This window comes from Dipodomys merriami, unplaced genomic scaffold (genome assembly GCF_024711535.1).
Source record: "Dipodomys merriami isolate MVZ:Mamm:240054 unplaced genomic scaffold, mDipMer1.0.p SCAF_367, whole genome shotgun sequence".
Lineage (NCBI taxonomy): Eukaryota > Metazoa > Chordata > Mammalia > Rodentia > Heteromyidae > Dipodomys > Dipodomys merriami.
Window position 1 is genome coordinate 370600 of NW_027205237.1, and position 135020 is coordinate 505619.

General features: G+C 52.4%; 7 protein-coding genes, 1 long non-coding RNA gene and 1 other non-coding gene across 14 annotated transcripts; 6 read left to right on the forward strand and 3 right to left on the reverse strand.

The window, feature by feature from the left end:
- The first annotated feature begins 4734 nt into the window (after nucleotides 1–4734).
- Nucleotides 4735–15199, forward strand: LOC138804491 (E3 ubiquitin-protein ligase SIAH2-like). The gene is made up of 2 exons (XM_069988771.1): nucleotides 4735–5235; nucleotides 14576–15199. Exons 1-2 carry the CDS (start codon nucleotides 4900–4902, stop codon nucleotides 15131–15133), a joined length of 894 nt encoding a protein of 297 aa, XP_069844872.1. The 5' UTR covers nucleotides 4735–4899; the 3' UTR covers nucleotides 15134–15199.
- Nucleotides 15200–18929: 3730 nt separating this feature from the next.
- LOC138804512 (glutamate-rich protein 6-like) lies at nucleotides 18930–20202 on the forward strand. The gene is made up of 2 exons (XM_069988815.1): nucleotides 18930–19437; nucleotides 20195–20202. Exons 1-2 carry the CDS (start codon nucleotides 18930–18932, stop codon nucleotides 20200–20202), a joined length of 516 nt encoding a protein of 171 aa, XP_069844916.1.
- Nucleotides 19869–36575, forward strand: LOC138804492 (glutamate-rich protein 6-like). Of its 6 annotated transcripts, none has more exons than XM_069988772.1 (15): nucleotides 19869–19890; nucleotides 20379–20436; nucleotides 24755–24846; nucleotides 25528–25644; nucleotides 25843–25898; nucleotides 26202–26318; nucleotides 27710–27811; nucleotides 28801–28958; nucleotides 30307–30377; nucleotides 31169–31311; nucleotides 32612–32697; nucleotides 33291–33446; nucleotides 35106–35334; nucleotides 36081–36146; nucleotides 36312–36575. In XM_069988772.1, the coding sequence occupies exons 2-15, from the start codon at nucleotides 20414–20416 to the stop codon at nucleotides 36573–36575; spliced, it is 1680 nt and encodes a 559-aa protein (XP_069844873.1). In that variant the 5' UTR covers nucleotides 19869–19890; nucleotides 20379–20413. The 6 variants fall into 6 exon arrangements, with proteins under 6 accessions (XP_069844873.1, XP_069844874.1, XP_069844875.1 ...); XM_069988773.1 differs by having other exon boundaries at nucleotides 27713–27811; XM_069988774.1 differs by lacking the exon at nucleotides 36081–36146.
- Nucleotides 36576–42221: 5646 nt separating this feature from the next.
- Nucleotides 42222–53252, reverse strand: LOC138804493 (thioredoxin reductase-like selenoprotein T). The gene is made up of 6 exons (XM_069988779.1): nucleotides 53038–53252; nucleotides 49055–49165; nucleotides 48300–48426; nucleotides 45756–45843; nucleotides 43933–44086; nucleotides 42222–43078 (listed from the first exon to the last, which is right to left on the reverse strand). The coding sequence occupies exons 1-5, from the start codon at nucleotides 53181–53183 to the stop codon at nucleotides 43962–43964; spliced, it is 597 nt and encodes a 198-aa protein (XP_069844880.1). The 5' UTR covers nucleotides 53184–53252; the 3' UTR covers nucleotides 42222–43078; nucleotides 43933–43961.
- Nucleotides 53253–54726: 1474 nt separating this feature from the next.
- On the reverse strand, nucleotides 54727–75465 carry LOC138804494 (eukaryotic translation initiation factor 2A). The gene is made up of 14 exons (XM_069988780.1): nucleotides 75420–75465; nucleotides 74257–74326; nucleotides 70993–71067; nucleotides 67110–67228; nucleotides 64405–64504; nucleotides 63986–64068; nucleotides 61831–61904; nucleotides 61604–61748; nucleotides 61073–61189; nucleotides 58937–59508; nucleotides 57998–58111; nucleotides 56561–56686; nucleotides 56129–56194; nucleotides 54727–55056 (listed from the first exon to the last, which is right to left on the reverse strand). The coding sequence occupies exons 1-14, from the start codon at nucleotides 75445–75447 to the stop codon at nucleotides 54991–54993; spliced, it is 1755 nt and encodes a 584-aa protein (XP_069844881.1). The 5' UTR covers nucleotides 75448–75465; the 3' UTR covers nucleotides 54727–54990.
- LOC138804514 (U6 spliceosomal RNA) lies at nucleotides 68314–68420 on the forward strand. Its single transcript, XR_011365284.1, has one exon. It is a non-coding gene; the product is annotated as a U6 spliceosomal RNA (small nuclear RNA).
- A 301-nt stretch (nucleotides 75466–75766) lies between the features above and the next one.
- LOC138804495 (stress-associated endoplasmic reticulum protein 1) lies at nucleotides 75767–79202 on the forward strand. Its single transcript, XM_069988781.1, has 3 exons — nucleotides 75767–76013; nucleotides 76458–76533; nucleotides 77409–79202. Exons 1-3 carry the CDS (start codon nucleotides 75930–75932, stop codon nucleotides 77447–77449), a joined length of 201 nt encoding a protein of 66 aa, XP_069844882.1. The 5' UTR covers nucleotides 75767–75929; the 3' UTR covers nucleotides 77450–79202.
- A 9036-nt stretch (nucleotides 79203–88238) lies between these two features.
- Nucleotides 88239–121316, reverse strand: LOC138804513 (TSC22 domain family protein 2-like). The gene is made up of 4 exons (XM_069988816.1): nucleotides 120507–121316; nucleotides 111558–111629; nucleotides 90852–90903; nucleotides 88239–90359 (listed from the first exon to the last, which is right to left on the reverse strand). The coding sequence occupies exons 1-4, from the start codon at nucleotides 121274–121276 to the stop codon at nucleotides 90111–90113; spliced, it is 1143 nt and encodes a 380-aa protein (XP_069844917.1). The 5' UTR covers nucleotides 121277–121316; the 3' UTR covers nucleotides 88239–90110.
- A 3068-nt stretch (nucleotides 121317–124384) lies between these two features.
- Nucleotides 124385–131748, forward strand: LOC138804476 (uncharacterized). The gene is made up of 4 exons (XR_011365274.1): nucleotides 124385–124597; nucleotides 127986–128528; nucleotides 128657–128711; nucleotides 130302–131748. It is a non-coding gene; the product is annotated as an uncharacterized lncRNA (long non-coding RNA).
- The last annotated feature ends 3272 nt before the right edge of the window (nucleotides 131749–135020 follow it).

The window sequence follows — 135020 nt, forward strand, 5'->3', positions numbered from 1 at the left end:
GTCCAGGAGGCCTCGGCTGCCTTCGGCAACGCTGATTATAATAAACACGATTAACAGGCTTTCTTCGAGTGGCTGATGAACATCACCGCCCGCCCCAGGACAGCGGCGGGCACACCCCTGCGGGCACACCCCTGCCACGCTCAGGCCGCCCCAGGACAGCGGCGGGCACACCCCTGAGGGCACACCCCCGCCACGCTCGTCTGAGGACGCTGTCTGCGGTGAAGCCACGGCGTTCACTGCGCTGCTGGGAGCCATCAGGCTTGGAGGCGGGGGCATCCGCAGGGGGAGGCCCCCGGGAACCCAAGGCCCCGAGCTGGGGAGCCGCTCCCCGGCCCGCTTCCCACCCGAGTTTGTGTGCACCTGGAAACTGGACTTGTTTCAAATACAAACGAGTGACGGTAAGGTCAGCGAGCATCCACACACACCTCAGACTGTCCGTGAGCACCTCCCAGAACATTCTAAAGCTGTGAATGACTGACAGGGCCCCACCTGGAAACACACACACAGAGTGGTCCCAGGCTGAGTTCCCACCCCGACACCTCCAGCGGGGTCTTGTCTGGACACAGGGCCCTCACAGAGGCCTCGGGTTAGAGCGGCGCTGTGGTAGACTCCAGTCCACCGTGACTGGGGAAGACCATGCCCGCCGCAGGGCCACGGGCACCACGCAGGGGCTGAAGCCACAGTAATTCCATCTCAGCCCTGTGTCTCTGCCATCTAGAACTGAGAGACAACCGTCTAAGAGACTCATCTGTGCCATCCGGGGGAGGCGGCCATCTCAGGGCTTGGACTGGGGACCAGGCGCTATCCCTGGACCTTTGTGCACGCTACCATGTGACCCACAGCTCCATGCCAGCTTTTCTGGTGACTAACTGAAGGTGTACAGTGTCTCTGCACTTCCCTGCCCAGGCTGGCTGCAAACCACCATTCTAAGACCTCAGCCCACCAGTTCATACAAAGGCCCCGCCGTTCTTTGCACTGTGTTCACGGTCCACAAAGGTCACGCATAGCTCCCACCCCAGAAGGGCCAGCCGCACAGCTACAAGCATCTGACTACCTCAAGTGACGCTGGAAGCTGGCCACAGCAGGGCTGGGATCAAGCATTCCAGGCAGCGTGGACTCGCAGTGAGATCCCGACCCCTCAAAACACGACACACAGACAAGGCGTACCCCGACTTCAGACTCACCCACAGGTCCGCTGCGTTCCGGGCATGGTGACGTAAGCCTGCTTGGACGGCAGAGGCCGAGGACGGCTGTCCAGGCCCAGCCCAGCAGCAAACGGGGGTCTGGGCTCGAGCGGCAGCGCACTCGCCTGCCAAGCGCAAGGCCAGTTCCGTCTCAAGAGAGAAACACAAGGCCGAGACGCCGCCCACAGCTTGTGATGGAGGATGAGCTCCCGGCGCGTGCCGCGGCAGCTGTGCTGGCCGAGGTCTGGCACAAGGAGCCTCAGCCGTGGCCTGACTTCTACTTTTTAGTGGCAGAGCTGGGATTTGAACTCGGGGCCTTGTGCCAAGCATCCTACTGCTTGAGGCCTTTTTTTGCTTTTGAGGGTCTTTCCAAGAACCGGGTGATGGCATCTTCACCGGTGCTGGCATCTTCCCGGGCGCTGGCCCCACGCCGCCCGGCCGTGGCAAGGCAGGAGCAGCAGGAAGGGCTGCGGGAAGCCGGGGCTTGGGCAGGAGCAGCAGGCCGGGCTGGAGTCCCCGGGGACGGAGGGAGCGGAGAACCCTGGGAGCCAGGTGCCCACGTGTGCCCTGTGTGTGCCCACGTGTGCCCTGTGTGTGCGCACGTGTGCCCTGTGTGCCCTGTGTGTGCCCACGTGTGCCCTGTGTGCGTGCACGTGTGCCCTGTGTGCACCCACGCTGCCCGAATCTCCAGCACGGACACCTGGAGGGGGTGTAGCAACCACCCGCGTCAGCTGCGAAGGCGGCTCAGCGTAGAGCGCTGGCCTAGCACGCAGGAAGCCCTGGGTTCCTCAGCACCACAGACACAGAAAGAACAGGAATGGTGCGGTGGCTCAAGCGGTAGCGCGCTCGCCTTGAGCTGAAGCAGCTCAGGGACAGCGACCAGGCCCTGAGTTCAAGCCCCAGGACTGACAGGAAGAGAAGAAAAGAAATCACCTGCTTTCCGGCGGGGAGGCAGATGCTCCCCTGACCACCACGGCCTCCTCAGCCTGCTGCTGGGCTTGCCGTGGGAGGGGAGGCCCAGGTGGTGGCCACTCTCTGCCCCGCAGCAGTCTGTGTCCTGGCTCGGGCCTGGGCCGGACAGCGGGAGCCCTGGGGAGCCCGAGCAGACCTGGGCGCGTGGGGCGGCGTGGGAGCTGGTGGGACCGGCCCTGGGCCAGGACTTCCGGCGGGAGGGCCAGGGCAGAGAGGCACAGGCTGCCCCTCGCGCCCACTCCCCGCAGCCGGGCGCTAAAGCGCTGAGCCTCCGTTCATCCGTCCGCACAACGTGCCCAGCTGTGTCCTATGGACTCGAGCTGTGTTCGGTTTTACTTCTGGCCTTGAGTTGTGAGGGAGCCATCTTTTGGGTTGTCCGGCTGAGCAGTGTGCGCTCCAGCCCAGCCCCGAGGCGCTGGACCCCATCCCTCCCTCCGGCCAGCAGCACGCCGCTACCTCTCCACGCGGAAAGGCCGAGGCCGGGTCAGCAGCCGGCCTGCGTCCGGCCACTGGCTGCTCACAGCCCACACCGGCCAAGCCCTCCACCACCCTGGAGACACAAGGACACACGGAAACCCCAGGACAAACCCCCCGCATGAGAGGGAAGAGGAGAGCAAACTCCAGGAGCGTGGAGGGCCACATGCACCGCTGGCCCTCCGCTCCTGGGTACCACCCGCTGCCTTCTAGACCTTTCTCTGTGCTCGAAAGTGTGTGGAGGGACAGCCGTGTGTGTGTGTGTGTGTGTGTGTGTGGACAGCCGTGTGTGTGTGTGTGTGTGGACAGCCGTGTATGTGTGTGTGTACAGCCGTGTGTGTGTGTGTGGACAGCCGTGTGTGTGTGTGTGTGTGTGTACAGCCGTGTGTGTGTGTGTACAGCCGTGTGTGTGTGTGTGTGGACAGCTGTGTGTGTGTGTGTGTGTGTACAGCCGTGTGTGTGTGTGTGGACAGCCATGTGTGTGTGTGTGTGTGGACAGCCGTGTGTGTGTGTGTGTGTGTAGGGACAGCCGTGTGTGTGTGTGTGTGTGTGGACAGCCGTGTGTGTGTGTGTGGACAGCCGTGTGTGTGTGTGTGTGTGTGTGGACAGCCATGTGTGTGTGTGTGTGTGTGTGTGTGGACCGCCGTGTGTGTGTGTGTGGACAGCTGTGTGTGTGTGTGTGTGTGTGGACAGCCGTGTGTGTGTGTGTGTGTGTGTGTGTGTGGACAGCCGTGTGTGTGTGTGTGTGTGTGTGTGGACAGCCGTGTGTGTGTGTGTGTGTGTGTGTGTGTGTGTGTGTGGACAGCCGTGTGTGTGTGTGTGTGTGTGTGTGTGTGTGGACAGCCGTGTGTGTGTGTGTGTGTGTGTGTGTGTGTGTGTGTGTGTGTGTGTGTGTGTGTGTGTGTGTGTGTGTGTGTGTGTGGACAGCCATGGGGGGGGACAGCCGCCGCCGTGCGCAGCTCTCAGGGCCGGGCCTGGGTCTGTGCGCTGCTTTCTGGTGGAGCTGTTTCCGATCTTGGGGGCCAGCTGGGCTGCTGCTGGGCTGGGCTGGGCTGGGCTGGGCTGGGCTGGGCTGGGGCTGGGCTGGGCTGGGGCTGGGCTGGGGCTGGGCTGGGCTGGGGCTGGGCTGGGCTGGGGCTGGGCTGGGGCTGGGCTGGGCTGGGCTGGGGCTGGGGCTGGGCTGGGCTGGGGCTGGGCTGGGGCTGGGCTGGGGCTGTCCCCACCGCTCACATGACCGCTCGGAATTCTGGTTTACGCAAGGGTGAGGCTCGAACCCGGCAGGTGTTGAATGCTTGGATTGATGGCGGTGTCAGCCGTGACCGAAGCGCAGCCCCGGCTTCCCCTGCGCCCGCGTGGGGTCCCCAGAGGAGTTCCAGAAAAAACCAGTCCCTTCCGTGCTTTGTATCTGCGTCCAGCCCTGTGACCCCGCGCCCTCCCCGCACCCCGCGCCCTCCCCGCACCCCGCGCCCTCCCCGCACCCCGCGCCCCTCCTCGCACCCCGCGCCCCTCCCCGGGACCCCGCGCTCCTCCCCGGGACCCCGCGCTCCTCCCCGCGCTCCTCCCCGGGACCCCGCGCTCCTCCCCGCGCCCCTCCCCGGGATCCCGCGCCCCTCCCCGCACCCCGCGCCCCTCCCCGGGACCCCGCGCCCCTCCCCGGGACCCCGCGCCCCGCGCCCCTCCCCGGGATCCCGCGCCCCTCCCCGCACCCCGCGCCCCTCCCCGCGCCCCTCCCCGGGACCCCGCGCTCCTCCCCGCGCCCCTCCCCGGGATCCCGCGCCCCTCCCCGCACCCCGCGCCCCTCCCCGGGATCCCGCGCCCCTCCCCGCACCCCGCGCCCCTCCCCGGGACCCCGCGCTCCTCCCCGCACCCCTCCCCGGGACCCCGCGCCCCGCACCGGGATCCCGCGCCCTCCCCGCGCCCCTCCCCGCGCCCCTCCCCGGGACCCCGCGCTCCTCCCCGCGCCCCTCCCCGGGATCCCGCGTCCCGCACCGGCGCGGGGCGGGGCGGGGCGGGCGCTGGCTGCGTCCCCCGGGCCGCACACGTGTCCGGGCGTCACGTCCGCGCGCGCCCGCGGGGCTGCGTCAGCCGAGGCCGCCGCCGCCAGTGCGGGGCCGAGCGGAGCGGGGTCGGCGGGGAGGGCGCGCGGGGTCGGGGCGGAGCCGGAGCCGGAGCCCGATCGCCCCGCGCCCCGCGCCCGGCCCCGCGCCCGCGGTGACCCCGGCGGGTCGGCGGACGCCCCGCCGCGGGCCCATGGTGCGCCCGGCCCGCCATGAGCCGCCCGCCCTCGGCCGGCCCCGGCGCTAGCAAGCCCGGCCCCAAGCCGCCGCCGCCGCCGCCGCCCGCCGCGCCCGCGCCCGGCCCCGCGGCCCCCGCCGCCCCCGGCCCCGCGGCCGCCCCGCTGCCCGAGCTGACGGCGCTGTTCGAGTGCCCGGTGTGCCTGGACTTCGTGCTGCCGCCCATCCTGCAGTGCCAGGCCGGACACCTGGCGTGCAACCCATGCCGCCGCGGGCTGCGCTGCTGCCCGACCTGCCGCGGCGCCCTGACGCCCAGCATCCGCAACCTGGCCATGGAGAAGGTGGCGGCGGCCGTGCGCTTCCCGTGCAAGGTGAGGGCGCGGGGCGCGGGGCAGGGGCGCGGGGCAGAGGGCGCGGGGCAGAGGACAGGGGGCGCGGGGCAGGGGGCGCGGGGCAGGGGGCGCGGGGCAGGGGCGCGGGGCAGAGGACAGGGGGCGCGGGGCAGGGGGCGCGGGGCAGAGGACAGGGGGCGCGGGGCAGAGGACAGGGGGCGCGGGGCAGAGGACAGGGGGCGCGGGGCAGAGGACAGGGGGCGCGGGGCAGGGGCGCGGGGCAGAGGACAGGGGGCGCGGGGCAGGGGGCGCGGGGCAGGGGGCGCGGGGCAGGGGGCGCGGGGCAGAGGACAGGGGGCGCGGGGCAGGGGGCGCGGGGCAGGGGGCGCGGGGCAGAGGACAGGGGGCGCGGGGCAGAGGACAGGGGGCGCGGGGCAGGGGGCGCGGGGCAGAGGACAGGGGGCGCGGGGCAGAGGACAGGGGGCGCGGGGCAGAGGACAGGGGGCGCGGGGCAGGGGCGCGGGGCAGGGGCGCGGGGCAGAGGACAGGGGGCGCGGGGCAGGGGGCGCGGGGCAGGGGGCGCGGGGCAGGGGGCGCGGGGCAGGGGCGCGGGGCAGAGGACAGGGGGCGCGGGGCAGGGGGCGCGGGGCAGGGGGCGCGGGGCAGAGGACAGGGGGCGCGGGGCAGGGGCGCGGGGCAGAGGACAGGGGGCGCGGGGCAGGGGGCGCGGGGCAGAGGACAGGGGGCGCGGGGCAGGGGGCGCGGGGCAGAGGACAGGGGGCGCGGGGCAGAGGACAGGGGGCGCGGGGCAGGGGGCGCGGGGCAGGGGCACGGGGCAGGGGCACGGGGCAGGGGGTGCGGGTCGCGGGGCAGAGGACAGGGGGCGCGGGGCAGGGGGCGCGGGGCAGAGGACAGGGGGCGCGGGGCAGAGGACAAGGGGCGCGGGGCAGGGGGCGCGGGGCAGGGGGCGCGGGGCAGAGGACAGGGGGCGCGGGGCAGGGGGCGCGGGGCAGAGGACAGGGGGCGCGGGGCAGGGGGCGCGGGGCAGGGGCGCGGGGCAGGGGTGCGGGGCAGGGGCACGGGGCAGGGGGTGCGGGTCACGGGGCAGAGGACAGGGGGCGCGGGGCAGGGGGCTTGGGGCAGGGGCGCGGGGCAGGGGCGCGGGGCAGGGGCGCGGGGCAGGGGGCGCGGGGCTCGGGCGGGTGAGAGACGCAGCCCCACGACCCCCTAGATCCCCGGACCCTGGGACCCTGGCCCCCGCCGCTCCAGACCGCTCGCACGCGTGGAGGCGCTGGGGGGGCGGCCGGGCTCCCCGCACCGCCCCGCGCATGGCGAGGGCAAGCAGGACCCCCACCACACAGGCTGCAGCTGCTCCTCCAGACTGACGCCGCCCGGCCCTCGTGCGCTTGTGTGCGGGAATGCGCGCGTGGCACCGCATGGGGAGGCCCCGTGTAACGCACGTCCACCCCCCCGCCTCCCCCCCACCCCTCACCCCCCCACCCCCACCCCCCGCCCGCAGCCGGCCCTAGCCTCATCCCGCGCCGGCCGCAGAGGTCCTGGGGCTGCGCCGGGACAGGGACGCGGCGTGGTCAGGTTCGCGCCCTGGGCCTCGTGTCGCTGCGTGTTCATTGTGGAGGTCAGCTGGGCGCGGCCCCCGGGGAACTCAGGCCTGAGTCCCGCGCAAGCCCTGCACGCGGCCTTGGGTCCTGTCAGAGCCGCGCTGGCCTCCCACGGCTGTGGGGTCTGAGGCCAGCCCGCGTAAACATAACTGAAGCCCAAAAACGCAGGCCCGGCTCATGGGGCGAGGTCCTGCCGGCCTAGCAGCCCTGAGTTCAAACCCCAGCACCACCAAACAAGCGCCAAGGTTTGGAGGAAGGTTGGGCTGGAGGCGTTTTAGGAAAACCTGGTGAGCTGCAGCCGGCCACGGACGCCCCCAGGCCTCCGCTGGGTGCTGTTTCTCACCGGTTCCTCAGGACAGGGAGGGAGCGGCGCCCAGAGACCAGAGCACAGCTGGTGACAGCTGGCCTCCCGCGGGGGTCCAGCACCTTGGGAAGCATTTTCAAAACCACCGTTGGCTAATGGGAGAAACGGCGTCTTGTGGTTCTCAGAAGAACCCGCGACGTGGAGCCCGTGTGTGGCAGGGTCTTAGGAGAGAGGGAAGGGGCGGCGATGTGTGTGCCAGCCGGACTTGGGCTTCCGGGGCCTGTGCGGCCCCACGCAGCCCTGCCAGGCCGGGAAGCCTTCGTGGAATCTCCACACACAAGTCTCTGTAAGAACACAGCTGGGCAAAGCTCACCCTTTACAAACCAGAACGGAGAACTGTGCAGCCCGGAACAGGATGGAAGCCACCGGGTCTGTGCGTGTGCCAGAGCCGGTGTGGGCCTGGGCTGTGCGTGTGCCAGAGCCAGTGTGGGCCTGTGCGTGTGCCAGAGCCGGTGTGGGCCTGGGCCTGTGCGTGTGCCAGAGCCGGTGTGGGCCTGGGCCTGTGCGTGTGCCAGAGCCGGTGTGGGCCTGGGCTGTGTGTGTGCCAGAGCCAGTGTGGGCCTGGGCCTGTGCCAGAGCCGGTGTGGGCCTGGGCTGTGCGTGTGCCAGAGCCGGTGTGGACCTGTGCGCGTGCCAGAGCCGGTGTGGGCCTGGGCCTGTGCCAGAGCCGGTGTGGGCCTGGGCCTGTGCGCGTGCCAGAGCCGGTGTGGGCCTGGGCTGTGCGTGTGCCAGAGCCGGTGTGGGCCTGTGCGTGTGCCAGAGCCGGTGTGGGCCTGGGCCTGTGCCAGAGCCGGTGTGGGCCTGTGCGCGTGCCAGAGCCGGTGTGGGTCTGTGCCTGTGCCAGAGCTGGTGTGGACCTGGGCCTGTGCCAGAGCCGGTGTGGGTCTGTGCCTGTGCCAGAGCTGGTGTGGACCTGGGCCTGTGCCAGAGCCGGTGTGGGCCTGGGCTGTGTGTGTGCCAGAGCTGGTGTGGGCCTGGGCTGTGCGTGTGCCAGAGCCGGTGTGGGCCTGGGAGTGTGCCAGAGCCTGTCTGGGCTTGGGCCTGTGCGCGTGCCAGAGCCGGTGTGGGCCTGGGCTGTGCGTGTGCCAGAGCCGGTGTGGACCTGGGCTGTGTGTGTGCCAGAGCTGGTGTGGGCCTGGGCATGTGCCAGAGCCGGTGTGGGCCTGGGAGTGTGCCAGAGCCGGTGTGGGCCTGGGCTGTGCGTGTGCCAGAGCCGGTGTGGACCTGGGCTGTGCGTGTGCCAGAGCTGGTGTGGGCCTGGGCATGTGCCAGAGCCGGTGTGGGCCTGGGAGTGTGCCAGAGCCTGTCTGGGCTTGGGCCTGTGCGTGTGCAGGTCATTTAGAGCTGGTGTATACTCCTGTCCGGGCCCGTCACCCACACTGCTGGTGGGACTGCTGGGCGCGTGTGTACTGGGCCCAGCCCCCAGGTGTGTTTACCAGCAGGGATGAGACCCTGGCACGCTGCGGGGGGGGTGCCCGCGGGCAGCGCAGTGCGAGGCTCGGGGAGGCCTGGGGACCCTCCCGGCCTGCTCCCACCTGGTCTCGGGATCTCTTTAGGAGCGGCGCCTGTGAATTCACCGGTACCAGCATCTGGGCCTCAAGAGCTCGGCCCCCGCTTCCCGGGAGGGGACACGGGGGGGAGGCTGTGGAGACGGTGCCGTGTGCTCCGCGTGGCAGCTTCTGTTAGCGGAACTTTGTCTTGGAGGAGGACGCTCGGCGTGGCCGCGTGAGCTGGCAGTCCGGCCGGTCTGCGAACCTGCGTCCCACGGACACACAACCCCAGCTCGTACTTGGGGCTCCGGGTTGTGACTCGGGGTTGGTTCATCAGGGACGCCTTTGAGCTGACCCCGGGAGGAGTCGCGCCTCGGCCAGCCCGGCGGGGTGTGCTGCCAGAGGGCCGCCCGGGCGGGCGCCGGCTTCTGAAGCCCACAGCAGCGTGCCCAGCTTTGGCCCAGGCCTCCTTTTCAGGGATTTAGACTGGGGCTCGGCTCTCCTCCATGTGGCATTCATAGTTCATCCTGTGGCCACAAACTGGCATCCAGCCCCCGATGCCCCCTCCCCGGGGGCAGGACGGCGTGCACGGCGTCCAGGGAGGGAGTTTCACCCCACCCCCATCCGCTGCCTACAGCAGAAGATTGACGTCTGAGACTGGATCGGATTCTACATTAGAAGTCTCCTACAGCGCAGGTACACCTAAGGATATTAACACTCCATGCAAAGCAGACTTGTGCCTCTGACAAATTTGGGAGACAAAGCATTTCTGTAGTCCAAGCACTTGTGAGGCTGAATCAGGAAGATTGTGAGTTCAAGGCTAGCCTAGCCTTATAGCTTGTAGTGAGACCCTGTCTCACAACCAACAATGCAGTACCAGCGTAAATAAGGCCCCTCCACATCCTGAGGCCAGTTCAAAAGCACAAGACCCTATCAAAAAACGAGCAAAAACTAAAAGCTGGACGCCAGAAGCTCACGCCTGTCATCCCAGCTACTCAGGAGGCTGAGGTCTGAGGATCCCAGTTCAAAACCAGCCTGGGCAGGAAAGTCTGCGAGACTCTGATCTCCAATGAACCACCAGAAACCAGAGGTAGTGCTGCTGTTCAGAGGGGTAGAGCGCTCGCCCTGAGCAGAAGAGCTCAGGAACAGCACCGAGGCCCAGAGTTCAAGCCCCACAACTGGCAAAAAAGAAAGAAAAAGAGAGACAGACAGACAGACACAGACAAACTAAAGCAACTAAAGCCCTGGGCATAGCCCCAGTTCCAGTGCTAGAACTCCTGCCTATCAAGCAGTAGTCCCTGAGTCAGAGGACGTACCCCCAAACTACCACACAAAAGAGAGGCCTGAGCACTGGGGGAGCAGGGGAGCCTGGGAGAAGGGCAGGTGGGGGGAAGGGGCCCCTGGGCCCCAGCTGACTTTGAGGCGCCTTTGTTTGCTGGGATATCCTCCAAGGAGACCTCACAGAACCGGTTCCCCCAGCCCCAGCCCCAGCCGACCACAGGCTCTGGAATCGCAAACCTCCCCGGCGGGCTCCACACAACCTCGCATAAAGTCCCTAAGATGAAAGTAAACCCCCCAACAACCAACAACGCACGCTGCACGCCGGGCCCCTCATATCCCGTCAGGCAAAAAGGGTGGACCTTTAAACCCAGGGCTCCCCCAGGAGAGAGTCACAGTACTTCCGAGCCTCCCCCGGGTTGAGCAGCCGTCTGACAGCTCTGGAGCTGAGTAATGAAGGGACTATGTGGTTGACCTGAAGGGCAGTCGGCACACAGTGCCACCAGCCGCCCCGAGGTGACTGGCCAGCTCACAGTCAGAGAGGGCAGATGGCCGGGGCATGGCTGACCGCGGCCCCGCCGGGGCTGTACCACAGGTGCAGAGGCACACACAGCCATTAGACCAGCAGCAGTGTGCCTGGCACTTACACACACACACACCACCGCCTGGCACTTACACACACACACACCACCGCCTGGCACTTACACACACACACACCACCGCCTGGCACTTACACACACACACACACCACCGCCTGGCACTTACACACACACACACCACCGCCTGGCACTTACACACACACACCACCGCCTGGCACTTACACACACACACACCACCACTCCGTGCTTCACAGACGTGAAATACGTGAGGTGCATGTATCAAAAATGATCCACTGAAAACATAGTATCCGAAATCTAAAAAGCAACAACAAAAACCCCACATTGGATTGGAAGCCTCTTTGCACAACTACTTTAATTTAAAAAATACATTTTCTTATACAATCTCAAGGTCTACGGAATGTTTTAATGTGAACGTCTACAAGAGGCTTCAGATAAAGTAAAATTAGCACGGTGCATCTGCAGATACACCTCGTGTCTATTTACCAGCAGATACGTGGTAGGCGAGAAGCAACGGCGATAACATAAATAGAAGCATACAAAGTGCTGTAAACAGCCTGTGGTCACTTGGTGACCTGGTGCTGCGGTTAGCTGCTGGTTTGTTGCTGCACCAAGTGTAGCTCCATTCCCTCCCATCTGCACAGACCTGCAGAGTCTCCCTCATCATCTGCCAGTCACACACACACACACACACGGTCAGGAATTCCTCCCTGCAGTCAGATGCGTGTGTCTGTGCCTCTGTGCATCGGCCGCGGGTGGCAATGGAGTCCAGGGTGGTGGTGGGGGTGATAAAGGCAGGAGCGGTGGGTGAAGGGGCTGTGGGAAGGCCACGCCAGGACCACCGCACGGCCAGGGCCGGCACTGGACGATCAGGAGACAGTGTCTTTCTTGGAAGATTATCTTGGTTCGCTGAAATGACTCCCAAGGAGGCCCTAGCAAAGAAAACGTCACGCTTAGCTGCGGTTGTGTGTAGTTAGGAGTGTATTTTCTCCTGCTAGCAAAACACTCATGATCGAGCTTAATTCCTGTGACGCACCCCTAAGCAACCCTGCCCAGGAAGGATAATTCGTCACCCTGTCCCTGAGTTCTCCCGTGCATTTTTATTCTGATGTGATTTCAAACTACAAGGCGGTTAAAATAAGAGTGCAGCCAGGCGCTGGTGGCTCACGCCTGTCATCCTAGCTACTCAGAGGCTGGGATCTGAGGATCTCGGTTCAAAGCCAGCCCCGGCAGGAAACTCCGTGAGACTTTTTTTTTTTTTTTTTTTGTCGGTCGTGGGGCTTGAACTCTGGGCCTGGGCATTGTCCCTCAGCTCTTCAGCTCAAGGTGAGCGCTCTACCACTTGAGCTACAGCGCCACTTCCGGTTTTCTGGTGGTTTATTGGAGATAGGAGTTTCACGGTCTTTCTTGCCCGGGCTGGCTTTGAACCGTGATCCTCAGATCTCAGCCTCCTGAGTAGCTAGGATTACAGGCGTGAGCCACCAGCGCCCGGCTGCGTGAGACTCTTATCTCCAGTGAACCACCAGAAAACCGGAAGTGGTGGTGTGGATCACCTTGAGCTGAAGAGCTGAGGGACAACGCCCAGGCCCAGAGTTCAAGCCCCACCACCGACCAGGGGAAAAAAATGCAAAAGAAGCCCCAGACAGTAGCCTTTATCCTGCACCCGGTTCTTCACTCGTGGGGAGTTTTAAATCGTGAGTTCCCCAGACCAGGCTGTGCAGCCTTGTGTGCATGTGTGCGGCCGTGCCCTGTGCATATTGTATGTAACGCAGCTTTGTGTGCGTGCCGTGTGCATATTGTGTGTAATTTTTTTCAGCTATTTGCTTTGGAGGGCAGCCGTGTGCTTTGCTTGCTCTAGGTAAGGATCTTTCTTGGCGTTAATCCAAACGTTGGTGAGCATCCACACAACATAGCAACTGTGCTTTGTTTTTCTCGAGAAGTGCTCATTGGAGACCCGGGCTGGGGAGCCTGCTGGTAAAAGCCAGCCCTGGGGCAGGGCGGCGGCGCCGGTCCCGGAGGTCCTGGCTCCTGGAGCTGGGGAGCCTCTTGGCTCAGGAAGGCCCGCCCGTCAGGTGGATGCATGGATCCTGTGACTGTCTGCGGCCCTGCAGCAGGCCCCGCGCACACCAGCCCCGGCCAAGGGCTCGCCCGTCAGGCGGATGCATGGATCCCGTGACTGTCTGCGGCCCTGCAGCAGGCCCCGCGCACACCAGCCCCGGCCAAGGGCTCTCTGTTCAGATGGGACGCACTGCGTCGGCGGGCCAGGAGCGGGCGGCCCTGCGGTCCCCATCGCGTCACAGCCTTGAGGGAGCCCGAGTCGGGGACAGAGCGGGGACAGACACGGTGCCCGGGCTGCGTGAGGCCTGGGAGCTGTTGTGTCCGTACCCTGTGGCGGCCAGAAGTGAGGCTTCCGCATCTACTCCCCGCCTCTTCCTCGCTCTTCCTCAGCTCTGACCCCCCTCCTCGCTCGCTCTCCCCTCGCCTCCTCCCTGCGGACGTTTACTCAGAGTGAATCCCCAGCCGGGGATGAGCTCCTCCGCCCTCCCGGGCCTCAGTGTAGCTGTGGATGGGCTTTTCGGGGTCACGTGGCGCCACCGAGGACCAGGTCCCTGAAGAATGCCTCCCGGCCTGTGCTTTCACATTTGGGGGGCGGCCCTGGCTAGGAGGCAAGGTGAACCTCTGGGTATGCCAGCCAGATGCTGGCGTCTGAGGTGCTGGTGCTGGGTCCTGCTGGGCAGGGGGCCCAGGGCCCGGGTGCTGGTGCTGGGTCCTGCTGGGCAGGGGGCCCGGGGCCCGGGTGCTGGTGCTGGGTCCTGCTGGGCAGGGGGCCCGGGGCCCGGGTGCTGGTGCTGGGTCCTGCTGGGCAGGGGGCCCGGGGCCCGGGTGCTGGTGCTGGGTCCTGCTGGGCAGGGGGCCCGGGGCCCGGGTGCTGGTGCTGGGTCCTGCTGGGCAGGGCCCCGGGGCCTGGGTGCTGGTGCTGGGTCCTGCTGGGCAGGGGGCCCGGGGCCCGGGTGCTGGTGCTGGGTCCTGCTGGGCAGGGGGCCCGGGGCCCGGGTGCTGGTGCTGGGTCCTGCTGGGCAGGGGGCCCGGGGCCCGGGTGCTGGTGCTGGGTCCTGCTGGGCAGGGGGCCCGGAGCCCGGGTGCTGGTGCTGGGTCCTGCTGGGCAGGGGGCCCGGGGCCCGGGTGCTGGTGCTGGGTCCTGCTGGGCAGGGGGCCCGGGGCCCGGGTGCTGGTGCTGGGTCCTGCTGGGCAGGGGGCCCGGGGCCCGGGTGCTGGTGCTGGGTCCTGCTGGGCAGGGCCCCGGGGCCCGGGTGCTGGTGAGGAGGCTCTGCTGCTTGGTCCTCTAAGGCATGGTGCCCCCAGCACTGTCCTCCCCTGTAGACCGTGGTGGACGTGAAAGCCGGCCCCGCCGCGCGTCTGTGTGCTCTGGTGCGGCCTCGGGCTGGGGCAGGAGGTGAAGACGGAATAAACTATTTCCTTCTCTCAAAACACTGATTATGCAACTCCCAAGCCACTGTGCGCAGTCGTGGAGCCGCAGACGGCAGCACAGGCCTGCGCGGCCACGGGCGGGGACGCGGCCCTGCGTGGACGCCATGCTCCTGTGTCCCCGCAGCGCAGGCTGACGCCGTGTGTCTCTGTGTCCCCGCAGCGCAGCGCTGGCCGACGCCGTGTCTCTCTGTGTCCCCGCAGCGCAGCGCTGGCCGACGCCGTGTGTCTCTGTGTCCCCGCAGCGCAGCGCAGGCTGACGCCGTGTGTCTCTGTGTCCCCGCAGCGCAGCGCTGGCCGACGCCGTCTCTTGTGTCCCCGCAGCGCAGCGCTGGCCGACGCCGTGTGTCTCTGTGTCCCCGCAGCGCAGCGCAGGCTGACGCCGTGTGTCTCTGTGTCCCTGCAGCGCAGCGCTGGCCGACGCCGTCTCTGTGTCCCCGCAGCGCAGCGCTGGCCGACGCCGTGTGTCTCTGTGTCCCCGCAGCGCAGCGCTGGCTGACACCGTGTCTCTCTGTGTCCCCGCAGTACGCCACCACCGGCTGCTCTCTGACGCTGCACCACACGGAGAAGCCGGAGCACGAGGACGTGTGTGAGTTCCGGCCCTACGCCTGCCCCTGCCCCGGGGCCTCCTGCAAGTGGCAGGGGGCCCTGGAGACGGTCATGTCGCACCTGATGCTGGCGCACAAGAGCATCACCACGCTGCAGGGGGAGGACATCGTCTTCCTGGCCACAGACATCAACCTGCCGGGCGCCGTGGACTGGGTCATGATGCAGTCCTGCTTTGGCCACCACTTCATGCTGGTGCTGGAGAAGCAGGAGAAGTACGAGGGACACCAGCAGTTCTTCGCCATCGTGCTGCTCATCGGCACGCGCAAGCAGGCCGAGAACTTCGCCTACCGGCTGGAGCTGAACGGGAACCGGCGGCGGCTGACCTGGGAGGCCACACCACGCTCCATCCACGACGGCGTGGCCGCCGCCATCCTCAACAGCGACTGCCTGGTCTTCGACACGGCCATCGCGCATCTGTTTGCGGACAACGGGAACCTGGGCATCAACGTGACCATCTCCACCTGCTGCCCCTGACGCGCCCGCTCCGCCCGCGCCTGGGCCCGGCACGCTCCTTTTAATAAAAGGTTTTGTAGAGGTTTACTCGGTATGTCCGCACAAGTCCTCTCCCGGCATCCCCGGCAGTTCGTGAGCGGGAGGACCAGGGTGGCAGGGGAGTGACCCCAAATCCACCCCGGGGGTCACTTTATCACTGCCCGGCCGAGCCTCAGGCCGCCGTGCCCAGGGCTCCGTGTTGGCGCTGGGAGCCGGGTGGCCCCACCAGCCTGTCCCCCCGTGAGAAGGCTCAGGCCAGAGACCCTTCCAGCATTGCTTGCGTCCAGGCGGCGCCTCTCCCCCGGGGAGGACCACACGCAGAATCTCGGGGAGGACCCGAGTGAAAATGCAGATTTGGGCGGGCGCCGGCGGCTCAGGCCTGTCATCCTCACGACTCAGGAGGCTGAGATCTGAGGATCGAGGTTCAAAGCCAGCCCAGGGCAGGAAGGTCTGTGAGATTCTTTATCTCCAAGTAACCACAGAAAGCCAGACGTGGAGGTGGTGGCTCCGGGATAGAGCGCCAGCCTTGAGCAACAAAACTCAGGGACGGCGCCCAGGCCCTGAGCTCAAGCCCCATGACCAGAAAGAGAAAGATTCATGGGAGTCTGAATTCCAACAAGGTCATCAAGGGAGTCTTTCACACGGTTTGGGGGTGACCGGCTTGAATCGTGAGTCTGGACTCCGGTGCCTTCAGGCTGCCCAGTCCTGAAGTCGGTGTCCTGTCCACCCTGGGCCAGAGCACGAGCCCGCGCACGCCAGGACCCGGCTGCCCCTGGGGTTCAGGGTGGATTGTCCAGGAAAGCAAGGCCCGGCCTGTCTCGCTGGCTCGCTCGCTCCCCCCACCCCGGCCCCCCCGACCGGCGGTGAGGCCCGGGCCAGTAGTGAGACCAGCTTTGTCACAGGTGTTACAAGGTGCTGTGTAAAGGTACGTGTGGGTGGTGGGGTTTTTATTTTTTCATTTTTCCCACATTCACTTTAGTTTTTTAATAAATATTTTCCATAAACAGTGTGCTTCATGTCTCTAGTTGAAGAACAGCCTTTTCTGAGCACCGACGCGGTGCTTGGGGGGGGGCTGTGACCATGACCTGTGACCGAGGTCGCGGCCTGGGCCTGCGTGGACACCTGCGTCCTGAGCCCCGTGGTGGGGTTTGGGGGCGCCCGGGAGAGGCCGGCTGGTGCCACACCCACCGCACAGCAGCCCTCCACTTCCTTGAGTGGAATTTCCTGCCAGAAAATGAACTTCCCCAGGTTACCCCCGTCTGGGAGGAGGTGAGATGGATGGACGGACGGCAGGCCGGCTCTGCCACGGCGCGTCTGTTCACACAGTTCAGGGAGGCCGGTCCCTAGCGGGCCTCTAAGCACCAAGCCTCCTCTTCTAAGCCGCAGCCCGACGCAGAGTCCTGTGAACTTGGGTTGGCCTGGGCGTCCCCGGCCAGCAAGCAGGAAGCAACTGAGGCCCGATGACCGGTGCCATCTCAGGAGGGAAGGTGTGGGTTCCTGGCCCCCCCCCAGGACGTCCTGTGGTGACAACGTGGTGCTTCCGTGCTGGGCAAAGGGACAACACAAAGCCCACCCCCACGTGCAGACTGGCCTCCGGATTGCGCCCTCCCTCCCGCCCCAGCGCTTTAACACGAGCATCAGCGGTCACCCCTCCACGCACCGTCCGGCCTTCAGGGCACGGTGTAGGCCAGACATGTGCCATCCATGTGCCCCCGCGTACACCCCCGTACCCCCTGTGCTGCCCATGCCCCCCATGTGGTTAGCAGACCTTCCTGACCCGTGATGGAGAACACCTCGAGCGGTGGCTTATTTTCCCGTCCAGTGGGGGTCACTAGACATGGAGCTCACAATGTTACTAGTGGGCCCCTGGCAGTGGGGTCCTGGGTGAGGGCCAGCGCTCAGGGCACCGTCCCTGCCGGACGGCGGGAGTCACCCATCACCCCCAAGCTGGGTCCGGGAACGTCTCCCCTGGCTCCTGCTGACGGCGACCAGGGCTCAGCGGAAGGTCAGAACTGTTCTCCAGGCCGGGCACCCGAGCCTCACGCCCGCAAGCCTACCTACTCAGGAGGCTCAGATCTGAGGATTGCGGTTCAAAGCCAGCCTCTCAAGGCCGATGTAGAGCAAAAAGCCAGTAGTGGGGTGTGGCTGGCAGGGAGACGCCTCCACCGGTCCTACCCCAGTGTCTCCTCCAGGGCAGAGCAGACCCCACGGGCCAGACCGTCACTGCGCGGAGCCGTGGGGTTCCAGCCGAGGGGCTGGGGTGGTCAGGGCTACGCGGCCACAGGGCCCTGCGGACCGGCCGGGGGTATCTGTGGGCATCCGTGGGTATCTGTGGGCATCCGTGGGTATCTGTGGGCAGCCGTGGGTATCTGGGGCATCCGTGGGGCCTGGGGGCATCCGTGGGTATCTGTGGGCAGCCGTGGGTATCTGTGGGCATCCGTGGGTATCTGTGGGCAGCCGTGGGTATCTGTGGGCATCCGTGGGTATCTGGGGGCATCCGTGGGGCCTGTGGGCAGCCGTGGGTATCTGTGGGCAGCCGTGGGTATCTGTGGGCATCTGTGGGTATCTGTGGGCAGCCGTGGGTATCTGTGGGCAGCCGTGGGGCCTGGGGGCATCCGTGGGTATCTGTGGGCATCCGTGGGGCCTGGGGGCATCCGTGGGTATCTGTGGGCAGCCGTGGGTATCTGTGGGCAGCCGTGGGTATCTGTGGGCATCCGTGGGTATCTGGGGGCATCCGTGGGGCCTGTGGGCATGCGCGGGGCCTGTGGGCAGCCGTGGGTATCTGGGCATCCGTGGGGCCTGTGGGCATCCGTGGGGCCTGGGGGCATCCGTGGGTATCTGTGGGCAGCCGTGGGTATCTGTGGGCATCCGTGGGGCCTGGGGACAGCCGTGGGTATCTGTGGGCAGCCGTGGGTATCTGTGGGCATCCGTGGGGCCTGGGGGCATCCGTGGGGCCTGTGGGCAGCCGTGGGGCCTGGGGGCATCCGTGGGTATCTGTGGGCATCCGTGGGTATCTGTGGGCATCCGTGGGTATCTGTGGGCAGCCGTGGGTATCTGTGGGCAGCCGTGGGTATCTGTGGGCAGCCGTGGGGCCTGTGGGCATCCGTGGGGCCTGGGGGCAGCCGTGGGGACTGTGGGCAGCCGTGGGGCCTGTGGGCAGCCGTGGGGACTGGGGGCATCCGTGGGGGCTGTGGGCATGCGCGGGGCCATGGGGCGCATTGTGGACCCCACTGGAACAAGCGCCCCCGAGGAGCCCTGCCCCCCCGCCCCGCCTCCCTCCGCGGAGAGGTCCGGAAGCCACGGACGGAGGGGAAAAGAACCCACTGGGAGGGGAGCCCGCGCTGGGGGCGCTGCCCCTTTAAGCCCGGGAGGCCCCGGGCGGGGCCCCGAGAGGCGCCGCCCCTTCGGATCTCCCGGGCTTCCGGCGTTGCCTGGGAGACGGCAGACTCTAAAGACGCCCCGCCCCTTCGGATCCCCCGGGCTTCCGGCGTTGCCTGGGAGACGGCAGACTCTAAAGACGCCCCGCCCCCTTGAATCCCGCGGGCTTCCGGCGTTGCCTGGGAGACGGCAGACTCTAAAGACGCCCCGCCCCTTTAAGCCCGGTGGGCTTCCTGCGTTGCCTGGAGACGGTGGACCCTGGAGAGCCCGCCCCTTTAAATCCCGAGGGCTTCCGGCGGCGTTGCCTGGGGGACGGCAGGCGCCCGCCCTTTAAATCCCGCGGGCTTCCGGTCCGGCAGGGGGGCGGCAGGGGGGCGCGCGCGGCGCGGCGGGCGCAGCCATGGAGGGCGTGCGCTCGGACCTCAGCTGGGGAGAGTGGGAGGAGGCGCTGGAGGAGGAGGAGGAGGAGCTGGAGGAGTGGGAGGAGGATGAGGAGTGGGGCGCGGCGGCGGCGGGGGAGGCCCGGGCGGCGGAGGCCGGGGCCGGGGCGGAGGCCGGCGAGGCGGAGGCCGGCGAGGCGGAGGCCGGCGAGGCGGAGGCCGGGGCCGGCGAGGCCGAGGCCCTGTCCTCCTACGAGCGGCTGCTGCGGGCCGCGGTGCGCATCGGCGACGAGGACGACGACTGGACGCGGCCGCGCCTGGTCAGCGTGGTCAGCCCGAGCGTCAGCTCCGCGCCGTCCAGCCCGGCCTGGAGCTCCACGCCCAGCGGCTCGGCCAGCCCCAGCCTGGCCTCCTCGGGCTCGAGTACGCGGGTGCGGGGGGGTGCGGGGGGGCCCAGCCTGGCCTCCTCGGGCTCGAGTACGCGGGTGCGGGGGTGCGGGAGCCCCAGCCTGGCCTCCTCGGGCTCGAGTACGGGGGTGCGGGGGGGTGCGGGGGGGGGCCCAGCCTGGCCTCCTCGGGCTCGAGTACGGGGGTGCGGGGGGGTGCGGGGGGGGGCCCAGCCTGGCCTCCTCGGGCTCGAGTACGGGGGTGCGGGGGTGCGGGGGGGGGGGCCCAGCCTGGCCTCCTCGGGCTCGAGTACGGGGGTGCGGGGGTGCGGGGGGGGGGGGCCCAGCCTGGCCTCCTCGGGCTCGAGTACGGGGGTGCGGGGGTGCGGGGGGGGGGGAGCCCCAGCCTGGCCTCCTCGGGCTCGAGTACGGGGGTGCGGGGGGGGGGGTGCGGGGGGGAGCCCCAGCCTGGCCTCCTGGGGGGGGGAGCCCCAGCCTGGCCTCCTGGGGGGGGGGAGCCCCAGCCTGGCCTCCTCGGGCTCGAGTGCGGGGGTGCGGGGGGAGGGGAGCCCCAGCCTGGCCTCCTCGGGCTCGAGTAGGGGGGGGGGGCAGGGCTGGGGCCTGGGGCAGCCCAGCAGGCCTGGGTGGGTCTGGGAGCCTGTCCACCCCGAGTCCATCCCGCGGTTCCATCTGTGCCTGTAATAAGCAGCACGGCCCGGGCCCGGCCGTCACCCCAGCTCCGCGCGGCCGTGGACGCGCCTGGACGTGGTCCTCCACCAACTGGGGTTACAGGCAGGGCCAGGCCGGTCCTTGGAGACAGGCGTGGCAGACGGCCAGGGAGGGTGCGGAAGAGGTACTTGGGCCTCGTTCAGTCCTTGCTGCTGTCCTGTGATTAGCAGGACCCTGATTCCTCCCCAGCACGTGCGCACACGCATGCCTGAGTGCACACACATGCTCTCTCACACACGCACCCTTACCGCAAAACCGCCTTCAGATCCTGCCCCACAAATCCCAGACGCGAGGCTTCTTGAAAGTTGCTGGGTTAGGGGGAATGTCTAAACTCTGAAATGCTTCACTCCACAGGTTTCCCTAAGATATTTCAAAGATTTAGGAAAGACATGTCCGAAGTAGGTTTAGACAGGTAAGAAAACATTTCCAACTTTCATGTTAGTTTCTAGAAGTTGATAATGGTATCTCTTAATTGTATTATGAAATACACAGAAAGAATCCAGGCATTTACAGCTTATTTACACACACACACACACACACACACACACACAATTTTGGTTTGGTTTGTTTTGCCAGTCCTGGGGCTTGAACTCAGGACCTGGGCACTGTCCCTGAGCTTCTTTTTGTCTAGGCTAGCGCTCTACCACTTGAGCCACAGGGCCACTTTTGGCTTTCTCTGTGTATGTGGTGCTGAGGAATCGAACCCAGGGCCTCATGCACATGAGGCAAGCGCTCTACCACGGAGCCACCTTCCCATCCTCAAGTTTTTTTTGGGGGGGGGGGCGGTCCGATCATGGGGCCTGAACTCTGGGCCTGGGCGCTGTCCCTCAGCTCTTCAGCTCAAGGCGAGCGCTCTACCACTTGAGCCACAGCGCCTCTTCCAGCTTTTTTCTTATGTGGTGCTGAGGAATCGAACCCAGGGCCTCATGCATGCAAGGCAAGCGCTCTACCACTGAGCCACCTTCCCAGCCCCCCTCAAGTATTTTTTAACCCGCACCACAGCTGGTGAGGCAGAAGGTGCGGAGCAGCACGGTTTTAGGCTAGCCCAGGCATGAGAACAAGACCCATTTCAGCAACAAGGGCTGGCGCAGCAGCACTGTTCTGTATTCCTGGCTAAGCAAGAGAGGCATGCGTAGGAGTGGGGTCTGAGGTCTGCTGGATAAAACAAGACGCAGTCTGACAAACAGCTAACACCAAGGAGCCAGGGTCCCGAGGCCGTGAGTTCAAACCCCAGTCCTGTCAAAAAACAAAAGAAGTTGTACCCTGGTGGACACGTTGAAGCAGCGAAGGCAGAGTTCTGACCCGACTTCATCCTTCACCCGGCCGTGAGGATGAGACATGCCCTGCCCGGAGCGTGTGGATGGCAGCACCTGCCCAAGCTCGGAACACGGGATCCACTGATCCCTGACCGCGTGGACAGCAGCATCTGCCCGAGCTCGGAACACGGGATCCACTGATCCCTGACCGCATGGACGGCAGCACCTGCCCGAGCTCAGAACACGGGATCCGCTGATCCCTGACCGCGTGGACGGCAGCATCCGCCCGAGCTCAGAACACGGGATCCGCTGACCCCTGACCGCATGGACAGCAGCACCCGCCCGAGCCCAGAACACGGGATCCGCTGATCCCTGACCGCGTGGACAGCAGCATCTGCCCGAGCTCGGAACATGGGATCCACTGACCCCTGAGCACTGTAGACAGCAGCACCTGCCCGAGCTCAGAACACGGATCCGCTGACCCCTGACCGCATGGACAGCAGCACCCGCCCGAGCTCAGAACATGGGATCCGCTGACCCCTGAGCACTGTAGACAGCAGCACCTGCCTGAGCTCGGAACACGGGATCCGCTGTGTGGACAGCAGCACCCGCCCGAGCTCAGAACACGGGATCCGCTGTGTGGACAGCAGCACCCGCCCGAGCTCAGAACACGGGATCCGCTGTGTGGACAGCAGCACACGCCCGAGCTCGGAACACAGGATCCACTGACCCCCAAGCACTGTGGACAGCAGCAACCGCCCGAGCTCGGAACACGGGATCTGCTATGTGGACAGCAGCACCCGCCCGAGCTCGGCACATGGGATCCACTGACCCCCAAGCACTGTGGACAGCAGCACCTGACGTGGAGCTCAGCACACGGCTCTGCTGGCCAAAGGCACTGTGGAGAGATAGAGAGGAAGTGGTAGGTCGGAGGTGGCCTGTGATTAGCCTGAAAGTACTTTGACTGAGCACAAACATCTTCGAAGGTCTCCGACCTTCCTGGGAATGTGCAGGCCGCTCCCACAGACTGCCTTCTGGCTGTTTCTTGGCTTTTTTTTTTCTTTTGCCCCCACCTCCCCGCCTGGGCTGGCCTCAAATTCATCACCTAACCCAAAATGGCTTCAAACTGGCAATCCATCCCTGGCATCCCCGCTGCCCACATGCTGGGATTACAGGCGTGAACGGCCACCCTCAACTTTGCTTTATGAGCAGTGTTTAAATTCTTAAGCTTAAACAGAATGATTTTATCTCATACATTTTCATTTGTCCCTGTCATCCAAGATGCTCAGGAGGCTGAGTCTGAGGGTCACAGTTCAAGCCAGCTGGGACAGGAAAACCCATAGACTTCTCAACAATGAACCACAAAGATCTGGAAGGGGGCTTCAGCACAAAAGCTCGGGGACAGCGCCCAGGCCCTGATTACCAGCCCCAGCACGCACGCACGCACGCATGCACGCACGCACACACCAACAATATAACCAGGCCCATGGACCAGAAAGTCATGGCCATAAAACTTGTCTCTGTTTTGCTTTCACTTTTTCCGGGATGAGCCCAGCAGCACATCTTCCTAGCCCACCCTGCGCATTCTTTCTCTTACATCTTTCATTTTGCTGGAGAAATTCTTCAGGTGAGTTTGTTGGTGGTGGTTGTGGGTCCTGAACTCTGGGCCTGGGCGCTGTCCCTCAGCTCTTCTGCTCAAGGCTAGCGCTCTACCACTTGAGCCACAGCACCACTTCCGGCTTTTTTCTTATGTGGTGCTGAGGAGTTGAACCCAGGGCCTCATGCATGTGATGCAAGCGCTCTACCACTGAGCCACCTTCCCAGCCCTCTTCAGGCAATTTCTTCATGAGTTTCTCCTTGAGTCAGATTTCTACATTCTTGCCTTCACGTTGCCTTCACCCTTCATTCTTGATGTAACCTGCGTGGAAGACCGCACTCAGGACAACTTCCATTAGCGCTCTGCAGCTCTCCGGGGCCCAGGGCGTGACTGCCGTATCAGGGTTTGAATTCGGGCGCCATCGGCACTTTCCTGCCAAACCACACCTCCAGCCCTTCTTTCCCCCTTTTGAGGCTGGGTCTCCCTTCCTGGTGGCTGTGTGGGACTGCGGTCCTCCGTTTTCACACTTCCTGCCCCAGCTAGGAGTGGAGATGTGGCCCCCCACACCCAGCCTCCTCCACTCAGGAGAGTCACTAGGGATGAGAGCCTCACGGAGTTTCCTGGCTTTGAACTGTGATCCTCAGATCTCTGCCTCCTGTGTAGCCAGGATGACAGGCGTGAGCCGCCGGCGCCCGGCATCAGTGGCTGTCTTGACTTAGCGCTCCTTCTGTTAGAGCCCAAGTCCACGGAGCCTCTCTTTCTTGGATCAGATTTTTAACGTCTCATAAATCTCACTAAAAATTGCTGTTAAAAATAGATACACGGGAAGGCGCTCTTTGATGAATTTGGTGAACGTGTGTTTTTTGAAGAAACACTCTGGGTCGGTGCAACCCGGGCTGGCTCGGCTCCCATTGTTCACTGCCTTCTGACGGCTCTGGTTGAGACAGGGCTGACTTCAGAGGCGGGGGAGCAGCTCGGAGGCTCTGGCGTCTCCATGGTCCCGGGCTCCTCGCTCCCGGGAACGGTGCGGTGCTGCTGGCCCGGCCAAGGTTCTGTGAGCGGTCCCCACTAGGAATTAAGTTCTCAGAAGTATGAGTGTTGTAACCGTCCTCCACCTTCACACGGAATCCCAGAAACCACCAGTGTGAGTTGAGGCAAAGAGGTGTGAGTAAAGGTGCGCTCCATGCCGTTGACCATTTCACACAGTGTTGCTTAGGGACTTTTCTGGAACGCCTTGGCACTCAGCCCTGGTTCTCCCGAGGCCGGGTACGCAGGACTCACTCCGCTGAGACCCGTCAGGTCTCCGAAGCATGGTCCCTCGCCTACTACAGTCATTTCAGAACTGAAAAACAGCACCTGGCCCATGCAATGCACCAAGGCGGCGTGGACCGGAGCCGGGCAAAGATGGGCCCACTCTGAACGTGAGCCCCTTATATCCCTGAAAAAACGGCAGTGCAGAGACCAGACCACTTAAAAAGCAGTAACACCACCGTGAATAATGAGTGTTAACTTAAGCTCAAGTGTTTGCACGTACGCCCCACGGCCACCAATCAGCCTCCTATGACCCAGCAGGTCCTCGAGGGAAAAACACAGCGCTGTTTATAAAAGAAAAAAGCCAGAATGTCAGGCCTGTGGGCACAGCTCAAGAACCTGCCCGACGCGTGCGAGGCGCTGACTTAAATCTCAGTGCCACACGCCCGCACGTGTGCACAGAGCTCGCACACCGCACCCCACCCCACCCAACAGACGTGGAAGAGAACGTTTCACAGAAAACAGAACCAGGGCCTTGTGGGTGCGCTTACTGTGGAGTGTCTCGCCCGTCGGCGTCTCGCTGCCGAGGGAGTATACCTAACGCTCACCTTGAGTCTGCATTCCAGGAACGTCTACCGGCGCGTGTGTCCCGGCATCTCCATGTCCACACAGACGGAAGAGAGCTGGCTGCGGGAGCTTTACGGGAAGCTGTTTGCGAGTAAGTGGCGGCGCTCGTGTCTCTTGCTGGGGGAGGCCTGGGCCTGCTTGGGGTGGAAGGCGAGCTGGCCCTGAGTTCCGGCCGGAGGCCAGACTGCCACTGTGCTGGGTGTGCTCACTGAATTGTGTGTGTACGTGTGCATGCATGACCTCACGAGCCCTGTGTGTGCCCGTGTGTGTGCGCGCACGTGTGTGTGTGTGTGTGTCTGTACCGCCCAGCTTTGGCTCCGGCAGGCGAGTGTGGCGCGGGCTGTGGCGGCGGCTGGCTTTCCGGCGGGCGGGCCGGTGCGATTCTTCCTAGGCGCTGCACTGCAGCAATCAGGCCGCCAGCGTTCGGGTGCCTTTGCCACCGAGCTGGCCCCCAGGTGACAGACACATAGTGGACAGGGGAAATGATGTGGGGAGGAGGGTGGTGAGCACACACAGCGTCCTCACAGAATGTTGGCTGGAGCGTCCTGGGGCCGGGAGGCGGAGGTGCCGCCCAGAGCCCCCCACGGCGGGGAAGGACCTGCCCTTGTCACGGATACCGGATACCGTGTGAAAAAGTGTGGAAATGGCAAAACTGAAAGAAAATGAGCACAGCAAGGGTTCTTCCTGTTTCCGGAGACTCGCCGTGGGGCACAGTTAACTCATTTGCGCATCGTCAAGACTGATGATACACACACGTGCTTATTTTTTGAAGGAGGGGAAGAGGAAGAGGAAGAAAAAGAGGAGGAAGAGGAAGAGGAGGAGGAAGAAAAAGAAGAGCAAGAAGACGTCACTTCCAAGGAGATGGAGACGCTCATCTCTAGAATGCCCGGTGAGCCGCGTGTGCAGAGACGCCTTGCGCGGGGCCGGCTCTCCCGGGGAAGGTGCCGGAAGGGCCCTGGGGCTGACGCTGTGTGTGCATGCGCGCGTGTGCGTAAGCACGATGGGGAGGGTGGGGAGGGTCTACAGGTTGGACACCAGGTGCCAGGTGCCATGTTTTCAGCCTCCCTTCAAACCCTCCTTGCCTCAGGAAAATGGGTCATCAACCCGGAGGAGCTGAAGCTGAGCATCCTGTGCGAGCTGGAGGTAGGTGTGATGGCAGAGGCCACGCCGCGGGGGCCACGCCCACAGAGGCCACGCCGTGGGGGCCACAGCCGCAGGGGCCACGCCCACAGAGGCCACTCCGTGGGGGCCACGGCCGTGGGGGCCACGCCCACGGAGGCCACGCCGTGGGGGCCACAGCCGCAGGGGCCACGCCGTGGGGGCCACACCCACAGAGGCCACGCCGTGGGGCCGCGGCCGCAGGGGCCACGCCGTGGAGGCCACGCCGCGGGGGCCCCCGAACGGCCGTCCAGCCCAACGCTGCCCCCCTCTCTTTCTGAAATCAAGTTTCAGGAAGACTTCATAACGCTGTTCGACTCCCCGCTGAGGACGCTGCCCAGCATCGGGCTGCCGCCCGTCCTGGCCTACAAATGCGAGAAAGCCACACCGGACATTAACTTGCAGGTAATTTTTTAAATCGCTTTTTCCGGGATCTTTCCTTTTGGGGGCTGGGGATCGAGCCCAGGATGTGCCACCGAGCCGCACCCCAGCCTTTCAGTTACTGCTGTGAAAACGACCTCAAAGAGCCGGGCACCGGCGGCTCACGCCTGTCATCCCAGCTACTCAGGAGGCTGAGAGCTGAGGATCACGGTTCAAAGCCAACCCGGGCAGGAAAGTCCATGAGACTCTCATCTCCAATGAACCACCAGAAAACCAGAAGTGGCGCTGTGGCTCAAGTGGTAGAGCACTCGCCTTGAGCTGAGGGACAGAGCCCAGGCCCAGAGTTCAAGCCCCACCACTGACAAAATCCCCAACAAACCCGACACATCAGAGGCGGAGTGAACAGGATACAGGCGCAGTTCTGCAGCTGGTACCGGGTACCGCCCGCGGCGGCGGCCCTGCGGGAACCCCTGGTTGTGGAGGTGAAGGGCCGGGTCTGCACTGGGCCGCGGCAGGCACCGCCCCAACCCTGGGCCTGGCGTCCACACCCACGCGCTCCCGCTTGCCTCTCCGGGCGGAGGGGCTGGCCAGGAGGAGGCACTCCCAGAGGTCAGCCGGCGCCCACCACAGCCTACGCAGCAAAGACAAGGTCTTTTCTTCCCATTACTTTTCTTTCTTTTTGCCAGTCCTGGGGCTTGAACTCAGGGCCTGGGTGCTCTCTGTCCCTAAGCTGCTTTTGCTCAAAGCTACCACGGGAGCCACAGCATCACTTCCAGCTTTTTTGGAATAACTTACGGAGATGAGTCTCACGGGGCTGGCTTTGAACCGCGATCCTCAGGTCTCAGCCTCCTGAGTAGCTGGGATGACAGGCGTGAGCCGCCGGCGCAGGCTTTTCTTATTTAGCACTTACCACGTCAGGGTCGGATTCCCTCCCTCTTCCTCCCTCTTTTCCTTTCCTCTTCCTCTTCCTCTCCTCTCTCGCCCAACTGGGATTGGAGCCAGGTCCACTTTGCAGGCGCTGCACCCCTGGGTCACTGCACCCCTTCCGTGTTGTTTCTCAGATGGGGTCCGGGTCTTTTGCCTAGGCCAGCCCAGACCATGACCTTCGCCCCCCCCCCACCTGTGTCTGTTACTCACAGACTCACAGTTACTCACCGCAGACCCTGCCCCCAGGACCCCTCCACCACGGCCACGCTTCCCTCTTACCCGCAGCCTGGGAGGGACTCTGTTCTGCAGATTGCACCAGACCCAGGTGAGGTGCTCAAACCACCACCTTGGGCCGGAGCCCTTCCCGGCCCAGCTGGCTGAGGTCTGACAGGCCGGCGCCGCTGGAGGGTCCCCTCCGGGCCCAGGCCCCCCGCCGGCCGGCCTGACCCTCCCAGGGCCCCGCCGGTTCACCTCCGCTGCCCTCCCAGCAGGAGGAAGAGGAGGAGCAGTCGCTCTGCTGTGAATTCTGTGGTGCTGACCTTCAGACATTTTTTTCCTACACGGATTTCAGCTCCAAACCCAAAGAACACGTGAGTGCTACAAGCAGGCGCGCAACCTCTGAACACGCAGTATTCTCTCCTGCCCCTTTCCGCCCTTCGCAAAGAAACTATACCTGGGAAATGCAAGTCACAACTAGGAAGGAAAACCACGCCACAGCGCCGGGCACCAGCGCTCACGCCTGCCGTCCCAGCTGCTCGGGAAGCTGAGGTCTGAGGACCGAGGGGGTTCAAGGCGGCGCAGGCAGAGACCTGAGAGAATCTCGATGGCCAGCAAAAGCTGGACATGGAGGTGTCCTCAAGGGGTAGAGCACCAGACTTGAGCAGAAAAAGCCAAGTGCTAGGTCCTGAGTTCAAGCCCTAGTACAGTCCCTAGACAAACAGAGACAACAGCAAGTGTGGGTCTGTCCGGCGTGAGCGTGGTGAGCCCTGGGCACAAACCGGAGGGTCCACGCTCACGTGGGCCCGGGGGGACGGGAGACCCGATTTAAAATCAACAAAAGCAAGGGGGGCTGGCGGCCGGGCTCCTGATGGAGCGCCTGCCCGGACGTTCACGCACAAGGCCCTACGTTCAAACCCCAGTATCGAGGAGGAGGAGGCAGCCTGGGAGTGTGGCTCACCTTGCACACACGCAGCCCTGGGCTCGATTCCTCGGCATCGCCTACACAGGAAAAGCCGGAAGTGGCGCTGTGGCTCAAGTGTTAGAGCGCTCGCCTTGAGCAGAAGCAGCTCAGGCCCTGAGTTCAAGCCTCAGGACTGGCAAAAAAATAACAAATAAATACATGGAGGAACAAAGTAGACAGACAGGTGACTTCCATCGTGGGAGGAAGCGATCATGGGCAGGTCCCTTCCTAAAACAGCTCCTGATGCTAGTCGCGCAACTTCGCATGCTCCAAATGCAGCGACCGGCCCGTGACTCCCACCCCTGGCGATGAAGCCACCGGCATGGAAACGGCCGTGGACGCCCCCGAGCCCCGTGGGCGCCCCGGCCATGCAGGGCTGAGGCAGCCTCTGCCTTTCAGGGGTACTGCTGCCTGCGCTTTCAGAACCTGGTCAACTACATCCACGAGGAGAGCCAAAGGGTAAAAGTCCCTTCGTTTGAGTTGATCAGCATCAAGCCTCACGCAGCACACGGCAGCGAGATGGACAGGATGAAGGCCAGGGAGAAGGCCATGCGGAGGTGAGCCGCCCGGCCAGTCCTGATGGGGAGGAGGCCGAGCGGAGGTGAGCCGCCCCGCTGGTCCCACTGGGGAGGAGGCCGAGTGGAGGTGAGCCGCCCGGCCAGTCCCACTGGGGAGGAGGCCGAGTGGAGGTGAGCCGCCCGGCCAGTCCTGATGGGGAGGAGGCCATGCGGAGGTGAGCCGCCCGGCCAGTCCCACTGGGGAGGAGGCCGAGTGGAGGTGAGCCGCCCGGCCAGTCCTGATGGGGAGGAGGCCGAGTGGAGGTGAGCCGCCCGGCCGGTCCCACTGGGGAGGAGGCCGAGTGGAGGTGAGCCGCCCGGCCAGTCCTGATGGGGAGGAGGCCGAGTGGAGGTGAGCCGCCCGGCCGGTCCCACTGGGGAGGAGGCCGAGTGGAGGTGAGCCGCCCGGCCAGTCCTGATGGGGAGGAGGCCGAGTGGAGGTGAGCCGCCCGGCCGGTCCCACTGGGGAGGAGGGCGAGTGGAGGTGAGCCGCCCCGCTGATCCCAACAGGCCCGCCGATCCCAACAGGCCCCCAAACCCTGGAGGGTTTTCCAAATACGCAATTATGGGGCTGGGAAGGTGGCTCAGTGGTAGAGCGCTTGCCTTGCATGCATGAGGCCCTGGGTTCGATTCCTCAGCACCATATAAGCAAAAAGAAAAAAGCCGGAAGTGGTGCTGTGGCTCAAGTGGTAGAGTGCTAGCCTTGAGCTGAAGAGCTGAGGGACAGCGCCCAGGCCCAGAGTTCAGGCCTCACGACTGGACTCAAAACAACAACAACAAAAAAAACAAAAAACAACCAAATACACAATTATGACCATGCGTTCTCTGTAAACAAATAGACCCACTGTGTAGAGATACGGGATTTCTGGAGGAAGTCAAGATTCCAGGGCTCCTGGGGGCGGAGGGGCAGACACAGCGCAGGGCAGAGGGACAATCCCAGAAATGTACCAATGATCAATTGTCAAGGCGATTCACAATTCCTATGTGGAGGAAGTGTGCCCAGCGAACTGGGTGGAGACCCGTTAAATAAACCAGTTAAAAACAGCAATGGCGGCTCACGCCTGTCATCCTAGCTACTCGGGAGGCTGAGATCTGAGGATCGCGGTTCAAAGCCAGCCCGGGCAGGAAAGTCCATGAGACTCTCCAATGAACCACCAGGAAACCGGAAGTGGCGCTGTGGCTCAAAGTTGCAGAGCGCTTGCCGTGAGCAGAGAAGGCTGAGTTCAAGCCCCATGACTGACCAAAAAAAGAACAAAGCAATGGATAGCCACTGAGCAGGAGCCCACAGTGCGCTGCTCGAGAGCTGGGCCTCCTTTCAGACCTGCGCGTGCCCTCTCTGGCTTTACAGGAGACAGGAGCGCCAGCTGGCCAGGCATTTTGCAATCATCACCAGCGAGCCCAGCAACTTCTCAGAAGAAGGTGAGTGGCTGCACGCCGCAGGGCTCGGCCGTCTGAGAGCCGCAGACACGGCTGTCAGAGGGTCCCGGAGGTTCTCAGCTTGCTGTTCATGGACACGCGTGCACAGGCCCAGCCTCCCGGCCCCGGGTGGCACACTCCATCTTGTTTCCCAGCCGGGGTGTGGGGGTCTACGTGTACCCCCCGGGCTTGAGGGCCCCCGCCGGGCTGCCTTTCCATCCCAAGCTCAGTGTGTGCTGCTCTCCCCGGAGCTAGCGAAAAGATGCTAGAGAATATGCACTCTGGCGAACCCGATTGTCTAACTCAACCTCTAGGATTGCATAAAGTTTCTTGGCAGTCAGTTGTTTCTTACGGGAACTACAGCCCAGAAAATTCCACTTAATAAAAATGGTTTTTCTTTTTTTGGACTTTTTTTCTTTTTAAACCAAAAGAACAATTTTTAACAGAAGAACCGCTCACTAATTTGATGAAGGGCTTGTCATCCCAGTTCGGGAGGCTGAGATCTGAGGATCGTGGTTCTAAGCCAGCCCCGGCAGGAAAGTCCATGGGATTCTTATCTCCAATTAACTGAAAAAAAGCCAGAAGTGGAGCCGTGGCTCAAGTGGTAGAGCACTAGCCTTGAGTAAAAAAGTTCAGGGACAACACCCAGGCCCTGAGTTCTAGCCCTGGACCCGGCACAAATTGAACACAAGTTGTCTGACAAATCAATGCATTTATAATGGGTTTGAGAGTTAATTTTAAAAGGTCTCAGAAAACTTAAAACATTCACATGCACGTGATTCTTTTCCCACTAGAGGCAAAGCACATAAAGACAATTTCTTACCAACTTTCCATGGATGTACCAGAAAAAAAGCCAATGGAAGACTTGTATGATTTTTATGTAAGAAACTGCATGATGTCTGTCATTTGTTGTGACTCCAAGAAAGCATGTGGAAAGGTAATTAACTTGGATTTTTTTTTCTTTTTGCTATTAAAAAACACCCAGCTTGTTCAGGTGACACGTGTTTGTCAGAAGAACAGTTCCAGGGTTGGGTGGGCCGGAGGCCGGGCAGGCCTAGACCCCAGCACTCTGGACGGGGGCGTGAGCAGGGGGCCCCGCGCTCTTCAAGGCCAGCCTGGGCTACAGAGTCATTCCCTGCTTGAGAAAAGATGCCAGGCAGCGAGGCTCAGGTCTGCAGTCGCAGCTACTCAGGGGGCTGAGATCGGAGAGTGCAGAACAGTGGAAGTGTGGCTCAGGCGGTAGAATGCCAGCGTTGAGTGGAAAAAAGCAAGAGGGCAAGACCTTGGTGTGCGCACGCACGCATGCACACACACACACACAGACTCGGTCTTTCCACTTCCTCCCTTTCTTTGTTCAGCCTCCTGAGTAGCTAGGATTGCAGGCATGAGCTGCTGGTGCCTGGCCACCTTTTAACTGTTCTGCATTTTTTTGTCTTACCTATGTTCTGGTTCAAGTATTTCACTTTAAAATATCAGTGCACACTAAAGAGCACATGAACGTCTCAGAAAATGAAGGACAGGAAAATCACCACAAGTCTGCACCCGCCTTCCCTCTCCCAAGACATTGTTAGTACCCCAGCATTTTCTAGACATGCCCCGAAACATGAAGTTCCCGAAATTAAACGCAAGCGGAAACGTCAGTGCTCACTCACAGCTCCCATCCGTTAGAAAGAGAGTACATCTCGCCACGCTGTACACATCCCCTCTGCCGGAGCTTCCCCGTTCAGTCAGGTTCCTGAGGTCAGGTCCACGTGTGGTAACACCCACCCTTTACAGTGTCTGGTTCTAAGAAGCAGCTCTCTGCGTTGGGGATGTAGAATGCCACCATGGGGCCGAGACTGGTCTGCATCGCCTTTGTTTTGTGTATGCAGTAGAAGCCTCAGATTCCCATCCTCCAAGTGTGAGCAGGTTGCCCTGCGGGGATTCGGGTTGCCCAAGGTGTTAATGATGATACCTTCTTGGGCGGGGGTGGTGATACACACCTGTAATCTCAGCTCTCTAAAGATGGTGAATGGGGACCAGCCTAGGCTATGTAGCAAAGCCAGTGTTTCAAATAGGTAGATGATGGCTAGGGAGGTGGGTGACAGATACAGGTAGATGACAGACAGACGGATGAATGGATAGATGGACAGACAGACAGGAGCACTGTGCAGAGGCCAGCCCGTGCGCGATGCCGCGTGCGGGCCCTCTCCCGATGCCAGCCGTGGCTGAGTGCCCCGTTCTCTCCCGGGACGCAGGTGGTGAAGAATGAGTTCCTGGAAAAATATTACAAGCAGGGAAACAAGTTCCTGACCTCGTTTCCAGACGGAACCACACAGATATTGTATCCTTTCCTCCCCCAAAGAGAAACAAGGGCAGGAGTCAGCCCACTGCCCGACAGAGCCCGGCAGCATTTAATACCTTCTGGAAGGTTAGCGAGTCTGTCACCGGCGTGTGTCTGCAGAGCGGGCTGGTTTTCATTTCTCGCCGTTCTGCACACGCCTGCCGCGAGGCCCGCTCCTGGCATGGGCACTTTGAGGCACTCCAGGCCTCAAAGACACATTTGGGTCCACGTATAGAGAATAAAACCCATTTCCCGAGAGTGATAATGTCAGTGAGCTCTCACACACGGAACTCGCTCCTCAAGATCACCAAAGCCACTCCCTGAGCCGTGCCGGGGCTCACACTGGCCATCCCAGCCACTCAGGAGGCTGAGAGCTGAGGATCGCGGTTCAAAGCCAGCCCAGGCAGGAAAGTCCGTGAGATTCTGATCTCCGATAAACCACCAGAAAACTGGAAGTGGCGCTGTGGCTCACATGGTAGAGCGCTTGCCTTGAGCAGAAGAGCTGAGGGACAGCGCCCAGGCCCAGAGTTCAAGCCCCATGACCACCACCACCACCAACAACAAACGGCTCCCTGGCCCTTATCTGACCTCAGCTACCCATCGGGGAACCTGGCCATCATCCGGCTACCCAGCAGGACCAGCGGCTTCACCTGCATTGTCCAGGCAGACGCAGCCGTGGCCCCCGCCATCCTGGCTGTGCTCGACTCCTCGGGCAGAGGCTCCTGCACCCACCCCAATGGCAATGTCTGGTAGGTTCCGTCCGTCACCCTCACGGCCACCTCCGTACGGTTCTTGTCCTGTTTAGCTTTTCCTTCTTAAAGAGTGAGGAGCCGGTGTGGCTCACACCTGTCATCCTAGCCTCTCAGGAGGCTGAGATCTGAGGATCACGGTTCAAAGCCAGCCCGGGAAGGAAACTCTGTGAGATTCTTATCTCCAATAAACCACTAGAAAACCGAACTGGCGCTGTGGCTCAAGCGGTAGAGCGCTCACCTTGAGCTGAAGAGCTGAGGGACAGCGCCCAGGCCCAGAGTTCAAGCCCCACGACCAACCAAAAAAAAATTTTTTTCTTTCTTTCTTTCCTTCCTTTCCTTCCTTCCTTCCTTCCTTCCTTCCTTCCTATCTCATCTTGTGAAACTCTCCATCATTGGCAAAGTTTAGACACTGATGAAAGTTTGGATACAGTGAGCTGTTTGCGTCTTTAGTCCCAAGCAGCAGTCACGATTACCACTATGTAGAGTGGAAATGTCAGTGATCTCTCAGGGTTCAGTAGTAACTCTGTGGTACATCTAGGGGGGCTGGGACAGTTCCTACCCTGGTGTCAGGGTACAAACAATCGGATTCACAGAGCCCCATCCCACAGCCCAGGCTCAGACCCCACAGCCCAGGCTCAGAGCCCACAGCCCCGGCTCAGAGCCACAGCCCAGGCTCAGACCCCACAGCCCAGGCTCAGACCCCACAGCCCAGGCTCAGACCCCACAGCCCCAGCTCAGAACCACAGCCCCAGCTCAGACCCACAGCCCCAGCTCAGACCCCACAGCCCCAGCTCAGAGCCGCAGCCCCAACTCAGAGCCACAGTCCCAGCTCAGAGCCACAGTCTCGGCTCAGACCCACAGCCCCGGCTCAGAGCCCCAGCCCCAGCTCAGACCCCACAGCCCCAGCTCAGACCCACAGCCCCAGCTCAGACCCACAGCCCCAGCTCAGAGCCCCCGTCCCACAGCCCCGGCTCAGAGCCACAGCCCCAGCTCAGACCCCACAGCCCCGGCTCAGAGCCACAGCCCCAGCTCAGACCCACAGCCCCAGCTCAGACCCACATCCCCAGCTCAGACCCACAGCCCCAGCTCAGACCCACAGCCCCAGCTCAGAGCCCCCGTCCCACAGCCGAGCTTGGCACTGGACAGGTCCCTGGTCCCCGCGGCCTTGCCGGCCATCCCATTGGGAAGTCCAGCTCCCCGCGGGCCCGCAGCTCCCTGAGGTGCCCCTGTAGCACAGCGTCTGTGTGTGACCCCGGCGGGGAGGTGGGGACACCCGTCCACCATACCGCACCTGGACTCTCACGAAGCTGCAACTCCCTCCCAGACCCCGGGCAGTGCTGCACCTCGGCGTCCTCTGCGCTTTCCCGGTACATTCCTGCAGCTTTTTCGCCCCGCAGGTCTGGACGGCCCCCCGACATGCACACACCCACCGGGCTGCACTGTAGCCTGATCAAAAGCCAAGGCAGTACTGGCTGTCCTCTGCCACGTCCCCTTCCAGACTCCCGCCCCACCCCGCGGTCTGTCCATCCACTCTTGGATCCTACTTTGGCGGATGGGTCTGGTCTCACGTGGGGCTGGGAACTAGACTCCGCCCGCCTCTCCTGCAGTCATGGCCAGCGTCTGAGCTTGTCCTGGGGGTTTTCCGTCTCCTTCCAGGGTTTACATCAACCTCTTGGGAGGCCAGTGCTCAGACCCAGCAGGCAACCGAGTAAGAGCCTGGAACTGGTCCAGGACCAGGGCATCCTCCTCCTTCGTCACATTCAAGCCCGTCTTCCTGGCTCTGAACCATCACGTCGGAATCCGCATCTTAGGACAAGACAAGATTTCCATCACTTTCCTAGCCATGGGCCAGCAAGCCAGAATCAGTGTTGGAACCAAAGTGAAGGTACATTAAAATGAAAAAAGAGTAGTTTAAAGCGCTCCCAGCAATAAGAGAGGCGAGAGGCTGGGCATGGAGCGTGGAAGCAGGCGGGTCAGGGGGTCAGGGGGTCAGGGGTCGTGGTCCTGGGTGGGTGTGGCTGGAGGCACAGGTGCACAGTGCACAGAGCCCGAGCTCTGCCAGGCAGACCGGAGCGGGGTCCTGCTGGAGAGGCCATGTCTGCTGGTTCTGTTCCCCACGGGGCAGATGGTAAAGATTTTTTTCATGTCCGTATTTTAAACCACATTGCAAATCCATTGCATGTTCAAGTTTCTACGTAATATCTCACCCACGCTATGTTTTATTTGTGCTACAGGAGAACAGCACTGACCCGCGTTCCTCCAGGACCCCCCTCCCCCCTGCCCCTCCCCCCTCCTCCCCCTCCCCCCTTCCCCGGAACCCCCTCCTTTGAGAGTTCCCTGCACCTCTCAGGGCCTGGTCCTCGCCTCCCTTCCCCGCTCCCGAGTACCCAGGACTGAGCTCACGGAGCCTCCGTCCTTCTAGGAGCACGATGGGCTCAGGAGCTCCAGGCTCTACCTCCGGGGCATCTCCAAACCTCGGTTTGGATGTCTAAAGAGATGTCCTGGAGAACGTAGTGGAGCAAAAGCAGACTTCCCAGCCCCGCCTCCCCCACTCTCCTTTCCTATCTTAATCATAAAACAGTGGTTAATACGACCACCGTGTTCTCAGCGCCCTTGGTGCTTATGCAGTAGGTTGGGCCACTGCTTGACAGTGGGACGGATGGACGGAGGAGCCACACGGACCGCCCCCCCCCCCAGGTGGCTGGAAAGGCAGAGCTCACCGGGCAGGACCTGGGTCAGGGGGACTGAGGTGGGGGGGGGGCCCAGGCCCGCAGGGGCGGACGGGGGTGCGGGGAGCAGGTGTGGGGAGTGGGTGTCGGCGGGGCCCGGCCCCCGGCTCCACTCCTCCCCCTCCGATGGCAGATGCTCTGGCCACGGGACATTCCCTCTCAGCTGCACCTGAGCGAGGGCGACCTGCTGCTGCTGGCCAGTATGATCAAGATCCGCCGCCTGCTCCACCGGCTGCAGACCTTCGCCAGCTTCCCCTCCAGCTGCATGCAGGAGAAGGTGACGCAGCCTTCCTACCTCTCCTCGCTGTGCCTGAAACTGACGGCCCTGTGCCGCTCCGCCGGCTTGCAGGAGGACAGCCTGACCACCATTGCAGACATAATAAATGAAAAGCTGTGAACGGGGGCCAGGGTCGCCGTGGTCACACCGGGGCCGGGGGGGGCCAGGGTCGCTGTGGTCACACCGGGGCGGGGGGGGGGCCAGGGTCGCCGTGGTCACACCGGGGCGGGGAGGGGGGGGCCAGGGTCGCCGTGGTCACACCGGGGCGGGGGGGGGGGCCAGGGTCGCCGTGGTCACACCGGGGCGGGGAGGGGGGGGCCAGGGTCGCCATGGTCACACCGGGGCGGGGAGGGGGGGGCCAGGGTCGCCATGGTCACACCGGGGCGGGGGGGGGGGGCCAGGGTCGCCGTGGTCACACCGGGGCGGGGAGGGGGGGGGTCACGGGGTAAAGCCAGCCCAGTCCATGGCCACTCAGCAGGCTGAGGGCCACGGGGCAAAGCCAGCCCAGTCCATGAGACTCTTCTATCGCCAATGAAACACCAGAAAGCGGAGCAGTGACTCAAGTGGTAGAGCGTCCACCTTGAGTGAAAAGCTCAGGGACGGCACCAGCCCTGAGTTCAGCCACAGGACAGGCACGCGCGTGCGCACACACACACACACACACACGCACGCACGCACGCACACACACACACGCACGCGCGCGCGCACACACACACACGCACGCGCACACACACACACACACACACACGCACACACACACACACACGCACACACACGCACACACACACACACACACACACACACACACACACACACACGCACCAGATGACCAGGAAAACCAAGAAATGTGCTACTTTACACATTTTGTACATTTAAAATGAACTCAAGAGGGAACAGAAAGAATAAATTTATCAAAGTAACTATGTGCATGGATTGCCTGGCTTTCAATGGATATATTTAATAAAATTGGTAAGATCTGGAATACCAGCTACATATTTGGGAACAATGTTATACTTTTATTATAATACCTTTTTTTTTTTTTTGTCGGTCGTGGGTCTTGAACTCTGGGCCTGGGCGCTGTCCCTCAGCTCCTCAGCTCAAGGCAAGTGCTCTACCACTTGAGCTACAGTGACACTTCAGATTTTCTGGTGGTTTATTGGAGTTAAGAGTCTCACGACTTTCCTGCTGAGGAGGCTTTGAACCATGATCCTCAGATCTCAGCCTCCTGAGTAGCTAGGATGACAGGCGTGAGCCACCAGTCTCCAGCTATAATACTTTTTCAAAACACAGAAATGTACTGTATTTCTTTCTAATTGTATTTGGAAGTATATTAGAGTATCTGAAAAGTATGTTTCACTTCAACTAATTTTATTCTGTCACTATTTTCTCTCCAAGACAGTCCTGTATCCAGAAATGAAATAAGGAACATTTCAACACATATAAAAAGAATTTTAAAGCAGGTGATAAGAAAATAAAACAGGGTGTGCAGTAAGATAATTTTGGGGTGAGATAATCTCTAATAAAAGATGCCCAAGGGGCTGGGAAGGTGGCTCAGTGGTAGAGTGCTTGCCTTGAGCTGAAGAGCTGAGGGACAGCGCCCAGGCCCAGAGTTCAGGCCCCATGACCAGACCCGAGGAAAAAAAAAAAAAAAGATACCCAAGTTATACACATTCATAGAGCAAATGTCACTCATTTCTCACTTTGTAATGCAGGGTAAAACCCACCCAGGAATCTGAAATACCCTGCTTTAGCCTGCTGACAAGAGAAATCCAGAAAGCAATCCTATTCACCATAGCCTCAAAAACCAAACACGACACCAAACCAAACAAAAGCCACCAAGGTGTTCAAACTCCTCTGATTAAAACTACTGAAACTGCAAAAGACGGAAAGACATTACACATCTATGCACCGGCAGACTCGATACTCTGAAAATGGCGAACTACCAAACGCAATCCGTCAGAATTCCAGCAACGCTTTCAGACACGGAAAAGGCAGTGTTGACAGACTTAGGTGATCCGACAGACGGCCACAAGCACAAGGCCCAGGCTGTGACCGAACAAACGCGGGCTCAGGCCTAGCCTTGCCCAAGCCCTTGGGCCAGCAGGGACCCCTCCCTGACCGGGCTCCCAGGGGGCCGTGGCCAGCAGAGACCCCTCCCTGACTGGGCTCCCGGGGGACTGTGGTGTCTCAGAGGAGTGACACGCTGCTCCTGGGCATCATGTGTCCATCATGAGTGTAGAGCAGGACAGGCACAGACCCTCAGGAGTGAGGGGACAGCAAAGCCACTTCCAACCGTGACAAACGCAAGGGAAAAACCAAAGGGAGCGGCAGTTGTTCGTCGTCACGGGTGGCTTATGTCTGTCACACATTTTAGTATTTGACAAGTTCTCACCCCAAGATTTCATGGCAGTTAAAAGATGAAACTCAGGAATGCTGGCCACGCGGGAGTCAGAGGAGGAGGGGTCACCGAGGGCAGCGCCAAAGCAGGCTTGAAGACGAGACGGACGTGCGAAGGGCCGAGTCTGCCTCCAGAGGCAGAGTGCTTGCCTGGCTAACCAAGCAGAAGGCCAAGGTTCCAGCCCCACTATTACCAAAAACAAAGCCAGGCCATTGTTGGCTCTTACCTGTAATCCTAGGTACTCGGAGGCTGAGCTCCAGCCGGGGCAAACAGCTCAGACTCATACCAATACACCAGCAAGACGCCGGAGGAGCGGCGGCAGCAGCCACGAGCAACAGCTGAGTGTAGGCCCCAGGCCCCGAGTTCAAGCCCAGCGCCATCACCAGCCAATCAGTGGGCGCGCTGCAGGCTTCAAAGCTGGGGGGCGGGATAACCAGCGCAATTTCCTGCCCAACCACTTGCAGCTGGTCAACCAAGGCCGTGCTGACCTTACAGCGGGAGCCGCGGCAGCCCACGGAGCTCCCTCGTGCCCGCTGGCCAGGCGCCCACCCGCGCGGAGAGCAGGGCCGTGCCCACAAGCCCTCTCTCCTCCCCGTCAGGCAGGGTTGAGTGCTACCCCCCACCCCCCCACACACCCCAACGGGGCCAAAAGATCCCGAGGAGATGACTGACAGAATCAGGTACTGGCCGTTTTTCCATCCATGTGTGAATTTTTAAAAGTGGGGATGGCGTGAGCGCCAGTGATAAATGCACCTGTTAAAATCTGCACAATGCCAGACTGTTTTTTAATAAGCCAATTTTTTTTTTTTGGGTCCGGTCGTGGGGCCTGAACTCTGGGCCTGGGCGCTGTCCCTCAGCTCTTCAGCTCAAGGCTAGCGCTCTACCACTTGAGCCACAGCGCCACTTCCGGCTTTTTTCTTTTTGCTTATGTGGTGCTGAGGAATCGAACCCAGGGCTCAGGCATGCAAGGCAAGCGCTCTACCACTGAGCCACCTTCCCAGCCCCTAATAAGCCAATTTCTTACAGATGGCAACTAAACGGTATTTGCAGCAGTTTAAACATACAGTAGATTGTGTCCACTCTCCTTCTCTGAGTTAAAAAGCCTCTAGAAAGCAAACATTGCCGGATGACACACAATACAGCATTCCCTGAACAGTCGTCATATAAAGCACTAAAATGGAGACTTCCTCCACAAGGCTTCTTTCCCATCAGAGTAACTAGTTAGTCTCATAATGCACATAGGTGTTTGTAAACTTGGTAATTCCTCATTTTTTTTTTTTTTTTGTCGGTCGTGGGGCTTGAACTCTGGGCTTGGGCGCTGTCCCTGCGCTCTTCAGCTCAAGGCGCTCTACTGCTTGAGCCACAGCGCCACTTCCGGTTTTACTAGGGGTTTATTGGAGATAAGAGTCTCATGGACTTTCCTGCTTGGGTTGGCTTTGAACCGTAATCCTCAGATCTGAGCCTCCTGAGTAGCTAGGATTACAGGCGTGAGCCACCGGTACCCAGCCAATTCCTCATGTTTTACTGGAGATGTTTAAAAAAGCTTTAAAATATCAAACCATGTTGAGAAATTCTATGAACTATTCAAAACTGTGACTTATGTTATGGCAATGGGAGAATGTGAACCACTCAAGGTCCGAAACCATAAATACTCAGAGGAAGAAAGAACCATCACTAGGCCACTGTTATATATACATTTTTTGCTAGTCCTGGGGCTCAAACTCTGGGCCTGGGCGCTGTCCCTGAGCTCCTTTTTGCTCAAGGCGAGCGCTCTACCACTTGAGCCACACCATCACTTTCTGGTTTGTTTCTGTCATTCACTGGAGAAAAGTCTCATGGACTTTCCTGCCCAGGCTCGTTTTGAACCATGATCCTCAGATCTCAGCCTCCTGAGTAGGTAGGATGACAGGCATCCAGCTTAGTTTTTGTTTTTTGTTTAGGTGGGAGAGCAGGACTTGAACTTGGTACCTGACACTTTGGCCCACTAGCTAGCTCTCTACCAATGGAGCCATGCCTCCAACCCCCTATATTTTCACAGTAAAACATCACTGGACTACAACTATATTTTAATAGCCATGGACTGATGAGCTAGCTGCTACCTTAAAAATGAGTACCACTCATCACAGAAAGCAGTATTATCTGCCCTCAGTCCTACACTGAGTTATAAACTGTGTTTCACCAACGTTGCTTTTGATTGTTTTAACAACTTTGTCTACAAAAATAACCGGCAAATTCCAGAAGCTGGCCAACCTGCCTGCTCTAATAGTGCACGCAGTCACAGAACCCACAGCCACACCAGCTTACAAGTAACCCATAAATTTGGGTATGGGCCAGGTGCCAGAGGCTCACACCTGTCATCCCAGCTACTCATGAGGCTGAGAGCTGAGGATCGCGGTTCAAAGCCAGCCCAGGCAGGAAAGTCTGTGAGACTCATCTCCAATAAACCAGCAGAAAATGGGAGGTGGCTCTGTGGCCCAAGTGGTAGAGCGCTTGCCTGGAGCTGAAGAGCTGAGGGACACAGGCCCAGAGTTCAAGACCGACAAATTATAGATTTAAATAGGGCTAAGCATAACTCAAAACAGAGGGGTGACAGGAAAGAGGCTGAGTGTTAGCAGTGTTTAAACCACCAGAGCTACTCTCTGAAGCACAAGTGACCTGACCTAACATGGAGGCCACTCCTCAGGTTTCAATCCTGGGTTTCTCGGATTTTGAACTGTGAAGTTCTAGCCAACAGGCAAGGCCCACGCATGGAGCAGCCCATGAGGGCCATAGGTGGGGGGCAACTGTAACATAGAGGTAGCAGCGCCCTCGCTAACCACAATGTCCAACTTCAGAGGGTGCGGAGTTTGGAGTGAGAAACACAGCAACCAGTTTACGCTCTAGTAAAAATGAAACGGACCGGCACTTGGGGGATGCCATCTGCAGGGAACTTCAGATTAAACAGCACTGTGTGAAACACTTACCATCCTCGGGAACGTTCTGCACGTACTTGACAGGTCACTGCCTGCCTGCGGGCTGCGGGCGGCCCGCCGGGCCTGGCAGGCTCAGGCTGAGGCGCCAGGTCCTGGGCTACGTTGTCATGGGGTTTCAGAGCACTGGGCAGCCAGGACCCCCCTGCTCACCCGGCTCTCCTCTGGCTCCCCGCACCGACGCCATTGCTGCCGCCGACCTGGGACCTCACAGGGGTTCCCAGCTCTGCCCATCATCCCTAAGGTCGATCAACTTCAAGGTCTTTCATTCAAGTTCTTTAAGAGAGCCTTTAGAAATCTGGAGTTGCACAAAGTATTAAAACCTTTCCAACGTCACTTTTCAAATACAGTAAAACTCTGATAAAGGATGTGGGTTACTAGACAGATCGATGCTGTAAAGAGATTCAACTGAACTTTTATTGATTTAATGAGGTGAGTCTCAGCAATCCTAACGCTGTTAAGTTAACCTGCTCCATGTGACTCTCAAGCGTCCCTATGAGATTACGTCTAAGTCAAAAACAGGCATTTCAAGTACAGAGCAATAAAATGTAACCTTTTCACTTCACCGACATCTACTTAGTTTTTTATTTAGTTAAATATAAAGGCCCAGTTAGTCAATTTATTAGTCAAGGCAAGACACGTGAACTACACAACAGGGTTTAAAAAGCAGTTTGTCTCGTAGTTCTTTGATAATCACATCCTCCCTCTCTCTCTCCCACACACACACACACACACATACAAAAGCACACACGCACGCACACACACACACACAAACTGGTAGAGCATTCTGGATACTGAATTCCCCCCCATAATCTTGTAAATGCATGTTCACAATCTGGAGTATTTTGAAAACCATAAATTGGACATGACCAAATAATTAAGACTTATCTGATGAACTCTTACGATTGACTTTAAACTATAAAAAATGAAAATCATACAAAAGTACAACAAATTTAACACATCTTGAAGAAAATCAAATTGTAACTCAATTTCCTGCCTTTTCAAATATGACTAAGAAAAAAATTACAGTAGTAATGACCACACGCAAAAGAGATTATTAGCTGGGTGAACTTGGGAGGAGGCTATACAGTATTATTGCACTCTACGAATGCGCACAGACCCGAGAAGCCCTCCCGCACCGAGGTTTCCCAGGAGGTCCAGCGAGGCCGCAGGCGTCTGGTCTGCACCAACAGCGTGTGTCTTCGGTGCAGACCTTCATGGTGCCAGCCACGCTGCTCTGGCAAATCCCTTCGTGTCTGAAAGACACACGGAAAAGAAGGATGGTTCATTTCAACCGCACTCGCATAAGTAACCCTACAAAGTCAACTCACCCATCAGAAAAGAACTGAGAACAATCTGCCAACCTCTAACCAACTCTCAGTCTTAAAAAAATGATGCCATAGAGCTGGGTGCTGGTGGCTCACGCCTGTCATCCTAGCTGCTCAGGAGGCTGAGATCTGAGGATTGTGCTTTGAAGCCAGCCTAGGCAGGAGAAACCCCATGAGAATCCTATCTCCAATGAACCACCAGAAAACCAGAAGTGGAACTGTGGCTCAAAGTGGTAGAGTGCTGGCCTTGAGCTAAAGAGCTCAAAGACAGAGCCCAGGCCATGTGTTCAAGCCCTATGACCATTAAAAAAAAAAAAAAAACACAAATTATTAAACCCTCAAGACGAAAAAATAACTTTTTTTGGTCTGTCGTGGGGCTTGATCTCTGGGCCTGACCACTGTCCCTCAGCTCTTCAGCTCAAGACTAGCGCTCTACCACTTGAGCCACAGCGCCACTTCTGGTTTTCTGTGGTTCATTGGAGATAAGAGTGGTCACAGACTTTCCTGCTGGGCTGACTTTGAACTGTGATCCTCAGATCTCGGCTTCCTGAGTAGCTGGGATTATACGCGTGAGCCGTGAGCCGCCGGCGCCTGGCCCCTCAAGACTAACTTAATACAACCTTTATTTGGCAGGTCCAAGCAATCTTGATAAAACTTGTAACTGTGAGTGAAGGGCACACGTATCCCTGTAACAGAAAGCTGGAAACGGGGGCAGATGCACTGTCTGCTAACACCTGGAGAGGGAGTTAAACAGCGGGCGTCTTCACCGTCAAATCACTCACGAGAGAGCTTCCGGGGCTGCTCGGCGGGGCTACGATCGGTGATGTGGAATTGAGTCCATATGCACGTTGAGCTTCATTTCATTGTCAAGAATTTGAACAAGTTGTTGCATGGAGGGCAGGTGACCAGACTCCAGTTTAGACCACACAGGTACGTCTATGAACACAAAAGGCACCCCACCCACGTCTTACAAGTGGTTCTAGAAGAGACGTGCCACAGCAGTCACTGAAGGGCCCTGGCCACCTGAACCGCTGTCTGGCATTTACCTTTAAAACCATGACAAGTCACAACATGAATCTGAGACTCTGAAGTGGAAAGATGAAATCTGCACTTAAAATAAAATCTAACTGGGCACGGCAGGCTACTCTGCAGTCCCAGAACACAGGGCACTGGGGCAGGAAGTCCCGGTGAGGCAGCAGCCTGTCTTTCACACAAGACCTTGCTCCAAAACAGAACCAACAACACAAAGTACCACTATCTTTGGAGCAGGCCAATTTTTCTGTAAGAAGCCAGACGTCAGATATTTTAGGCTCTATGGAGCAAGAGACAAAAATCAGGAATATTACTTATATAATATGACAAGAGGTAACAAATTCCATGGATTGTTTCACTGATGAAACGTAAGATGGCTGGTCACCAGTGGCTCATGCCTACAATCTACCTACTCAGGAGGCTCAGGTCTGAGGATCAGGTTCAAAGCCAGCCAGGGCAGGCAAATCTGGAGCACTCAGCTCCAGTTAAGCCAGGAGTGGCGCACCAGCCTTGAGTGAAGCAGAATCAGGGATAGTGCACAGGCTCCCAGTTTAAGCCCCAGTACTAGCACAAAAAAGAGAACAGAAGCAAACTCAAATCAAAAACTTAAGTTTGAATTCTATATAACTTCACACATGCCACAAAATACTCTTTTGAAGTCGCAAGAGTGGCTTACTCCTGTAATCCTAGCTACTCAGGAGGCTACCACTTCAGCCAAAGCACTACTTCTGGCTTTTTCTGTGGTTAACTGGAGATAAGAATCTCATGGACTTTCCTGCCTGGACTGGCTTTGAACCCTGATCCTCAGAGATTACAGGCGTGAGCCACCAGTGCCCAGCTTTGATTGCTTTTGTCCATTCAAACGTGTACAAGAACACTGCTAGCTCAGGGCTCTCGTTTAGAGAATGAAGGAAGAGGCAGGAGGTGGTAACAAGGCAACAGGGGCATGGAGAAGGTGAAGAGGAGCAGGCGTGGGATTCTGAGCAAGGGAAGAGAAAGAAGCCAGTATGGAGAGTGGGGGAAAGATGGGTTTGTGTGGTTTGGGGGCAACTGGATATACAAAGGATGGTAGGAAGAGGAGAGGAGCAAGCGGAGTGTATGGGAGTTGTAGACACGGAAACGGTGATGCGCGTGTGGTGGCCGGCTGTTCCCTGAGCGCAGGAAGAGCGCCCAGCCTCTCTTCAGGAGACCTCACGCAGGCTATCCTGGTCATGTGAGCACAACTGGCAAACGAGGCCGGGGAGGGCAACTCTTTAAGGAAGTCTGAAAGGCAGGAGCGGTGGTCAACAGAGTGACTTAAATCTTCTACACTCCTTGTCTTGCGAATTTTTAATTTCCATCAAAATAACACATGAACTTTAAGAATATTTCTCTTATGAAAAACAGAAAAGCCTGGGCTGGGAAGGTGGCTCAGTGGTAGAGCGCTAGCCTTGCATGCATGAGGCCCTGGGTTTGATTCCCCAGCACCACATAAGCAAAAAAAAAAAAAAAAAAAAAAAAAAAAAAAAGAAAAACAGAAAAGCCTGACACTTTTTATAAACCATTTGAGTGTTATCACAAAGTCAGAACCTACCGTTCAAAGTGATCTCAAATGCCCCTGTTGACATACACTGGTTCTCAATCATGTTGCTCAAGAAGAAAACCATCATGCACGCATAGACCTACAAGAAAACGTAACAGCACAATGGAGTCATTTTGAAGTGTCACTACATAAACGTCTAAGATACGTCCATCATGTTAATATTCATTCATTATTCACTCTCATTTTTCCCCCAACTGAGACAGGGACTTGAACTCACTCATTGCAGGTCCCTTACCACCTGAGCCACATCCTAACCTTTCTCATTCTTTTTTTTTGGTCAGTTGTGGGGCTTGAACTTGGGTCCTGAGCGCTGTCCTTGAGTCTCTTTGTGCTCAAGGCTAGCATGCTACAACTTCGAGCCACTCTTGAGTGGTTTATTGGAGATAAGAGTCTCACTCATGGGACTTTTCTACCTGGGCTGGCTTTGAATCTTGACCCTCAGATTTCAGCCTCCTGGGTAACTAGGATAGCAGGTGTGAGCCACCAGTGTCTGGCTCTTAAGAGAGTAAGTGTAATCGCCCATCTCATTGTGTGTGTGCCTGTTTTGGGGGCTTGAACTCAGGGTCTTGGCCACTGTCCCCAAGCTTTTTAGCTCAAGGCTAGTGCTCTACCACTTGAGCCATACCTCCACTTCTGGCTTTTTAGTGGTTAATGAGAGGTAAGAGTCTCATTGATTTCCTTTCCTGCCTGGGCAGGCTTTGAACCATGATCTTTAGACCTCAGCCTTCTGAGAAGCTAGGATGATAGGCATGAGCCACGGGTGCCCAACACGGTAAAGTCTTTTTAAAATCTTTTAATCTGCTCTAAAAGTTCCCAAGCTGTTGCGGTTATTCCACAGGCTCAGACATCACTCAAAGATCAAGGAAAATGGAGCATGAACTCAGAGCTCTATGCAGGTGAGACTTAGGTGATGTTTACGCTGCAGTTTCTAAGCAGTTTTAAAAGTCACCTGAAGCAAAAGAACATCAGCGTAAGGGTACCTCTTACCAATTTTATAATGCATAAACACACACGGGACGCGTGATGCAAGAGCAGGCAACACTGCGCACTCACACAACCCCCGAGGTCACAAACAAGTCACTTCAAATCGCTCTGAGAACAGGAGTCAAAGTGCATCCATTTCCCTTTCCAAGACAAATCTAGCCTCGCCCAAAGGAGACTAGAAGCTCTCCTGCACAGAAAAGTCTCAACGCAACAAAAGCTGGACTAAAAGCTGATGGCCAGTTGCCAATCCCTAAGCTGATTCCGGTAACAAATGTCATAGTAAGACTTTCTCATGAAAAACACAAAAAACTGCCTTAGAGCTGCACTCCCTCCCCCTCCCCGGGGGGGGGGGGGGCGGGGGGGGGGGCAGGAAAGTTCTTATCTCCAATGAACCACCAGAAAAGCAGAAGTGGAGCTAAGGCTCAAATGTACTAGCTTTGAGCACAAAAGCTTAGGGACAGCGCTCAAGCCCCGAGATCAAGTCCCAGGACTGGCACAAAAACAAAATACACAAAAACAAAGCCCTGCCATAAAGTTGTAGATTTTTAGCTCTATTCTTGCTCCACGGGCGGTCAACAGCAGTGTATTAGACTGAATGCAACGGTCCAGTGCTCAGTGCCTCCTTCTCAACCCTCTGCCCGTCAGGAGTTTGTTTACAGCAGGGCAGCTACATAACACCCAAGGATGGCCCTACCACCGAGTCCTCAATGCTACTGGAGTATGTGGTTCCTTAAGAAGAAGCGCAGCTCTGAAGGAGTTGGCTAAGCCTGGCAGGCCTAGAACTGAAGGGTAAGAGCAGAACTCAGACCCTCCAGAGAGCAAGAGCACGTCGCGTGAGAAAGCTCACGCCTGTCATCCCAGCTACTCAGGGGGCTGAGATCTGAGGACTGCGGTTCCAAGCCAGCCCAGGCAGGAAAGTCCATGAGACTCTCATCTCCAATGAACCAGTAGAAAGCCAGAAGTGGAGCTGTGGCTCAAGTAGTAGAGCATTCACCTTGAGCAGAAGCTCAAGGGCAGAAATTGGACCCTGAGTTCAAGCCCCAGAATAGGGGCTGGAGAAGGCTTGGAGAAATAAAAATTGGATTCAAAGTGGTAAATAATTTGGGGAAAAATGGCTTTAATTAAAAGAGATGGAGATAAGAATCTGGAGAGAGCAGACACACGGCAGACTATGGAGGAGAGAGTAAAGGCCCAGGAGGCCCAACTCTGCCCAGCAATTCGCCAAATGGAGCCCCATGAACGGAAATTTTGTAACATGTGAATGAAGCATTAACAGCCTAACCCATCCTGCTGCCCGGGAGGCACTCTATATAGTCAAAATCAGGCCAATACTTTTGTGCCAGTCCCCCAAATAAAAAGGGCTAATGAACGTATTAACCATTCTAGGATCTCAAGTGAAGGGCAGCTGTGTGACTTCACCAGAGACAGGCAGTGGTGTAAGCTGAAATCAGGCATCTTTACAGGCTTGCCAGTAACAAGTCCCGGAGACCGGCCGGCCCCACGCGGTGCACGGCCCCGACACCTGCCGTGGCCAGAGCTGTGGGCACGCACCTTGTTGTCTTGGCCCCACTGCCAGATGGTGGGAGCTTGCATGCCGAAGAAAGCAAAGGGATCCTTTCCAACGATGATTAACCCTATTAACACGAGCTTGAAGACTGACAGGAAGGATGCTATGTGTCTGTGAAAAGAAAATAAAGACTCTCATTAGAAACCACAGTTCCTCATATACTTTAAACATTAATAATCCAAGTACATGGGTATAGACATTTTCTAGATACCCAATCCAAAAGTTCTAGAGAACCAAGTATGGTGGATTTTGTATGGAGTTTTAGGGATCTGGGAACATAGCTCGATGGCAGAATGCACGCTTAGCACGTGCAGGGCACTGGAAAGATGAGGAGGGAGTGAATTTACTCCTATTTCCACAGTACAACTGCCCAAGAAAACACCCTTCACAAGGCTGCATCCTTCAGCCCCCTCTCCCCCTTTCTTACACAAAAAGCCTTCATATTTAGGTCAAAGAAACCCACTATTACTAACTGGTTGGTTGGTTGGTAAGTTTGACAGTCTTGCTACAAAGAGCACAGGCTGGCGTGAAACGCGTGGCTCTCCGGCCTCAGCCAATCCTGAGTGCTGCGACTACAGGGGAGCACCCACACCAGGCACAGCGTGCTAGTTACGAAGTTCTACTTTTTGCATATTATCATCACCAACCAAGAAGTGAGGATAATCATAGAAATGTGGTTAAGTGCATAAAGTCAAACGCCTGGCTTGCTTTCCAGTTGGGAACGGGCTGAGGGACTGACCTGTAGATGGGCTGAGGGAGGTAGCTCTCCCCTTCGATGCGGATGTCCGGGTACCGCTGGCTGATAACCCGCATGTACTCCTCAAACACCCGCCGGTACCCTCAGGAGACACTGCAGGGAAGAAGCATTTCCACTGAGCGCTGCAGCACACACAGACCTTCACTGCCAGAGAAAGCCGCCCAGATACCAAGATGAAAGCTTTCCTATGCCAGCTAAGCACCAGAGGCTCACGCTTACAATCCTGTCTATGAGGATACTGAGATCTGAGAACTGTGGCTAAAGCCAGCCCAGGCAGAAAAAGTCCTAGAGACTCTTTATCTCCAATTGCCCAGCAAAAACCCGGGACTAGAAGTGTGGCTCGGCGTCAGCTCGCCATGAGCTAAGTGTTAGAGGCAGGGAGACCACACAATAACAAGTGATGGCAAGGATTCAGAAAAAGAAAAACCCAACAACCTCAAATCCATATGCTGTGGGGGCTGTAGAGCAAACATGGCAATCAATAAGCAGGTTCCTCAAAAATCTCCCAGCAGCCTTTCCTGTGGCCCTACCATACCACTACTGGACTTGTATCAGGAGAGTAAATACACACGCGGGAAAGACACCTGCACACCAACGTTTACTGCAGCCCTGTTCACAACAGCCAAGCAATGGAGTCAGCTACACACAGCAGTCCATACTATCTATTGTAGTCCTAAATTATGGCGTATTAGGCAGCCACAAAGAAAAATAAAATCATGTCATTTACAGGAAAATGGGTAGAACTGGGAGACTCAGATTGAGATCAGACAAGCTCAAAAAAAAAAAGATTATCTTATGATTTTGCTCACAAGTGAAAAGCTAGACCTAACAGACATACATATTCATGGATATGAACATATCTATGTGAGTATCTATGGATAAATGTAGAATGAGTTTAAGAACTACTTGGGAGGGCTGGGAAGGTGGCTCAGTGGTAGAGCGCTTGCCTTGCATGCATGAGGCCCTGGGTTCGATTCCTCAGCACCACATAAGCAAAAAGTAAAAAGCAGAAAGTGGCGCTGTGGCTCAAGTGGTAGAGTGCTAGCCTTGAGCTGAAGAGCTGAGGGACAGCACCTAGGCCCAGAGTTCAGGCCCCACGACTGGACCCTCCCCCCCCAAAAAAAGAACTACTTGGGAGAAGGGAAACGAACAGGAAAAAAGAAAGATACATGGCATCTATATGTGAAAACAGCATAGAGAGCCTCAATGAAGCCAGGAGCTGGGGCTCACGCCTGGAATCCAGCTATTCAGGAGGCTGAGAGCTGAGGGCTGCAGTTTGAAGCCAGCCCAGGCAGGAAAGTCCGTGAGTCTCCTATTTAAAATCCAGCTATTCAGGAGGCTGAGAGCTGAGGGCTGCAGTTTGAAGCCAGCCCAGGCAGGAAAGTCCGTGAGTCTCCTATTTAAAATTATCTATTAAAAAGCTGCAAGTGGAGCAATGGCTCAAGCGATGGAGCGCCAGCCTTGAGTGAAAAAGCCAAGGGCCAGCACCCAGGGTGGGTGCAAGCCCCAGTACTGGCGCACACACACAGAACTGCCCGCTCTCTGCATCCCCTTCTCACTCTATGCCATTGATTCCAACAAGTGTATTTAAGAACCCTAAAAAAATCAGGGTTTAGCTTATGATATTATGTCATAGTTTAAATAGTAGCATTTTTTCTTTCTAAATGGCATGTAAAATAACGGTGCATTTTACAACCCATTCTATTTTCAATTTTGTGGGATATGTAACTGGTTTCAGTCATTATTGCCATTTGGGAGTGGCAGACATTTCTTTATTGCTGCTATGTCTTTAGCCTTCAAGGTTCAAATTATCCTTCTCTTGCTGATAAGGTGAGAACCAAAACCCCCCACAAAACCCACCAACAATGTGCAAAACCTCTCTCCTTTAACTAGTTACCATCCCAGGCCAGGAGTCTCCCCCCGAGCTCAGGAGCCACCATGCGGTCCCTCCTTGGCTCCATGGACTCCGGGGAGGACTGCCAGCTCCTTCCCCTGCCCCCCAAACCCGCAGACGTTCAAGTGTCTTCTAGAAAATGGCAGAGTGCCTTGCACTCTACCCATGCATAAGTCCATGTGAACTCTAAATGACGCACGTTACTTAACACAATGCGAACCTACAGACACGGCTGAGGTACCATTTTGATTCTGAGTAAGAGCAAGCAAGTCTGTGCAGTACATGCTTTCCTCTTGAACTAGTTTTCAATCCATGGGTGGTAGAAGCTGGATGCTTAAGGCTTCTACAGCTGCTAAATCCGCCCGTTAAGTTTCTCAAGCTTTAGCTGCTTTCCTACCACTCCCTTTCCATTCTGAGCTGCATATTACTTGGATAATTCCAAATGCACCGGGAATGTTCTCCTGTCTACTCTGTGCTCTGGAGTTCCCTTCCACAAGAAGCCAGCTGGTCTTCTATGTGGCCTAGGCCTCAGGCCTCTTATCTACCCCAAGGTAGTTCAAAGTTCCCCTCCTCCAGAAAACCTTCTGGCCACGCAGCAGCTGCTGTTTTATGCCCTGGAGGTCTGAGGATAAAGTCCCTGCTCTTACCTGTGCAGTCCCAGAGAGAACGGAATCGGATTCCTCCAGAGAGCCCTGCTCTCCGATTTGTTGAATATGGAGACATCGCGTCTCTGGTACCTAACAAGACTTTCCTCTGGAACTTGCAATTTCTCTAGTTCCTGATTCTGCCAACTTTGGTCAGTACCAACATACAAATCAGTTCTAGTGTGCTCTTTTGCTACCGTCCTACGGAAGCAAAGACTGAGTACAGCAGTGGGAAATTACTAACAATTGGAAAATTAAGTCTGTTTTCAACAGTAGCTCCACTGTTACATATCCAATCAACTTGAAAATGTTCGTTTCAATGGAAGGGAATGTAAAAAAAAATCACTGAATTGTTCATTAAAAAGCTGCATTACGGCCGGGCGGCTCAGGCCTGTCATCCTGGCTACTCAGGGGGCTGAGATCTGAGGATCGCGGTTCAAAGCCAGCCCGGGAAGGAAAGTCCGTGAGACTCTGATCTCCCGTGAACCCAGGAACCCGGAAGTGGCGCTGTGGCTGGAGAGCCGAGGGGCAGCGCCCAGGCCCGGAGTTCGAGACCACGACCGCAAAGGGGGAAAGCCCCACCGTGCTTCAGAGCACAGAGATGTCAAGCCAAGTTCATCCGCGCGCTGACCCTCGGTGGCACAAACCATTCCGACGCCAGTTCACGGCCGGAACCCCGGCCGGCCTCGGCCCCGGCGCCGCGCCGGGCCCCAACCTCCTGCCCGGGCGGGAAGGCGGAGAGCGGGCGCGGTGCGTGACGCCGCGAGGGCGGCGGGGCCTGGCAGCGCGGACGCGCTCCCCCCGGGCCGGGCCCAGCCCCGCGATCCTCCCGGGCGGCCGGCGTGCGCGTGCGCGCGGGCCCCGGCCCCGGGCCGCCTTCCCACCGGAGCCCCTGGACCCCGCGGGCGCCAGGCCGGGCCCCGCGAGCCCCTTTCCCCCCGTCTTCAACGACCGAGCCGCGGGCGGGCTGTGCCGCGGAGCCGGGGCCTCGCGTGGGGAGCGGAGCCGGGGCGGGCCGCGGAGCCGGGGCCTCGCGTGGGGAGCGGCGCCGGGCGGCGGGCCGCGGAGCCGGGGCAGGCCGCGGAGCCGGGGCCTCGCGTGGGGAGCGGAGCCGGGGCGGGCCGCGGAGCCGGGGCCTCGCGTGGGGAGCGGAGCCGGGGCGGGCCGCGGAGCCGGGGCCTCGCGTGGGGAGCGGAGCCGGGGCGGGCCGCGGAGCCGGGGCCTCGCGTGGGGAGCGGAGCCGGGCGGCGGGCCGCGGAGCCGGGGCAGGCCGCGGAGCCGGGGCCTCGCGTGGGGAGCGGAGCCGGGGCAGGCCGCGGAGCCGGGGCCTCGCGTGGGGAGCGGAGCCGGGGCAGGCCGCGGAGCCGGGGCCTCGCGTGGGGAGCGGCGCCGGGCGGCGGGGCGGCGGCGGCCGCGCGCGTCCTCACCAAATCTGGAACTTGAGCAGCGGCCCCGTGGCGTACGGCATCTTCAGCCTCTTGCCGGGCGCGCCGCCCAGGCCGGCCGAGGCCTCGCTCCGCGCCGCCGCCGACGCCGCCACCAGCAGCAGCAGCAGCGGCAGCAGGAACCGCATCTTCGCCCTCAGCGCCGCCCGGCCGGCTTCGTCCAGGCTGCACCGCCCCGATCCGGCCGCCGGCGGCTCGCCACCACCGCGCAGGCGCGGCTCCGCAGCCGGGGGCGGGGCCGCACCTGCGCGGAAGGCCGCGCCTGCGCAGTCGGCGCCCGCCGGGAGGGCAGGTCCTCTCGCCGTGCGCAGGCGCGGCCTCGGGGCGCGGGGCGGGCCGCGCGGGGCTCGGTTGGCCGGGTGTCCGGGAGCCCCGCGCGCCCCGCCCCGCGCCGCCCCAACCCGGGTCGTTCGAGGCCGAATGCGTCCAGAGAGGAGCCGCCGCCACCGCGGGAGCGCGGAGCAGCGGAGCCGAGCGGTGGATCCTCCGGGGGCGCGCGCGAGCCCCGCTCCCAGCTTGCACATGAGCCCCGCGCCCTGCTTGCACATGAGCCCCGCGCCCTGCTTGCACATGAGCCCCGCGCCCTGCTTGCACATGAGCCCCGCGCCCTGCTTGCACGCCAGCCCCGCTCCCTGCTTGCACGCCAGCCCCGCTCCCAGCTTGCACATGAGCCCCGCTCCCTGCTTGCACATGAGCCCCGCGCCCTGCTTGCACATGAGCCCCGCGCCCTGCTTGCACATGAGCCCCGCGCCCTGCTTGCACATGAGCCCCGCTCCCAGCTTGCACATGAGCCCCGCGCCCTGCTTGCACATGAGCCCCGCGCCCTGCTTGCACGCCAGCCCCGCTCCCTGCTTGCACGCCAGCCCCGCTCCCAGCTTGCACATGAGCCCCGCTCCCTGCTTGCACATGAGCCCCGCGCCCTGCTTGCACATGAGCCCCGCGCCCTGCTTGCACATGAGCCCCGCGCCCTGCTTGCACATGAGCCCCGCTCCCAGCTTGCACATGAGCCCCGCGCCCTGCTTGCACATGAGCCCCGCGCCCTGCTTGCACGCCAGCCCCGCTCCCTGCTTGCACGCCAGCCCCGCTCCCAGCTTGCACATGAGCCCCGCTCCCTGCTTGCACATGAGCCCCGCGCCCTGCTTGCACATGAGCCCCGCGCCCTGCTTGCACGCCAGCCCCGCTCCCTGCTTGCACATGAGCCCCGCGCCCTGCTTGCACGCCAGCCCCGCTCCCTGCTTGCACGCCAGCCCCGCTCCCTGCTTGCACATGAGCCCCGCGCCCTGCTTGCACGCCAGCCCCGCTCCCTGCTTGCACGCCAGCCCCGCTCCCTGCTTGCACATGAGCCCCGCTCCCTGCTTGCACATGAGCCCCGCTCCCTGCTTGCACATGAGCCCCGCGCCCTGCTTGCACATGAGCCCCGCTCCCAGCTTGCACATGAGCCCCGCTCCCTGCTTGCACATGAGCCCCGCTCCCTGCTTGCACATGAGCCCCGCTCCCTGCTTGCACGCCAGCCCCGCTCCCTGCTTGCACATTAGCCCCGCTCCCTGCTTGCACGCCAGCCCCGCTCCCAGCTTGCACATTAGCCCTGCTCCCTGCTTGCACAAGTCCCTTGCACATTAGCCCTGCTCCCTGCTTGCACGCACTTAGCCAACAAACTCACACGGAAAAAACTAAGTGTAAAATCTCTTTATTCCTTTATATAGTACATTGTTCTTTTCTAAAAAACAACAGTGTGTATCCCTCAATCTATCAAGCTTAGCTGAAAAATTCATGGACACTTTATCACACACTGACATGATACAGGAGGTAAAGTCAATTTAATGGAATCACGAAGTGGCCTTACACATGGGCAGAATCTCGGATGAATGCACTATCCAGGCACATGAAGATGTGTTTACACTGATTCCTGGTAACCAACTTGCTCTCGGTGAATCTTCAAACACCCAATTCCAAATCTTCCAGCTCCTGGAGAAGGGCTGTCTCTTTTTGAATTTTTTCCAACTAGGAAAGTTTAAAACAATGAAGTTACTAAATAGGAAATAATAACTGCAATAGTACAGGAACAAATCAGTTCCATTGGCAAACACATTCAAAACAGTGTCTGACTAAAAGTGTAACTGGATGTCTAGTGTGACTCAAAGACAGGAAGGACAGAAGCTGTAGCCTTTTTACTCCAGTGCCATGTCCAGTCTGCTCTGGGCCTGACAGTGCTGAGGGAAGGGCACACAGGAGCCAGCCCAAGTGACAGAGGAGGTCCCCTGTGTCTACTAGCAAACTGCCACAGCGTTTATCAGTGATCCACAAGCGCCCTGGGAAGAGACTGCATTCACCAGGACGTCCCGTCTTCCTCTGCAGAAGAGTGCGACTGGGCAAAACATTCAAAAGGCCGGGCACCAGCAGCTCACCCAGTGATCCTAGCCACTGAGGAGGCTGAGGTCTGAGGATCGCAGTCTTAGGCTCTCATCTCCAATTAACCATCACAAAGCAGGAAGGGGTGTGGTGGCTCAAGTGGTGGAGTGCTAGCCTAGAGCAGAGGTTCAGGACAGCACCCGGGCCCACAGTTCAAGCCCCAGAATGGGCAAAAAAAAAAAAAAAAGTTCATTTTGAATTGCTGTAACGACACATGAACTGTAACTAATATTAACTTTGAAATTAAACCAAAGTAAGATCTTTTTGTCCTGGCAAGGTAAAAAGTTAAATATTCAGGCTGAGAATAGGAATTCTTTGAATATGTACTTTTTCTGGGGCTTGGAATGAGGTTAGTGGTAGAGGGCTTGCCCTGCATGCATGAAGCCCTGGGTTTGATTCCTCAGCACCACATATACAGTAAAATCTGGAAGTGGTGCTGTGGCTCAAGTGGTGGAGCACTATCCTAGAGCCCAGAGAGCCCCCAGGGACAGCGCCCAGGTCCTGAGTTCAAGTTCCAGGACTGGCAAAAATAAGCTAAAAAGATGTATCATATACAGTATGCAAACCACATCTCTTTTTCCCTATCAAGTAATCACATCTCTACAGAAAACATGAGACAGTAATGACTACAGCCCCAGAAAGCACTACAAACCCCAGAAAGTACCTGATTTTTCTCCAACTGCTTTCCAGAGGCAGCTTGCTCCTTCAGTTGCTCAATGGCTTTCAGTTTCTGTAACCATCAAATAGCAGTCAAGAGGGAGGAAAGGAGCCACTTTCCAATGCAAATTTTCTTATCAGCCACTCAATCATATCAACACAAAACCCAATACAAAGAATGATCTTACATTTCAATCAACCAAGACTGGTCTGCTGCATGCGAGAGTAAACTGTTGTTTTGAGCTTTTTGTATACTCGTCTTTGAAGCTGGAATGTATCTGTCCCAATCTACCCCAGAAGTACGCAATGAAATACTACGCTGCCCTCGTGCATGCAAGGCAAGCGCTCTACCACTGAGCCTCCTTCCCAACCCCAAGCTTAATTCTTTGTGCTAGCACCTCCACTGTGAACCTGTCTTATTCGCATCTAAGTCTCTCACCTTCTTCAGGTTCTTAATTTTTCTGTCTACTTCAGGGTCACCGGAAGATGGCTGGGAGACAGCGTTCCGGGTTGTGCTTGGCGGGGCATTGGCTGCCAAATCTGGACTCTTGTCATTTCTTGCTTCCTGCAGGGAATATTTCTGAAGTGAAAACATGCCAAGTTTCAAGCAACACAGGGGTGGCTAAACATGGTTTTATCTATGTTTTACACAACTCTGAGTGAGGTCTTCTGGAGTTAGACACATACTCCTCAGCAGCTGAGGAAGTGTCTGTGTTACTGGGCCGGCTCCTCCGGTTTGGGTTTTTGGGGAGGGGACACCCATGGACCTATGAGAGGGCTTTTCACATTCAAACGGAGAACGCAGCGGGTGCTCTGGCGATGTCTTTCAGAAGAGGAGGTAGAATGCAGTGGAGCATGCCACAGGACGGAGTCCTGCACTAGCTCTTCCGCGCCAAGGGCCATGGGGTCCTCTCAACCTGGAGGATGTGACCCGCTCCAGGGGGCACACCTGATGATCCTCCTCCCGGAGGACCATGGATCCTGACCCACCCTCCTGGCCCTCGCAGGCCGGAGCACGCCTGAGTCATGGCCACTGCCTTTTGTTGTGCTGGTCCTGGGGCTGGAACTTGGCCTGGGCATTGTACCCAACATTCTTCTTCTTTTCTTTTTAAAGTATAATTTCCATTGTAGTTATTTCCCCCCAGAAGCCCGCTTTTCTTCAGTCCTGAAGTGTCCAGCTCCTTCCATGGGTTTTGGTGGAGGTCTAAATCGGGGTGGGGTGTTCATTCTTTCTGGGCTTCCCGAGATGCATTCCTGAGCACCCTGCTGTGAATGGCACAGAACTCACGCACGCAGAGCTTGGGTGGCGCCCAAGTGTCAAAGACACTCGCTTGGGAAACGTCCCTGATGGCTGTGACCTCTACTGTGTTCCGGGTGACATACTTCTCAGTGGCTTGGTCCTGGGGCGCCCACTGGGCTGCACATGGCTTCGGCCCTTTTGGGCTCAACCATTGTTCCTTCTTTTGTCATCTTGGGAACCTGGGCCAGAGAGCTGAGATTCTTTTTCTTAAGGCTAGCATTCTACCACATGAGCCACAGTGCCACTTGAGGCCTTTTCTGAGTAGTTTGTTGGAGATGAGAGTCTCATGGACTTTCCCGCCTGGGCTGGACTGTGGCCTCAGACTGCAGCCTCCTGAGCAGCTAGGATTACAGGTGTGAGCCACCAGCACCTGGAGACCTGGCTTTTCTTGAGAGCAGTTCTTCTTTCCTTCCTCTCTCTGTTTTGGTGGAATTGGGATCTGAACTTGGGGCGGCCTGCTTGTTAGTCTGTCACTCTACCATTTGAGCCACGCTTCTAATCCCCAGCCTCATTTTCTTGGAACACAGGTTGCTAACGTTCAAGGCTGAGGGCTGACCTTATTTTTTACATAAATACCTGCTTTGCAGCTTTCTTGGCCTCATGCTTCCTCTGGTTTTTCAGGGCTGTTTTTGACAGCGGTTTATCACTTCCTGCGTGTGGTTTCATGTTCTGGGGTGGTTCCTCTTCATGCTGTGGGAAAAATGAACACAAATCTTTGACAGAGCACCTACTTCACAACTAATAACTCTACAGTCCCCTTTAAATGGGACAGTCCTAGTTGACAGCTGTTGTAACATCGTCAATAATACGGTTGCCCATTCTTGAGCACCTGAATTATTAATACCATCACAGAAAGAGAGGGCATGCATCAGTCCTCTGCCATGTTACTTCTGGTTTGTTTTGTGACACAGGGTCTCACTACATACATGACCCGGGCTGGCCTTGATCTCCAGATCCTCGGGGCCTCCAGTGCCCAGATGCTGGGATTATAGGTGTGTGGCACCACGTCTGCTGAAAGGCTCACTTTTTGAGGTATAGGAGCATCTGACCAATCCTTTGGTTGCAACTTTAAAGGAAAAGTGGGGTGCTAACGCCAAATGTCTTGTTTGGCCAATGGTGTTTTAAAAACAGAGCAATTTCACAGATCCATCATGTCTTGAGAAAAAAAAAGAACCAGGCATTTTGGCAAACTGCACTCAAACCTTCCCCGGGAAGGGCCAGCCCTGCTGCCCGGCCGCTCCTCCCCACCACCCTCCTCACCATGACTGCCGCCGGTGTCCGCCTGTCTCACAGGAGTGAGCTCAGTTATCTGCCCCAGAAGTTGAAAATGTGGCTCCTTTAGAGCCACCTCTTCATCAGCTCAGCAACACGAGCGCTCACCAACCACCATCCTCAGCGGCAGATCCGTAATAATTTCTACCCTACAGCTCATACTCTACACACACACTAAAGAACACAAGAACAGGACGCAAGGGCCTAGGGAGCTCCACACAGAGGTTGTAAGACATTACTTACTAGTTTGGAATTGGTGACGGGTTTATTTCTTAAGGCTGGGGGTCTATACGCGGTGGCAACTTTGGGTTCTCCACTGGGGACTTCACTTGGAACCGCTTGGTAAGTGATTGCTTTTGCTGGAAATACGCCATCCAAAAACGGCTGCCAAGAAACCTGCCATAACTCTCCATTGGACGGCACCTCGTGCTTGTATAAGACAGAGCCGGTATAATGCCAGATCTTATACCCGTTATTAACACGTAGCCTAGGAGCACACGTGGCTGTTAAAATATGCTCGCCATCTGGACACCAAGCAAAATACGTGGAATCAGAAGCCACTGGCTTAGAAATCAGTCTGTAGTTTTTCACATCCCACACTTCCATCTGTCCCCGCAGGTTTCCGAATCCGGCCAGGACCAGTATGTGCCCGTGAGGACTATAGCAGGCTGCGTTGCGAGGACCGGTTCCAAAGTCAAACACAGGGTCACACTTCAAGTTGAAAACGGTGGCTTTGGCAGGCATGAAACCATACACAGCACAAAACTCAGTGGAACTAGAATTCCAAACTACATCATAAATTGGGCCATTTTTTGCTAAAAAAGACCAAATTAGACATCCAAATTAGTAGTAAGTCGATGAATATACTGTTTATCAACAGAAGCTATAAACCAGTGGAAAAAAAGTTAAATAGTGGGGAAGAAAAAACTCCAAGAATTCCGAGGCCATTAGAATTATTCCTACACGGTAACGCACGCAGGCCCGTGCCTGCGGAATCTTAATCACCGGGAGCGCTGAGAACACCGGCGCTAGCTACGGTGACAGGGCGCCACTATGGTAAAAAGACATTCCTCAGGTGGGGTCACACTCAGTTGCCTTGGCTGTTTCTGACTCTGAGTTCAACACCATCCTGCCAGGCTGAGCGTTAGGACAGGACTTCTGCACCGAGTAGCAATTTTCTTTTGGTAGAGGTTCTGTATGTTCATGGCAATAAATGAATACAAAGCATGTTCAATGGCATGCTACAAAACTAAGTCCTTATGTCCAAAGGAAATCCTGTTACACTTCTAACTAATCCTTCCAGAACACTTTAGCTGAAAGAAAGCATCTGTCTCTTGAATATGCATATAAACAACGAAGTCCTAGACCTGTGTGACTTCACTAACATACTACATACAGCGTGGAGAGATGTAAGCAGAATTTTACTCTGTATCCCCTTGTGGGGCGTCTTTCCCATTGCGAGCGTGCTCAATTATCTGTAGGAGCGAAACTGTGGACAAAGGGCATCGACATTCGCTTGGTATTAAATCTCCAAACCACCCTTTGAAGATGCTGTACCAAAGTACACAGCTCTCCACCATTCCTGATAGTCCAGGGCTCCCAACCTCGCTCCCACACTGTAGAGCTCCGCATTGGTATCTCTGACAGCCAACATGTCCTTGGTCTGGGCATGGTGGCACATACCGATAATCCAAGCTTCTCCTCAGTTAGACTGAGTAGGTATTTCAGCTGCCTTTTTTCTGTTTCTGACTTCAATTGGAATACTGTTTTTTTATACAAATTTTTCCTAATTACCCATGTTAAATTCAAAATGGAGAAACTTTAAAACTATTAAAGTTAATTTAGCTTATCAAACAAGACATGAAGCTGGGCGCTGGTGGCTCACGCCTGTAATCCTACTCAGGAGGCTGAAATCTGAGGGTTGTGGTTCAAAGCCAGCCCAGGCAGGAAGTCCCTGTGAGACTCTTATCTCCAATTATCCACCAGAAAATCAGAAGTGGTGCTGTGGCTCAAGTGGTAGAGCTCAGGGACAGCACCCAGGCCCAGAGTTCAAGCCCCATGACACAAAACAAAACAAAACACCTACCAAAACCCAAGAGCTGAACTGGTAACTTTCTTGGATACTATTCACAACTCTGAAGACAATAGTAAACTCACGAAAGCACCTCACCACAAGGCAGTCCCAGGAGGGTGACTGCGAGCAGCCTCCCTCCCTCAGGAAGCTCAACGTGACACCCTGGCGTCTGTCGGAACAGGGTGTGCCTGAAGGGATGAAGTCTCTGGTCCGAGATTTTACTCTGAGGCCAGGAGGTACGCGTGTAGGCTGTGTGACCTTTCCTGTCACTGTTTTGCTGACGGGAGTGTGGCTGGAGTACTCACGTAACTGCACGACAGCGCTTTCTCCGTTGGTGGCGATGTAGTGCAGCGTCTGCTCTCCGTAGTAAGAAGCTCCCGTCTTGTCCACCTCTGTGCTAGCTATCACCAACACGGCCGTAGCTGCAACAGGAAACACCCTCATTAGATTCAAAACAATTTATGCACTGGTACTGCTTTTGTGTGTGTGTGTGCGCGTGTGTGGATGTACACATGTGCACGTGTGCCTCGGTCCTGGAGCTTGAACTCAGGGCCTAGACTTAGGGCTGTCCCTAAACATTTTTGCTCAAGGCCAGTGCTCTACCATTTGAACCACAGTTCCATTTCTGGCTCTTTGGTGGTTAATCAGAAGTAAGACTCTCGTGGACTTCCTTGCCTGGACTGGCTTTGAGCCACGATCCTCAGATCTCAGGCGCGTGAGTAGCTGGGAACACAGGTATGAGCCACCGATGCCTGGTTGATAGTGTTTTTTTTTTTTTAATAATTCTGAACTCACACCTGATGGACAAAACAAGGAATGAAATGTATTTATCCTACCTTTCTTATTCCACAGCATTGTAACCTTATCAGCTTTAAAGAAACTTTTATTGGCAAGTGCTGCGTGAGGTCCAGTGAAGTTGGGGTACTGATACAATCTCACAAACGAAGGTGCTCCTTTACTTCCCGGAACACAGACAGCTACCTACGACACACAGACACGTTACCCTTCACCTTTTGGAAGCACACACATTCAGAAGGGTGGAGGAAAGGGCTGTGGCAGTTACCTTGTAGGGGTGGGGTCCAGGTGACAAGACAAAATCATTAACTTTCTGCAGATGCAACTTGTTTACAATTGTGTCTAAACAGAGAGAGAGAGAGTGGCGTTAGACTGAGAAGCGGTGAGAAAATGCATGAAGAGGCTGCCACAACCACACGGGCACCGCTTGCTGAGGCAAAGTCACACCGGGGAAGCGCACAGGGCCAGACCCGAACCCGCCGCCAACTGCGGCGTGAGCCTCTGGCTGCTGCTGGTGAGTGGCCCTGACTGGTTAAGACACAACGCAGTGCTCAGTAACCATGACAGACGGACACGTTCTCACAAGGGTGGTATGGAGGTTAGGATGGCCGACATGTACCCTAGGGACTCAGAACCCCAGTTATGAACAATAGCATGACCTTGGTAAGTTGAAGAACACTTAATTCCATTTCAGAGGTCAATGGGCAGGGGTTCAAAAGTAGCACCAGACGCTGCCCAACGAATGACTCTGTCTGTCCTGTGGCCAGCGACCAGAAGAGACAAGAAGTGTCTGGATCTGAAAACAATCGAGGGGTCTCAAAAGCGGGAAAACGGGCTACAGCTGCTCACAGCTGGCCCGCCAGCCACCCCTGGATCGCATGACCACAGTGCTCAACTCCTGTTCAGCCGTAACACACACACACACACACACACACACACACACACACACACACACACACACACACACACACACACACACACACACACACACGTGCAGTCAGTTCCTTCACTTCCCATAACTGTGTATTGGTGTTAGTATTTCCATTTTCTAAGCTTACCATGTGGCTAGTGTGGAATAAAGCAAATGAGGTTCCCAAACCATCACCCTTGGTACTAAAGATACAGGGATTCTTGACAAAAGGTCAGGCAGGTAAGGTTAAATAACTGACCTTACTGTTTAATTTAAACATGTCAGTGTGTCATGATGCCACAGCTTTACAGAAATGAGAAAAAGCATGGGAGACGATGATCATGCTAGCAGCCGTGAGGCCTCCTAGACATGAGCCCCTGACACCATCTTCCCTGGAAAGGACCTGGGGTTTCCTGGAGAAGCAGCTGATTCTAGGTACACATTAGCAAACACACAGAGTGAGCCTAGAATGGTTTGTTACCATATCCAGCAAATAAGCCACTAAAGGCTAACTGAATATAAATGAGAAACTTTAACATCAAGAAAGCATCTACATGGATGAGAACACACATATAAATCCAAAACTCAAAAAGACGGGAGAACAAATCAAATGGTTAGGACTAACATTATTGGAAACAGCAGCTATATTAAATTATAAGGGAAAAGAGTATTTGTCCTGCTTCTTGTATATGAATGTACAACTAGGCGACTGAACAGTAGACTGGAAATTGCCTTTGCAGAAGTGGCCCAGCTCGTAACTAAGCAGGGAGGGAAGAAAATTAAAACCTCACCAGTTTGCAGCCACTCAACATTAACACTAAACCTACAAAATTAAAGAACAACACATCGCGTGCTTGTTGATAAAAGAACACCATCTTATAATGTGGTCTGGCCCTCAACCACTAAAACAAGAACCTAAAGCTACCTACCTCTACGAGTATAGGGAAGAGATACGCATGGCAAGTTATACCATGGGATACAAAAGCAAAAGGAAAAAATACGCAAGATAATTAACCTGATACCAAGTAATAAATTACAAGGGAGGAAAAAGATGGAGTAAAAATCCTAACATTAAAAGAAACGTAGGGCCAAGTGCTGGTAGCTTATCGCTGGCCCCCTACTGACGTATTTCCTGGTCAAATAACAGCCTGCTATTTATTTTAGCATAGCAAGGGCATGGAGACATGTGGATGAGAGCAAACTGATAGTTACTGATAGAAGGCGGACATTTTTGTATGTGAGAAGATACGGGAAAAAAATTGTGCCACAGAAAAATTGTGCTGGCAATAAGCACAGGAAAAGTGTCTTAATTTAACAGCCATTATCTAATGGCTACCGTAAAGCAAAGCTTTGTGTTAGGGACATTTCACTGGCATTGAGACTTACAAGAATTTATTCAAACAGTTAACGGCAACTATTGATTGTGAATAAGATCACAATATTTAGAACAACCTCAAGATGCATGTAATGAAAACTATACACACTTAAAATTATTCAATAAATGTTTCCATACTAAAATTGTTGTTTTCAAAGAAGTGTACTTCATTGTTAACATTTCGTGCACAAATAATTTCATCATCTGACCAGGATGGACACCTATATCAAAAAGAAAAAGAGTATTAAAAAAAAAAGTAGAGAGATTATAACATTAAGAGGTTTAAAATCTATGATACCGCTTATTTTTAAGGAAAACAGTATGGTATCAAATCTGTTCTTCATCATTTTATAAAACAGTGTCTAATAGAAATACATTATTTCTTTCTTTTTCAAAAACAAAGCAAATGAAAGATATTTTAACACTAGATTCCTATACACAAAATCTCTAACCATCTAGATTTTGGTCTAGTTTCAAAATCAAAACAAGAAAATAATTATCCCATAATGATATAGAGCCATTGTGTAAATACTTAGTACTTTGAAGCATATACTTACCAATTTTGCATTTTTTTCTGTATGAAAGACTTCAAACACGCCCCAGTTTTCACATCATAAAGTTGTAGGTTGGGTGTTCCGGCTGTGCCATCTTTGGAACCTGCAAGGAAACCACTTTTGGGGTGGTAATTGTCTCCTAACACTTGCAAGAAGATTCCATTCGTAGAAAAATTAGCAAACTTAAGAAAGCCAAGTAAAAGGATTGTAGTAAATCAACTTTTCTAGCCCGAGGTATAGAACTCATCCTTAAAACCATGACATCTCAGTGATGTCTAATTACTACAGATTTGAAGAACATGTAAAACGTTTTCTGTTTTTAAAAACATGGATTAAAGACAAATGGATTAAACCATGAAGGTTTGAGTCTGTAAGCCACAAAATAAGTTATATAAAAGCATGCATGATTGCCAATTTCCCTTTGTACAAGTTGAATCTCATTGAAGTGCATGCCTCTTCAAACAATGAAAGTCTGGAGGCTTATGCCTAGCAGTGAAATAGTATCAAAATCAACATTAGAAAATGTTTCTAAAAATAAATCTCTATACCAGATTCTGGTATTTGATTATCTAATGGGAAAAACACTGCATAAAATGTATCTTATCTTTCAGTATCTATAAATGTGTTAGGAAATGGCCCTACTCCCAACTCTCTTGGAAGACAAGGCCTCATACGTCACTCAAGTGGCATCTAACCGGTATCGAGAGTTGGGATTGTAGGTACGGATCACCATGCTCAGCTTGTTCCCTTTCTTTGCCATACTACACACATCTCTTAGATGCTGTGTCTGTCATATTTTTTTGACTTATAATAATTACTTAAATATCAGTATTACTCTTCAGGACTGGGGCTTGGTTATTTGTGTGCATGTGTGCACCTGAACTCGGGGCCTTGTGCTCTTGCTTGGCTTTTTCATTTGATGATGGTGCTCTACCACCTACCACTTGTGTAACATCTCCACTTTCAGCTTTCTGCTGGTTAACTGGAGATAAGAGTCTCAGACTTTCCTACCCAGGCTGGCTTCAAACCCCTACTCTCAGATCTCTGCATAGCAAGGATTACAGCCCTGCTTGGTGGAACTGGGTCTTAAATTCAGGGCCTTGCACTAGCTAGGCAGGTGCTCCACCACGCACCGCACTTCAGCCCTGCTTTACACTCCTTTTTCCCCCTGGACAGTGCCTGGAATGTGATCTATTTTACACTTCCTGTAAGCACCTGGGATAAGACGCATGTGTAACCACATCCACTCCTCACCGGGGACGGAGTCCCTTGAAAATGCCCCCCTAGAATGGCCTGAAAACACCCGACTCCCAACCAGCCTCACGCGTGGTCGAGGGTGAGGGCACCCGCCCTAGGTGCAGTACTGGTTCACTAGAGCAGCACGTGGAGGCCCAGCCTGGTCGCAAACACCTGCCCTCATCTCAGCAGGGGCAGCTGGAAAGCCATTAGGACCGTTCATCGTCCCAGACAGCAGTGACTTGCTTCCTAGTTTTTTCTTTTTTTTTTTTTTTTTTTTTTGTCGGTCGTGGGACCTGAACTCTGGGCCTGGGCGCTGTCCCTCAGCTCTTCAGCTCAAGGCAAGCGCTCTACCGCTTGAGCCACAGCGCCACTTCCGGTTTCCTGGTGGTTTATTGGAGATAGGAGTCTCACGGTCTTTCCTGACCGGGCTGGCTTTGAACCGCGATCCTCAGATCTCAGCCTCCTGAGTAGCTAGGATTACAGGCGTGAGCCACCAGCGCCCGGCTCCTAGTTTTTTCTTGAGCTATCTCACAACAGATCTTTTCAGTAACTTACTGTGCAGCCTTATCTACCTGTGTTTTCACCTTCTGAGCAATCAACTATCTGCAGTCAACCACAGTCCAAAAGCACTACATGGAATCTTCCAGATGTGAACGATCTGAAGGCGTTAAACTGCCTGCCGCCTGGGCTGCGCGATGGTCTCTGGCCTCACTTGGACACGCACCGTCGGGTCCTGTGGGCGCACCCACGTGGCACCCCCACGGCGGTGCCCACCCACCCCCGGTCACTGGGCAGCTATCCTGGCTACCATACCCACGGACCTTTACTCAAGTTCATCGGGGATCCAAACTCTCACATGGCTTTGCCAAAGAGAAGTGCTTCCTTTAAAGAAAATGTGGAATTCTCAACTATGGAAGGCAGAAGCAGCCAATGCCGAGGGCTCACTCCTGTAATTCTAGCTCCTCAGGAAGCGGAGATGTGAGGATCACGGTTCAAAGCCAGCCTGGGCAGAAAAGTTTGTGAGACTCATCCCCAATAACTACTCAGAAAAAGCATTAAGTGGCGCTGTGGCTCAAGTGGTAGAGTGCTGGCCTTGAGCACAAAGAGGCTCTAGGACAGTGCCCAGGCCCTGAGTTGAAGACCCAGGACTGACAAAGAAAAAAAAAAAAAAAAAAGAACAAAAATCATACATTGAGGCTGCTAAGACTGAAGACCAAATCCATTCATGAAGTTGTGGAACAGCGTGGTTCTGCTACCACGGACAGTCAGGACCAGCCACAGTGCCTCAGGGCTTGGCTAAGACGCAGGAGCCCGCTGTCTGAGGCACGGGGATGGCCGGCCCTTCCTTTCCATGCACTGCACCGAAGAATGCAGCCTGCCCTGCTGGCCAGACATCCACGGCCACGGCCTACTGTCCTACGGGAGACACCGAGCCTGTGTGTCTCAGGTCGCGCTGGGGAAGTACTTACTAGTGTAGGGCTGCCAGGTGGCCAGGACGGTGTTTTGCGGTGAGAATTCAAGGCAGACCACCTTTGGGAGGTGGAGGGAGTGCAGCGGTCCCTTGTTAGTGACATCAATGATACTGACTCTGGTTCCAAAAGAAATCACTTTAGCAAAGGAATTCCATTTCGCAATAGCCAGCACAAACAGAAACAGTCACACCGCGTCTTAAAATAGTTCTTTTTCATACAAATCAGTTTTCAGTTAATTCTAGAAAATTCCCAGGAACACCTTACCTAAAAAGTTTTCTGGAAAAATAACGTACATTTTACAAAAACAAAAAACAAAAAGCCTCTATGAAGGACTGTGCTGGGGAATAATACCGAATTGGCAGTAAGAGCCCAGAGTGAGTGAGTGACTGTAGCTGAGGCCACAGGCCCTTCGCCGAACACAGAACTGGACGGGGCAAAGTCAAGGTCTGCCCGAGAAAGCAAAGGCAGAGGTGCACACAGGGCAGCACAATGAAAAGAAGCAAACTGCAGCAGCGTGGGGGAGTCTGAAGCTGATGAACACCTCCAGCCGGGTGCTGGGGGCTCGCGTCTATAACATTAATCCCAGGAGGCTGAGAGCTGAGGATCACGGTTCAAAGCCAACCTCGGCAGCAAAGTCTATGAGACTCTTATCCCCAATAAACCACCAAAATAACTAACTAACTAAAGCTGGAAGTGGTATTGTGGCTCTAAGTGGTAGAACATGAGTCGTAAGCAGAACAAGCTAAAAGGCAGTGACCAGGTCCTGAGTTCAAGTCCCAATACTGGCACGAAGAAAAAATAAACTCCAAAGAAGTCTCCAAAGATAGGACTATAAGAATTACCCTGGAGGGCTGGGAAGGTGGCTCAGTGGTAGAGCGCTTGCCTTGCATGCATGAGGCCCTGGGTTCAATTCCTCAGCACCACATAAGCAAAAAAGAAAAAAGCAAGAAGTGGCGCTGTGGCTCAAGTGGTAGAGCGCTAGCCTTGAGCTGAAGACCTGGGGGACAGTGCTCAGGCCCAGAGTTCAGGCCCCATGACAGGACCCAAAAAAAAAAAAATTATCCTGGAAAAAAGGCAGCAGTGATACTCACTGGATACTATGTTGGAAATGAACTATAGAACTCAAGGGGGGGATGGGAGGGAGGGAAAAACTGGAAGAGGGAGGGAAGGAGTGATACTGTTCAAAAAGAAATATACTCTTGTGTTTGCTTCGGCAACACATATACTAAAATTGGAACGATACAGAGAAGATTAGCATGGCCCCTGTGCAAGGATGACACGCAAATTCGTGAAGCGTTCCATATATATATATATAAAAAGAAATATACTCTTTACCTGACTTATGTAACTAAACCCTCTGTATATCACTTTTAGAATAACAAAAAGTTTAAATAAAAAATAACCTGGAGAGGGCTGGGAAGGTGGCTCAGTGGTAGAGTGCTTGCCTTGCATGCCTGAGGCCCTGGGTTCGATTCCTCAGCACCACATAAGCAAAAAGAAAAAAGCCGGAAGTGGCGCTGTGGCTCAAGTGGTAGAGCACTAGCCTTGAGCTGAAGAGCTGAGGGACAGCGCCCAGGCCCAGAGTTCAGGCCCCACGACCAGACCCCCCAAAAAAAAAATAATAACCTGAAGATTCATTATCTTATAATAAAAATTCTCCTTACTAGAAAAAAACAGAATTATGGTGCACAGCAGTGCCAACTATTGTAGAAGCAGCGTGGGTGCATGTGCGCATGCATGTGTGTGTGTGCGTGGACGGTGGTCTGACCCTCTTGTCTAAGTCTTTTCAGTCACCCACGACAGTCTTGGAAGCGTCGTCATCTCTGCTCCGCCTTACTCCAGAAGCTGTTCAAAGACTTCATTCCACTCAGGCTAGGATAAGCACTGGCAGTGAGAACGACATGGCAGTTACGTGACTACCTGTTTCTTGCAAGTATTTCTTACTCTAGTTTACTAAGTAAGCCTGTTATCCTGTGTATTTCATTCATATTAGCCTTCTATTGAATTCAATTCTGAATCTTTTAGTATATCCATGTGTCTTTCTTTTTCTTGCTGGTCCTGAGGCTTGAACTCTGGACCTAGGCGTTGTCCCTGAGCTTCTTTTGCGCAAGGCTAGCGCTCTACCACTTGAGCCACAGCGCCACTTCTGGCTTTTTCTGTATATGTGGTACTGAGGAATCGAACCCAGGGCTTCATGCATGCTAGGCAAGCTTTCTACCACAGAGCCATCTTCCCAGCCCGTCACGTATCTTTTCAAATGTGGTGTCGACCACGTTACAAGGTACATTTGGTATCAGAGGCTGCCTTATTTCCCTTCTAGTGCTGGGGTCACAAGGGTGCATTACTGCAGGTAAGAGAATCAGATAGTGCGCTGACTGTGACCATGGCTCAGTTTATATTTGAATCAGTCAGAAACTGTTTTCTCAGAACTTCTGAAAACATCCTTTACAAAACTAGGAGCAATTATTAGGTTATCAACAAAATAAAAAAGGTCCATGTAATTTTTTAAATGTGCCACATACTGTATTTACAAAGATTTCTATAGGTATATGTTTTTAAAGAAAATGCTTATCCTTTACTATTATTGTTTTTTTTTTTTTTGGGGGGGGGTCCGGTCATGGGGCCTGAACTCTGGGCCTGGGCGCTGTCCCTCAGCTCTTCAGCTCAAGGCTAGCGCTCTACCACTTGAGCCACAGCGACATTTCCTGCTTCTTTTTTGCTTATGTGGTGCTGAGGAATGGAACCCAGGGCCTCAGGCATGCAAGGCAAGCACTCTACCACTGAGCCACCTTCCCAGCCCCTCTTTTACTATTATTATTAGTATTAGTAGTGTGTGTGTGAGAGAGAGCGTGTGAGTGAGCAAGAGCGAGCGCTGTCTGGGGCTTGAACTCTGGGCCTGGGTGCTATGGGGGGGGGGGTAAGGAGGGGGGAAGAGAAAGAGGGGGGAGGGAGCATGAGAGAGAGCAAGAGCGAGCGCGGTCTGGGCCTGGGTGCTGTCCCTGAGCTTCTTTGTGCTCAGGGCTAGCCTGAGCTTCTTTGTGCTCAGGGCTAGCCCTCGCTCTATCACTTGAGCCACAGCACTGCTTCTGGCTTTTGGTGGTTAACTGGAGATAAGAGGCTTGCAGACTTTGCTGTCTGGGCTGGCCTTGAACTGTGATCCTCAGACTGCAGCCTCTTAAGTAGACAGGATTTCAGGAGTGAGCCACATTGAGCAGGAGTTCATCAAAAATCATGTGTTTAATCCAATTTGACCTGACAGTTGGAAAATATCAAAATACATTCCCAACTATAAAGAAAAAATAAAATACTTATCACTATTAAATGGTTAAAAACAATGAAAATAGTTTTAAACCAAGCAACAGATAGTTCGGCATTTTTCTAACGTATGAGAAAAAATGTCAGGAATCTTCAGAAAATTATAAAGGACTAATTTTCTTAAAATTTTAAAAATCAGAATTATTTTCTGCAAGACAAATTTTGTAAAGCAGTTTGCACAGTAGATTATGCTAAACGTTCTTTTCAATAATTTATACACTTTTATATACATTAGGACTACAGTAATACCAACTGTGGTATTGTCAATTTAATAGCAAAGACACAAAGTATCTAAATCTAAGGTACGGTAAATAAGCAAAGAAACCGTACCAGTAACTTGTAAGAGTATGATGACCATAACTTCTCCAATTCCTCAGTATGAAAATAATCACGCTCCTCATATGCTAACTTTAAGTTCTTGGACACGTAGGTAAGGAAGACAGGGTGTGTATATGGAAGCACTTTGAAAGTGCTCAAAGCCATCTCACCACACACAGCACTAAAGTAGCCAGTCACATTTATACTAACGAAGCACATGAAATATGCTATTTAAATGAGCACTAACTTTTCTCCACTGGCCCAGGCAAACAAGGACCCGTCTTTACTAAAGGCATAGACTCTGCAGTTTTTTCCAGGTTCCCTGAAAATGAGAAGAAAGCTTGAGTTAATAGACATCAGTATTTGTTAATTTAATCAAATTAAAGCCGACAATCCACTAATTTAATGACTTACGCAAATTTTATAAAACAATCCCCAAATGCTTTGGTCTGCCAAAATACATTCTCTTTTAAAACATAATGTCAACAACCACCGTAAAATAAGCTGAAAACTTATTTTCTGCTATGGGATATATCTTAGAAATAGGTCACTCTTGGGTGTATAACTAGTTTGTGTGGAAAACCCCAACATGTAAGTGAATATGAAAGTTGATTTCAACACCCCAGACCACCTGCATAACAATGGTGACAGAATATCCTCACAGCCAACAAATACCCCTGGATTTGAAGACCAAAGACCGACCATCCGTCTCTCACATGTTCAGAGAACATGCCACGGTAATAAGAGGGTCTTTACCTTAATCAATGCTGATGTACAGTGTCCATGAAAATGGACTACTTGGCAGCATTCTACTAAGTAATCAGAATTCCAAGTCTGCCACCTCCCTGCTGGAGATGGCCACTCTTAGAGGTAAGGAAGGCCCAAAAGGACTTGGTCTGTCAGTGATCACAGCATTAGAGATGAGAACCGAATTGCCAAATAACAAATGCACCATGGACTGAAGGCAAGCTGGGTGCCGGTGGCTCGCACCTGTCATCCTAGCCACTCAGGAGGCTGAGATCTGAAGATGGCAGTTCAAAGCCAGCCCAAGCAGGAAGATCTGTGAGACTCTTATCTCCCATAAACTACTCAGAAAAAAACAGGAATGGCACTGTGGCTCAAGTGTTTTAGCCTATATAATCCAGAAATCAGGTGTGTTTTTCATCTTGGCAATTGAGAAATTTTGTCTATTTCCTTTTGGTATAATTCTTCAATAGAAAAACTTCAAGTATATACAGAAATAGAGAAAAGCAGGTAATCATCAACTCGTGTATCGTGTATTTGCCCCCCCCCAAGTTTTATTTTTCACACCAGAATATTTCAGTAAACATCACATGTCCTATCAGTTTATTCTATACTTCAGCATCTGTCTCTGATAAAGATATTTTAAAGAAAACACTGTCATGATCATACTGCTTCATCTCACAAGACTAACACCTTTTTTTTTTTTGGGGGGGGGTCTGGTCATGGGGCCTGAACTCTGGGTCTGGGCGCTGTCCCTCAGCTCTTCAGCTCAAGGCTAGTGCTCTACCACTTGAGCCACAGCGCCACTTCCGGCTTTTTTCTTTTTGCTTATGGGGTGCTGAGGAATCGAACCCAGGGCCTCAAGCATGCAAGGCAAGTGCTCTACCACTGAGCCACCTTCCCAGCCCCTCCATGAAACTCTTATCTCCTTACTATCAGCTAATACCCGTGTGTGTGTGTGTGTGTGCGCGCGCGCGCGCGCGCATGTGCATGTGCACACAGGGGGTTAAACTCTGAGCCTGGTTGTCTCTTGGATTTTTTGCTCTACCTCTTGAGCCACACTGTCACTTCTGACTTTTTTCTGGTTAACTGGAGATGAGTCTCTTGGGTTTATCTGCTTGGGTCAGCTGTGATCCTCAGATCTCAGCCTCCTGAGTTGCTCGGTTTACGGGTGAGAGACACCAGCACCCAGCTTGGATCTGGGGCTTTAAAAATGTCTCCAAATTTGAGAACTAAGTTTCTGAAGACTGATGAAATTCAGTGTTTAGATCTTTTTAAAACCAGCTTCTTAGAAGGTGCAGCTAAGCTCCTGGTCTTCGTACGGCGGCTCAGCAGGAGACACTCATCGCTCCTTGTTCTACTCAGTTAGCTCAGTAACTGCAGTGGTACTGAAGTTAGCTCAGTCACAAGCACCTCATCTCTCCTGCTCTTGGAAGAGACCTGACCACCTCACCTCCTCACAGCTCTGGAGCCTGCAGGATGCCCATCACACCCACGGAAGCGTAAGGGCTCAACCCACATCAACCCATGCCCCACTACCTCTGGGATGGCCGTGCAGCCCTTCTGTGGACCTCTTGATCAGCTCGGTGTACTCACTCTGTTTGACCCCTTTCCTGCCTTGCTCTGGGACCAGTGAAGTGTGACATAGGACTGCTTTCTAGGACAGTGCTTCTTAAACATGGACTCACAGATAGATTGTTGGAGGACCTGGTCAAATGCAGATTCTTCTTAAATAACCCTCTTTCACCCCAGAGACAATCATTTTTACTAGACTGGGGAGGGGGCTATCTATTTAGCTATATATTAAGTTTATCTATTCGTTTTCCTTTTTATACTGCGTTCATTGTCTGATACTGTGTTACTGGCAGTGGTTTGATATCACATTTGCAATTTTTCCTCATTTTTTTTTTTTGGTTGGTCAAGGTGCTTGAACTCTGGGCTTGGGTGCTGTCCTTGCATTCTTCAGCTCAAGGCAAGTGCTTTACCACTTGAGCCACAGCACCACTTCCAGTTTTCTAAGATAAAACTTGTCCAAACTAAGTGCCTGGACTCAATCTAATGTCTATACTGCTCCTTAAAACTATTTGCCTCTCCCTTTTTTTTGTTGTTGTTGGTCATGGGTATTGAACTCTGGCCCTGGGTCCCTCAACTCTTCAGATCAAGGCTAGCTCTCTTACCATTTGAGCCACAGCACCACATCTGGTTTCCTGAGTGGTTTATTGGAGATAAGAGTCTCACACTTTTCTGCTTGGGCTGGCTTTGAACTGCGATCCTCAGATCTCAGCCTCCTGAGTGGCTAGGATGACAGGTGTGAGCCATGGGCACCCGGCTGCCTCTCCCTTTTAAACAGATATAAGCTACTATTTTCAAATCTGAAGATCATTTTCCTTAATAAAAAAAAAAGAACATGTATTCTTTCCAACTTTTTTTTTTTTTGGGGGGGGGGGTCTGAACTCTGGGCCTGGGAGCTGTCCCTCAGCTCTTCAGCTCAAGGCTAGTGCTCTACCACTTGAGCCACAGCGCCACTTCCATCTTTTTTCTTTTTGCTTATGTGGTGCTGAGGAATCGAACCCAGGGCCTCAGGCATGCAAGGCAAGCGCTCTACCACTGAGCCACCTTCCCAGCCCCCCAACTTCTTTTATTATATAAGATCTTCCAAGGAATTAGTTTTTCTGTTTGCTTTTTCTTGTTTGAATGATGCCAACAACAAACACAATTCGGGACTGTGTATTACTGTATTATTACTTTCCAACAAAATAAGCCGTACCTTGGAAACACTGTACTTTCTGTAAAGTGCGGGGGTCCATTCACCATGTACAGACCTTCAGATCCTCGGACTAAAGAAACAATTCAAAGCGCGGGTGTTACTTCGCTAGTAAAGGCTCAAGTTAGGTTCTGGGGTGTTGCCTCTTCTTTTCGCTGTAACTGGGGCCAGGGGCCGTCTCTCAGCCGTCCGCTCAGGGCGGGCGCGCGGCCGCCCGAGCTCAGCCCCGCTTCGGGCGGGCCGGGGGCGAGTCTCCTCACGGGGGAACCTCCCATCTCAGGCCCCGCGCGGCCGGGGTCGCGGCCTCGGCTCCGGGCCTGGGCGCTGCTCCTCGGCCCTGTCTGCTTCGGTGGTGCTGGGGAGTCGAACCCGGGGCCTCGCGCCGGGGAGGCGAGCGCCGCACCACGGAGCCGCGCACGGCGGGGGCCGCCGATCCCCGAGCCCGAGCCGGGGGGGGGGGCCGGGGCCGGGGCGCGGGGCGCGGGGCGCGGGGCGCGGGCGCGGGGCCGCCGATCCCCGAGCCCGAGCCGGGGGGGGGCCGGGGCCGGGGCGCGGGGCGCGGGGCGCGGGGCGCGGGGCCGGGGCCGGGGCGCGGGGCGCGGGCCGCGGGGCTCGGGCGCGGGGCCGGGGCGCGGGGCGCGGGGCGCGGGGCGCGGGCGCGGGGCGCGGGCGCGGGGCGCGGGCGCGGGGCGCGGGGCGCGGGGCGCGGGCGCGGGGCCGGGGCGCGGGGCGCGGGGCGCGGGGCGCGGGGCCGGGGCGCGGGGCCGGGGCGCGGGGCGCGGGGCGCGGGGCCGGGGCGCGGGGCGCGGGGCGCGGGGCGCGGGGCCGGGGCGCGGGGCCGGGGCGCGGGGCGCGGGCGCGGGGCGCGGGCGCGGGGCGCGGGGCGCGGGGCGCGGGGCGCGGGGCTCGGGCGCGGGGCGCGGGCGCGGGGCGCGGGGCGCGGGGCGCGGGGCGCGGGGCGCGGGGCGCGGGCGCGGGGCGCGGGGCGCGGGCGCGGGGCGCGGGGCGCGGGGCGCGGGCGCGGGGCGCGGGGCGCGCAGGCGCGGGGCGCCGCCGTCCCCGCCGGGGCCGGCCGGGCGCAGCGAGCTCCCGCAGGAAACCGCGTCCCCCGCGGGGGTCGGACGCGCCCCCGCCGCCGGGAGGGGGCCCCGGCCCCGCGGACCCACCTGTCAGCAGCGGCGCGGACGGCGCCATGTCGTCCCGGAAGGAGAACCCCATGCGCCGGGCCCGGGGTCAGCGCGCGCCGAACCCGGCCCCTACACGTCGCCTCGCGCGGGGAGGCCGACGCAGAGTGCTTCCGGGTCGCCGGCGTCGGGGCCGGCCCGCTTCCGGTTCCGGCCCGCGCATGCGCAGCCGCGGAAGGGCGCGCGGGGGCGGGGGCGCGCGCGCGCACGGCCTGCGTCGGCGCGGCGCGGGCGCGCGCACGGCCTGCGTCGGCGCGGGGCGGCGCTGCCCAGTGCTGACGTGGGGCGCGGAGCCCGAGCCGTTCGAGGCTGCGCGCGGCGCCGCGCGGTTGTTGCGTGTCCCCTCCTCGCGTCCACGCTCGCGGCGGCGGCGGCCCCGCACCCGCCCGGCCCGGCCCGCCCGCCCGCGGCCCCTCGCAGCGCCCGGCCCGGGAGCCTCGTCGCCCCGGCGGCCCGGGAGGCGGCGCGCGCGCGGCAGCGCGGCCCGCGAAGATGGTCGCCAAGCAGCGGATCCGGATGGCGAACGAGAAGCACAGCAAGAACATCACGCAGCGCGGCAACGTCGCCAAGACCTCGGTGCGGGGCCGAGCGGGGCCGGGCCGAGCGGGGCCGGGGTCGGGGTCGGGGTTGGGGCCGAGCGGGGCCGGGGTCGGGGTCGGGGTTGGGGCCGATCGGGGCCGGGGTCGGGGTCGGGGCCGATCGGGGCCGGGGTCGGGGTCGGGGTTGGGGCCGATCGGGGCCGGGGCCGGGGTCGGGGTCGGGGTTGGGGCCGAGCGGGGCCGGGGTCGGGGTTGGGGCCGATCGGGGCCGGGGTCGGGGTCGGGGTTGGGGCCGAGCGGGGCCGGGGTCGGGGTTGGGGCCGATCGGGGCCGGGGTCGGGGCCAGGGCCAGGCCGATCGGGGCCCCGGGCTGGGCCTAGGGCCGGGCGGGTGCGGGGCTGGCGGGGGCCGGGCTGGCGGGGGTCAGGCGGGTGCGGGGCGCTGCGGGCCGGGCGGCCGCCTCATGAACCCCCCCCCGCAGAGGAACGCCCCCGAGGAGAAGGCGTCCGTGGGCCCCTGGCTGCTGGCGCTCTTCATTTTCGTCGTGTGCGGCTCGGGTGAGTGAGGGGCCCGCGGGCAGCGCGGCCCACCTGCTGGGCGGGCGCGGGGTGCGGCGGGGACGAGAGCGGCCTGCGCCTCCAGCCGGCGGCGGAGGCCGGGCCGCGGCCACCCCTCACCTGCCCCGGCCACCCCCCTCACCTGCCCCGGCCACCCCCCTCACCTGCCCCCGGCCACCCCCCTCACCTGCCCCGGCCACCCCCCTCACCTGCCCCCGGCCACCCCTCACCTGCCCCGGCCACCCCCCTCACCTGCCCCGGCCACCCCCCTCACCTGCCCCGGCCACCCCCCTCACCTGCCCCGGCCACCCCCCTCACCTGCCCCGGCCACCCCCCTCACCTGCCCCCGGCCACCCCCCTCACCTGCCCCATCCACCCCCCTCACCTGCCCCCGGCCACCCCCCTCACCTGCCCCATCCACCCCCCTCACCTGCCCCCGGCCACCCCCCTCACCTGCCCCGGCCACCCCCCTCACCTGCCCCCGGCCACCCCCCTCACCTGCCCCGGCCACCCCCCTCACCTGCCCCGGCCACCCCCCTCACCTGCCCCATCCACCCCCCTCACCTGCCCCCGGCCAGCCCAGGCCATGGCATCTGGCCCCGAGGAGGAGAGAATGGAGGAGGACCGGGCAGCCCTGGGGTTGAAAGCATGGCCCACTGCGGCGCCAGGTTCTTCCTAAGAGAACCCCTCACCTGGAAGCTTTTCTGGGGCCACTGTGTATAAAACGCAGGGAGCTGGAATTAAAAGCGGAGCCGGCAGGCCAGCCGCAGGGGGGCCAGGAGGGGGGTTCCCCGGGCCTGCCTCCCCCAGTGCTCACCGCCCAGACCCAGCCCGGCAGAGTCCCTCCTGACCACGCTTGCGCTTCCCCATTACAGCAATCTTCCAGATTATTCAGAGTATCAGGATGGGCATGTGAAGCGCAGACCAAGGTGTCTCCGTTCTGCTGTGAACTTTAGCCTGAACTCATTCCTGACGTCTGATGCCTCGGGCAAGAACCATGCAGTGAAGCCTCCTGCCTCCGAACGGCCTTCCTTCCCTCCTGTGTCATTCCAGGGCTCCCCACGAGTCATTCCAGGCCCCCCTCCACACCACAGTGCCTTGCAAGAGCACATGAATAAAGCAATAACACTTGATTATTCAGCTCCGGTAGTGGACCCCACTTATTCAGTCAGCAAAGAGCAGCCGCTGATGTGCTCGTGATTGAGTCTGGCATGATCTAGGTTTTAACTCTCATGTGTAACTGCAATTATCTTAATTTAAAGTTTGGAATCTTAGGGGTTTTATATAGCTAGGCACTTTATTACTCAAAGTGAAAGCACACTCCATTGTAAGGTCATGTGACTGTCCTGTAATAAGGTGCTTATACGTGGAACAACAAGAGTTAGCCTAGTGTTACCACGGTTATCACCGGAGATTCTCTCAAAGCCTGTAAATGCGCAGTGTGAGCAGAGATGCCCAGGACCCCTCCCGACCGCACTGTTTCTGAGCGCATTAACCTGAGATAGTCTTTAAAATCAGGCAACCACCCTTCTTGTGACTTAACCAGTACTGCCGTGGCTGGAAACGCGGTCGAGTGAGTCCCTCGGCTTTCTATCAGAGCGGCCTGCTGCCCCAGACCAGAGCACAGGGAAGAAGGGAGGGTGGAGCGGCGTCCTGGCAGGACTTGCTGGAGGCCGGCGTGCCAGACACCTAGCCCTTGATACCAAAAAAGACAAAAGGCACCTCCGCTGACGGTTCCACCTGGTGTGCAGGAGTTCTTACTGGCTCTGATGGAAGCAGACTCCCCAGAGCAGTCTGGGTTTTCAGTGCCTCTGATGATAAGGATCAGGTCTTTGGTCTTCCTTTGTGTGTGACTGCCTGGGTTATGGTTTATCGAACTTCAGTACTAGTAAAGGTGGAGCGATAGCGGGTCTGGGTCTTCTAGTAAGGCTGCCCCTTGGTGGCCCAGTGGGCAGCGCCCGGCCTGGCTGCGTCTGGACTGGAAGGCTGCTGTCAGTGCTTTGCACGCTGCCTCAGGATCCCCTCAGATGAGCTGTCTGGAGAGGAGGGGAAGGGAATTGCTACCTAGTCCATACACAGTGCAACCTCACAGGGACCTCCTGCCCCTGGGTGTGGGGGAAGGAGGTGCTGTGAAGGGTGCGGAGGGCCTGGCTGCATGGGCAGGACCGGCTGGCCAGCGGCCCGCAGGTCCCGCTGCCCGCCCCGGGCCTCCGAGGCCCGCAGGTCCCGCTGCCCGCCCCGGGCCCGGGCCTCCGAGGCCCGCAGGTCCCGCTGCCCGCCCCAGGCCTCCGCCCTGTACTTGTTTCCCTCTTTGAAACAAGTCTAATTCTGTTTTATTGTAACTTTAAAAATGGAAGTGTTGCTCTACATTCAGGTGCCTTATTATTTGCTTTGAATCAAATCATTCCATGTCAGAATTTCCTTCCGTTTACTATAGGTGATTGGCTTTAAGGTGGCTTTTTTAAAAATGTAAAATGTTTTGATCAATTTGTTAAATTGCTGTAGCCAGCAATCATTTCACATGTATAACCTTGCATTCCCTTTGCATTCCCTTGTGATTGTATCAATTGGGGGCATTTTATATTCAGGTTGGATTATGCATGGTTGGGTAATGAAAGCTGCATCTGTCTGATTGATGGTTTAACAATAATAAAAGTTCCCTGAGTATGCTTTTCTTGTAAATGACAGTGATTTTACAGAGTTGTTACCTGAGTGTCTTTTTTTTTTTTAGTTATTTTAAAGAATACTTAGTTAAAAGAAATAGCACCCAGCAACAGGTCAAGGTTGTAATTAGAAGTTGGTAACAAAATACATAATAGGAAGCCCATTAAATACTTCACTTAGGATAAATGCTTCTCCATTACTGTCAAAGATTGGTTCAAGAAAAAGTAGTCCAGACAGTGTTGTGGTACCTGGTGGGTCACATGGAACGGAAGCCAAGGTTTAGGTTCAGCACCCCCCGGGGTGCTGGGGTTCTCGGCCATGGGGCTGTCCATTGAAAGCAGTGTGTCCCTTAGTGTAGCCTCTGTATTACTACCTCCATGCCAGCTATCACTTCCAGAGGTAGGGGTGGACTTGGCTGAGAACCCTACCTCGTTCCTGCAGGGCCTTTCCTACCAGCCCACCCCCGCTCCCCGCTCTGCTCTGCCTACAGCCCATCCTGTGTCCTCCCAGAGTGCCAGTGAGGGATAAACGGCTAGAAATTAAACAAGACATTTAGCACTATGACCATTCAATTTGTCACAGAGACACCAAAGAGGGAGGGCATGGGAGATCTGCAACTTGTTCAGTGAGCAATGCCAGCTGAATTGGGACGGACTCACGTTCCACGCTTTGAACTTCCAGCCTGGTAGGAGCGGACAGCAAACTGCAAGCACAGCCACAGGAGTGAAGCACATGATCTCTGCCTCACACCACGGCCGGGGGCAAGCAAGAAGTGAGGTGCTCACAGAAGTCAGAGCTGATTTCACAACTCCAAAACACTTCTGTTTTTGTGAGCACTTTACTTCTGCTTTTAGAAAACTAAGTTGCCAACTTAAAAAACGTCCTCTTGTAGATGCAATTTCTTTTAAAGGGAATTGAAGTGACATTTACTATTGGTGTTTCTTGCAAACAGCAAGTAACAAAAACTGTGATGTGAATACATTTCTAAAGACTATTTTTGCTATCTTCAGTTGCATTCAACAATCTTTGTAATGTTGAAAAGGAATAAAAAATGATTAAAAAATAATTCGTTGGGCTGGGAAGGTGGCTCAATGATAGAGCGCTTGCTTCACATGCACGAGGCCCTGAGTTCGATTCCTCAGCACCCCATAAGCAGAAAAAGCCAGAAGTGGTGCTGTGGCTCACATGGTAGAGCGCTTGCCTTGAGCTGAAGAGCTGAGGGACAGCGCCCAGGCCCAGAGTTCAGGCCCCACGACCGACCCTCCACCCCACAAAACAAAAAATCATAGTGCAAGAAGTTCGGCTGTTGGGCTGGGAAGGTGGCTCAGTGGTAGATCGCTTGCCTTACATCCATGAGGCCCTGGGTTTGATTCCATAGCACCACATAAACAGAAAAAGCCGAAGTGGCGCTGTGGCTCAAGTGGTAGAGCACTCACCTTGAGCTGAAGAGCTGAGGGACAGCGCCCAGGCCCAGAGTTCAGGTCCACGACTGGCAAAAAAAAAAAAGTAGTTCGGCTGTGAGTGCTCTGGAGACTTCTCTCCACCAGGACCCCTCCCGCCCCTGGTCCCACTGGTTGTTTCTGAGGTGGGGTCTGGCTCTGCCTGGGTGGCCCAGATCTCTATCCCTGCAGCTCATTCCCAGGCTGCTGGGGCTGGGTGGTAACTACAACATCTAGTGTTGTTTCCCCAGTAGCTGGGGTAACAGGTGTGCACTACAGTGCCCAGCTCCATAGGCACTTTGTGTATGTGCATGTGTCTGTGATACGCGCACATGCACACACATATCTGCTTGTCCTTGGGTTGGAACTCAACACTGACTGTCTACAAAATGCAAATGGCAAAAGTCATCAAGTGCACATAAGATAATGCGGAAGAGCAGCATGACTCACTGTCAAAGTTTCTTGTGTGTTTTGTGTGTGTGTCCTATTTGGGCTGGGGAAATGGCTGAAGTGGTAAAATGCATGTTTAAACCTAACAGGGTTCTGGGTTCAATCCTCAACACCACAAAAATAAACTGATTTATAAAAACAGCAAGAGTCAGGCACTGATGGCTCACTCACACCTGTAATCCTACCTACTCAGGGACTGAGGATTGAAGTTCAAAGCCAGCCCCAGGCAGGAAAGTCCATGAGACTCATCACCAATAAACTACCCAGAAAAAAACAGAAATGGCGCTGTGGCTCAAGTGGCACAGTGCTAGCCTTGCGCACAAAGTGCTAGCAGGCCACACATTCAAGCCCCAGCAAAAGAAAGGGGGTGGAGGAACCGAGCAAATGGATGGAATAAAATAAATCTGGATCGGGACATAACGCTCTATTTTTGTACTTAAACTTATAAAGTTGTAAAACTCCATGTACATCAAAGAATTGAAAAGATAATCTGTAATTTTCCATTCACATGAACAAAAAAATTTTTTGATGACAATTGGATGCCATCTAGTGTCCAATTTCTGCAACTATGGGTAGTAGGAATTCCACCTTTTCATTAAGATACTATGTATCTGGAAACGCCTTTTCGTCCATTTCTTTGTGTCCACAACCTAAGGCTATGAAAAGAATATGTATCAAAATCACCAAAAAAAAAAAACTGCACTTAGAACTGATTTAGACTACCAGCCTTGAGAGAAATGAGGCCCTACGCTCAAATCCCAGTACCAGTGCACATGTGCGCGCGCGCACACACACACCACACACAGCCACACACCACTAAAATAGGAAGACGGACGCATGCATTGATGCATTGAAATAGCATATTTGTTTTTGCCTTCATGTTGATCAAAATCCTGGCTGGGCAGTGGCTTATGCTTACATCCTAGCTACTCTGAAGGCAGAGACTGGAGGAGTGAAGCTTGAGGCCCATCCTGGAGTCTGCAGAGGCTCGAGCTGCCCTGGAGGCTGGCCGTGCTGGCCTTGCAGTTCCTCTGTGTGGTGGTGGAGATGGAATCCAGGGCCCGAATGTGCTAGGCACACACTCTGCCACCAAGCCTCCACCTCTGCCTTCAGCGATGCCTCGATACCTGGCATACACATTCCACTTTTCAGATACCTTGATCAAATACATTTAAAGTTTTTGTTCAGCAAATTAGTTGCACAAAGGGTTTCATCATGATATTTGCAACATGCTTGGAAAGTGCTTTGATCAAACCCACCCCATCTATATTACGACCAGATTTCTTGCTGGTGATCGCATAATGAAACCCACAAAGCACTTTTTTAAAAAGGGGCAGGTGTTGGGGAACTAAGGAAATGTAATAGTGAACCTGTTCGAAATATGCATCTAAGGAATTATTGTAAATCCATTGTACTACTGACTGATGTATGCCAATATAAATAATATCAAAGTGTTTTAGCCTACAAGGTAATATACGCTATAAAAAAAATCAAAAAAAAAAAACTGCAGAAAGTGTGCTAGCATTTTGTTACTGTGACAAAAACACCCTACAGCGTATGGAAGGGAGGAAGGAGAAAAGGAGGGAGGAAGTTTCTGTTAAGAAACTGTGTTTTTAGTTCCAGCCACCAGGCGGAGACCACACAAAACGGGCGCATTCCCCATGTGTTGTAGTTTATAGCAGAACATTAGCAACTCCGAATCTGCTGGGCTCTGGCTGTCTCAGATGCCAGGACAAGGAGAACCCATTCTTCGGACGGACCCGTTTCAGTGTGTTTGCCCGGGAACGTGCTTAAACACAAAGCTGTAAGCCTTAGCTTAGTCTTAGCTAGACCTTGAACTTCTCATACGGCATCTTGTTACTTGTGTTTTTGCAGGGAATGGAGGCGGGACTTCCCATTCTGTCTGTCATGTGGCTAACGATACCTTTCGGGAGCGTTTCTTTCTTTTTTGCTTTCTTCCTCTGACCTTTAGCCGTTTAACAGGGGGGAGAGTCGCAGACAGGCTCCCGTGTCCTGGAATCCAGCTGCACCAGCGGCAGAGGCCTTGGGTTGTGGCACCACAGCCGTCACTTCCTTCTGAGCAGTCTGATAAGGGAGAACAGAGTTGGTGAGAGCTGGTGTGGAACTGGGTGCTGGCACCTGGAGAAGGTAACTTAGGTGAGAAGGTATGGCCTGAGTCATCATAGGTGCTATTTCCAGGATGGAAAAATTGCCCAGTCTTTCAACATGTGTCTAAACGGATAAGGAGGGACACAGGGAAGAGGCTCACCAAGGGCTGCCCGGGGGGCCGTGGGGCTGAGGACGCCCCTCGGGTCAGACCGGAGCCCCAGGGCCTCGGCTGAGCATACTTGACCCGTTTCTCAGTGGCAGCTGCTGGTGAATCAGCCCCAGCTCAGCCCCAGCACTGCCCGGGCACTACCCCAGCTCTGTCCAGACCCCGCTTCCCACCCTCCCAAAGGCGTTCTTTACCCAAGACTCACCCAAGCCTGAATCCCAGCAGCTCAGGAGGCTGAGATCTGAGGGTCATGGTTCAAAGTCAGTTCAGACAGAAAAACCCAAGAGACTCTTATCTCCAATTAAGCAGTAACATGGCTGTGGCTCAACTAGTAGAGCTCCAGAATAAGGGACAGCACCAGGCCCTGAGTTCAAGCCCCAGCACGCACTTGTATGTGCACACGCATACGCATACACGCACACACTCACACACAGAGAAAAGAGGGGGAAACAGAGCAGGAGACGCTGTTGCGCTGTAGAAAACGATTAGGCACATGCAGTGGCTGGAACTGTGGAACTGTGATGAACCAGACAGTATTAGCCACAAGGTGATCCGGTGGCTGGACGAGAACCACCAGCACCACGAGAACAGAGGAGGGAAAAGGAGGGGGAAATCCCAGGCATTTGGAGTTTGTGTGCTGTGCGGTCAAAAGACGCAGAGCGGAAAGTAGGGGAAATGGGATGGAAGAAGGCTCCAAGGGAGACAGAACACAGGAGAACACTTGGTTTCATTTCTAATTTATTCATTTGCCATTACACAAACAATACATGAATGCATATTCAGAAACATCAAACGTTACAGGTAAAGCTAATGCGCACCACCAAACCACGGTGGACCGTGGGCAGCAGCCCTCCAGACCTGCATTCATACACCACATGAACGAGTCAGGACTCAGCAGTGTCTTGCGTGTATGAACCCGCGTGGCATGTTTAACGTCAACAGTATCATACGATTACACGTTGCCCTCCAATTACCCCCCAAGTTTGAACAAACTTAACACTGCATCCTAGAAGATGCTCTCATTTTCACTGGTAACCTAGTATTTTCTAAGGTGTACGATATTCTGTTGTTTGGTTTTTCCAATTACATGATCACAAGCAAAAGTTTCGTACAAGCTATCCTTTGAACAGGTTTCTCTAGGGTAAATATTAAAAAGTGGAATGTTGGGGTCATGATACGTGTGTGAATTTTACATTCAAATGGCTGTATCATCTAGTTGTCTTAAAAAGCAAAACGAAAGCTGTGCCAACCTGCCCAGACAGCAGGCCCCTACCAGCTCCGAATCTACGTTAGCACATGCCAAGTGGACTCGGACAGCTTCCCACGTCTTCCTGTGCATTTTTCTTACCTGCTGAGGTGAGTGTCCCTCTGTAACCTGTTTGTTTGCTTACATGCATCTTCACAGCTTTCCGTTTCGAAGACTTTTGTCCAGAAAGCAGAAGACAGACTACTACTCGTCTAGCTGGAATGAATTTTTGTGAGAAACCTAAACTTATTTCTTTGCCAAGTGGATATACAGCCAAAACCACTGGTTGAGTCATGCTTTCCCTACTGATTTAAAATGCGACTTTTACCACTTACTCAGCATATTTATGTTTAGATTCTGTGATACTAGAGATTTTTGGCTTTAGGTACCTGAGTTATTCTTGACTTCCTGGTTTATGGAATATGTGATTTTTGCCAGCCAAAAAATGCCCATGTTGACAATGATATAATTCATGATACACAAATCTTACTCTAGGTAAGTTAGGTTTAAATCAGTTGCATTTTCTAAAAACTTGAGTCTTGAAAAAAATGTGTAAACTTCTTTATCAGATTAGTTCTTAGGGGAGATTCACAGGTTTGGGGTGGAGGCTCTTCACGTTCCCATCTCTCCACAAGAGTTACTTGATAGTAAAGCTCTTTATTATCTTAAGTAATGGCAAAAGATTTCACACAGCATCGCAATGATTCTGCTGATCTTTTAGAATGAGTCTGAAGTTCGTTTAAACAAGTGACATTTACTACAAATACTGACTACAGGCCCCCAGCTTTGCCCATCCACCTGTCTGTCCTCACGGCCCAGTACCAGGGGCAGCACCAGAAGTAAAAAAGCACTGAACCCCACTGCAGCAGTGCTTCCAAAAAGAAAGAACAGTTCCAATCTCTCCAAAACGTCCGTGGAAAGGGGGAACACTTAGAGCCAAATGTATATCTTTTTCTGTCTATGCAAGTCTGCCACAGGATCTAATGACTTTTTTTAAAGTAGGAAAATAGGAAAACTACAACTAAACACTGACCAGATTAAAGTCACATTCAAGTGTGGAAACATATCTGTTATCTAAGGTGGTGGTCCTCAGCCTGGCCTCTCTGTAGATGCACCAACAGCATTTTAGGTTTCCATAGTTGCTATCTGGAAATACTCAACGTAATGTGCATTTGCCTTGTCTCAAACCTCAAGTTATTTTTCTAAGCTAGAATATTCTTTCTTTTCCTTCTCCAAAGGATACTCCAGGCAATGTCTGCAGACTTACCAACTCCAGAGCCAGGAGCAATCCCCAAGCCGCCTGCCTGTCAGTATGCAGCACAATCCATCAACCAAGACTGTGAGAGTGCAAAATAGTGTCTCGCTGGGCGCTGGTGGCTCAAGAGGCTGAGATCTGAGGACCACAGTTCAACGTCTGCTTGGGTAGGCAAGTCCAATTAACCACCCGAAAACCAAAAAATGGCACTGGAATTCAAAGTGGTAGAGCACTAGCCTTAAGTGCAAGAGCTCAGAGATAGTGCCTAGGACCTGAGTTCAAGTCTCAGGACAGACCAAAAAAAAAAAAAAGTAGCATCTTACTTTATCTAACCCTGAAAAGGTTTTCATTTGCTGATTCGATTTTTTTTTTTAAAGTACATGTGTGTAAACTTCAACTTGCCCTGTAGAGTGCCTCAACTGTCAACGTCACCTGCTTGTGTGTCACACTAACAGTGCGCCAGGAGGGAAACACTGACACACAGGAAGAGCAACCGTGGCCCTCTCTAAAAGGAACACCAACATATAAAGAAAGAACTAGGTACAGAAACCGAGAGCTGGTATAGAAATACATGAGGCAGCGATACATTCTGGAATGTCAAGAACAGAGAAACAGGTGCAAATATACACCGCAAAATAAATTATTCGTATTAGTAGAAAATAGAAAGAGGGCAGCTGGCCTGAGGCAGAAGGTGGACGAGGAAGAGTCCAGGTTTGCACGAGCAGGGACACACAGGGAAAAGGAAAGGCAGAAGCAGCCTGGTGACTTATGTGGATGTGCGTGTAGTACCTGCTGTGGGGCCGAGCTCCGAGAGGGCTCGCCCAAGAGTCGCAACGCGACCACCAGGCTCCGCCAGTTCCCTTTTATTAAGCTCTTGACATTCCTTGGACGAGAAAACACGACATTCATTTCATAGTTAGATGTGAACATAAAAACTAACTCAAACTTTCAAGTATGTTTTGAGGCTAAGGGCAAAGAAAGAAAGCAGTGTTGGGAACGGAAGACCCGCTGAGAAGCCAAGACCCAAGGCAAACTGTGAGCGGCAGAAAACCACCTTTCACCCTTTCTTCCCTTAAAGGCCTCCCCCCCTCCCCCCGTCTACCAGTTGTTGGGTTGCTGAGCTCGAGGCCCATTGCTCTTGCTTTCTTAACAGATGCTAAACCACCAAGGGGGGGGGGGGCAGGCAAAAGTCCGCTCCATAGAATCCTGGGGCTACCTTTCAAGAGGCCTGTCTCTGTTTTTGGGCCTGTGCTTCAAATGCCCTTCCCTCAGTGCAGATGCCACCTTTTAACAAACTGTCTTGACAAAGCCACCCCGAGCTGTACATCAAGTATTTCTCATTGCACTTATCAGCTGGCTTGTCTTTGCCATCCGGTAAGCTGTGGGCCTTGTTTGAACAAGACAGTTGCTGAAGACAACTGAATCGGGGCTATATATGGCTTCACTTAATTTTAGTACAAGTAAAAGGAAATACTTAATCCCAACTCCCTACTCTGTTTTGTAGCAAGCTGTTGAGATTACATTGTAACTACCTACGTTTTTCTTTGGGAAATACTTAGTTTGAATTGGACTTGCATTATACTTCCAGGAAAACTATTCTTCTTGGTTGTCTAAATTAAACCAACACAAAGTTTACATAGCACCTTGGTCTCTACACATTGCAGATTAGACAGATGACGTTCTTGTAAAACTAAGCTCCTGAACTGGGATTTCAGTTAGTTAAAATTCTTGCTCTTTTGAGCGAGACCCTCAGTCTCCCAGGTAAACCCAAACTACTTAAGATTCTTATTTCCAAATGCAAGCAAAGTAGCTTTGCTGAAGTGAGTATTAACAGTTAAGGCTCCCGATACATATTGCCAAATGACAAAGCTCACAGGAAAGCCTCCGAGGGGCATCATTTGTTAAAAATAAGTTGCACTTGTTAGGTTACTGGATGTTTAACCTTTAGAAAGCCATCTCACTGCTAAGAGCTGTTTTGCCTTCTGCTCATGTATTAGGAGCAGCACGGCTACTGTGGACCCTGGCAGTCGCCACCTCCTTTTATCACCTTTTCCTAACCCCAGAGTCAACTGAGCTCTCACTGTCGTCCACAGGTTTTGTTGTTTTTCTTGGGTGACAAGGATTGAGCCCAAGGCCTGGGAGGCCAGGGACACAGTGGTCTAGGTCAAGGCTCCGTCTGCTCCCAGCCTGTCCACCATCGACCGTCACCTGGGTTTAACCACACAGTGTTACCACGGGAGGCTGGCCTCCCAAGGCAGAGCTCCACTTGCTAGCTCATACATACCACACCCGACTATGTAGCTCTGGGTGGGACCTCAGTCCCACACCCACCTTTGGCCTCCCCCTCCCCCCGCCCCCCTCCCTCAGCTTGCGTGTACTTACTTGCCTCAAATACGTCTCCTGTTCTCCACACTAAGCTCTTCGTCACTGTCAAACATATCCTGCGGCACAACTAGAACACAAAAACACTTAGCAAGCCATGCACACCTCAATCGTTTGCCTTCTGTTGGCTGATCTGTTTCAAACAGACAACCAACTAACTACTGTTTCTCGCTAATTCCCAATGAGCTACTGATAGCGCATGTCAATTTTTACAGGCACCTTTCTGAATTCAAGTAAAAGTTTGGTAGACGAGGATTTGCTACTTCTATCACTAACATAACATGGATACTGGTATAAATATTGCTCATCATTCTTGCATTCTTTAAATTATTTTACTTTGAAATTTTAAGAACTATCGTTAAATCATTAATAACATAGGTTTTCATTTAAAGAATATTCTGAACTGTGAAAATACAAATCTAGTCATTTTGAACATATATAGAGCCAAATATTTCAACAAAACTGCAGTTTAATTTCAGAAAATTTGTTAAAATATATATTTATACATCAATTTCTGACATATACTCAATGTGTTAGTACACACAAAATGATGCTTTCTCTTCAAAGTGTATTTATGAAATGTACATTGTAATTTAAACTCAGTATACACTGCACTTAATCTGCATGTTGCATTTATTAAATACAGTAAAATCTGCGATGTAACAAAACGTTTTCTGCATACGAAATCGAGAACACCATTTTAAATGAACAAAAGCTGGCTCACTTCATTTCTGTTTTTGTACAACTAGTGCACTGAACACTCGCTCAGCCTACCCCCCACCTGCTTGCTCTCTTTTAGTGACATTGTTCACAGACTAGTACACACTACAGTAAGAGTGCTGGGTGAGAACATGAGGTACGGAAGTGGTTCAAAGGTTGCAGGCATGCAGAGCATGCTAGACAGCAGAGGAAACTGTGACCAAGAGAACACTAAATAAAATACATGAAGAATGTGCATGAGATAGATATGTATCTATATAAACCTTTCTATATAAAAACAAAAACAAAAACAAAACTCCATTACACAGCTTTGCTTCTTTGGTTACAAAGTAGGTTGAACAATTCACAGCTTTTTATTCCCACCCGAAAGAAAGTCATACGAAATGTTGAAAAGCAGAGAATCATGGCAATTTCTCTATTAGAAAGTAGAAAGAAATAAACAAAGTTTTCTTCATCAAAATAGCCCAATTATTTATTATATCACAATAACTGGTGACTGCCTGTACAGATGCACTGTGTTCTTCATACTTACACTATACAAAATTTACATTCGAGCTGGGTCTTTACTACAGAAAATAAATACCAAAGGTAAATTGCCATTAGTGTTAGATAGAATGCCAGGATTCTTTTGTTCAATTATTGCCTAAACGTTTTATCTATGAAATGAAATCCTGTCTTTCAATTGCTTTACAGACACTTATAATTATTCAAAAAAATTAAAAAATTTCTGTGACATTGTTCATGTACATTATGAAAATAGCAGCCCTGTAATAAATAAAACACACACAAAAAGGAAAACTTCTGTAGGCAAATGTTTCTGATACTGAAAGGAAAGGTGGCTCTTTAGATGAAGTGATAGGTATAATGTGGTAGAAGGCTCAGGGGAGTCCACCCATGTGCACCGGGGCAGATGCAGACTCTGCTCTAACAAACCCATCTGGCGTCCTCCCGGGGACAGACGGCAGAGGACGCCACTGGCCGCGTGGCGTCGTGGAGGAAAAGCTCTTGTAGGATGATTGTCTAATACTGAGAAGGCCAAACACACCACCAAAGCATGGCTACTTGCTTTCGTGTAAAGTGGGAAGGACAGCGGTGGCACACGGGAAAGACTGCTTTCTGGTTTTTTCCGCACGACGCTTGGAAAGCTCACGCAGAGGAGACATTCGGCTGCACTGGCTGAGGAGGCTGCGCGGTGGCTGCCGGCGGCTGAGAAGTGCTACCAGGGTTGGCCTGTTGGGCAGGGAGCTGGGATAACTGATCATTGTTTGAAAGAGATTTTAACAGTGCATTCTCTCGTTCAAGTAAGGAGTTTCTTTCTACTAATTCTTTTATTTGCTCCTTTAGAACTTCCACCTCTTCTCTCACTGCATACATCAAATGGCTTTTCACCAGATCCTGTGAAACACAAAATGAGCAATGTCAGAAAGAGTGAAGAGGAAAGTGGAGCTGCTTCAACAAAACGAGGCATGTCAAAAGGAGTCAGAAAAAAAGAACAAGGAGAAAGTGAGCTACTTGGTCCTTGCTTGCCTGGGACCTTAGTAACTGCCAGAGTTTCTACATCAGAACTCCTGGTTTGCATTTAAGACGTCTGCCCTATCGTGACCGGCATGAGAGATGAAGCGGGAAAGAAAATCCAGGTCCCGTCTAGTGCAGCAAGCTCCTTCCCCACCCGCAAGGTTTAGACTGATTTCCAAAAAGACTCCCTGAATTGCCAATTATGAGCTTAGAATTTAAAATCTCAGGTTGTAACTCAAGTGCAAGACATTCAAATGAAGAAATACTTAGTTCTAGACTATCAAAAGTTCATTCTGCATTGCTTGTTTGGTTATCGAGATTTGCTAAAATCAAGTGGTGATCTAAGAATGAGGAGTACAAACTTTTACTTACCATTGCTTGTTCTATTTTGTTGTCGATGGCTACAACACCTCCCCCAGATGCACTGGAAAAAATTATAATATTTAATTAAATTACTTTTCATAATTTCATCTCCCTGCCCACTCTTAAAGTAACGCACATGTCCTTTTATTTAAGAACAAATGATACATGGCCTTAAAGGGGCAGAACTCTCTCCCTCCCTCAAATCCAGTTTTGTAAACAGCAACTGAAATACGTGGGTGATTCATAAATACATCAAAACTCAACAACCTTCCTTATATACACTTCAATTTGTAGAAATGGTTTCTAAACCCCATTTAGAGGGTTTTTGGAAGGACTGCTGAAGAACTCAACATTCTAGTAAACCAACATGGTTTGGTTTATAGGTCACTCGCTGGCAAAAAGAACCCTGTAAGGCATGTGGTTTATACCAGTTTGCCTTGGAAATAATCCAAAGCAGTATATAGCCCGTGAGTACACCTTAAGCTCAAACATCACCCTAGCATTTACTGGTATGATACGAAGGCTAAGCAACTGTCATCTTTGTGGTTTACACTCACTCATCCCACTGCCTTCCTAACATTCTTCCTTGCTTTTTTGGTGTGTGTGTGTGCGCCTGTGTGCACGCACACAGGCGTGTATGCTAATCCTAGGGATTGAACTGAGGGCCTGTGTGCTGTCCCAGAGCATTTGTACTTAAGGTTGCATCACTGAACTACACTACAGGTCTATTTCTGGCTTTTTAGTGGGTAACTGAAGAGGGATCTCGGACCTTCCTGCCTGCGCTGACTCTGAACTGAGGTCAGAGGCCTCCCGTGGAAGAGAGATTTCAGGCAACATCCATCGGCACTTGGCCTCCCTTTTTTTTTAAGAAACCATTTGCAAAAGAACCTTTACATCACAAGTTAAAATCAGTGAATTTGACAAAGGCAATCTAACTTGGTTTCACATTTTTAAAAATTCTTGAGAAACCAGCCTTTTCTTTATTTGTAGTCATGTGAACAGCTACTTATCTAAAACCAAACAGTTTATTTCCCACCACATAATGCTAGAACAGGATTCAGAATACATGAAATGACAGAAACAGACCTAATGCTGAAATCGACACCCTCTTTCCATAATGTAAGATGGAAACAAAATGACCTAAAACAAATCCTGAGTAGTATACATTATGAAAAGTGCAGTAAGTGCCAAATGTTGTGAAACCCTACGTGTAAACTCAGAGATTAAACCCCACTCCTAAACAAGCTAGTTATCTTATCCAGCATATTCCCCAAAGAAGTTCTGATGGTGAATAGGGAGGAGACTTCTTAGAAAAGGAAGTTAGTTGCTCAGTGATCTTTGGACAGTTAGTATGTTACTCACTAAGAACTAGAATATTCTAGTTAATTAGAAACCTACTGCTATCTTACAATTATCTGTAAGTAAAAAATCATTCAAAGAGCTGTCTTTCTATGTAGAATCACAATCACAACTATAAATATCTTAAGGGGTAATATTCCACAAAAGGAGCAGGCAAACAAGAGGGAGGAAGAGAAATACGATGAAGTGAAGTAGTAAATTTAGGCAGTCACTCAAAATTTCACATATTCTGGTAACTGACTGCAAATTCTACCAATGTAAAACAATCTATTTAATTTCATGATTAACCCCCCCCCAAAACCTCACAACAACATCCCATGGTGACTTTTACTAGTTACACAGAACAAATCATTATCAAGGCTGCTATTCTGAGCAAGCCTATAAATGGCTACTTAGAAAACTGTCTCCTCAAGTATCCAATAGCAATGGTGTAATCAAAGTGCTTACAAGACAGTGTTTAAAACCAGGCTAGCTACCCATGTTAACTGACGTTAACATCTTCTCTACAGACCTGGTTTACCAATGCCCTCAGCATATTTTACATCCATCTAAATAATTTCAAGTCAAGTTCCTGGGCAGAAAAATGTGGAGTTTTTTTGGGGGGGTCTCTGATGGGAGGGAAGGGGGTGGTCCTGGGGCTTAAACTCAGGGGGTTTTCGCTCAAGGATGGCATGCCACTCGAGCCACATTTTCATTTGTGGCTTTTTTGGTGGTTAAGTGGAATCTCACGGACTTTCCTGCCCGGGCTGGCTTCAAACCCCAATCCTCAGATCTCAGCCTCCTAAGTAGCTAGGATGACAGGCGTGAGCCACTGGCACCTGGCTTCAAGGGAAAAACTGTTTAAGAGGAGGGAAGAGGATCTAAGTTGTAGATCATACCAATGTAACTTCCTGGCTTTGATAGTGCACTGCAGTCACGATAAGGCGTTATCACTGGGGAAAACAGGTGACCATGCACAAGGCCTTCCTGCGTGTGCGCACACACACAATCATACGCTCTCTTGTGAATCCAAAGGTACACAGGGTAGTACAAAGAGTATAGAGAAAATAATTCATACACAAACACTCAGTTCCCCTGTTCAAAGTCAATTGTTGGAGGGGAAAGACAAACTGGTTGTTGTTTTATTTGAGGGGGGGAGGGACCTGGTAAGTGAAAGAAGATGAACAAGGCTGAAGCAGACGATGGGCATGTATGGAACGGAGTGGTGACACCTGCTGGGAAGGGGCAGGGGAGTGAGCCAGGGCCAGGAGACCAACCGGAGCGCAGCATGCACCTGTGTGGCGGGAAGTCCCACTAACCAAGGGAAGAGCCTGGACGCGCTGCCACCCACAGCAGAGGCTCTCTGAGACTCACCCCACCCCTTGTTGACTCGCTCTTTGAACCAGCAGCCCTCTACCTGAAATTCCAGAGAGTAGTTACACAACCACTCACTACAGCGGTGCTTAAAACAAGGTTTCTGTCAATGAAGATGGTATGGCCATCTATTCCACTGGATAGTATGTATCTCTTCTATAACTGAGACAAAGGTACAAATTATGCAGAATGTATTATCACTTATATAAAGGGACAGGGTGTAATCCTTGAAAAATGTACATACAGAAACCAAATACACACACACACGCACACGCACACGCACACGCACACACACACACACACAGCAGCTACCTATGTGGGAAGGTAGGAAAATAGAGATAAAGAGTAATTTCACTACAATTTGGAGAAGACTGGAAAAGCACATCGTGAAATGGGCATGACTTCTGCAGGAGCTACTTACTACACACCTTGTACAATGTGGTTATGACATGGACAAAGAGCAGACAGAAGCAGGGAAGGAGACGGAAGGGAGATGGGTCCATTCCACGAGAATGTACTACAGTCAACACAAGAAACACTTGTGTTCTGTGCTTTGTAAAGTCAATGCCCTTGGTTTGGGTGAATTATAACTTCCTATTATCTATGTATTCAAAGTCAATCTGGTAAGTGGAAAAAAATGTGTGGTAAGTATCTATGATAAAAATAGACTACGTAAATTGTACAATGAAAATGTTGTACTGGAAACATAACAATGAAATCCCCTCTAACGCTAGTGTAAGCTCATCAAAGTAAATAAATATGCAACCCCGAGAAGGTATCAATAGCAACACTTTACATTACTAAATTAACTTACTTCAAAGGGGTCATTACAATATTTACCAGTAAAATTCTTCTATAAATGAATAGTTTTTCTTGTAGGGCCACTCGTAAGAAAATTTTATTTAAAAACCAGCTCAATCTGCCAGAGGCATATCTGAAGGCGGTAGAGACATGTCTCTCAAGCTAGAAGCTGGCTCCTGCCCCAGCCTCTGAAGGACTGGAATTACAGGCATGCAACACCACACTCACCCAGCTACTAGTTCTTCCTTATGAGATTAAGGTTAGCAAGATGTGGTAGGAAGACGATTACTTCTGCTACCTGAGTAAAACTGAAGGGTGTGACAAAGAAGTAGGAGAAAAGAGAGCAGCCTTTTCCTCAACACTCAGGGGAGGTTTTCTTTCAAGATTTCACTACACTGTAAACACAGCAACTCCAATTAGTTCCTTCTGTTGTCCGGATCAATTTGGCACTTAAGGGCAGAAAATGTGGCAGAATGCAATGTGGGAAGTGGCGCAGTGGCTCAAGCAATAGAGGGCTAGCCTTGAGCTGAAGAGCTAAAGGACAGCATTCAGGCCCAGAGTTCAAACCTCATGACCGACCAAAAAAAAAAGAAAGAAAGAAAGAAAGAAAAGCATAAAGCAATGTGAACCTGTCGAGACTTAGCACAGAAATTCCCACCTCCAAACCTAATATAAATTTAAGAAACAACAAAAACCCTACCAGGCCCCGCAGTTGTATTTCACTCTAAAGAATTAAACAACTTAGTTATGAGCTCGTAAATTTACTTGAGTTTTAGGCACTGAATAGTCAAAGGTTAAAATTTTAATCCAGTTCTAAAACACATTAAAATAAAGTCTTTTTTTGAGATTTAAGTTTACAAGATTTATTAATCACAGACCTCCTAAGGACTGAAAATTAATAAAGCTCTTATTGATTCCCTATAGATTCGCAAAGTTTCATAGTTTATGGTAAAGTACTTTTTCTTTTTTTTTCCTTTGGTGGTACTGGGGTTTGAATTCAAGATTCCCTGCTTATTAGGCAGTACTCTACCACAGACTTCAGTACTAGAAAATATTCTTATTGGACTGTAGTAAAAATCTGCCAAAGGCCACTGAAATATAGCTAAAATTAATTTAATCCCTCTCACTATGCTAGTGAATAACTACTTTAGCATTACCTAATTCAAAAAGGGACTGTGACATAGGAAAAAGAAAATTGTGAATTAACATATTATGAAATCTAAAGGATTATAAGATTCTCTTTTCACCACATTAGAATTGTGGCTAAATAGGTACATTATCAGCAACAAAAAGATTTTAACTGCCAACCATTTTTTCCTTATTTGAACCTAGAGCCATTTCTTTGAACATTTCCAGGCAATAATCATCATGTAATTTAGACTAGTGAATGACAAAACATTTTACACATCAGTTCATAAAGTAACTTTTATGAATCAATTCTAAGTTGACCATAGACATGAGTCTGTAGATAAGACTCAGATATCTGATACACTATTCCTCACATTCTCTCTTTAGGCTTCTTCCTTTCTTGCCACGGGATTCACCTCTCTAATTCTTCCATAAATAACTTGTTGTTTTCAGCAAATGTTCTTGAGTTAAAGGCAGGAACTATGATCTCAAAAGATCTACTTATTCCAATACTCTGCATATAACTGATTAAACTACTCACAAAAGAGGAATACAATGTGCACAATTTAAGTGTAATTTTCTTTTCTTTTTTTGGGGGGGGTCCAGTCATGGGGCCTGAACTCTGAGTCTGGGCACTGTCCCTCAGCTCTTCAGCTCAAGGCTAGCGCTCTACCACTTGAGCCACAGCACCACTTCGGCTTTTTTCTTCTTGCTTATGTGGTGCTGAGGAATAGAACCTGGGGCCTCAGGCATGCAAGGCAAGCGCTCTACCACTGAGCCACCTTCCCAGACCCTTAAGTGTAATTTTCTAATTACACTTTCTTCAGTATGGGCTGAAGTTATGTTGGGCTTATTATGCCTTAGACAAAGATCTAACTGGGGCTGGAAATGTGACTTAGTGGTAGCATGCTTGCCTATAGGATACATGAGGCCCTGGGTTTGATTCCTTAGTGCCACATAAACAAAATGATTGCTTTCTCCCTGATAAAGATAGGTTAATGAATAAATAAAAATTTCCCCTACTCCCACCCCCCATCCCCACTCCACTTCAGTGTTTTACTCACTGAGAAAGTACAGCAATTCCTTTGCTATGCTACAGTAGTTCCATATCCTGATCTAGGTGATACAAGTATTTTCTACTGCAAGGAACATCATGGAAGATGACCTTGACAAAGAGTTATCACACTGCAATCATGGATGTAGATCCAGGGGAAGAAACAAAAGAAACCAAATGCTCTCCTGAAGGCCAGACAAGGCCCAAGGATTATGGGATTGGTCAGATTTGACAGTGCTTGAAAGAGAACTCTCACAGCCGTGCCTTTAAGCATTCCTTATAAGTGAGCGGATATCCTCAGAATTCTGAGAATTCACTCATTACATTAGCCGACCAGGGCACAAATAAAGGTACTGCAAGAAGTCCTTGGGTCACCACTGGAATCAACAATAAGAAGTATGGAAGGTATCCTGTGATGTTACAATAGGCAAGGTCTCCTTATCCATTTCCAAAAGGCCTAGGAACTATGTGTTATATTACATATCTGGCTTGAAAACTGCACCCGTATTACAGAATAGGACCCTGTAAACACAGAATTAATTACCTATAGAATGCAGGTTCATTTTCTTCACAAAGTGGTAGCCTCGCCAATGTTCTTCTATGACTTAAGTGGCTGCTTCACGTTTTAAGAGTCTGTTACACAGGAAAGGTATTGCATTCAGCTTTCCCTGACCCCTATCAGTTTAATCACAAGTCTACCTACTTACTAAATGTTCTACAGCTATCATCTCTCTCATCTCTTCTCAGATAACAGCTGGCTGTATACTTTCCTAGTTGAAATCCAACTTTTTTTTTTTTTTTTGGTCGGTCCTGGGGCCTGAATTCTGGGCCTGGGCGCTGTCCCTCCACTCTTCAGCTCAAGGCCAGTGCTCTACCACCTGAGCCACAGCACCATTTTCGGCTTTTTCTGCTTTTGTGGTGCTGAGGAAATCAAACCCAGGGCCTCATGCATGCAAGGCAAGCGCTCTACCACTGAGCTACTTTCCCAAGCCCGAAACCCAACCTTTTAAACTGGTCATTATTAGTTGATTCATAAAGATACAAAGAGGGAAATAGAAGCAAGATGGCAAGGTAAACATTACCGAAGTGTTCGAATGCTGGATGACAAACGTGGAAGGAACACTGGAGAAAAATGCTGGGACAAGTCGTAAGAAGGAATGAACACTATTTTCCCTTCCAACTCACTCACAATTCTAAGGATTCAGTGAGAGTGTAGTGTCTGGTACCTGGCAAACATTTAACATGCTACCAATATATTTATAGTGACCAAAATCTAATATCACAAAACTACAAACACTCAATTGGGAGTAGTTTCATTTGATTCTTGTCTCTACTTGTACATAACAATTTGACCAAATTATGTGATACTGTATTCAACAGGGGTTTTAATATATTTAGAACAGTTACCAGAGGTTGAGGGTACAATGTCAAATAAATATTCCAGAGTTAATAAGCTTACTATTTAGGACAAAAATATATGTTTCAGACATGGCAAGTGCTAAAATAGAATGGGATTTTACCGGGTATTTTGTGGGGCAAATAATGTCTAGGCAGGGGAAGTAGTAAGGGAAGTTCAGCGGCTGAATGAATACACACGCACACAGCCACCTTAGAAAACTCAAGCAAGAGCAGTCTCAAGGGGCAGCCTGGATCACAGGGTGCCTCGTGCTCAAACCTGACGTGTGGAGTGGCAGCCTCTCTGGGTAAAAGGCCAGCAAGAAGGCGGAATAGTGACCAGGTAGAGAGGAGCTGGGCAGACTGCTAGGCGGGCCGCATGGTGGCAGCGGAAAGGGACGCCTGACCTCAGGACATGCCTCGCTTGAGTACTACAGACTGGGAGCACTTGATGGCTGCCGAAAGCATTGCTTTCACTACAGTGAAGAATGTGAGCAGAGTCTGAGGACTCCAGAAACACTCTGTCAAGGCCTGTCAGTCGAGTGGTCTAGAAAATACAATCGGTTAGCTAAGGGGGAAAAGAAGGAAAGGAACATGTCAAGATATCAAAGTAGCAGGTGTCTGTCCAACATCCAAAACCTGTATTGGGGGGGGGGGCAGCTGTGGACACTACTGAGGGCCTCATGGATGAAGGCACTGACCTCATCACGTCTGAAGGGGCTGGGCCGTTCGGAGCGGGAGGAATCAGCTTGTACGCCTGTGCTCACACCCCCTCTACTTCTACCTCCCCTACTGCTGCCTCCCCTCGGGCCAGGACCCTGGATCCAAGCGACCGTCAACGGACACCTCCATGAGCCAAAAGAAACCCTTCCTTTCTTCAATTCTTTCCTCGGGTGTTTTGTCAGGGACGAAAGTGACTGGCACAGGGAACCAGGCCTCCGCCCAGTCTTCAGGTGGAATCCGGGGGAGCTGAGAGAAGCAGCATGCCGTCCAGCGGGACTGCAGAAAAGCAGGGTGCTGGTCAGAGTGGCAAGGTGAACAGCAGAAACGCCACTTGTGTGTTACACTCTGGCAAACTGCCATGCACTATGTCCATACCCTGAGACATCGTGTGATCCCGAGTTTAAAGTGACAGGCTAGTTTATCTGCTAGAGGAAAACTCGAGGCACCACAGCCCAGGTACTGCTGACTGGCTTTTTCACCAGTTTTACAGGAAGAATCTAGCGCGAAAACCAGGGCATTTTAACTTTGGATTTAGGCAGAAAAGGAGTGTGGTCGAAGACACTGGTGACGTGGACAGGCAAGCTGCCCTGTGGAACCCCGACCACTCAGGCTCAGGGAATAAAGGTGCAAGCTCCATCTGCAGGCTTTGCTTAGGGAAGAGTGGAGGCAAGGGCTCACACCGGGCTGTGTGTGGCAGCAGATCTGTGTGTTGTCCACAATGCCCATTTTACAAGAATGCAGAACGTGACAGTTGTGGGACCAGTGACACGTCTACCAAGATTTCAAAGGAGGACCAGGCAATTGTGTGGCAGGACTGGAATGTCTGCCTGCCAGTGGTCAGGCAGGGGGCAGGACAGAAGCACGGGGCTTCTGCCAAGCAACGTGACCGGCACCAAGCCAGTAACAGTTTGCCCATGCTCGCTGCCGCTGAGAAGGCAAGGGAGGGGCTGCCCACATTTCTGGAGTGCAAACCAGGCCACCGTACAGCAGATGCCAGGCGTGGAGCTACGGCATTTCAAGGTCTGCGCGACAAGGTCTTGCACCGGTTCCTCCTGTTTATGTCCCCATGCTTTCCCTTTAGGATAGGATGTTTACCCTGTGCCACTGTTAGGTCCCAAGTATGTAACTTCGTTTTGATTATTACAGAGGCTCATAAAAAGTCTGAGTTTAGTCTCAGAATAATGCGACTGCTAAGTCTATGGGGGTTCATGGAGATGAACTAGCATACTTTGCATACTGAGATGGGCATGGGCTCTCAGGAGCCAGGAGCCGAGCGCTCAAGTTTGGATAGAATGTGCCTCCTAACGGGATCATGGGAGGAAACACTGGAGATGGACTGGAAGGCAGTCAGAACATAAGGGCACCCTGGTGAACCTATGCATAAATTCACAGCAAACAGGCTGAAGAGGCGGGGCCTAATTGGAGGAAGCCGGCCACTAGGGGTCACCCTTTGATGGGTGTGACCTTGTCTCTAGACCCTTCTGGTCCTACCTCTCCTGCACTTGCATCCTACAGTGGGGGCTACAAACTGAGGTCATGAGCATGCTCTTCTGTCAAGGACAAGCTGCCTCACTACAGCCTGCAAATACAGAAACGAGCTGACGCTGAGAGCCAACATAAACCCTTCCTCGCAAGCTACCGTTCAGACTTCTGTCACAGTGATTATGTGACACATCAGTATTTGCTTTTAATTTTTAGTACTTCAAAATTACTGAAAAGCTATCACAACTACAATTATTCACACACATACATGTATGTTTTGAAAAAATGTATGTGCATTGTGTGTGCTGAAAGGAAATATGTGAGCACAGATAATTCTCTATGAAGTTGTACATTTTTAATTGCAGCGTAAAGGAAGAAAGCTGACACTTGGTCTGCAGACATTATCAATTTAACTGAAATAACAAATGCTTAGGTATGTGAATCGTGGCAGAGTTGTTCATCTTAACCCCATATGTGTCTGATCGGAGCCTTGTGCGGGTAGGCCAGCGCTCTACACTGCTTCTTTTTGAGACAAGGTCTTGCACCGCGGCTTGTCTGGCTTTGAGTGCAGTCTTCCTGCCTCTGCCTCCCACAGGCTGGGTAGCTGGGCACATCACACCCACTGTGAGCCATATTTAAAACACAGCATTTTATTACAAATACGTAAAAGCAGGAAAAGACTAAAAGGTTTGGGGCTCAACTGAGGAATAAAAATAAAACAATCAAAAGGATATGAACCTAAGTAATGCCCAGAAAAAAATTCATCTGCCCGAAAGAATAAAAATTTTGCCTGATGCTTTAGAAAGTAAGCATAAGTTTCTCAATGATTCAGAGAAAAGGGCAAATGGGAAATTCCCACAAAGCAATCAATAGGGAGTTTTACTATTTCCCATTACCTCAAGAAACATTTGGAGCTCAAGGGAGCTTTTAAAATGCCCTCTCGTGTTTGCTATTTCAGATTACAAATATTAAAAAGTGAGTTCCTTAAAGCTTACTTTTAATATAATGCTATCACATTTCTTATACTAAAACTTCTTAAAATGTGCATTTGCTTATATATAATTATGTATATAGTCATAGCCAGTAAGCATGCATAGAACTTATTTTCTAATGCAATAAATAGATAGTAAACAACTCACATTATAGGTTTTTGGCAAATGCTTTAAAAGGTGATGCTGTAATAGAGTGGCTCAATGTTAAGCTCAATGTGAATCAGATTTATGTATTCACATCTTTACAAAGTATAAAAATATCCTTTCTTATCTTTCAAGCTTTTCAGGGCTACTTTGCACACCAGCAGTCAGAAAGCCAAACTGGACTTTCAGTTCAGCCACTCAATGGCTATGACTTGAGCAAATTACTTAATCTCTGCTCAACTGCTCTTACATTCACTTTTTTCCTCTGTAAACTGAGGATCCTGGTTTTATCTACAGAATTATGACTTAATAGGAGGGGTCAAAAATATTTAGCATACTGACAGAATATTCAGTAGCAAATGAACGACTTTGTGGAGAAACCTAATTGATGCTGGTACACAAATTTAAAGTATGAAACTTCTAAAAACCCAGCCAGGTTCTGGTTTGTTCTGCTTACTAAATGAGTATGGGTCAGTGGAATCAATGTTCTTGATAGAAATTTTGAGTCACACCCTGGGTGTCTAGTAAGACTTACCCCTCTGAACACACAACATTCTGTAACAATATTAACATGTTTCAAATTGTGACAAATGTTCTCAACAAACGTACACAAAGCTGAAGAGACTAAACAATCCTTCCCCAAGTTCCACAAAGCTCATAACCCAGAATTGCCCTTAACTTCTAACTATGGACATTTATATTTAGGAAAATTAAGTTAAAAGGAAAGTATACAGGATAAAAAACAACTAATTAACTGTATTCCTTCCAGACTTCAACTGGTCACAATTATTAATGAATACAAAGTTATAAAATGCTATCCCAGAAAAAATTAGAACCTTATTCAAAAGACACGAGTAAGTGTGAGTGTGCCAGGGAGACATGAACAAATCTCTGGTTAAGGGTCAAACTGGATACGCATGGCCTGCTTAGGTGGCCCACAACTTTTGGGATTTTTGTAAAAGAACTTCAAGAAGTTTTGGTAGACTTGCAAAATAAGTACACCATACCTTAGCAAGAATATTAATTCTACAACTGTATGACTCTAAAGGTAACGTAGCCCTGACTTTTCTCCATTTGCAAATGAAATGGTTTTTAACCTGAGCTAAACTAAAAGTCAGCTCCTTCAATATATTTTATAAAAACAAAGCAAAAAAATAACAAAATGCAAAAAACAAATTAATTTTTTCCTAAGCAGAATTTCTGAGAAGAATTTCCAAGACATGAAAAAATTATACTGACTTCTACTATAATATTTTCATGTGATACTAGCATCTGTGGTATTATCAATATGAAATTGAGAAAAGTTTTGGCTTTTTAGAAACGTCTAGAAGATATCTTTTATCAAGAAAGCAAAATCTTCAAAAAGCAATAAATAAATTAAAACAATGGTTTATAAATAAAATGGATTTTTTTAAAGGAAAGACTTTTCAAATATCTTCTGATATGTTGTAAGCATCTACAGCAGATGTGACAGCAGTATGTAAATATTCCACTGTAATAGAAACTTGCATTCTTAAACTGGTGTATTTATTAAACACCACTGCAGATAGGGCCTTGAGTCTTGTGACCCTGAAAAGATGACATCATCCAAGTATTTAAAATTATACCTTCTAATTTATATTCCATACTCTTAATACACGTGCTCATTTGTTCATAGAAAGTCATCTCAAGACAATAACATCAGGTATAACACATAAAATCTAATCCATTAAGTCTTACCAATGTATGACCTGATGAGACACTCTTGTGCACAACATTCAGTCCTTAGAGGCTAGAATAACCCTCCAACCATTTGAGGGATCACAACTTTTAAACTTTCGGCTTTCGATCATTATTATGTCACATTCCTCCTCCGATGCTGAATTCTAAAAAAAATTCTAGCAAAGAGTTTAAGTAAATAAGTGTTTTAATCAAATAGTCTTTAAAAATCTTTTATAGCAAAATTTTATGTTTTACCATGATTACACAATTGATATTTTATACTTTATTTAATGTAAAATATTTCCATATTTGGTCTGGATACTTCAAACTTTAAACTTCACCAAGGCCTTTCAAGCCATCAGGAATACTTATCCGTGAAGAGTCAAGTAGAAATGGAACCAATTACAGGTTTAAGATTATGATCCAGAAATGATTACTGAACACCATATAACCTGGCATAGACAGTTTTATAGTCCTATAAAATGGCATTTCCGATCTATTGTTTGGTCCACCTCCACATTTGAGTTTCTAGACTCTAGCACAGATGGCTGGATCTACATGGATCATTCAAATGCTTAAGACAGCATTCCGATTTTATTCCTATATTAACAAGAAGTCTCTCTACTACCCAATTATTAATGTTGATGGAAAAAAATGTTTGTACTTTATGTAACAGACCTAATCCATCTTATTCAGCAGTGGTCCTACTTTCGTGAATATGGGAACTGAAGAAAACTGGCAGGAGGAAGGTCTAGTAGTGGCAAAAATAAGAATGTCATCACTTTCTAAAGAAAGCTTTCAACTGTACATCTATTTCAATTCCTGAAGAATAACATCATTTTTTGCCTGACAAGAATGTGTACCAGTTGCCAGTAAGCCACAGAAAAGGGAACCCTCGTGGGGATACAGTTTTACCTAAATAAAATGATACAATGGGTCAAGGAAAGAAAGAGGTCTCACTGCAAAGGGGAAGTATGCACAAAGCTACAGGAAACGCAAGGGCACAGCCCTGAAAATGCATGAGCTAGATAGACAAAGGACAGATCTGTGACTTCTAGTGGAACTTTTCTATGGGGATTTACACATCTTTCCAAATGTAATCTCACAACACATTTGACTTCAATAAGAATCATGTTTTTTTTAATAAGCATGGCCTTATAGTAAAAATCACCCGGTGAAGGCAAAAATCCATATGGTAGAAAAATGTTTGAAAGTTGTGGTTATTTCATGAACACATTACCAAAGGTTTCTAGAAAGACTTTATACAACTATGATCTATCCATCAGAATAGCAAATTATTTCCTAATGTTTATTTTTGATGATTACTTCTTTGTGGGACATATCGCATAAGAAGATACTGTATGTGCTTGTGTACTAGAGGAAACATGCATAGGGAGTAAAGTAAATGCCTTCTAAAAGACTCAGCAGTAGCACTGATGACCCATTTGTCTTCAAAGATTTAATCAACTGGTTACTGAAAGGGCAACTGCTAGATCCTCTGGGCTTGTCAACAAATCACACTGTTGTGATAGATACCTGGAAAGCCCTTAGGAGACAAGATTTAAGCCAGCCAAATAAAGCACCTTCTATGCTACACACACACACACACACACACACACACACACACACTACACACACACACCTTTAAAGGTGTATACATTATACAAATGTATGGTAAATCTGCCAATTCTCACACACACACACACACACAAACACACCCCTTTAAAGGTGTGTACATTATACAAATGTATGGTAAACTGCCAATTCACACACACACACACACACACACACACACACACACACACACACACACACACCTTTAAAGGTGTGTACATTATACAAATGTATGGTAAATCTGCCAATTCTTATTAAAAGCCTAAAATGCGACAAACTAAAGTGATGATTTACAATTCCAAGTAATTATGTGAAAAGTGACATGCTATTCTCGGCCTTTTTAGAAGAAGTTACTGGGGACTGAACATGCAGGGGCTCACCACTGCTAGGCAAGAGTTCTACCACTGAGCTATACCCTAGCATGGTACTTGTTATTAATGGCTTAGTTTGACACAAAATTTCATTTTCAAGTATAAACCTTTCTTCCTTCATTTCCTCCTTCTTTTTACTAGGTCTGAGACTGGTACAGCTTTTGCTCATTGGCTAGTACTCTACCAACTGAGCCACACCTCCTACTCCACTTCCTTCTAAAGAAATAATAAAACCCTAAAAATTCTGTAAGACTGTCCACTAATCTTTAGCCATATTTTTCCAATGGTGTTCAAGAATATTCATTATACTATTGAGAAATTCTGTGATTAAAAATGCTTACTTCTTGAAGGGTTGACACACATTTTTTTTAGGTGAACAAAGTGAGAACAATCCTACATGTCCCCAATATTTATATACTTTTGCTCTACATATTATGTATTAGAAAAATGATCTTAGGGATATTCAAGATTTAAAAAAATCCATCTAAATGTACCCAGTGGAATAATACTGGAAAGGCAGTGTATCCCAAGAAAAAATTTATATTCCAAGAAAGAATTAAAATATCAATCTTTCTAGGGTTTTTTTTTCTTTTCATTTGCAATGGTGGGGGTTGAACCTATGGGCTTGCACATGCTAGGCAAGTGCTTGACCACTAAGCTACACCCTAACCCTGTATACACACGCATAGATGTATGTATATAGTATTTTAACATATGGCACATTATATCAAATGAACCAACTGGTGGGAAGACATCTGAAACAGTCTACCCAGTTTCTAACTTAAAGTTCTTGAATTTTTTTTGTGACAGTTAACACTCTCAATCATGTGACAATACATCCACCAGTTTTTCCATAGCAAAACTCTGATCATTAAAAGCTGCTGAATTTTACTAATCTTGTTTCTGTCAGTCCTTACTTACAGGAGCTGACAGACAGTTTTCTTTGTGCCAGTACCCTGGTCGGAATTCAGCGCCTACTTGGCTTGCTTGCTTGCTCTTGGCTGGTACTCCATCACAGGAGTCACACCTCCAGCCTGGCATTTTGCTAGTTAACTAGAGATAGTCTCATGAACTTTTCTTTCTGTGCTGGCTTTGAACCTTGATCATCTGATCTCAGCCCTATGATTACAGACATCAGCCATCAGCACCCTTCAACTTAAGCTGAGTCAAATAATATCTAATTTTGGTAACTTTCTTGTTTAATTTTAAGGCTTTAGTCAGGACCACTTAAAATGACAATAGGCAAATCCCTTTAAATCAAGTGTCTATAGTACAGTTTATTTCCAAAGACAAGAGTCATCCTTTAATGTCCATGGAAAACTGGTTCCAGTATATCCTGGGGTATGAAAATCCACAGACGTTCAAGCTGTTTGTTAATCGGCCTTTGCAAATAACCTATGTATATTCTCTTGTATACTTCAAATAATCTTAGCGCAATGTAAATAAATACCTGTTACACTGCATTGTTTAGGTAGTAATAACAAAGTCTCTACACAGTCAGTACACACGCAACCTTCCTTTTTTTCTCTCTGCCCCTCTCATGGTGGGGAAGGAACCCAAGGCCCTACATATGCGAATATCCCTTAATGTCAGCTCCAACTTTAAAGGAGAAAGGATTCTGGGCACTAGTGGCTCACACTTGTAACCCTAACTACTCAGAGGGCTGAGAGGTCAGCCCGGCAGATAAATCCAAGACATTCGTGAATGAGAGAGTATTTCTACTGAGGCTGTCAGAATCCAAGGGTGTGGAACCTGAAGGCTGGAAGGTTGACCAAATTTAGAACACAAAAAAACATGAAAATACTTCACTGAAATCTCCAGGTATCTTATGGAACACTGCAGGGATGGATCTCCAAGAGTTTTATGTGGCCTACGGTAAAATCCAACCACTCATATTCACTCACTACAGTTGGAGAACAACTTCATAACCATACATTATAGCTTTTAAAGATTAAGGTCAGTTGGGCGCTGGTGGCTCCAGGCCTATAATCTGGCTGCCCTGGGGCTGAAATCTGAGAATCATGGTATAACGTCAGCCAGGGCAAAAGCTCAAAGTAGAGATATGGCTCAAGTGGTAGAGTGCCAGCCATGAATGAAAAAGCCAAGAGAGCAGAATGCTCTTAGTTCAAGGCCCCCGCAATGGAATTCAGATCAACTACAATGTAGAACCATACAGATGACTGTCTCACATAATACTGAGTGAAAGGGGCCAGATACAAAATAAATGGTAAGACTATGTACAGAAAACACTTAAAAAGGTTAGGACAGGGAAAGGAGAGGTCATGAAGGAGGTTCACAGTACCCAACACTGTTTATACAGGTGTTTTATGAAGGGTGTTTCTGATATTAGCTACATTTCATTTTGTTTCAACATTCCAAAATTGGATTAACCACATTATGGAACATGCCGTATGATTCAGGTTAATAAGTACTTGTTAATGATGGACCTACACTTTCTTAGAGAATGAGCAAAGCAAATTAGTTCCCATTATTTATGGTACTTAATAGTTTATTTTTCCACTTCTCGCTTTAAACAATCAAATCTGTGAGAGGGAAGAAAGGGAGAGTGACAGAAAGTGATTGTAATACACTGTATACGATACATGGAAATGTCACAATGAAACTCCTCCCTTATATAACTAATGTGTACTAATAATCTCAGAGGAATCAATAATACAAAATGCTGTACGTTTTTTCCTAACAAAATATTTAGGTTATCTAAGAATATGTTTTTTTAATCCAATAATTTTCTTGTACCTATATGTATATATACTTGGCTTATATCACAGTAATATTCAAACTAGAGGCAATCATATCTAAGTAAATACTGTAATTGTTTAACAAAATATTTAGTAAAAGACTTAGCAAAAACTAATACATTCATTTCAATAACCCCTGTCTATTATTACTTTATTGATTTGTGTAAATACTTCCCATTAAGAACTAGTAGATTCAAGAGGATGGTGCACCTAACCAATGTTCTTACTTAACTACATTCATGCAATTTCTTCATGAAGACAAAGGCACACAATGCTTTGATTAATAAGGTACATTCCTAGGCTATCTGATTCCTGCCTTTATTTAAAGGATTGTCTGCAGTAACTTACTGATCTGATATTTTGGAGAAGTAAAATTGATAAAATGAAAAACTCCTAATGAGAGCCTGATTAAGATACATTTCTTAATTAATCCTATAGATTGAATGATCCCACAAAGCCAAGAATTAAGGCTGGGAATGTGGCTTAGTGGTAGAGCACTTGCCTAGCATGCATGAAGCCCTTGGTTCGAGTCCTCAGTACCACATAAACAGAAAAGGCTGGAAATGGAGCTATGGCTCAAGTGGTAGAGCGCTAGCCTTGAGCAGAAGAAGCTCAGGGACACTGCTTAGGCCCTGAGTTTTTGTTTTTTTGTTTTTTTAAAAGCAAGAAATTATCTTTGGAAAGCTTTAAAAGCACTATTCTATGATGCTAATATACCTAAGCTATAACTAAAAGTTCACTTCACAGTGAAATAACCTAGAAATCCAGTATCTTAAACTATATTGCTGCTTTTAATAGCCAAGGAAGGCCTCCTTATCTGTAAGGGGGATTGTGTTTGAGCTGTCAGTATCTATGCTCCTTGTTTCACTGATTCTGAGCACTCTGCAAATGACAAAACAGGCATAATGACACTGACAGAAGATCGAAAGAAAGGCTGAAGAGCAGCTTTAATTCTAACACAATAACTGAGGACAGCACTGGGTATTTCCAGGGCAGACTATCAGAGTACAGGCAGGAGGCCCTGTTGTCCTAGGGCTCCTTAACTGGATAGTTCTGGTTTAGGAAGGAAACAAACTTTTTAAGTCGACACAGGCAAGCACAGGTACTCCTATTTGGATGGTAAAGATACTCTGCTGAGCTGGAAGAGTCTGCTGTCTTTCACAGAAGGCCAAGCCAGGAATCCTCGGACACCCACAGCGTGTTCAATGAAAACTGCATGCTGTGAAAAAGCTGCCTGACTAAGCCAGGGACCAGGCTCAGCACTTGTCATCCTAGCTACTACTCAAAAAGCTGAAACCCAGAAGGTTCAAAGCTAGCCCAAGCAGAAAAGCCTGTGGGGGTCTCCAACATCATCAGCCAAAAGCCAAGCTGGAGGCAGGGCCCAAGCAGTAGAGTACAAACTGAGAAGAATAAGGTTCTGAGTTTAAATTCCGGTATTGGTAAAAATTAAAACAAAAAAAAGCTTGCACCTCCACTGAAAAGTATTCTAAAATTTCCTAACTAAGAGCCTTGTGGTAACTGGTAATACTGACAGACAAATGTATACCTCTAAGTACACAAGGAACTTACAGCCTCCTAAATTCTAAGTTCTATGTAATAACAGAATTGCTCCTGTAAAAAAAAAAAAATACTCATTTGGCAAATTAGCAGGAAAAATTGTGAACTTCCAAGTCAAAAATGAACAGAGTAGTTTGGTGAGACACAAAACAAGCAAGCAGAGGTGTATTTAATGTTGTTGTTTTTTTTAAAAGCAACACAAATTTCAACCTGTTTGTAATGAATATAAAGTGACACAATACTTCCTTCGCTGATACACATATTAATTACAAGTTATTTTCCAACCAAAGGTTCAGATTGCTTAAAGCCAGACACGGCTTCTCTTCTTAACTGAAAGTAAGCTAGATGAAAAGTTAGCAATTAAGCCAGTCACCTGGAACCTAGATATCAAGAAGGCCAACTTATACTAAAGAATGGCTGATCTAGAATACTAAGTTCTTATTATATTCTGGCATGAACACATTACAGGTAAGTACTCAGTAACTTTGGCCTATACCACAGGCCCAAGAAACTGTTTTCAACTTGCCTCACTTCTTTGGTATCTTGAAGCTCATGGAAGGAAGCTATGAGAAATAAATTAAAACATACTGAAGCTGCCTTCAGAGTGTTCTTAAATTAAAATACACTGACGCTACCTTCAGAGTGTTATTCTTTTCTCTCTTCTACAAAAAGTATAAAGTAACCCCCCCAACACAGTTATTTGATGAAATATTTGAATTCTAAATTTTCATGTTTCATGCCATAACTTTACAATTTATATTACTTTAGTCAAACTACTTAAAATTAATTCTATAAAAAGTACTATAAATTTTAAAACTTCGCATTCTAAAAGACGACTGCTAAAAAAAAAACACCATTATTGGGGGCTGGGAAGGTGGCTCAATTGGTAGAGCGCTAGCCTTGAGCTGAAGAGCTGAGGGACAGCACCCAGGCCCAGAGTTCAGGCCCCAAGACCGACCAAAAAGCAAAACAAAACAAAACAAAAAAAACCCCACCATTATTTTGTTAACTAAGGAACACACCACCTAAAAGATACTTTGTTTAACCGTATCTTTAGACAGCACACACAAGCAAGACATTTTAACATTCCTAGGCAATGGAGTTCCATGTCTTAATATGACAATGTACATGCATTCTGGAATACTCTTTTTCTTACAGAAGAGATGAAGTTGAGTCTATAGGTGTTATCCAAAACTATGCCAGAAGATACAAATGCGTTGCCAGGCAGTTAAAAGAATCTAACAAGCTTTGTGTGAATTTTAAAAATAATCTGAGTTTAACTTCTATAGTCAAACACAGAACGATGGAGTGCTAGTACTTAGCAAAGTAACTGAACAGAACATACACTACTTAAAATGTGTGTTAAGCAGAAAGATAAACCAAAGTATTTTTTTTACCAAAAATTAACTCCAAGATTTTGGTGTGTGTGTGTGTGTGTGTGTGTGTGTGTGTGTGTGTGTGTGTGTGTGTGTGTGTGTGTGTGTGTGTGTGTGTGTGTGTGTGTGTGTGTGTGTGTGTGTGTGTGTGTGTGTGTGTGTGTGTGTGTGTGTGTGTGTGTGTGCGCGTGCCGCACACCAGTACTGGGGTTTGAATTAAAGGCCTCGCTTGGCTTTTTTGCCCAAGGCTGGTGTTCTACCATTTGAACCACAGCTGCACTTCTGGTTTTACATTGGTTAACTGGAGATAAGACTCTCAGGGACTTTTCTGTCCAGGCTGGCGACTGCAATGCTTAGGTCTCAGCATCCTGAAGAGAGGATTGAGAGGATTATAGGAATCAGCCACCAGTGCTTGGCCTTTATTCTATAGTTTTAAAAGTAAAAAATAGAATCTATAAGATAGCTCTGAAAGAAAACTTTTAATAATGTAAATCTAGTCAACTGTAGCAAACACACTGGGTGATAAAATCTCGTCAAAAATTAATGACTATTTCTCATCTTGTCTCAACTTTTAAATTTGAGTTATTTTTCTTTTACACAGAAATCACATAAACAGAAAAGAATTAAAGCGAGTGTGGTTAATTTTACACTTCTGCATTAAAAATACACTAGGTAAATAGCTATTTCATATCAGTAGAATATGTAAATATCCTTCAGGAAATATAGTTAAGAAAATATGTTGATATTCTATGTAAAATATAGATTGTCCTTTTGGTTTATTTTGCTGCTTTTCCCATGCTAGGTATCATGTGGTTTTTCCCCCTTAAAATAACAAAGCTCAGTCTTATGCAAAGCAATTCATGCATACACTTTTGCATGTATGCATTCCATATTAAGTATTCATACCTATCCCAGAGGCTCTTTGATTCCTGAAACGTGTTCAAATGGAACGCTTGGTAGAAAGCAGTTGAAGGATTCCTGTGAGATCCAAGAATCAAATGGAAATGAGATTGAAAATGTACAGTAAAATTACTTTTTAAAATGGAAGTTTATATTTTAATACAATATAACTGATTTAATAAAGGCGAGACTCTGTAAAAGTGCTTAACACAACACTTGGAAGGAAATTAAAAATATACAACATCCAATAGACACCAATAAGCGAAAACTAAAGTTCTAAAAGAGTATCAGATAAAATCCTAGCATCAATTTTGTATATATACACACAGCTTATCAATACATTGTGTTAGAACACTTTTAAAAATACCTGTTTAGTGGTTTAACAAAGCTGTTGTAAAAAGCTATACTATCAAGGAAGATTTGCTCAAAGTGATAAGAGTTTTATAATGAACCATGATGGGTTCTTTCCTGTACAGAGGCTTTCTAGTTTCTTCCACGAGTACAATGTCCCCTGTGAAAGGGGAAAGCCTGTTCACCAGAATGACCACACATTTCTTTTTTTTAATTCAGGCCCTGGGTGGGCACTGTCCCGAGCTTTTGTGCTCAAGGCTAGCACTCTACCACTTCAGTCACAACTCTACTTCTAGCTTTTTGTGTGTCATGTACTTACTTTTCCTGCCGAGGCTGGCTTCAAACCATGACCCTCAGATTTCAACCTCCTGAGAGCGAGCACTGTAAGCACGAGCCACCCATGCTGGGTGGGTGTGTTCCCTTTCTGCCAACCCTAAGAACAATTCCCAAGAGCTAACACCACTGAATCCTGACTAATTGCTAATCTGGACAAGCTTTCAGTATACAACTCAGGAGTAGTTTCTCCAGAAACTAAATACAAAACACAATAAACACCACCACCACCACAACCCTAAGCCCCAAACTTGGGGGAGTGAAGAGTGACAAAATATACTCATTACCTGACTTACATAACTGTGTAACCCCAATAAAAGAAAGAAAAACAAACCAACCCAAACCTCAGGGCCTCCCATTTACTACTAGGCAGGACCAGGCCTCAACCTCTTGGGCTAGTTATTTTAAGATTCAGAGCCTGGGACCCTAACTTACACTTCCCACTGTCTTCTGTTCAGTCTTGTGAACTTTGTCTCTTCCTCTTCCACCGGTTTTAAACATCAATCTTCCAAGAGGTATAAGATCACAGACAAGAGCCACTGAACCTCAAAGCCCAGTTCAAGGAACAAAACTTTTGACCAGCTTGCTTCCCAATAGTTTTCTCTCCTCTTCAGCTTAGATCTATAGCCTCCCTGACCACCAACTGAAACTTCCAGGAAGCTGACCAATACTTTCGTATCACTTTAATCATCCTTGACCTGTGCTATGCTTTAGCCAAATAGCAGTAAACTAATACATGCTCATTCCTCACCAGGTAAAAGTTTACTGAAATAACGTGTCAATGATTATCAAGACAACACGCAAGAATTCCAATTTTGAAACTTACACTGTGACAATTTTCTTTTTTGTCAGTAATGAGGCTTGAACTCTGGGCCTGGGTACTGTCCCTCAGCTCTTCAGCTCAAAAAAGCACTCTAACCACTTGAGCCACAGAGCCACCTCCGATTTTCTGGTGGTTTATTGGAGATAAGGGTCTCACAGCCTTTCCTGCCCAGGCTGGCTTTGAACTGTGATCCTCAGACCTGAGCCTCCTGAGTAGCTAGGATTATAGGCATGAGCCACTGGTGCACGGCCACTGAGAATTTTTTAAAGTTCAGTTTCTAAGAACTCATTTTAAAAAGGCATTTTTCATTCTGAACAGTAGATACATCTTAGGTATCCCAGAAAAGGCTCAGAACCAGAGTATCAACCAAGTAGCTGTTTGTAAGTGTTCTTTAATCATGTCTGCTCATTGCTTTTCCTCCTCTAATTACTTTCTAGCTTTTTAACCCTTTCTTAAGACTTTTATCTTAACTAGGTCTAAGGACTCAAAGGGACTTTAGTAGCACCTACCAATAACAAAGCTTAGAAGGTTTCCAACTTTTCTATTTAACATTCCAAATCCTCAAGATACATTTGTAAAGTAACTTTTTTCCCAGTAACTTATTTCACTGCACGCAAAAATAGTCTGCAAAAAATCAAATGAAAGTCAAATAAACCAACTGAAAAATCAATTTGACTTTTTATTTAAATCAGGCTTAAGCTAGAGGTGTGGCTCAAGTGGCAGAATACCTACCCAGCAAGAGCAATTATGAGTTCAATCTCCAGTATGGTCCTTATCCAGGACCATATAGTAACTAGTTTGATGGCTTCAAAGGTCTGTTTAGACACTTCAAGTTCAAATGGAATGAGTCAAAGACGAAGGTAGTAAATAGAAAATAATATAGTAAACCTGGAAGTTATTTTCTGTCTGGAATTATTAAAGTGATGACTTATTTGAAACTAAGTATATTTAAAAGGATTACATTTTTTTGAATGAAAAAAAAAACTTCATTTCCTAACTTTGTAAACACGAATACTTAATTTGAAATTAATCATCAACCCCCCAGGCGCTGGTGGCTCACGCCTGTAATCCTAGCTACTCAGGAGGCTGAGATCTGAGGATTGCGGTTCAAAGCTACCCCAGGCAGGAGAGACTGTGAGACTCCTTTCTCCAATAAAAAACCCACCAGAAAACCGGAAGTGGCGCTGTAGCTCAAGTGGTAGAGCACGCACCTTGAGCTGAAGAGCTGAGGGACAGCGCCCAGGCCCAGAGTTCAAGCCCCACGGCCAACCAAAAAAAATAAATAAATAAATCATCAACCAAATAAATTGGTTTCAAGTGAAGTCATATGACTTGCAATGAAATTCAGGGGTTTTGTTGTTGTTGTGTTGTTTTTTGGTGTTAAAATCTGTTTCTTGTAAGCCAAATGTAAAGTGAAAAAAAGAACAGCTGGGCGCTGGTGGCTCATGCCTGTCATCCTAGCTACTCAGGAGGCTGAGATCTGAGGATCCTGGTTCAAAGCAGCCCAGGCAAGGAAGTCCTTGATACTCTAATCTCCAATAAACTGCCAGAAAACTGGAAGTGGCGCTGTGGCTCAAGTGGTAGAGCGCTCGCCTTGAGCTGAAGAGCTGAGGGAGAGCGCCCAGGCCCAGAGTTCAGGACCCACAACCAACAACAACAACAAAAGATATATGTAGTCATCAGTAAACCTTGGGGGAGTGAAAAAAAACTGAAAAAAAAAAAAAAAACCCACAAGAAATGAATGTAATAGTCTTTAAATATGTCAGATTACAAAGTTCACAAATCATTTTCCCACATATACTCCAAATAAAGAAAACATTTAGTTATACAATCTGAGAATTATGGAAATTTTAGGGTCTAGATTCTAAGGATAAAAAATTTAGTTTTATGAGAAATTTGGAGCAGAGGATTTAGCCCAGTAGAAAAGCACCTGACTAACAGTGTTAGACCCTGGGTTGATACCCAGCTGAATAAATAACAAGTTTTATTCATTTCTAGGATATTTCAACTAGATGTAGTTTACAAATTAGGAAAGTTGTATAGCAAAAATCACCAATGAGTAGTTTCAAAGTATTCTAAAGGAGTTAAGTCTAAAAACATTAGCCAATTAAGAACTTCAAGGGAGTATAGGAAAAAAGAGCCATTTGTGTTTGTAAACACTAATGGGTATGATCAGAGACTAGAGCTTTAGGACATAAAAACTGAGGGAATTAAGAGGCCAAGGAAAAACTGTTAATAGATTATGTCACGGTTACATTCTAGGATACCTGAATTTTTTGTGTGCTGGTTCTGAGACTTGAACTCAGAGCCCCCTTCCCTTGTGTGGCATTCTCACTCAAGGCTGGTGCTAACACTGGAGCACCAGTGGTTCACTGGAGAACCCTGGCAGCCCCAGCTGCTCCAAACTGAGATTCTCAGATCTCAGCCTCCTGAGTAGCTATGGAGACAGGTGTGAGCCACCAGCGCTGGTCAGTTTCTAACAGCTTAGTTTATGTTAATATAAGCCAGTGAAGCAATTCTTAGAATAAAGATTTTATACTACTTTATTGCAGCCACCTAAATGAAAATGCTATTTTCCTATTATTTGAGGACATTTTTAAAAACCACTTAAAATATATTCTTTACTACCTAATTTTATTATTTTTCTAATTTTATAATAAAGCCTGTCATATAAATTTCATGGAACATGGAAGTAGTCTATCAGGAAGTGACAAAAAGCATGTAATACGTCTACTTGCTTTAACAAGATCGTAACTTTAATAGGAAAGGATGAGGACAAAAGCCCCAAACACATACTTATGCCCTATACTTCAAAACTAAATGAAAAAAGAAGATACATGAATCTTAAACTCAATAAACACCTCTTTCACTGTATCAAAACAGAACTTAAGAGATCTAAGTAGAGGGCTGGGAAGGTGGCTCCGTGGTAGAGCACTTGCCTTGCATGCATGAGCCCCTGGGTTCAATTCCTCAGCACCACATAAGAAAAAAGCCGGAAGTGGCGCTGTGGCTCAAGTGGTAGAGTGCTAGCCTTGAGCTGAAGAGCTGAGGGACAGCGCCCAGGCCCAGAGTTCAGGCCCCACAACCGGACCCCAAAAAAAAAAAAAAAAAAAAGAGAGAGAGAACTAAGTAGAGGGGCTGGGAAGGTGGCTCAGTGGTAGAGGGCTTGCCTTGCATGCCTGAGGCCCTGGGTTCGATTCCTCAGCACCACATAAGCAAAAAGAAAAAAGCTGGAAGTGGCGCTGTGGCTCAAGTGGTAGAGCACTAGCCTTGAGCTGAAGAGCTGAGGGATAGCGCCCAGGCCCAGCGTTCAGGCCCCACGACCGGACCCCCCTCCCCGGCAAAAAAGAGATCTAAGTAGAAATCAGGGCAATACAGTAAGATCAGTAAAGGCCATCTCCAATATTATCTGGCATTACAAAGGATTAAAAATATTCTTGTGTGTGTGTGTGTGTGTGTGTGTGTGTGTGTGTGTTTTAACTGTGTTCTTGTCTTTTCTTTTTGGTACTGGGGATGGAACCCAGGATAAGCTTGAACTCTGGGCCTGAGCACTGTCCCTCAGCTCTTCAGTTCAAGGCTAGTGCTCTACCACTTGAGCCACAGCGCCACTTCCAGTTGTTTGGTAGTTTATTGGAAATTAGAGTCTCACGGACTTTCCTGCCCGGGCTGGCTTTGAACCCCCATCCTCACATCTCAGCCTCCTGGGTAGCTAGGATAACAGGCGTGAGCCACCCGCACCCGGCTCCTAAAAGTATTCTTTAGATAAATTAACTTCCTTCCCCCGTTACTGTCTACCAAGTAATAAAGCAAAACCTCTCGCTCTGGGAACATAAAACAAAACCAAAAAGCACTAGCTGGCTCTGGGGTGGAGAATGTATTAGCCTATGCCATGGGATTGAATGCTCAGAGCCTCAGTTTCCTTAATCCATTAAAAAATGAGTAAGAAAACTTGCTTAGACTGTTGAGAAGATCATACACGAGACCCAACAGAAGCTTGGGTTGTGTTTAACATAGGGTCATAGCTTCAAGTTGTGCTGCGTGCTTGAATTTCGATCTCAGTGTACCAAACTAGTGCATTCCGTGGAATGAGAATTTTGGAGACTCAAGCTTCCCCTAAAAACAACTGTATCACAGGACTGTAATTTAAAACACAATAGTCACTAAAGAGAGCACTGATATGACTGTTAGATAGCTAACACCTTAAAACAAAAGCTTCAATCAACACCCATAATGCAACCACACAAGTGTATCTAAGTCCTTCACTAATTCCTGCCAATCCAATCACTGTTCAAACGGAACACACTCTCACTCAAGCTGCTTTCCCCTCAGCTTGGAAACTACGGCACCAGAGATCCTTTTCAGATCCAGTTGAAGAGTTAACTTCAGACATAATGTGCTAATTCTGAGGGCAGAATTAGCCCTAGGTGGCTGGGAGGGAAGAGTCCAATTTACTCTGCTTCATAGATTGATTTTTCTTTTGTGACATGGTAGGTACCAATAAATCCAGTATCATACCGTACCAGTTCCAAATCAGGGCCATCTAAATTCTTGAAGAATGAACAGACTGGTGTTAACATTTATTCTCAGGGTTTGGACTACATATATACCCCCACTCCTAGTCTTATTATAAAGTGACTTCTCATCAAGATGACTTAGCTCAAGATTTGTGAATTTATGTTCTTTCCCCCTAAAGAAAAAACATCAAGTGTTACTAATTACTTGGATCCTGGAAACATAGCTCAGATGGTAGAGTTGCTTGCCTAACAACTGTGGGTTCAATCCCCAGTACCAAAATAAATAAGTAAATAAATTACTTGGAATATGTATTATCCACATATATAGATCCCTTTTTGAAAAATACACAAACTATAGACTACACTCACTAATCCACAAAAATTTCAACAGTATGTATGCTTTTGAAGATAGAAGGCCAAGCTCTTTCTGATGTCAGGGGCTTTGGGAAATCTCTCTGGATATATCTACATCTATATATAATTTCTTTTACTTGGAGCCAATGTTTATAACCAAAGTATATTTCAGTAATTAAGCACCAATGATGAATGTACTATGTTATCAATTTTTATACAAAATGTTACACATGCATGTGCTTTGTACTGTGATTATCAACTTCTTGGTAGAAACATTCAAAGTTTATAAGTATAAGATGGTATTCTCGTGTGTGAGTTACATGTTAACTATAACACTGGAAGCACAAAATTGCTTCCATGATTAAATGTAAGCTTCTAAGAGGACACTTCAAGTAAGAATTGTCGTATAGGGAAAAATAAATGCATGTTTACTGCATGCAGTTAAGATTTTCATGTAACATAGCTCTAAAAAAGTACCTATTACAGTAGTAGTGACAGTTCTGCTCCCTGATGTATCTTTACATTTAAATATCAATTTAAATGTCAAGTAAAAAATAGAACTCCATGTGTGTGTAATGTATGCACAGTGCACACACCATGCATGATTTATACCTGCGTAATTTGTAGAGTGTAATTTATATTTGCAGTACACACCAGGCACACCACTTAGAATCACCAGTAATCATTAGGAAACTACACTAATAGAGCCCTTTACAAGATGTAGAGTTCCATGCAACTGAGGGATCCTTTCAGTAAGATTTTCAACAGTCAGTTGGGCAGCAGTTGACAGTTGACAATTGCAGCCATTCATAGGAGGAGTTCCTGGAATGTGTCTACAGGTCACATTGGTCAGTTATCTATGGAAAGCAATCTAAACTGTACTCCTTTTAGGGCCAGAAACATTTTCTACCTCCTCCAATTTGCATACAGTAATAGCTGTTCAATGTGAAGGTAGTTTGAGCAAATTTTGTCCAAGTAATGAACAAAATATTCACTATTTGTAATGAATATCCATCTGTTTACAAAAAAAATCAGTTACTAACCATAGACTTCTCTAGTGAAAAGTAATATCCAAGAGTCAGAAGGCAATGGTAATCGAAACCATCAGCACTTCTGGATTTCTGTAGCAACTGAATCTGACAACCTGTTTACAAAATTTAAGTCCTAAGTACTAAAAGCCTCTCCAAGCTGTTTTATTTTAGGATCTGGATGCGTGTAAAGAAAGAAACCCTAGGTCACGTTAAAATTAAGATTTCTAGTTCGCACTATTTTTCCAAAAGTAGTCATGTTAAGTTAAAACATAAGCCTGGAGCACGCCACGTGCTCAAGTGTGGAACCTTAGGGTGCCTTCTCTTTACACAAATGCTTTCCATTTAAAAAAGCAACAAACACCATTTCTACTCAACGGAGTCGTTCCTTCACCAGGTGTGTTGGTCCAATGGTTAAAAACGTCAAAATGTGTAAGATTACATCTTGGAACCTAACGTAGAAGCCGTAACGAGAGCTAGAAAAGCCAATCGGGTCAGCACGGCAGGTTTACGGACGGAGGGTGGCGGGAGCAGGCCCCGTTCCGCACTAGAGCCCCGGCGCGGGGCTGTGCGGTGCCATCTGCAGCTCAGGCCTCCGCGGGTGAGACTACAGTAAGAGAAACTGAGGCACCGTCCGAGCGACGTCCTCACGAGCAGGTTCAGGGCCGACCTGCCCGGGCCGTGCTGTGCGCTCTGCCTGCCGGCGGGAGCTGCGGGGCCGCCGTCGGCGGGCGGCGTGCGGGGCGGGCCGGGGGAAGCCGGGTCAGCCCCGCGGGCCCTGGGAGGGGCGGCCGGGCTGCCCAGCGCGGGCCGGCGGGCGCCAGTGTCCGGCCCGTGGCTCCGAGGGGCGGGCGGGTCTGCCCGGTCCTCGCCCGCGGGCCCGGCCGGACGCGGGGCGGAGCGGGGCGGGCGACCGCCGCCTCCCGGGGCTCCCCGCTCCCCGCGCCCCGCGCCCCGCTCCCCGCCGGCCCCGGCCCCGCTCCCCGCTCCCCGCTCCCCGCTCCCCGCCGGCCCCGGCCCCGCTCCCCGCTCCCCGCTCCCCGCCAGCCCCGGCCCCGCTCCCCGCTCCCCGCGCCCCGCCAGCCCCGGCCCCGCTCCCCGCCAGCCCCGGCCCCGCTCCCCGCCAGCCCCGCTCCCCGCTCCCCGCCGGCCCCGCTCCCCGCTCCCCGCCAGCCCCGGCCCCGCTCCCCGCCAGCCCCGCTCCCCGCTCCCCGCCGGCCCCGCTCCCCGCTCCCCGCTCCCCGCCGGCCCCGCTCCCCGCCGGCCCCGCTCCCCGCTCCCCGCCAGCCCCGGCCCCGCTCCCCGCCGGCCCCGCTCCCCGCCAGCCCCGGCCCCGCTCCCCGCCGGCCCCGCTCCCCGCTCCCCGTCAGCCCCGGCCCCGCTCCCCGCCGGCCCCGCTCCCGGCCCCGCTCCCGGCCCCGGCCCCGCTCCCCGCCGGCCCCGCTCCCGGCCCCGCTCCCCGCTCCCGGCCCCGCTCCCCGCTCCCGGCCCCGCTCCCCGCCGGCCCCGCTCCCGGCCCCGCTCCCCGCTCCCGGCCCCGCGGCGCGCCTACCTGTCCTCGTCGCCGTCCGCCGGCCCGGCCAGGCCGAGCTCCGGGCCGGCCAGGCTGCTCCCGGGCGCGCGCGGCGGGGCGTCGGCCGCGCCCTCGGCCGGCGGCGCGGGCGGGGGCTGAGGTAGGGGTTCCGACTTCCGCCGCGCGTCGTCCGCCGGCCCCGCCGGGGGCCGCGTGTGGAACCGGGCGGCGTCGGCGGGCGGCAGGCTGCAGGGCGCGCCGCGGGCGCCGGCCGCCGCCCCGGGCTCCGCGGGCCCCGCCGCGCCGCCGTCCGCGCCGGGCCCCGAGCCCGCGGTGGCGCCCAGGCCGCTGTCGCGCTCGGCGGGCGGCTCGGCGGCGCCGGCGGGGCGGAGGCCGTCGGCGGGCCGGGCGGGCGCGCCGCCCTCCGCCTCGCGCTCGTAGAACTCCACGCACGTCCAGCGGCCGCGGCGGAACGGCTCCCCGCTGCCGTGGTCCAGCTTGATCACGCGGAAGCGCGAGCCGCAGGCGGCGGCGGGGCCCGGGGGGCCCGGGGCGCCCGGGGCGGCCGGCGTCTCCGCCTCGCCCGCCTGGCTGAGCGTCTCCTCCGACGAGCTGCGCGCGCACGCCGCCTCGGGGCCGTCGTCGGAGGCGCGGGACGCGTCCAGGATCTCGGAGGACACGTCCTCGGTGCGCGACTCGTCGGGGTCGTCCAGGCTCTCCGTGTCCTCGGCCGCGCCGGGCGCCGCCGCCGCCGTGGTCACGCTGGTGATCTGGAAGCAGCTCTTCTTCTTGGCCGGCATCTTGGACATGGCGCGCGGCGCGGCGGCGGCGGCGCGGGGCCGGCCGGGCTCAGGCGCGGCGGCGGCGGCGGCGGCGGGCGCGGGCCGCGGGCCGGCGCATCCCCGGCGCGGCGGCGGCCGGGGCTCGGGCGGCTCGCGGCGCCGCGCCCCGCGCCCTGGCCCGCGGCCTCCCGCCCGGCTCTAGGCGGAGCGCGGCCGCGGGGCCATGCCGGCCGGCGGCGGAGGCCCGGGCCGCCCTCGGGGCCGCCCTCGCGGCGGGCGGCGGCGGCGGCGCGGGCTCGCTCCGGGCGCCGGCTCGCAGGCCTGAGGAAACCGAGTCGCCGCGCGCTCCCCTCGGCCGAGCTGGGCCGCGCGGGCCGCCGGGGACGCCGGGAGGAGCGCTCGCAGCCGGGAGCCCGCAGCTCGCAGCCCGCAGCCGCCGCTGACTGAAATGCCGCCGCGGCCGCCCGCGCCGCCCGCGCCGCCCGCCGCCGCCGCCGCCGCCGCCGCCGCCGCCGCCCGCCGGCCGGCCGCGCCGTGACGCGCCGGCGTCGTGACGTCAGCGCCCCGCCCCGCCGGCGGCCGCGCGGAGCGTGCGCGCGGGGGCGTGGTGGGGGCGGGGCGGGGCGGGGCGCCCTGCCGATTCCGAGTCCACGCGCGGGCGGCCGGCCCGGCCCTCGGCCCCGCTCCCGGGAGCCGCCGGACGACGTCGGGGGAAGGTGGAGACTCGACGGCCGCCGCGGCCCGCGGCCCCGCGCGGGCGCGCTCCGAGAGCGGCCCGGACCCGGCCTGGAGGCCGCGGCGCGGCGCCGTCGATCGCGGCCGGCCGGGGCTCGGCGGCTGCGGCTCCCGCCCGCGGCCCGCACGACCGCCCGGTGGAACGCGGACTCGCAGCGCGGCCGCGGGGGGCGCCCGGGCCCGGGGATGGGGATGACCGCGCCCCCGGCCCCGGGGATGGGGATGACCGCGCCCCCGGCCCCCGGGGATGGGGATGACCGCGCCCCCGGCCCTGGGGATGGGGATGGGGATGACCGCGCCCCCGGCCCTGGGGATGGGGATGGGGATGACCGCGCCCCCGGCCCCCGGGGATGGGGATGGGGATGACCGCGCCCCCGGCCCCCGGGGATGGGGATGGGGATGACCGCGCCCCCGGCCCCCGGGGATGGGGATGACCGCGCCCCGGGCCCCGGGGATGGGGATGACCGCGCCCCCGGCCCCGGGGATGGGGATGGGGATGACCGCGCCCCCGGCCCCGGGGATGGGGATGACCCTGCCCCCGGCCCCGGGGATGGGGATGGGGATGACCCTGCCCCCGGCCCCGGGGATGGGGATGGGGATGACCGCGCCCCCGGCCCCGGGGATGGGGATGGGGATGACCGCGGCCCCGGGGATGGGGATGGGGATGACCGCGGCCCCGGGGATGGGGATGGGGATGACCGCGCCCCCGGCCCCCCCGGGGATGACCGCTCTCCCCCCATGACCGCGGCCCCCGGGGATGCCCGCTGGCCCTCGGGTCGCCCCGGAGCCGCCGACCCCGGACCCGAGCGGCCCTCCATCGCGGGCCGGCACACAGGCGCGGCCAGGACGGGGCGGGCGCCTGGACTTCCAAGAAAGGCGAGCAGCCCGGGAGGAAGCCAGCCGGCGCCCTGGGCCGGGCCCGCGTGCGCGTGCCCGTGCCTGCGAGCACGTGCCCGTGCCTGTACCCGTGAGCGCGTGCATGTGCGTGCGCGCGTGAGCGTGTGCATGTGTCTGCGTGTGCATGTGTCTGCGTGTGCCTGTGAGCATGTGCATGTGTCTGTGCGTGTGCCCGTGAGCGTGTGCATGTCTGTGCGTGTGCCCATGAGCGTGTGCATGTGTCTGTGCGTGTGTCTGTGAGCGTGTGCATGTGTCTGTGCGTGTGCCCGTGAGCGTGTGCATGTGTCTGTGCGTGTGCCCGTGAGTGTGTGCATGTGTCTGTGCGTGTGCCTGTGAGTGTGTGCATGTGTCTGCGTGTGCATGTGTCTGCGTGTGCATGTGTCTGCGTGTGCCTGTGAGCATGTGCATGTGTCTGTGCGTGTGCCCGTGAGCGTGTGCATGTCTGTGCGTGTGCCCATGAGCGTGTGCATGTGTCTGTGCGTGTGCCCGTGAGCGTGTGCATGTCTGTGCTTGTGCCCATGAGCGTGTGCATGTGTCTGTGCGTGTGCCTGTGAGCGTGTGCATGTGTCTGTGCGTGTGCCCATGAGCGTGTGCATGTGTGTGTGCATGTGCCTGTGAGTGTGTGCATGTGTCTGTGCGTGTGCCTGTGAGTGTGTGCATGTGTCTGCGTGTGCCCGTGAGCGTGTGCCCGTGAGCGTGTGCATGTGTGTGTGCATGTGCCTGTGAGCGTGTGCCCGTGACTGTCCCTTTAAGCATGTGCCTGTGCGTGTGCCCGTGAGCGCGTGCCCGTGCATGTGCATGTGCCTGCGAGCGCGTGCCTGTGCGCGTGCCCGCCGCTCAGGGGGAGCAGCCGAGGAAGCGCTGCCTCATGGCTGCCCATAAACCCCGCATCTCCCGGCCCCGGGGCGCACACCGCAGGCCCCCCCTCCCCGGGGCGCACACCGCAGGCCCCCCCTCCCCGGGGCGCACACCGCAGGCCCCCCTCCCCGGCGCCGGGGCGCACACCGCAGGCCCCCCCCTCCCCGGCGCCGGGGCGCACACCGCAGGCCCCCCCCTCCCCGGGGCGCACACCGCAGGCCCCCCATCTCCCGGGGCGCACACCGCAGGCCCCTCATCTCCCGGGGCGCACACTGCAGGCCCCCCATCTCCCCGGGGCGCACACCGCAGGCCCCTCATCTCCCGGGGCGCACACTGCAGGCCCCTCATCTCCCGGGGCGCACACTGCAGGCCCCCCCTCCCCGGCCCCGGGGCGCACGGAGCTGTGGCTCAGGCGGCAGAGCGCCAGCCTTGAGCAGAGGAGCGAAGCACCGCACCCAGACCCCGGGTTCAAGCCCGGTACACGGCTGCTCCGCTGGCGCCGCTTCCGGTCCCCGCCCCCCCCCCCCCGCGGGCTTCTGGGCCACCCTGGCCGCTGCTCCCGCCCCGCACGCGCGCCTGGCGCCGTCCCTGCCATCTGCCACCCGAGCCACCGCTCCACGCCTGGCTTTTCTTGCTGTTATTTGGACGGGCTTTCTATCTCCAGCTGTGATCCTCAGACCTCAGCCTCCTGAGCAGCCAGGATCGTACACACGCACGTGGCTAGATGTAGGGGCTTTGCACGGAGGTCGCAGGGTGTCGTGGATGAACCAGCTGCGGGCAGCGATTCAGGGACGTCTTCTATGGAACGAGTCGTCACTGTCCTGTCTTCTTGTCTATATGAATCAGGTGTATACACAGGTATGATCATGCAGGTATTCTCCAAGTAGGAATAGGCCTGCTAGTTTAACTTACAATTCGCCACTCACACTGAAAGACATGGCTAGTGTCTCAGCTGGGCGAGCAGTCCCAGTTTCCAGAGCTTTCAGAAAGTGGTATAAACTGGGTCTTATTCTTTGCTGATGATCTGAAGGTCACTGTCACCGGGCCACAGGGCTGCCTTTAATCCACGGGAGCGGCACTGATAGGCCTTCACCACCTGGTTATTCCTGGTTGCTTTTTCATTCCAAAACTGCTAGCACTTTAGTTCTGGATACTAGGAATCCTGAAAGCTTTCCCACTCAGTAAAAGCTCAGCCCATGACCTGTGCTTGCATATTGCATAAGGGTTTGTGGGTGACTGAACCGAGCCTCTTCTCCATAAATTAAGGCTCATTCCCCTCCTCCATCCACTGAACTGAAGACACTTTACCACTGAATTTCTTCAAGCTAAACACTACTATGTTCAAAATACTTTCACATATTAATGTTTTATTTGAAGTGTTTATTTGGGGATAAAAGTGATCATAGCGGCATCAAGCTTAGGTTTGAATACCCAGCTCCAAATATAATAAATTCCAGCTCTGCTTTTTCACTCATTCAACATATGTGGAAGTCTGCCGCAGGCTGGCAACTTTGTTGGATTTGGGAAAAACAGTTGGAAACTAGACCAGAAAGAGGAAGCCTTTGTTGCAGTGGGTCTACAGATACAGATGCTCAACTTACATGTGTGCCATGTATGTGTGCCACAGTAAGCAGGCCAGGCCTCCACCCTACGACTGATGTGTCAATAGAGCAAATGGAGACCTAGGAAACATAAGCACTCACACAGTCACAAGTATGAAGAGGAAAGAAGAGCACCATGCCAGGTGGAGGGCGGGGCCCGTCAGGCGGGCATCCACCCACCGGCAGGCCTGAGAAGCTCTGAGCCAAGCCAAGGTGGGTCATTAGCCAGCCGGGGCGCCGGGGCGGCGTTCGGGGGACACCCGAAGGAAGACAACCAGGTACATAGACCTGCGTCACTTCTAGGCCAATTCAAGCAATGGTGTTTTTGTTTTAAATGAAAAAGGATTATTTGCAGAGGATTAAGTGATTCATTTGCACTTTCAAGAAAACTTTGTCTTTTCCACTCTTAATGGCTTAAACTGTGTGTGGAAGGGAGGACAGAGAAATCAAGAGAAAGCACAGTAGTATAATCATAGGTATGGGTTTCTGCTTGTGTGCGTGCTAGCGTGCTTGCTTGCGTGGACAGGGTCTTACTATATTGTCCAGGCTGTGGGAACTCTTTGTGGCTTAGTCTGGCTTCAGTCTGGCCTCCTTGGGGTAGAGGTTAGAGGTGAACACAATTCCAGGCAGTACGTTTCTTTCTATGCTTTTGCGTCATACCAAAATAGGAGAAAAATTCAGTCATTTACCTGACATTTCTTACCCAGATATTTAATAGCTTCTTTGTAAAACAACTAGTTAAGTACCTGTAGGACAGAAATCCTTTTCTCAACAAAACCATAACTCTAAGTTTTACTCTAGGTAAAACTGAAATGTCCTACTTAAACAGTGAAAAGGAAGCAACTTTGTTACATGTAATTATTCAATAAGTATGATGGAACCACCTGACAAAACACTTCCAACAAACAGAATTAATTTTAGAGAGGCTTAAGGCTGAGATTTACTTTTTTTTTTTTTTAAACGAGCTAAAAATACACAAGAAAAGTCTAAGGACACTGCAAAGTTCAAGGATACATATTTTGGAACTGGTGGGTTTTCTTTTAGAAATGATTCCTTTTCTCTCTGTAAAACACAACTGAACACTAGGTGATCTCCGGCCTGTTTCGGGGGCTATTTCTTCATCAAGGTTACACTCAGGCTCTTAGGAAGACAAGTAGTAGAGTAAAGGCACTAAAAGAGACAGGACTGCATTTTTTCAAATATCATTCTAGTTTTTTAGCTTATTCCACAGCTTAATTGGGAAGCTTAGAAAACCAATCATACAGCAGCATCCAGGTGTGGGTAGAAGCATACTGCCCCAAAGTTACAGTTTCCTAGTAGTTGAGTTCTGTGTTCTAAAATCAAATCCGGCTGCCGTGCTGCTATCCAGCGCTAAACCCAGCACTGAAGACTTGGAGGCCAGGGCTCAGGCTCAAGGCCAGCCAGGACTGTGGGGTGAGACCTTGTCTCAAACAATGACAAAAAACCAAAACCCATTTTGAAGAGTGAACATTTCTGGTCATTTTATGAAACTTTTTGAAGTGTTGGCTATAGGAGAGCATCAAGTAAAACATGAAATGATGCTGAATCTTTGAAGGAAAATTATGTATGCATCGGAGAAGAATTTAAGAAGCAATGGGGGAGAATTATGACTAACCCTGAGTCAAATGTTTGGGTTTTTTTGCTTTCAGTTTAAAAATATTTTCTGATTTTTCAGTTATTTTCACCTAAAGCAAAGTAACTTGTAAAGATATAAGAACAGGAAGAGCACAGTTTTGAGATGTGACAAGTTACTGAAGTTAGTATAGTTATTTAGTATAGTTGTAGAAATATGACAACACTTTATGAATGCCATCCAAGCATAAATTGCTCCTGGAGAGTATTGTATATTTGAGATCCATCAAAGACAATGTTAGGGATGATTAGTAACTGTGGGTGCATCAAACTAATTCCAATGTAGAGAAACCTAAGAGTTAATTTGCTAGGTAAAGGAACAGAGGAACATCTTACCATGTTCATTCAGCATCATGGAAGCAGACAAATGTGAATAAAGTCATGGAACACAGAAATTCTCTGCAAACGCAGATGCTTCTTTAAATATGTGCCTTGGAGAGAAAAAAATAGAATTATTAGGGCAAGGTAGTTTCTTGACCTCTTAATTGAGGTCTTTCATTCTTTCCAAAAATTTCATAAAATATGCAAGCTATAGGTTGGATTAAAAGCCTGAGACCACAGCATTTTTCGTATTCTGTAGAAAATATAGCACTGAACTTTTGATTAATATATACACATTACACATACATACTTACATATATAAAATGTATATATATATATATATATATATATAACCTTAAAAGGCATTTTTAATCATATTTGACTTAAGGAACATTGAACTATTTGAAATAATTAGCAAAATAGGTAGTTTAGCATTTCCTCTACGTAGAAAAATAATAATAGAGATGTTCTTAGGGGCAAAAAGTTCTTAGGTTAAAAAATGCAGGTCTATTGATATACCAGTAGAGTAACAAACTCCTAAGAAAAAAGGCTATTTTAAGTTGGATGTAAATAGTACAGACTAATGAACACCTAGGTTTTATAGACTGTGGGTTTTGTCGTCTTCATCTGTTTGGTTTGGCTGCCCTCATTTACATACTTGTTCTCATTAGGGTTTGAATTTCATGGTGGGCTGCTGCTCTGCCGTGGGAACAAACATCCTGCCCTGCCATACTAACTATCCATTACATCCTGAGGCTTTGCAGTCCCAGAGGCCACGGATTTATGTGCCTGGGATGGAACCACACACACAGGAGGCCATGTTTGAAAACACGGTCCTCCATCGCGCTAGCACGGCTTCAGCACCACAGAACCCAGAGGAATCAGCTGGTGAACAAAAATGAATCATTATTAAAACACTTCTTTGGCCTAAAATGCCTAATGTTTCCAGTTGGTTGATGATTTTCATGGCAACCGTGGTATTTGGCACATCCTAAACACCTTTCATTAGAAGCCTTCAGACCCTTCGGAAGCAGCTCATTCTACTCCGACACATTTCAGAGACTCGGGGAGAAGAATGCACGAGTTTTGCTGATATCCTGTAGCTGTGCAGGGAGGAAATATTTAAAAGGCACTACAAGATTTCTCAGTAATTCAACCAAGCAGAAAGTTGAGAAGGAGGCGTGGGATTCAGGAGTAGGAAAGCCAATCCCCGAGTGAGTGTTGTTAGAATCCCAAAGATGTTTTCTTCCATCGTGGGGGGCTGGAGGGGCGCGGGGTGAATGCTGGGGGACAGTCTTGCTGTGTAACCCCAAGCTGGCCTCACACTTACTTTGTGTCCTAGGCCGACCTTGACTTCTAGATCCTCCTGCCTCAGCCTCCTAGTGCTGAAATGACGGGTAGGTGCTGCCACACTGGGTAACTTACCTTCCCTGAAAAGCAAACGATGACATCTTTTGTAGGCTTCTCGTACGTCACTCTTAACACTCATAAAAATCATGTGCGACCATAGTTCCAAGAGTCCTGTATGGTTCTCAGCTTCAACATTTTTTTTTTTTTTTGGCTGCACCAGAGCTTGAACTCGGGGTTAGCTGGAAGTCTACCGATTGAGCCACACCCCCAGCCCAGCTTTTTGCTGATTATCTTGGAGATAAAGTCTTGTGCACTTTTCTGGTCTGGGCTGGCCGCAAGCCATAATCCTCGGTATCTCAGCCTCTCCGGCTGCCAGATGTGAGCCACCAGTGCCTGACTCTTCCCAGCGTCTCCTTATTTGTCACCTTGTTTTATGGGAGCATATATTGCTTTACTTCTGGTGAGAAGGTCAGAGGAAGACAGTATTAATAGTAGCAGTTAACAGCCATAAACTCACCGCAGGTCCGTGCACCTGCAGCCCTTTATGGCTGTCAACGCCGCCATGCGTCCTATCTTGGAGCCTTGTGTCCCTTGTAGCCGCTCAGCCCCTGTGAAGTTAGCTGTGTCTGACAATGCTCTCTGACAGGGGATGTTTCTGAATCAACGGCAGAGGAGCACAACATGCCACGAGCTCCTGAAGAGAAAGAAAAGAACGCTTGGAAAACTAAAATTTAGTGAGTTGAAGTTTAAGTGTTTAACCACGTTGGTCTTGAGAAAGCACCGTGGATCAAGAGGTTGATACTTTATGTAAGAACCCCACACTTGTTATCACGAAGGGCAAAGCATTGATAAGGAAAGGCAGAGCGTTCTAAACAGTGCACCTGACTAACCAGAGCCTCGAACTCACTGCTTTTACTTAAACACATCCAACTGAATATGATCTCATCAGCTGCTGATGTGCAGGCTGTGTGTGACAACCAATGATTATTGGTTTGAAAAGATATCCAATCTGGAGTTGATTAAGAGTTACGACGAGTTTTATAAACTGCGAAGAGGTACAGGTAAAATGTTTCCTATAAAATATTTCCATAGATACATATATAGAGAGAAAATGCATTCACAATAATGTTGCACAAACATCGTGAAGGTGGTAGGTCTATTTTTTTCCGTAAGTCACAGAATAAAACTTCCGTAAGAACACTCCGTGTTTACAAAGTCTCTCAATTTGAAGAAAATTATGCCTCCCGTCTCTGATTTTCTGTGGTTTGTTCAAGATAATGCTACCCAAATCCATGAGATGAAGACGATGTGTGCTGACTAAACATTATTTAAATAAGAAGATGATACTTTAAAGTTCTCTTAGATTTCTGTGATGGAAGATGCCAATTTATGTATGTATTTAATGTTTTAATAGACATTTTATATATCCTCAAGGAGAACTGCGATATGGGTGAGGGTCCTGGACTGTTGAGCTTGGTCTCAGGAGGGGGAGAGGAGCTGCGTGGGGAGGGGGAGGAGGGATGGGGGGAGGGCGGGGGGAGGGGCAGGGGGAGGGGGAGGAGGGACGGGGGAGGGGCGGGAGCTAAGGGGTAGTGAGCTAATCATACCCAAATGTAGACAGACTCCTCTCCTCTCAGGGTGAGGACGGCCACTGCTTGTGCTGTGGAGCTCTGACTCAGTGCTGTGCTCTGGTAAAGACTGTTCTAGAAGATTCCGAAGCAGAGGATGTGTGGGAGGAGGATGCCCACTGGGCCTGGTATGGTTTGCGTGCAGCTGTGGATGAGGATTGCCGGCGTTCCTTGGGCTTGGCTGTGCTCATCGGAGTCACCGTGAGCCTCTGGCAGAGGTGTGGCGTGAGGGACAACATTCCGGAGCTGCAGACAGACAGACTGTGCGTGTTCACACCATCACGGACCTGGGAGGAGTCCGGTCGTCTGTGGAAGGGGGGCCTTGTGATACCAGCCTCATAGCAGCGCCGAGAGAGATCTCATGAAGTGACGGTTATAGACCACTCTGCCAAGGCTCAAAATACCAGTCCCTTTCTGTCTAGGTGCAGACAGGTTCAGAGCAAGGATTATTTGGCTTCCATCCTACTCAAGACAGAACCACGCAGCGATTTAGCATGCAGAAGTGTCTGCCTGCTCCCCCTTTCCACATCACACCCTTTCTGCCCGTCCAGCCCTGGCTGAGCCGCCCGCACGGGCAGTGGGGCCACCCTGGCTAGCTATTTTGACATTCTGTGAAACAGCTTGAGTTGTCCCCCAGGTGACCTGGTGCTGTGACCTGAGTGAGACTTCAGAGATGCCCAGGCCTGTGTGTGACACAGGAGTCAAAACATGCCAGCTAACCGGTCCCCCAGATTGCCACAGAACCCCGGAGACCCCGTGAATCACGGTGGATAAACAACTATTCATAGACACAGGCATTTCCCCTGGGGCGTTTATGTGAAGCTGCTCAAGAGCAATCTTAATTTCTTTTTAATTGCTTTGCCGAGGAGGAACTCTAGCACCTGGCTCGAATTGCTGAAGGAAGGAGCAGAGGGCATCTGCTGGGGTAGCGAAGCTGTAGAAAGAAGATGGCAAAGACAAAACTGTGATAGAAAGCCCTGTCTAAGGACCGTGTGAGCCTGTGGACGCCAGGCTGGGTGCCAGGAGCCGCTCGGCCCGGCTTCTCCCTGCAGACGGGAGGGATTCACTGAGGAGCTCAGAGGGCCTCTCCCCGTGGTGGCCTCTCGAAACTCTTTGAGCTAGCAGCTTAGGCCGTAACAGGAAGTTCCTATTTTCCCAGGGACACAAACACTTCTTATCTTCCATAACTGCTCTCCAAAAGGTGGACTGCTTATCTGTCTTCTCCGAGAGAGCCACCAAATTCCTACCTAGTCTTCTATTTGCTCTTCCTCAAACAGAAATAAAAGCTCTTTAATTCATCATCTGCTGCCACCCGGGAAGAAGAGTGGGCTTTCTCTTTGGGCGTGGGGGTACAGGGGGACGACAGGAGCTCAGCTCTGTAAAGAGACAGTTGTCCCGAGAACAGCGCGAGCAGTACCCGGGAAGGTGGAGCTAGGCCAGCCCCGGGTGATTGACCTGCTGCAGGAGAGCATTCGTTCTGCCTTCCTCTCCAAGTGAAGCCCCAGTGGAATTTCCAGGCCAAGGAGACTCGAGAGGAAGCCTTGAGAACCTGACTGTGTGTGGGAACGGCAGGATGCTCAGGCAGGAGGGCGAGGAGCAGACCTGGGTGTGGGAGACCAGACACCCCACTATGAGTCACCGCCAGCTGGAGAGGGAACGCCCCGGGGCCAGCTATCGGAAGAGATTAGGAGCGCTGGACTTGCGGAAGCCAGGCCGTCCAAGGGGATGATAAGTAACCATAAATCACTTACACATAGAAAAAGGTATTACCTGTTCTAACCGGAGGGAGGCGGAGAACCTTCTTCCTGGTTTACGAGACTTCCTGTGGCTTGGAACCCACCGGCCTGGGAACCGGCTCCAGCGGCTTGCGTTCCCCCTCCGCATCCTGCAGAAGACAGGTGACGTTCCTCTGGTTCCAGAGCTGTCCATCCAGGCGAGAGGCTGAGCCGCGGGTGTGGGATTTCACGGGGCTTCCCTTTGCGGAGGATCCCGTTGGCGAAGGGGCTGATGGCTGGGCCGTGGGATGGAACTTTCACTTTTAGGAATTTGCGGACAGATAGGTGAACATTTATAAACGCGCAACTCAGATTTGAAAGCGATTCGATGTTTCGGCCAAATCCCTCTGCTAGCTGCATCAAGTAGACAACTGAGGAAGGCGTTTCTGGAGGAAAGCATGCCATCCGCCTGTCCGTCCTTCCGTCTGTCCAAAAGCACAGCCCCAGGAATCACAGTATTGTGGTGCATATTTTCCTGCCTGACTTAGTGCATGGCTCACTATGTAAAGCCACTTGCAGCTCACGCTTCTGTACTTGGGTTTCCTTCTAGGATTGGATGAAGTCAGTTCCTCAGAGTTTTGTTTTTTTTTTAAGCCAGTTTTCTCCCAAATGAGAGATAAGCTTGACAAAAAAAAAAAAATTGAAGCAGCCGAACTATTTTGACCTATGAAATGACCACGACTGCAATATGAGACAGTCACTACGTCAGTAGTCTCCTAGGATACATGCTTTGGTTGAATACAATGAGGTCTGTCACGATTTTAGACGGAGGTGAAGAGGAAGTTATAACCTGGAATGCGGAAATGGAAATCACCGTTTTCCGAGAGACCCTTACTTTCATTAGGTGTGAGGTTCCTCTGCCTGACTTTCCCCCTCATTCTCTGCGTTCTTTCTTTAGCAGAGAGTGAAATTTTTATCCTACCATTGGTCCTAAAATGCTACGAACCTATCTAGAGCCAAACGTGAAGTCTGCGGGAGAGAGCCCGTCCTCCACCACACAGCGGGGTGTGGTTAACCACACGCCAGCTGGGTCCGTGCCCTTCCCAGGGCTCTGGAGACTAAGATGTCTCCCTTTCTTATAAATGCACAAGCACTCTGCAGTAGAACAATATAAGGAAGAATCATTTGCGTGGAGACGGCTTGAAACTCTCCCTGGATATTTGGAAGCAGTAGGTTATAAGGAGTAACGGTGGTACTGCAGAATCTTTATCTTTTACAGGTGCATGCTATGTGTAGGCGTTGAGTGATACAGCGCATGGGCTAAGCTCAGAGCAAACTTGGCAGTCTATGTAGCCGCAATCGCAGGCGTCTTAACAGAGCAAGAAGGAGGAACTGGAGGTTGTATGTGACCGACCACGCAGGACCGTGCAGGGCAGTGCAGGATTCCGGGTCTGGGTGCAGGAAGGTCATTGTGATGTGACATCTTGATTTTTTTCTTTGTTATGTTTGGACTTTTCATTCTAAAGGGTTCAAAACAACTCTTTGGATCAACTGTGGTTTGATTGTTAAGAAAACACCCAAGCCCAGAGAGCAAGGCCGCCCCAAACGCAGGCCTCGAGCTGGTCTCCTTCCCAGGCTGATTCCAACGTCCTCCTCTCTCTTTTCCTCTCAGTTCCTGGCTCTCAGCTCTGGACCGAGCTGCTCCCGTGGGGCTCCCCTCTCCCGCCTTCCCTTTTCCTTCCTGGTTTTCTTATGTCATCTTGTTCTCGGTTGGACTCTAGATCCCCTCGTCCTCCCCCTCCGGGCATCTCACGCAGCACCCAGTATGCCAGAACAGACTGCAACAGCCCTGCTCCATCTCCAGCTGTGTCTGTGTCTGTCTGTCTGTCTATCTTTGTCTCTATCTGTGTCTGTGTCTCTGTGACCATCTCCATCTGTGTCTGTCTGTCTCTCTGTCTCTATCTGTCTCTATTTATGTCTGTGTCTCTGTGACCATCTCCATCTGTGTCTGTCTCTGTCTGTCTGTCTATCTCTGTCTCTGTCTGTGTCTGTGTGTCTCTGTGACCATCTCCATCTGTGTCTGTCTGTCTGTCTGTCTCGGTGTCTCTGTGTGATGGGGTGGAGCTGAGGCTGGTAACCAGCAGGACCGGGACCTGTGGGCTGCACTCTTGCTGCTCCGGGGAGTCCTGCGGCCTCTGCCCCACGCCTCAGAGGCTGTGGGTCAGGAGGAGGTGACCTTGTGCCGTCTACCAGGCCCACCCTTCCCCTTCCTCCCCCGGGGGGGGGGGGGTCAGCGTTTCTGTTGGGATTTCTGGGATGTCTCTTCACTCCTTCTGAATGTCCAGCCCCTGGGTTGAGCCCTGTGCCGTGCGGTGTGGACGACTCAGCGGTACGCTGTCTCAGTGGCGCCGTTCTCGATCACGTTGTGCACACTACCTGGCGTGCGCTTCCTGTAGGCAGGAAAGTCTGCAGCGGCTCTGGGACGCCCCACGTGAATGGACGGTGGTCACCGTGGAGGGCGAGCTTCCCTGGGACCTGCCCAGCCCCGTGCAGAAGAGTCCAGCTGTCCACATCCTGGTCTCCTGTGCAGTTCCAGCCTCAGAGTGACCAGGGGTGATCGGCCACCTCCGCGGGGGCAGGCCCCACGTCAGAGTCAGAGACCCAGGAAAAGGGAGCTGAAGACCTTCAGATCTCAGGGCTGAGCAGAGCAGCAGATCTCACGCTGGGCAGGGCAGCAGATCTCACGCTGAGCAGGGCAGCAGATCTCACGCTGGGCAGGGCAGCAGATCTCACGCTGGGCAGGGCAGCAGGCCCTACCAGAGGAAGGGGCCGGGAGGAAACATGCTCAAAGCGGGGACTGACGGCCGCTGGCTTCGGTCATCGCTCGTGTTAGGAGGAAACTGGAGCATCTCTGCTGTATTTCATTGCAGAAATACAGGAAAAGCTGGAAGTGGCGCTGTGGTGGAGAGCTACCCTTGAGCACAGAGAGGCCCTGAGTTCAAGCCCCAGGATG

Coding starts and splice junctions, on each gene's coding strand:
- LOC138804491 (XM_069988771.1), top strand. CDS start 4,900: ATGAGCCGCCCGCCCTCGGCCGGCCCCGGCGCTAGCAAGCCCGGCCCC. Junction 5,236..14,575: donor CCGTGCGCTTCCCGTGCAAG/GTGAGGGCGCGG, acceptor GTGTCCCCGCAG/TACGCCACCACCGGCTGCTC.
- LOC138804512 (XM_069988815.1), top strand. CDS start 18,930: ATGGAGGGCGTGCGCTCGGACCTCAGCTGGGGAGAGTGGGAGGAGGCG.
- LOC138804492 (XM_069988772.1), top strand. CDS start 20,414: ATGTCCGAAGTAGGTTTAGACAG. Junction 24,847..25,527: donor TTACGGGAAGCTGTTTGCGA/GTAAGTGGCGGC, acceptor TATTTTTTGAAG/GAGGGGAAGAGGAAGAGGAA. Junction 26,319..27,709: donor CACCGGACATTAACTTGCAG/GTAATTTTTTAA, acceptor CTGCCCTCCCAG/CAGGAGGAAGAGGAGGAGCA.
- LOC138804494 (XM_069988780.1), bottom strand. CDS start 75,447: ATGGCGCCGTCCGCGCCGCTGCTGACAG. Junction 64,505..67,109: donor CACCTGGCAGCCCTACACTA/GTAAGTACTTCC, acceptor GTTTCCTTGCAG/GTTCCAAAGATGGCACAGCC. Junction 64,069..64,404: donor CAGAAAAAAATGCAAAATTG/GTAAGTATATGC, acceptor TTTTTGATATAG/GTGTCCATCCTGGTCAGATG.
- LOC138804495 (XM_069988781.1), top strand. CDS start 75,930: ATGGTCGCCAAGCAGCGGATCCGGATGGCGAACGAGAAGCACAGCAAG. Junction 76,014..76,457: donor GCAACGTCGCCAAGACCTCG/GTGCGGGGCCGA, acceptor CCCCCCCCGCAG/AGGAACGCCCCCGAGGAGAA. Junction 76,534..77,408: donor TTTCGTCGTGTGCGGCTCGG/GTGAGTGAGGGG, acceptor TCCCCATTACAG/CAATCTTCCAGATTATTCAG.
- LOC138804513 (XM_069988816.1), bottom strand. CDS start 121,276: ATGTCCAAGATGCCGGCCAAGAAGAAGAGCTGCTTCCAGATCACCAGC. Junction 90,904..111,557: donor TCAAAGAGCCTCTGGGATAG/GTATGAATACTT, acceptor AATTTTTTCCAG/TGCATCTGGGGGAGGTGTTG. Junction 90,360..90,851: donor ACAAAATAGAACAAGCAATG/GTAAGTAAAAGT, acceptor TGTGTTTCACAG/GATCTGGTGAAAAGCCATTT.